General features: G+C 31.9%; 5 protein-coding genes across 8 annotated transcripts in view; 3 read left to right on the top strand and 2 right to left on the bottom strand.

Moving 5' to 3' along the window:
• The window catches only part of LOC132745755 (uncharacterized), a 663-nt gene extending 254 nt beyond the window's left edge, over positions 1-409 (top strand). The window contains exon 1 of the mRNA XM_060734726.1: positions 1-409. This exon is cut by the window's left edge and continues 254 nt beyond it. Within this exon, the coding sequence (XP_060590709.1) occupies positions 1-409 (409 nt within the window).
• A 29,360-nt stretch (positions 410-29,769) lies between these two features.
• Positions 29,770-110,123, bottom strand: LOC132745756 (thrombospondin-2-like). 4 transcript variants are annotated; one of them, XM_060734729.1, is made up of 6 exons: positions 109,506-110,123; positions 38,827-38,890; positions 35,661-35,849; positions 34,599-34,769; positions 33,298-33,450; positions 29,770-31,267 (listed from the first exon to the last, which is right to left on the bottom strand). In XM_060734729.1, exons 2-6 carry the CDS (start codon positions 38,873-38,875, stop codon positions 31,185-31,187), a joined length of 645 nt encoding a protein of 214 aa, XP_060590712.1. In that variant the 5' UTR covers positions 38,876-38,890; positions 109,506-110,123; the 3' UTR covers positions 29,770-31,184. The 4 variants fall into 4 exon arrangements, with proteins under 4 accessions (XP_060590712.1, XP_060590714.1, XP_060590713.1 ...); XM_060734731.1 differs by lacking the exon at positions 109,506-110,123 and adding an exon at positions 44,445-44,626; XM_060734730.1 differs by lacking the exon at positions 109,506-110,123 and adding an exon at positions 44,250-44,373.
• Positions 98,559-100,718, top strand: LOC132745754 (uncharacterized). Its single transcript, XM_060734725.1, has 2 exons — positions 98,559-98,605; positions 99,323-100,718. The coding sequence occupies exons 1-2, from the start codon at positions 98,559-98,561 to the stop codon at positions 100,716-100,718; spliced, it is 1,443 nt and encodes a 480-aa protein (XP_060590708.1).
• Positions 110,124-120,967: 10,844 nt separating the features above from the next.
• LOC132745753 (sushi, von Willebrand factor type A, EGF and pentraxin domain-containing protein 1-like) lies at positions 120,968-130,607 on the top strand. The gene is made up of 6 exons (XM_060734724.1): positions 120,968-121,557; positions 123,270-123,348; positions 126,558-126,734; positions 128,368-128,547; positions 129,122-129,244; positions 130,055-130,607. The coding sequence occupies exons 1-6, from the start codon at positions 121,228-121,230 to the stop codon at positions 130,330-130,332; spliced, it is 1,167 nt and encodes a 388-aa protein (XP_060590707.1). The 5' UTR covers positions 120,968-121,227; the 3' UTR covers positions 130,333-130,607.
• A 12,325-nt stretch (positions 130,608-142,932) lies between these two features.
• Positions 142,933-144,179, bottom strand: part of LOC132745752 (alpha-N-acetylgalactosamine-specific lectin-like) — a 4,421-nt gene continuing 3,174 nt past the window's right edge. The window contains exon 4 of the mRNA XM_060734723.1: positions 142,933-144,179. This exon is cut by the window's right edge and continues 657 nt beyond it. The gene's annotated coding sequence lies outside the window, so the exon portion shown is untranslated.

Below are 144,179 nucleotides of genomic sequence, written 5' to 3'. Positions count from 1 at the left end.
AGGACCACAGGGAAACTGGACAAGATGGCAGGTTCCAGAAAGGAAATTATCCTGGCAAGAGATCTGGCAGTACGAGCCACTCAGACTGAGTTTCCTGCTTCGTTCTATCTACGACATGCTCCCATCTCCTACCAACCTGTACCAGTGGAAGCTGATTGACGACCCGGCATGTCCATTGTGTGGTTCACCAGGATCACTCAAACATGTACTCTCATCATGCCCTACAGCCCTATCTCAGGGGCGCTACAGATGGCGTCATGACCAGGTCCTGTCTGAGGTAGCCCATGTCCTTGAGACCGAAAGGAAGAAAGAGAGACCGAGGCCAAACCAGAAACCGCTACATCGGGTTCCTGAAGGAGGGAGAACAAGTACCCAAGTCAGCCCCAGCATCGACCGGAATCCTGAATGAATCCAGGTCATGGGAAATGAAGGCTGACCTAAAGGAACAACTACAGTTCCCCCAGGAAATCGCCCAGACTACCCTCCGGCCAGACATTGTGATATGGTCCAGGAATCCTAAACGAGTGGTGCTGGTTGAGCTGACAGTCCCATGGGAGGAACGCATTGAAGAATCCCACGAGCTCAAGAGGTCCAAGTACGAAGACTTGGCCCAATCCTGCAAGTCCAACGGCTGGAACACTCAGGTCTTCCCGATTGAGGTCGGATGTCGTGGCTTCCCATCACAATCAGTGTGGAGGATGCTCGGAGCATTGGGCATCAAAGGAGCGGCACGAAAGCGCACAGTCCATGCTCTGGGGAGAACAGCCGAAAGAGCGTCCAGTTGGCTATGGATGCTCCGTAGCAAACATGAATGGCAGCCAAGGTAGACGGGGTAGGGCCTGATCAACCCTACTTGCTCCTGCATCCCGAGGGTGTCCCGAGTGTAAATGGAGCGAAACACCTGCAGACGGATGGTAACTCGGCTGATGACGTCTACCTTCAGCAGGACATCTGTTATTCAACTCTGTTTTTCCGGTTTACCAGTGACTTCCAGGAAAGTCTGGATGACAACTGAGAATAGAACAGTTACCCTGGAGAAACAGGCGACTTCTAGGAAAGACTGGATTCACGGTGTACAGTGGGTCGGCTCCCCGCTGTGCAGTCTTCGCGAGAAGACACCCGCCAAAACTGCTACAACACAACCGAACGAAGAATACCCCCAGGGTCTTCCGAGAGGGGGGGAGGATGAAAGACCTAATAGGACTGATTTCACGGTAACGAACACGGAACACAAACGGACTACGAGTGAGACTGATAACAGCACAGCCATCATGTGCCCCTGTGGCAAGCGGTGCAAGAACAGGAGGGGGATGAAAATCCACCAGACTCGAAGTGGCTGTCAGCTACGGAATACACAGGAACAACGCACAGTTAACCCTGGTGAGACGGGGGAGATATCTAGTCAGGTGCCGAACCACAGTGCTACTTGTCTCTCAGCTCCCGTGCATTCCTTAACTGCAGATGACATCAAGAACGGTACAGCAAATCCCACAGACCAAACAGAGCCGTCTGAGGAGCTAATTCCTCCCACTGGAGATGGAGAAGAGTCCCCAATATTTCGAACAGATCGACCAAGGGTGACTTCAGGAGGTAGTTCTCCAATCTTTGCACAAAGTAGACAGAGTACAACTCCACTCCATGAAACACAGGAAGTACCAGACCAAGGGCAAGCTGAATCAGACTCAAGACCACGACAACCGACATCAAGCGACAGAAAAACCGAAGATTGCATGGCCCAATACCAACGACAGTAGCTGGAAGACGTTTGACGATGACTTGGACCTGATCCTTCAGTCAACATTGTCAGGTGCTGTGGAAAGGAAACTACAAGTGTTGCCTTCCATAGCCTACACCCTTGGAAGAGAGAGGTTCGGAGAAGTGAAGAAAGGAGAGTCAAAGAAGTCTCAACCGCGCCCAAACAGAAGGCAGTGTGAGATCAAGAGGCTCCGGACAGAACTCCGTACTTTACGTAAGCGTTTCAAGGGTGCCAACCAGACTGAGAGAGAAGGTCTCGCCCAGTTGAGAGGACAGCTGAGGTCACGCCTGAAGACCCCTCACTACGGCAGAGAGAGTGGCCAAAAAGAGGAAGACCAAAGCAAAGAAGAGAGCCGCCTTCATAGCAAATCCTTACAGATTTTCTAGGGACCTACTAGGAGAGGAAAGATCAGGAAAGATGGAGAGTAGTAAGACCGAAGTGGAGCAGCACCTACGGGATGTACACTCAGACCCCAAGAGGCATGACCCGCTAGGCAACTGTGACAGAATTCTTCCTGTTGAAGAACCATCAATTCCACTAGATCTGAAGGAACCAACATTTAAAGAAGTGACAAGTGTTGTTATGAAGGCCCGGTCATGTTCAGCTCCTGGACCGAGTGGCATTTCCTACAAAGTTTGTAAGAAGTGCCCCAAGCTTCTGAGACGTCTCTGGCACTGTTGAAAGTGGTATGGAGGAAGGGAACAGTTCCAGACTGCTGGAAACAAGCCGAAGGTTGCTTTGTGCCCAAGGAGAAAGACTCTAAGACAGTAAAGCAGTTCAGGACCATATCACTTCTAAATGTTGAGGGCAAGATATTCTTCTCAATACTGGCCAACCGCATGACCTCGTACATGTTAAGCAACCAGTACATCAACACCTCAGTCCAAAAGGGAGGAATACCCGGTTTCTCGGGGTGCGTGGAGCACACCAGCGCTCTAAACGCAGCTGCTTCATGAGGCCAGGATCAACCACAAAGATCTCAGTGTCATTTGGTTAGATCTTGCGAACGCCTATGGATCGATCCCACACCAACTGATCTTGGAAGCTCTGCACCACTACCACATCCCGGATCATGCCACAAAACTCATCCAGAGTTACTTCAGCAACATTCACCTGAGGTTCTCTTGTGAACAGTTCACAACAGACTGGATTGAGCTACAGAAAGGCATTGTGACTGGATGTACCATCTCTGTTATACTGTTTGTGATGGGCATGAACATCATCATCAAGGCAGCAGAGGTGGAAACACGAGGCCCAAAGACCAACTCTGGTATCCGCCTACCAATCCAACCGTGGGTTTATGGACGACATGACCGTCACGACGGAAACTCACATCCAAGCACGATGGGTACTCACGGCACTAGAGGAAACAGCGACATGGCCCGAATGCAGTTCAAGCCAGCCAAGTCACGAAAGCCTGGTGATTAAGAAAGGAAAGGTCACGGAAAGATTCAAGATGACCATACAGGGAGAGGACATCCCATCCCTGTCCAACAATCCAGTCAAGTGCTTGGGAAAGTGGTTCGACACCTCACTATCAGACAAGAGCAGTCAAGCCCGTCTTCAAACAACAGGCGGAGGGAGGGGTTGAGAAGAATAGACAAGTGCGATCTTTCCGGGGAAATTTTAAGGCTTGGGTGTACCAACACAATCTACTACCCAGACTCGTTTGGCCAATGATGGTTAACGATATTCCAACCAGTACAGTAGAGAAGCTGGAGCGGACTGTCAGCAAGCACCTAAGAAGATGGTTAGGCCTGCCTCCATCCTTCACCAACATAGGTCTGCTACAGCAAGACAGCAAAACTACAGATGCCCATCAACTCTATTGTAGAGGAATTCAAAGTTGCTAAGACCAGACTTCTGCTAACGCTGAGAGATTCCAAAGACGAGAAGATCAGCGGCGCTGGCATCGAGGTTAGGACTGGGCGAAAGTGGTCAGTGAGTCGTGCGGTGGAGCTTGCAGAGAGCAGTCTCAAGCACCAAGACATTGTGGGTATGACAAACATAGGAAAAGAAGGACTAGGCACCAGGAAGCACCAAAGATGGGAGACTTCAACACAGCAGGAAAGAAGATCCCTAGTACAGACCGAGATCAGGAAAGAAGCAGAGCAGGAAAGAATGTCAAGGGCAGTCCAGCTAGGACCACAGGGAAACTGGACAAGATGGCAGGTTCCAGAAAGGAAATTATCCTGGCAAGAGATCTGGCAGTACGAGCCACTCAGACTGAGTTTCCTGGCTTCGTTCTATCTACGACATGCTCCATCTCCTACCAACCTGTACCAGTGGAAGCTGATTGACGACCCGGCATGTCCATTGTGTGGTTCACCAGGATCACTCAAACATGTACTCTCATCATGCCCCACAGCCCTATCTCAGGGGCGCTACAGATGGCGTCATGACCAGGTCCTGTCTGAGGTAGCCCATGTCCTTGAGACCGAAAGGAAGAAAGAGAGACCGAGGCCAAACCAGAACCGCTACATCGGGTTCCTGAAGGAGGGGAGAACAAGTACCCAAGTCAGCCCCAGCATCGACCGGAATCCTGAATGAATCCAGGTCATGGGAAATGAAGGCTGACCTAAAGGAACAACTACAGTTCCCCCAGGAAATCGCCCAGACTACCCTCCGGCCAGACATTGTGATATGGTCCAGGAATCCTAAACGAGTGGTGCTGGTTGAGCTGACAGTCCCATGGGAGGAACGCATTGAAAATCCCACGAGCTCAAGAGGTCCAAGTACGAAGACTTGGCCCAATCCTGCAAGTCCAACGGCTGGAACACTCAGGTCTTCCCGATTGAGGTCGGATGTCGTGGCTTCCCATCACAATCAGTGTGGAGGATGCTCGGAGCATTGGGCATCAAAGGAGCGGCACGAAAGCGCACAGTCCATGCTCTGGGGAGAACAGCCGAAAGAGCGTCCAGTTGGCTATGGATGCTCCGTAGCAAACATGAATGGCAGCCAAGGTAGACGGGGTAGGGCCTGATCAACCCTACTTTGCTCCACCATCCCGAGGGTGTCCCGAGTGTAAATGGAGCGAAACACCTGCAGACGGATGGTAACTCGGCTGATGACGTCTACCTTCAGCAGGACATCTGTTATTCAACACAGTATGCGTTGCTTTCTTCAGACAATAAGCAACTTAGACCATAATTCAACGTTATTAAAACTGAAATTTGCTCTTTCTAAAAAAATTAAATTTTAATCGTTCCTGAAGCATAATGTGTCTTTGCTCTATAATTCTTTTTTTATCTTATTATATAATTCTTTATTCATTTTTGTCAATGTCCAAAGTCCATAGACCTGATAACGTCTACAAAAGCTTTAAAATTCCTTGTTCATTTTTGTCAATGTTCCACATCCATAGATCTTATAATATTTGAAAGAATACTCAAGAAAATGAAACATAAAGATTAGCAAAGTTCAAATCCCAGTCAAGACAATAAACCAACAACATAGCAAATAAATATTGAGATAGCTGGTTTTATAGCATGTCTCCGGAAACATTCATTTGAGGTATAGATCGTAAATGTACATTCTCCGCTTATAACGATATTCGGGGGAACGACAAATCTCTATCGTTATATATGGATATCGTTATATCCGAGATGCAACAAATTTGACAACTAGAGTCGGCACGGCGGCAACAGAATTGTTATAAGCGGTATATCGTTATAAGCGATGGCGTTAAAAGTTTTCGAAGTAAAATTTAATAGATATAAACTAAATTTTACCACAAAATCGTTCGGAATTTAGAATTTAGAAGTTCCGGAATTCAGAGGTATAAAATACATAGAAAATAGAAGTAAAAAAGTTCGGGACCGTGAAAATTGTTCGAATTTCAGAAGTTTCCGGATTTTAGAAGTTCTGGAATTCGGATGTAACACTTTCAACATTTATCTCTTTTTTTTTAAGGATGTAATGATTCTATGCAAGTCTAACATTTTTCATGTTTTAGATAAAACTTAAACATTATGATTACGGTAAATATGAATTCAATACCATCAACTTAAAAAGTTATATTAAATATTGTATTTATACGTGTACATTTTTTAAAGGCCAATTGTGCCAAACATTTTAATTAATTCCTTTTTTTTATTTTTTTTGTGTACTGCTAAATGTTACAAAAAAATATTCATTGGTCAATAACATTGACCATCTTTTGCTCATGTTGTTTTATGACAATAAGTACAATTGTAGAGATTAAGAATTTTGTATGGCAGCCAAAATATAATTTTATTTACATTTTGCTACATTTTTGGCAAATTATTTCACTTAAAAGTAAACTGACTTCAGAAAATAAGCATCTTAAAGCTGCATGCCTCCAGATGAGCCAACATATTTCATGAAAATTAAACTTGGAAAAACTGTCCTAAAATTCTAAGAAAAATAAACCGATTAAAGATTCAAGTGGTAATTGATATATTATGTGCAATGACTTTTTTAGTATTTATAACAATATTTTCACTGCGTTACTAACGCAATAGGGGCTATTTTTCATAGTTTGACCTCTTTTTTTAATTTACGTGAATTATAAGGACCGATTGCAAATGTGTCAATTACTTTCTTTGTTCATTTCAAAATATTTCATTTTTGAAATATGTTCAAAACTTCCACGAAAATTAAGATAAATCTGCAGGCGTGCTGCTTTAAAACCATAATTCAAACGTTGATAAAACTGAAGTTTGGCCTTTCTAAAGAAGGTAAATTTTATCCGTTTCTGAAGCATAATATGCCTTATATATAGAATTCTTTATTCAGTTTTGTCAATGATTCACATCCATAGAACGGATAACTGATACGATTTTATCTATATGTTTACTTAAATTTAAAATTCCTTTTCATTTTTGTCAATGTTCCACGTCCATAGACCTGATAATATTTGAAGGATATAGCCTAAGAGCCAAGGGCAATTTAATCAAAATTTTTGTCCAAATCTGAAACTTACACCAGAGCAAATATATGGTCTCTCCTTTACAAAAATCTAAATCTTACAAAATTTTGCTTTCACAACGCTTCAGAATCCAAGATGGCGTCCAATATGGCCGCCGATTTTATGCAAAAAGGGTATTGATCTTATTATGGTAAATTGTACAGCATAGATTGTAACACTTTTTGGTAAAAAGGTGTGCAAACATTTCAGAAGTAATCAAATTATGATTAAATGGCAATGAAATGTATAGCTTTTTAGGTTTTTGTCTTAAATTCTTCAAAATATCAAAGAAAAATGCCTATTTTTGGCAGATTTTTCTAATATGGTTACCTAAAAATAAGAAAAATATTCCATATTGCCTCTAAATTTCTAACATTGTTTCGTTTTTCATAAATACTATGTGTGTGTTAAATTGTTATAACAAAAATGCAAGAAATTGCCTAATTTGTAAGTTTTATACTTGGTTAAAGTGGGTGGGGTAACTTCACCCCAAAATCGGAAAAATACAAAATTCGTCAAAATATTGTAATTTTATTTGTTTCCTTTTTATTATACTTTATATGTCATTTAATGCAAATTTTCTCTTTTTTTTCATGTACTTTTATTGTTTTCAAGTACTTTTTTAAATTTCTTTAGAGACGGTGGGTGGGGTTAAATAAAAAAATCTGCACGTGTGTCAAATTATAGAAATCTACTACAAATATTGGAATATATTTATTATAATAAATTATATTTAGTTAACGTTTAAAGAAATAAATTAGTTATTTTCAGAAATTAATATCATAAACCATTTTTTAAATATTTAGGTATATTTTATTAATACTCACATAAACTGAAACAGAAAGATCAACAGAGTTCTAAACCCAGTCATGACAATAAACACAACAACAAAGCAAATAAACAACAATTTCTTAACGTCGGGAAAATAGTAATTTATGGTGATTGTTTGCGTGCGATAACCTATTTGTACGATATAAAGCTATAAACTAGCTATGATAAGACATGGTGTTAGACATTAACAATGATTATATACGTCATAATATTATCCTATTACAAACACAGCTTTTTTCAGAAAAGGGAAATAAAATTCTACGTTATCTTGAAAGAAGCTTGCTACCCATAGTAAAATATATATGTTATGTGCAAGCTTTTTTACTTCTGACTTTGGAAGCATACTGTTTGTTAAAACACTTGTAGTTATTATCGTAAGATAACCGGCTGTATGAACCTATTTCATTAACATTTGTGTTTTTTTTTATTTATTAGCTTTGCTTGGTCAATCATATTAATATCAGTTAAAAGGATGTATATAAAGGCATGTTATGCCCGCTATGCCCTACTAATGCTTATACTTTAATTTTCAAAAGATTTTTTTAATTTTGCGTACTTTTAAAGAATCTAAAACGTTACTCACGGGCCATTCACCAGAACCATTTTTTTCATCTGTTGCTTTTTTTGACAATATGTATAGTTATAGTGAACCAGTATTTTGAATGGAAGTTAAAATAATTCTTTGTTTACATTTGCCTACTTTCATGACAAATGATTTTCAATTTACAGCTACTTTTTCACGATAACAAGCATCAAACATTCCCGAAAACCAATATTTTAACATTTTAAAATTCAAGTTTGCCCTTTCTAAAGAAATAACCATGTATTTGTTTCCAAGACATTATGTACTTTTAAAGGTTAGACACGAAATAACAAACTAAATTTGTATTTAAGAAAAAAAAACAGCGTTCCTATTCAAGAGATTCTGAAACGGTATTTACGAAGGTTATGAAAAAAAAGCCAATTCTTCGCTTTACCCTAAATTATCTGTACATTTTATGTTTTTCTGGTTTACCAGTGACTTCCAGGAAAGTCTGGATGACAACTGAGAATAGAACAGTTACCCTGGAGAAACAGGCGACTTCTAGGAAAGACTGGATTCACGGTGTACAGTGGGTCGGCTCCCCGCTGTGCAGTCTTCGCGAGAAGACACCCGCCAAAACTGCTACAACACAACCGAACGAAGAATACCCCCAGGGTCTTCCGAGAGGGGGGGAGGATGAAAGACCTAATAGGACTGATTTCACGGTAACGAACACGGAACACAAAACGGACTACGAGTGAGACTGATTAACAGCACAGCCATCATGTGCCCCTGTGGCAAGCGGTGCAAGAACAGGAGGGGGATGAAAATCCACCAGACTCGAAGTGGCTGTCAGCTACGGAATACACAGGAACAACGCACAGTTAACCCTGGTGAGACGGGGGAGATATCTAGTCAGGTGCCGAACCACAGTGCTACTTGTCTCTCAGCTCCGTGCATTCCTTAACTGCAGATGACATCAAGAACGGTACAGCAAATCCCACAGACCAAACAGAGCCGTCTGAGGAGCTAATTCCTCCCACTGGAGATGGAGAAGAGTCCCCAATATTTCGAACAGATCGACCAAGGGTGACTTCAGGAGGTAGTTCTCCAATCTTTGCACAAAGTAGACAGAGTACAACTCCACTCCTAAAAACAGGAAGTTTCCAGACCCAAAGGGGAACTGGAAAAAGACTCAAAAACCACCCAAACCCACATCAAGCGGGCAGAAAACCGAAAAATTCATGGGGCCCCCACCAAGAAAGTAGCTGGAAGGGCGGTTTTACGAAAGATTGGGCCTGATCCTTCATCAAAATTGTCAGGTGCCCGTTGGAAAGGAAACTCAAGGGTTGCCCTTTCCAAAAGGGCCCCAAACCCTTGGGAAAAGAGAGGTTCGGAAAGTTTAAGAAAGGAGAGCAAAAAAGTCTTTAAACCCCGGGCCCAAAACCCAAAAGGGGTTTTGAGATCAAAAGGCTCGGACAGAACTCCGTTAAATTTACGTAAGCGTTTTCAAGGGTGCAAAAGACTGGGGAGGGAAAGGGCTCGCCCAGTTTGGGGGAAGCTGAGGTACGGCCCGAAGACCCCTCACTACGGGCAGGATGAGAGTGGCCAAAAAGAGGAAGACCAAAGCAAAGAGAGAGCCCTTCAATAGGCAAATCCTTACAGATTTTTTAGGGACCCACTAGGAGAGGAAAGATCAGGAAAGATGGAGAGTAGTAAGACCGAAGTGGAGCAGCAACCTACGGGATGTACACTCAGACCCCAAGAGGCACGACCCGCTAGGCAACTTGTGACAGAATTCTTCCTGTTGGAAGGAACCATCAATTCCACTAGATCTGAAGGAACCAACCAAATTTAAAAAGTGACAAGTGTTGTTATGAAGGCCCGGTCATGTTTCTAGCTCCTTTGGCCGAGTGGCATTTCCTACCCAAAGTTTTGCTAAGAAAAGTTGCCCCAAGCTTCTGGACGTCTTCTGGGCAACTGTTGAAGTGGTATGGAGGAAGGAACAGTTCCAGGACTGCTGGAAACAAGCCGAAGGTTGCTTTGTGCCCAAGGAGAAAGACTCTAAGACAGTAAAGCAGTTCAGGACCATATCACTTCTAAATGTTGAGGGCAAGAATATTCTTCTCAATACTGGCCAACCGCATGACCTCGTACATGTTAAGCAACCAGTACATCAACACCTCAGTCCAAAAGGGAGAATACCCGGTTTCTCGGGTGCGTGGAGCACACCAGCGCTCTAACGCAGCTGCTTCATGAGGCCAGGATCAACCACAAAGATCTCAGTGTCATTTGGTTAGATCTTGCGAACGCCTATGGATCGATCCCACACCAACTGATCTTGGAAGCTCTGCACCACTACCACATCCCGGATCATGCACAAACTCATCCAGAGTTACTTCAGCAACATTCACCTGAGGTTCTCTTGTGAACAGTTCACAACAGACTGGATTGAGCTACAGAAAGGCATTGTGACTGGATGTACCATCTCTGTTATACTGTTTGTGATGGGCATGAACATCATCATCAAGGCAGCAGAGGTGGAAACACGAGGCCCAAAGACCAACTCTGGTATCCGCCTACCATCCAACCGTGGGTTTATGGACGACATGACCGTCACGACGGAAACTCACATCCAAGCACGATGGGTACTCACGGCACTAGAGGAAACAGCGACATGGGCCCGAATGCAGTTCAAGCCAGCCAAGTCACGAAGCCTGGTGAAAGAAGGACTAGGCACCAGGAAGCACCAAAGATGGGAGACTTCAACACAGCAGGAAAGAAGATCCCTAGTACAGACCGAGATCAGGAAAGAAGCAGAGCAGGAAAGAATGTCAAGGGCAGTCCAGCTAGGACCACAGGGAAACTGGACAAGATGGCAGGTTCCAGAAAGGAAATTATCCTGGCAAGAGATCTGGCAGTACGAGCCACTCAGACTGAGTTTCCTGCTTCGTTCTATCTACGACATGCTCCCATCTCCTACCAACCTGTACCAGTGGAAGTTGATTGACGACCCGGCATGTCCATTGTGTGGTTTCACCAGGATCACTCAAACATGTACTCTCATCATGCCCACAGCCCTATCTCAGGGGCGCTACAGATGGCGTCATGACCAGGTCCTGTCTGAGGTAGCCCATGTCCTTGAGACCGAAAGGAAGAAAGAGAGACCGAGGCCAAACCAGAACCGCTACATGGGTTCCTAGAAGGAGGGAGAAGAAAAGTACCCAAGTCAGCCCCAGCATCGAACCGGAATCCTGAATGAATCCAGGTCATGGGAAATGAAGGCTGACCTAAAGGAAAACAACTACAGTTCCCCCCAGGAAATCGCCCAGACTACCTCCGGCCAGACATTGGTGATATGGTCCAGGAATCCTAAACGAGTGGGTGCTGGTTGAGCTGACAGTCCCATGGGAGGAACGCATTGAAGAATCCCACGAGCTCAAGAGGTCCAAGTACGAAGACTTGGCCCAATCCTGCAAGTCCAACGGCTGGAACACTCAGGTCTTCCCCATTGAGGTCGGATGTCGTGGCTTCCCATCACAATCAGTGTGGAGGATGCTCGGGAGGCATTGGGCAATCAAAGGAGCGGCACGAAACGCACAGTCCATGCTCTGGGGAGAAACAGCCCGAAAGAGCGTCCAGTTGGCTATGGATGCTCCGTAGCAAACATGAATGGCAGCCAAGGTAGACGGGGTAGGGCCTGATCAACCCTACTTGCTCCACCATCCCGAGGGTGTCCCGAATGTAAATGGAGCGAAACACCTGCAGACGGATGGTAACTCGGCTGATGACGTCTACCTTCAGCAGGACATCTGTTATTCAACACAGTATGCGTTGCTTTCTTCAGACAATAAGCAACTTAGACCATAATTCAACGTTATTAAAACTGAAATTTGCTCATTCTAAAAAAATTAAATTTTAATCGTTCCTGAAGCATAATGTGTCTTTGCTCTATAATTCTTTTTTTATCTTATTATATAATTCTTTATTCATTTTTGTCAATGTCCAAAGTCCATAGACCTGATAACGTCTACAAAAGCTTTAAAATTCCTTGTTCATTTTTGTCAATGTTCCACATCCATAGATCTTATAATATTTGAAAGAATACTCAAGAAAATGAAACATAAAGATTAGCAAAGTTCAAATCCCAGTCAAGACAATAAACCAACAACATAGCAAATAAATATTGAGATAGCTGGTTTTATAGCATGTCTCCGGAAACATTCATTTGAGGTATAGATCGTAAATGTACATTCTCCGCTTATAACGATATTCGGGGGAACGACAAATCTCTATCGTTATATCTGGATATCGTTATATCCGAGAGGCAACAAATTTATAAAATAGAGTCAGGACAGCGACAACAGAATTGTTATAAGCGGTATATCGTTATAAGCGATGGCGTTAAAAGTTTTCGAAGTAAAATTTAATAGATATAACCTAAATTTTACCACAAAATCGTTCGGAATTTAGAATTTAGAAGTTCCGGAATTCAGAGGTATAAAATACATAGAAAATAGAAGTAAAAAAGTTCGGGACCGTGAAAATTGTTCGAATTTCAGAAGTTTCCGGATTTTAGAAGTTCTGGAATTCGATGTAACACTTTCAACATTTATCTCTTTTTTTTTAAGGATGTAATGATTCTAATGCAAGTCTAACATTTTTTCATGTTTTAGATAAAACTTAAACATTATGATTACGGTAAATATATGAATTCAATACCATCAACTTAAAAAGTTATATTAAAATATTGTATTTATACGTGTACATTTTTAAAGGCCAATTGTGCCAAACATTTTAATTAATTCCTTTTTTTTTATTTTTTTGTGTACTGCTAAATGTTACAAAAAAATATTCATTGGTCAATAACATTGACCATCTTTTGCTCATGTTGTTTATGACAATAAGTACAATTGTAGAGATTAAGAATTTTGTATGGCAGCCAAAATATAATTTTTATTTACATTTTGCTACATTTTTGGCAAATTATTTCACTTAAAAGTAAACTGACTTCAGAAAATAAGCATCTTAAAGCTGCATGCCTCCAGATGAGCCAACATATTTCATGAAAATTAAACTTGGAAAAACTGTCCTAAAATTCTAAGAAAAATAAACCGATTAAAGATTCAAGTGGTAATTGATATATTATGTGCAATGACTTTTTAGTATTTATAACAATATTTTCACTGCGTTACTAACGCAATAGGGGCTATTTTTTCATAGTTTGACCTCTTTTTTTAATTTACGTGAATTATAAGGACCGATTGCAAATGTGTCAATTACTTTCTTTGTTCATTTCAAAATATTTCATTTTTGAAATATGTTCAAAACTTCCACGAAAATTAAGATAAATCTGCAGGCGTGCTGCTTTAAAAACCATAATTCAAACGTTGAATAAAACTGAAGTTTGGGCCTTTCTAAAGAAGGTAAATTTTATCCGTTTCTGAAGCATAATATGCCTTATATATAGAATTCTTTATTCAGTTTTGTCAATGATTCACATCCATAGAACGGATAACTGATACGATTTTATCTATATGTTTACTTAAATTTAAAATTCCTTTTCATTTTTGTCAATGTTCCACGTCCATAGACCTGATAATATTTGAAGGATATAGCCTAAGAGCCAAGGGCAATTTAATCAAAATTTTTTGTCCAAATCTGAAACTTACACCAGAGCAAATATATGGTCTCTCCTTTACAAAAATCTAAATCCTTACAAAATTTTGCTTTCACAACGCTTTCAGAATCCAAGATGGCGTCCAATATGGCCGCCGATTTTATGCAAAAAGGGTATTGATCTTATTATGGTAATTGTACAGCATAGATTGTAACACTTTTTGGTAAAAGGTGTGCAAACATTTCAGAAGTAATCAAATTATGATTAAATGGCAATGAAATGTATAGCTTTTTAGGTTTTTGTCTTAAATTTCTTCAAAATATCAAAGAAAAAATGCCTATTTTTGGCAGATTTTTCTAATATGGTTACCTAAAAATAAGAAAAATATTCCATATTGCCTCTAAATTTCTAACATTGTTTCGTTTTTTCATAAATACTATGTGTGTGTTAAATTGTTATAACAAAAATGCAAGAAATTGCCTAATTTGTAAGTTTTATACTTGGTTAAAGTGGGTGGGGTAACTTCACCCCAAAATCGAAAAATACAAAATTCGTCAAAATATTGTAATTTTATTTGTTTCCTTTTTATTATACTTTATATGTCATTTAATGCAAATTTTCTCTTTTTTTTCATGTACTTTTATTGTTTTCAAGTACTTTTTTAAATTTCTTTAGAGACGGTGGGTGGGGTTAAATAAAAAAAATCTGCACGTGTGTCAAATTATAGAAATCTACTACAAATATTGGAATATATTTTATTATAATAAATTATATTTAGTTAACGTTTAAAGAAATAAATTAGTTATTTTCAGAAATTAATATCATAAACCATTTTTTAAATATTTAGGTATATTTTATTAATACTCACATAAACTGAAACAGAAAGATCAACAGAGTTCTAAACCCAGTCATGACAATAAACACAACAACAAAGCAAATAAACAACAATGAGATAACAGGTTTTATAGCAATGTCTGAACATGGAAAGTTCAACAAAGGGGGAAAACAGACAAATAAAAACTTAACAAACAAAAACCTAACGACAATAAGAAATTCAAATTGTGTCACTGGTAACGAAATGCCATTCTGAAAAACTGCTAACTCAGTATTAAATAACACGATACCTTGTCCCAAACATGTACTAGAAGAAAAAATGAATTCGATTCTTGCTAGATAGATTATTTTTATTCATAATTATGTTGTTTTACACTTCATTTTCATTGAAGACATTAGGAATACATCAAATGTATTCTATTTTATGGCCCCAAAATTTTTTTTTCTGTTTTTTTTTTTATAAAGTTTTTAACACATTTTACTAACACAACAGGAAAAAAAACAGACTTTTAAAAAAATTTTTAAAGGGGAAAGAAAAAAGATTAATTGGGCAAAAATGACGGTATTTTAGGGAAACGAAAAAATTTTTATCGTTGTATCCCAATTAGTTTTTCTGAGAGGGAGCAAAATTTTGGAAAAAAAAAGTCGAGGGAAAACGGTAAAAGGGAAATTTTTTTAAAGCGGTTTAAAATATATTTTTTAAAAAAGGGGATGGTGTTATAAGTGGGGTTTACTGAAATTCGGTAAGACTGAAGAAACGAGATTCAGAACAGCGGCAACAGCATCGTTATAAGCAGTATATCGTTATAAGCGGTATATCGTTATAAGCGGTGGCGTTATAAGAGGAGTTTATTGTTATACGGTAAGACTGAAAGAAACAATAGCGAACAAAGTAATGTAGTTATGAAGATTTCTTAACGTCTTGAAAATAGTGAGTTATGATGATTACATGCGTGCAATATCTCGTTTGTAGGAAATGTGTCAATTAGTTTCTTTGTTCATTTCACAATATATTTTTTTCAGAATTTTAATGAAAATTAGGATGAATCTGAAGGCTTGCTGCTTTAAACCATAATTCAAACGTAGATATAACTGAGTATTGCTTTTTTTAAAGAAGGTGAATTTTATCCGTTTCTGAAACATAACGTGCCTTTAATATAGAATGCTTATCAATTTTTGTCAATGTCCAACGTCCATAGATCCGATAATGCCTATGGAAACTAACGAAAATGCAACATAAAGATTAGCAAAGTTCAAAACCCAGTCATGACAGTAAACACAACAACAAAGCAACTAAATAACATTGAGATAGCGGGTTTTATAGCAATGTCTCAGGAAACATTCATTTGATGTATTGATCGCAAATGTTAGATAATAATACAGTTCAAGAAGGGGCAATATTCCAAACAAATAAATAGAACATGGCAAAACCTAACGACAATTTGAAAAATTCAAATTGTGCCACTGGTAATGAAATGCTATTCTGAAAAACCGCTAAGTCAGTATTAAATAACACGAAACCTTGTCCCAAACAAGTACTAGAAGAAAAAAATCTATTTAATTCTTGCTAGTTAGATTATTTCGATTACACGTAAATCATATGTTGCTTTACTCTTTTTTTTTTTTTTTCATTGAAGACATTTGGAATAATTGTATCAAATGTGTTCTATCTTAAATGGCACATTTCTTTTTTTGTTATATACATGTTTATATCTTACATACTACTTACACAACAGGAAACAAAACAGACTGTAAACTTAAAACAATGAAAATGCATCAATGACAAGATGACATTTGGTGTGCAAATGTATAATAAACTCCGCTTATAACGATATATCAGAGAGACAACAAAGTTGAAAACTAAAGTCGGGACCACGACAGCAGCATCGTTATAAGCGGTATATCGTTATAAGCGATGGCGTTGTAAGTCGAGTTTACTGTAATAAGGTAACACTAAAAGATACAATTATGAGCAAAGTAATGTATTTATGAAGATTTCTTAACGTCGTGAAAATAGTGAGTTATGATGATTGCATGCGTGCAATATCTCGTTTGTAGGAAATAAAGCTATAAACTAGCTATGATAAGACATGGTGTTAGACATTAACAATGATTATATACGTCATAAGATGATCCTATTACAAACACAGCTCTTATCATAAAATGAAAATAAAATTCTACGGTGTCTTTTTGTTAGCATAGCTACCCATAGTTAAAAATATACAAAAACAGAGCAAACATTGAGATAGCGGATTTTATAGCATGTCTCCGGAAAACATTCATTTAAGAATATTGATCGCAAATGTTAGAGAATAATACAGTTCAACAAAGAGAAAAATATTAAAAAATACAAACAAATAAAAAACAATGCAAAACCTAACGTTAATTGAAAATTCAAATTTTGCCGCTGGTAACGAATAGCCAATCCGCCAATCTGTTAACACAGAATAATGAATTAACACGAAGCATTTATTCAAACAATTACTGGAAGAAAAAAAAATGTAATTAATTTTTGCTAGTTAGATTATGTTCGATTGCACCTTAATCATCTGTTGCTTTAGTCTTTATTTTCAATAAAGACACTTGAAATATATCAAACGTGTTATATAACATGTAGCTATATATATGTTGGATATACTACTTGCACAGCAGAAAACAAAACAGACTGTAAACATAAGACAATACAAAAGCATCAATAACGAAATGACACTTGGTATGAAAATGTACATAATAATCCTCTTATATCGATATTCATGTGAACGACAAATTTATATCGTTGGATATCGTTATATCCGAGAGGCAACAAATTTTGAAACTAGACTCAGGACCGCGGCAACAGCATCGTTATAAGCGGTATATCGTTATAAGCGATGGCGTTTTAAGTCGAGTTTACTGTAATTAGGTAACACTGAAAGATACTATTATGAGCAAAGTAATGTATTTATGAAGATTTCTTAACGTCGGGAAAATAGTAATTTATGGTGATTGTTTGCGTGCGATAACCTATTTGTACGATATAAAGCTATAAACTAGCTATGATAAGACATGGTGTTAGACATTAACAATGATTATATACGTCATAATATTATCCTATTACAAACACAGCTTTTTTCAGAAAAGGGAAATAAAATTCTACGTTATCTTGAAAGAAGCTTGCTACCCATAGTAAAAAATATATGTTATGTGCAAGCTTTTTTACTTCTGACTTTGGAAGCATACTGTTTGTTAAAACACTTGTAGTTATTATCGTAAGATAACCGGCTGTATGAACCTATTTCATTAACATTTGTGTTTTTTTTTATTTATTAGCTTTGCTTGGTCAATCATATTAATATCAGTTAAAAGGATGTATATAAAGGCATGTTATGCCCGCTATGCCCTACTAATGCTTATACTTTAATTTTCAAAAGATTTTTTTAATTTTGCGTACTTTTAAAGAATCTAAAACGTTACTCACGGGCCATTCACCAGAACCATTTTTTTCATCTGTTGCTTTTTTTGACAATATGTATAGTTATAGTGAACCAGTATTTTGAATGGAAGTTAAAATAATTCTTTGTTTACATTTGCCTACTTTCATGACAAATGATTTTCAATTTACAGCTACTTTTTCACGATAACAAGCATCAAACATTCCCGAAAACCAATATTTTAACATTTTAAAATTCAAGTTTGCCCTTTCTAAAGAAATAACCATGTATTTGTTTCCAAGACATTATGTACTTTTAAAGGTTAGACACGAAATAACAAACTAAATTTGTATTTAAGAAAAAAAAAACAGCGTTCCTATTCAAGAGATTCTGAAACGGTATTTACGAAGGTTATGAAAAAAAAGCCAATTCTTCGCTTTACCCTAAATTATCTGTACATTTTATGTCTTTTAAATTCTTTTAAAACATAAGAGAAACACATTGACGGTACACAAATCTCACTGACTAGCAATATTACATTGTCATAAAAGTGCTATTTAGCAAAGATGTATTTTATTAATAACTTTTTTTGCGTTGGTGCAATGATACAAGGCAAGTCTTGCATGTTCTATGTGTCAGATGAAGCTTAAAGAAAATGTTTAAGGTAAATATGAATCCAAAATATGCGCAAACAGTAATACCGATTATTAAAAGATTTCTTCATACATTTATTTTATACTTAAATCCGGCAACAATACCGGTAAATAAAAGCATTTGTCATACGATAATACTTATTTAGACCACAGCTGTTTTCTCTCGGCCAATCAGAGTAGTTCAAAAGTGTTTGATATATCCCACACATCACAATAAAGTGTTTGATATAACTATCATGTTTGTATTCAACCTGTTATGTGCACGCTTTATGCGGGGAAAATTTCTATGTATATAGTAAAGTTAATAGTGTAATTCCCTTCTTAAAGATTAACAGATAGCAATAGTCCTTTGACAAATTTATTTCGTCAGTTCATCATTTTACAAGAATAGTTAATGTATTTGTAAATAAGAAAAAACAAGCGATAATGAAATAAAGTGCGTTTATCTATCTAGGCCAGGCCTTGTGCATCGTGCCCGGCTCATTCTTAATAGCAGTCACTTTAGATGTAAATTCATTTTCGGTTTGGGAAGAGGGGATTCTACTGGTGGGCAAGGGGTGGAGTTTCCGACCGGTGACTGGGCTGCAGTTGCAACGCTAAGGCAATGCTATGCTTTAAGCCTCAGAGGGACGTTTGAAATATTTTTTCAGTTCATGAATGAGGTAAAAAAGTCAATGCAGGATGTATATAAAGCATACAATAAAAAACGAATCTATATGTCAAGTAATATATTTCCAACTTCAGCCGACCAACCAATAAATATCCTGAACCCTAGGGTTGTTTAAGCATTAAGGAAAACGTTTAATGAAAGTTACCTGCCCGTTTCTCCAAAAGCCAACTCTTGAGAAGCAGCCATCGCCCATGATTTCTGTCAAAAGTATTTTTCGGTAAGCAGTTTTGCTTTCAAGCGTTGTGTACGGTGTTATTTCATTGAATCATTTAAATGAGGAATCAACAGGAATAACAAAATCTCTTAACTTGCGAAATTATAATAATATCACAGTCAGAAATGTTAAATTCTTCCCAATTTTCTTCTGACTGCACCTTTGTGATGGAATGTGAAATCTATCATTCATAAGATTGTGTATTCAGTAACTTATGAAAGAACATGAATTATGTCATTTTCTCGTGCTTTTATTTGCCTACAATAAGGCAAAATAAATTGAATAAGAAATATTTGGATGTCCGTATGTTATTGTCGGAGAGAAAATCGTTTACGCATGTTAAATCTTCACCTTAAACAGAGAAAACTACCTGTGGTCTAAGTCAGATAGATCGCTCGTACCAGTTGGATGTGAGATTTATCAACTCGCTTCGCTCGTTGATAAATCTCACATCCAACTGGTACTCATGATCTATCCTATACATCTTTTTGTTATATTAAAATTTCCCTATTTATTCTTTTCAATGTTCCACGTCCATAGAACTGATAATATTTTATTGATACTCAAGAAATAGACAATGAAGATGAACAAAGTTTAAAGCCCAGTCATGACAATAAACACAAAAACAGAGCAAATAAACAACAATGAGATAGCAGGTTTTATAGCAATGTCTCCGGAGATTTTCATTTTTGGTATTGATCGCAAATGTTAAAGAATAATAGAGTTCAAAAAAGGACAATATATAAAATTATAAAAAAAATAAATAAAAACATGGCAAAACCTAACGTTAATTGAAAATTAAAATCCAATGCCACTGGTTACGAAATGCCATTCTGACAAAACTGCTAACACTGAACGAAATAACCATGGTGCCTTTTTCAAACAAGTGCAGTGATAAACAAATGTATTCAATTCTTGCTAGTTAGATAATGTTTAATTGCACGTAAATCATATGTTTCTTTAGTCTTCATTTTCATTGAAGACATTTGGAATATATAAAAGGTGTTTATCTTCTGGCACATTTCAAATTTATTATATACATGTTTATATTTTACATGTGTATACTACTGACACAACAGGAAACAAAACAGACTGTAAACATGATATAATGAAAATGCATCAATGAAGAAATTATATCGTTATATCCGGATATCGTTATATCCGAGATGCAACAAAGTTGAAAACTTTTGTAAAATTTTGGTATACTGTAAAAGTACATGACAAATTATTTCACACCCTGGTAACAAGAATCTAGCATTCTCTTAAACTCATTCATGTTAATAGACCTTTCTAAAGAAATAAAGAAATGTTTGTTTCTGAGACCCGATTTAAGGACATAACGTGCCTTAAATGGTTAGACACGAAATAATTAACTAAATTTGTATTTAAGAAAAAAAATAGCGTTTCTATTCATGGGACAATATTTACGAAGGTAATGAAAAAGATTAAAGCAATGATTTATCTTTTCTCTATATTAACTGTACAATTTATGTCGTTTAATTTCGAAGAAAACAGGAGAGAAAAAAAATTGCCATACATAAATCTCATTGACTTGAGCAATTACTCAACAAAATAACATTGTCAAAAAATTGGTTTCATCGAAGATGTATTTTATTCATAATCTCTTTTTATTTTGTCATGATGCAATGATTCTAGGCTCGTTCTACATGTTTCATGTTTTAGATAAAACCTTAACCTAATGATTAAGGTAAATATGAATTCAAAATATTTGCAAGCCATAATAACGACCATTTAAAAATCTATTTGTGTATTTATACGTATATCGTTTTAAAGGCCAAGTGTGACAAAGATAAACCTATTTTAATTAATGTTTCTCGATTTTTTAAAATTATTTTTTCTGTACTGTTGAAGGTTCTTAAAGTTACTCATTGATCGATAACATTGACTATATTTTGCTTATGTTGTTTTATGACAATAAGTTCAGTTGATAAACCTATTTTAATTAATGTTTCTCGATTTTTTAGAAATATTTTTTGTGTACTGTTGAAGGTTCTAAAAGTTACTCATTGATCAATAACATTGACCATCTCTTGCTTATGTTGTTTTATGACAATAAGTTCAGTTGATAAACCTATTTTAATTAATGTTTCTCGATTTTTTTTAAAAATATTTTTTGTGTACTGTTGACGGTTCTAAAAGTTACTCATTGATCAATAATATTGACCATCTTTTGCTAATGTTGTTTAATGACAATAAGTACAGTTGTAGGGATTTAGAATTTCGTATGAAAGCTAAAATACTATTTTATTTACATTTCGCAAATGTTGGAAAATAATCAACAAAGGAAAAAACACAACAAATAACAAACATTGCAAAACCTGACATTATTTGAAAATTCAAATTTTTGCCAATTGTACCAAAAAGCCATTCTGCCAAACTGTTAAGCAGAGTGAAATAACCCAAAGACTTTTTTCAATTGTTTTAAATTCTTGCTAGTTAGGTTGTTCGACTGCACGTAAATCATATGTTGCTAATATTACTATTTGTGCCAAGTATTTTCAAAATCCCTTGAAATATTTAGAAGTTATAGATCGGACACAAAATAAACCCTAGGGACCCATGTTTTGCGCCTGACATATCATCTTATTATTGTGATTATTTGTGGAATTGTTTTTAAAATCCCAGGTTATGGACTGGACACAAAATATACCATACAACAGACTATTTAAATCTTTGACTTCTACGTGTAACCTTGACCTTGGAGGTAGGGAGACATGTGTTACGCATGACATTTCATCTTATCATTGTGACTTTTTGTGCCAAGTATTTTCAAAATCCCTTTATCTATAAAGAAGTTATAGACGGGACACAAAATAAACCATATAACAGACTGTTAACCTTTGACCTCTAAGTGTGACCTTGACCTTGGAGGTAGGGACATAGGTGTTGTACCTGACATATTGTCTTATTATTGTGACTATTTGTGCCTTGTAATTTCAAAATCCTGAAGAAGTTCTAGATCAGACACAAAATATACCCTAAAACAGACTATGTTAACTTTTGATCTCTAAGTGTGACCTTGAACTTGGAGGTAGGGATGCAGTTGTTGCGCATGACACATTGTCTTATTATAGTGACTATTTTTGGCAAGTATTTACAAAATACTTTGATCTACGAAAAAGTTATGGACCAGACACAAAATATACCCTGTAATAGACTATGTTAATATTTGACCTCCAAGTGTAACCTTGACCTTAGAGGTAGGAGACCGGTTGTTGCGCACGACACATTGTCTCATTATTGTAAACCATTGTGGCAAGTATTTACAAAATCCCTTGAACTATGTAGAAGTTATAGATCGGACACAAAATATACCCTAAATCAGACTATGTGGAGGTAGGGACCCATGTTTTGCGCCTGACATATCATCTTATTATTGTGATTATTTGTGCAAAGTATTTTTAAAATCCCAGGTTATGGACTGGACACAAAACATACCCTATAACAGACTATCTAAATCTTTGACTTCTACGTGTGACCTTGACCTGGGAGGTAGGGACACATGTGTTTCGCATGACATTTCATCTTATCATTGTGACTATTTGTGCCAAGTATTTTCAAAATCCCTTTATCTATGAAAAAGTTATAGACGGGACACAAAATAAACCATATAACAGACTGGTAACCTTTGACCTCTAAGTGTGACCTTGACCTTGGAGGTAGGGACACAGGTGTTGTACCTGACATATTGTCTTATTATTGTGACTGTTTGTGCCTTGTTATTTCAAAACCCTGAAGAAGTTCTAGATCAGACACAAAATATACCCTAAAACAGACTACGTTAACTTTTGACCTCTAAGTGTGACCTTGAACTTGGAGGTAGGGATGCAAATGTTGCGCATGACACATTGTCTTATTATAGTGACTATTTTTGAAAATCCTTTGATCTATGAAAAAGTTATGGACCAGACACAAAATATACCCTGTAATAGATTATGTTAATCTTTGACCTCCAAGTGTAACCTTGACCTTGGAGGTAGGAGACCGGTTGTTGCGCACGACACATTGTCTTATTATTGTAAACCATTTTGGCACGTATTTACAAAATCCCTTCAAATATAAGAAAGTTATGGACCGGACACGACATATACCATCAAAAAGGCAATGTTGACCTTGAATGAGCAAGTGCGACCTTGACCCTGGAGGTAGGGGTCTGGTTGTTGCGCATGACACATTGTCTTATTATAACAAACATTTGTGCCAAGAACTTTCAGATTCCTTTGATAAATGACAAAGTAATGGACCGGACACGAAAGTGTGACGGACGGACGGACAGATGGACGGAGCCTATAACTATTTCCCCCTTTTTTCTTCGGAAAGGCGGGGGACAATAAAAAGGCACCACTGACGAAATGACACTTGGTATGAAAATGTACAGTAAACTCCGCTTATAACAATATTCATGTGAACGACAAATAAATATCGTTGGATATCGTTATATTCGAGAGGCAACAAATTTTTAAACTAGACTCAGGACCGCGGCAAAAGCATCGTTATAAGCGGTATATCGTTATAAGCGATGGCGTTGTAAGTCGAGTTTACTGTAATTAGGTAACACTGAAAGATACAATTATGAGCAAAGTAATGTATTTATGAAGATTTCTTAACGTCGGGAAAATAGTAATTTATGGTGATTGCTTGCGTGCGATAACTTATTTGTACGATATAAAGCTATAAACTAGCTATGATAAGACATGGTGTTAGACATTAACAATGATTATATACGTCATAATATGATCCTATTACAAATACAGCTCTAATCATAAAATGAAAATAAGATTCTACGGTATCTTGAGGGAAGCTTGCTACCCATAGTAAAAAATATGTTATGTGCAAGCTTTTTTACTTCTGATTTTGGAAGCATACTGTTTGTAAAAATACTTGTAGTTATTATCGTAAGATAACCGGCTGTATAAACCTATCTCATTAACAATTGTGTTTTTTTTTTATTTATTAGCTTTGCTTGGTCAATCCTAATATCAGTTGAAAGGATTTATATAAAGACCTGTTATGCCCGCTATGCCCTACTTATGCTTAAACTTTAAAAGCTTTTTTTAATTTTGCGTACTTTTAAATAATCTAAAACGTTACTCTCGGGCCATTCGCCGGAACCATCTTTTTTATCTGTTGCTTTTTTTGGCAATAAGTACAGTATAGTTATAGTGAACTAGCATTTTTTATGGAAGTCAATACTTTGTTTCTACATTCATGACAAATGATTTCCAATTACAGCTACTTTTTCACGGTAACAAGCATCTTACATTCTCGAAAGCCATTATTTAAACATTTTAAAATTCAAGTTTGCCCTTTCTAAAGAAATAACCATGTACGTGTGTATTTGTTTGCAAGAAATTATGTACTTTTAAAGGTTAGACACGAAATAACAAATCAAATTAGTATTTAAGAAAAAACAAAAACAAAAAACAGTGTTCCTTTTCATGAGATTCTGAAACGGTATTTACGAAGGTAATGAAAAAAGCCAATTCTTCTCTTTACCCTAAATTATCTGTACATTTTATGTCTTTTAATCTTGTTCAAAACATTACAGAGAAAGAATGACGGTACAAATCTCACTGACTAACAAAAAAACATTGTCATAAAAGTGCCATTTAGCGAAGATGTATTTTATTAATAACTTTTTTTGCGTTGGTGCAATGATACAAGGCACGTCTTATATGTTCTGTGTGTCAGACAAAACCGAAAAAAATGTTTAAGGTAAAATATGAATCCAAATGTTCGCAAACAATAATACCGATTATTTAAAGATTTCTTCATACATTAATTTTATACTTAAATCCGGCAACAATACCGATAAATAAAAGCATTTGTCATACGATAATACTTATATATGTTTGTTAAATTAAAAAATCCTATTCATTGTACTCAATGTTCCACGTTCCTAGACCTGATACTATTTGAAGGATACTCAAGAAAATGAAAGATAGAAGAAAAAAAAACAATTAAGTTCAAAGCCCAGCCATGACAATAAACACACCAACAGTGCAAATAAACAACATTGAGATAGTGGGGTTAAAAGCATGTCTTGATGCATTGATCGCAAATGTTTAAGAATATGCATTTAAACAAATGGAAAAATACAAACGAATAAAAGAAACATGGCAACACCTAACGTTAATTGGAAATTCAAAGTTTGCCACTGGTAACGAAATGCCATTCTGAAAAAACTGCTAACACAGAATGAATTAACACGAAGATGTTTACAGACAAATGCATGGAGAAAAAGAATACATTCATTTTTTGTTAGTTACATTTGTTCGATTGCACGTAAACCAACTGTTGCTTCAGTCTCCTTTTTTTTGAATTTGGAATTTATCACATAAACCGCGGCGCAGGAGTGTAATAAAGCCATTTAATAATCAAAGCACAGAATGCGCTGAATTTGTTTGGGTCTCAGAATGTCAGAAAGGTGAAAGTTGTGAGATTATTGTTCATCAACATTGACCTGGCACTCTTGCATTTGACCCTGTAGTCGGTATATTGATCTACTTGTAAAATCGATATGATTGTTAATATCGACTTGTTAAAATGGTGTAAATTAAATACCCCTCTCAGCTCAATTGGTAAAGTGGTTTCACTTGAAGAATGTAGAAGTTTTTGCTGGTTGGTTCGAATCCTATTTCATCGATTTTTTTTATATTTTAATCTTAAACAATGCCATTCTCTTAAAACTATTGCAAACCCTTTTTTGTTGTGTGTACTATCTGTATAGCATTTTTAATGATATAGCGTGTATGCGACAAAGCCTAGATGGCATAAAAAGAGCCGTTATATACTGTAATGAAATAAAGAAATGTATAATTGTGTATTAAAATACCACTTAAAAAGATTTTCTAATATCAGGTGTAGTAAAACGATTTCAAATTAATTTTTGCAAGTAAATTAAAAAAAAAATCATAACGTGGAATTGGTAAGGAATCGAACCAGAGACCTTCATATCGGTAGACCGACATCTATACCAATACACCACACACCACTGACAAGTGCAGTTAGCAAATATATCGGTATATTCGACAAATACTGCATGGTCAGTGTTTATTCAAATGACCTTTACGAAAGTTAATGAAGTGCCAGGTCAATATTGTTGGACAATATAAATCAATTTGTTCTTGTATAGTGCCACCAATGCATTCCAGCGTTTAGGCTATAAAACTAATTGCAACACTGATATTCGATCCAATGTTTATTTGACTTAAACAATTTGAAAAAAAAAATTTGCCTTAACTGGGATTTGAACTCCAGACCTCTCGCTTCCTAAGCGAGCGCGCAAATCTCACGGCGACGGTGGCTTTACATGTTAAAGGCTTGAAGAAAACCATATTATTCTAGTTAGGGTTTGTAACGACGCTAACTGTTGTTTAACACTTGTGTAAATAATCATGGCGCTTACTATAAGCATGTATATCTATAAAGAATAAAACAATATTAGAAATATTCGACCATTCGGGAATTATTTTGCTTGAAAATTAATCCGCCTGTCATGTGACCATATTTACGCAGTGATCTCCCCTAAATTTTTCGGCCTAAGTGTTACATATAAAGGGAAGTAACCGCTTCAAAAAAGCGGACTACTTTCGGCACTTGCAATTAACAGCATTAGAGTCTGAAATTTCGCTACCATTATTTGTTTGGTCTGACGACCCAAACAAATAAAAACGACATTACACTAGTGTAATAACACTTTGACGTGACGTCATTTGCGCTATATTAAAACATAGCGTTAAAGCGTGCTAATGTTAGCGTTACACTATAGGCACACCATTGAAAAATTACTCATTTAAACAGTTTACTGTTCTTATTTTATATATGTGATAAATAGAATATTATATTCGTGTAGATGCAATACTAAATTTATTGAACTTGTTGAATAAAACAGAGGCTCGCATATGATTTTATTCAACCCGTTCAATAAATTTAGTATTAAACTACACTCATTCAATATTCACGAGAACGACAAATATTGTAATATCCGGATATCGTTATATCCGAGAGGCAACAAATTTGAAAACAAATGTCGGGACCGCGACAACAACATCTTTATAACCGGTATAAGCGATGGCGTTTATTGGTAAGACTGACAGATACAATTATGAGTAAAGTAATGTATTTATGAAGATTTCTTAACGTCGTGAAAAAAAGTAATCTATGGTGATTGCATGCGTGCAGTAACTCCTTTGAACGAAATAAAGCTATAAACTAGCTATGATAAGACATTGTGTTAGACATTAGCAATGATTATATACGTCACAATATGATCCTATTACAAACACAGTTCTTATCAGAAAAGGAAAATAAAAGTCTACGGTGTCTCAGGGGAAGCATTGTTACACATTAATAAAGCATATATTATATGCCAGCTTTGTAAGCATACTGTTTGTACGAAACTTCGCAGTTTTAATCTTAAAAAAACACATGCTGTATAGACGTATTTCATTAATATCTGTGTTTCTAATTTCATCATCTTTGCTCGGGTAATCTTAATACCATTTGAAAGTATTTCTTCTTTCTTTCAAAGGCTTTTTGTAATTTTGGTGTACTGTAATAGTATGAACAAAGTTACTCATTGGCAAGTCACACCATGTATGTCCAGTAGCGCAGAAATGTGCAACATAACGAAGTAATTGCGCAAAAGTTACGCAGAATTGTGCAATTTAGTGGCTAAAACGAGCACCGCGATAAGTAAATGGACCAATATTTTTATTGTACACCAAAGTGGAAGAAATTTGTTAACGCATGCGGTTGCTGAGACATTATATTTTGAACCTCATCAAAAATATTTCCATTATAATGTTTATTTTACAAGATCATTCGTGAAAATGACGACCTGGCTTGCGTATTGACGGCGAGTTTTAATTTCTTTGATATCTTTAAATACAATAACGTACATGTTACTTTATGATGTTTTATATTCGATGTACCTGAGACATTTTCCAATTTACTCGTGTCATCTTACAATAAATTTAGCAGATAAAACGTATTTGAGACCATGTTTACGAGGTTACGCCGAATTCGTGAATGGAGCACTAAAGCAGCGGCGGTTATCTCATTAAAAGTAGCTAAATCCTATTTACCAGCTTCCTTCTATTGTTACACGACACTTGTAGTTTGACAAATGTCTTCGGTATACAGAATATGACAAAAGTTTTAAATGTGTTAAATATACATTTTTATTCGACGAAACACAAAAGACACCTTCAAAACGGCAATCAGGTTGTCTTTCTCACGAATGATCTAAGGAAGAAAACAAATTCCTGAAAAAAAATGTAATGCAGGTCAAAGTATAATGTAGTAGTAGCCGTATGCGCTAATTCTTTTCTTTAAATTTGATTTAAAATAAAATATTTTGGTTCGTTTACTTACTGTGTTTTTTGTTTTTGCAATAGCGTTGCACAGATTCGGCGTTACTTTTACGATAATTGCACACTCCTGCGTTACTTGATATGCACGCTGAGTCACCAGAACCAACTTTTTAATCTGTTACTGTTCGGCAATGAGTACATTTATAGTGAATTTGTATAATTTTGTATAGAATCCGAAATACTACTTTGTTTACATTTTGCTACTTTTATAACAAATTATTACACAATATCAGCTACTTTATGCAGGTAACAAGCATCTAACATTTCTCCAAATCCATTGTTTAAACATTATGAAATACAATGTTAACCCTTTCTTTAGAAGAAAAAAATATGTGTTTCTGAGGCATAATGTGCCTTTAATTTAATTAAAATTATAATTATTCTTTGGGTGTGAATTTCATCTCTAGAAATATGAACATATTAGTTCTTTTCCTACATTCAAAACGATCTGTAAACAAGGGTGGACAATAATGACGAACAAGATTTATACAAGCGTTATTTGTATTATTCAAATTCATTTGTATGTTGTACATATCAAGTAATCAACAAGGGTTATTTAGACTTTGATACATGGTAACAATAATGTACAATAAAATGGGTTACTCTATCAAATTTTACAAAATTTTACCACACTTTTTGATCATCCTTAGTGATATAGCGGTATGAAACCCGTTTTAAGAAGTTATATTCTAAATAACAATGTATATATGAAAGCTGCATGCCTCTAGATGAGCCAAACGATTTTAAGAAAATCATCCTTGAGAAAAAATATTATAAGATTTTATGAAAGTAAAAATATTCACCATTTAAGAGATAATTTTCATGTTATATGTAATTACGGACTGACTGTGCAGTATTTATCACTATATTTCTACTGCGTGACTAACGCAGTAAGGGCTACTTGTACATATTCTGACCCATTTTTTGGTGTTTTTCGTAGATTGCAATCTATGAATCAAACGTACTTTCTATGTACACTTAGCAATATATTTCTTTTAAATACAATAAAAAACATTTTTTATGAATATTGACATGAATCTAGAGGCATGATGCTTTGAATAAAACAAATATTTTTTCAGAGGTGTTCATTTATGTAATGATTATTATATTCTAATAACAGATAGAATCATCCCTTTTATCGCAACTGATCTACGTTTATTCAACTGAAAGCACAATTTTGCATTTCAAAACAGAATTGAATACACATTTTTGGGAGTCTTCTTTTCGGTATGTAAGAACAAAATTTGTATTTAAACAAAGTCATGATCATATATGTGGGTGCATAAACCAGCGAATTTATTTATATTTAAAATATTATAATAATACATGCAGAATATAAACAAAACAAACATTATGTAATTAAAGATGTTGTGATGATGTCAGAATCTATATAAAGTCAAAGATGGGTGGAATGTTATGCGCATGTATATACGGTATCCAATCAGACTGGCAAATTGCCGTGGATATCAAGCTTAACATTTACTGTTGTAAGCCTATACATTGGTAACCCTATCCAATGGTAAACCTATGCTGTTGTAAGCCTATGCAGTTGTTGGTAATAAAGCTTCATCAAGATGATGTATTTCAATTAATACAAGCTATTTTTTAATCTTATTTTAGCCATCACTAAGATTGAACAAGTGAAAAATTATCTACTTAACAAAAACAATAAGAAAAAAATTAATGTTTTATTTAAAAGGTGGCAAACAATCCTATATTTTCGCATTCAAGACTAACGCTTTGAATGCTTACACTTCATTGTGTGTTCATATCAAACACAAGCTCTTGAATACCAATTCCGATATCTATGATTTTAGATTCATAAACAATTCTGATAACACTATTTTGTCTAAGATCGTTTTTACCGTTCTTTATGTAAGCATATTTCAAGCAAATTCATATGTATTTCAAAGTAAACACGCCCCTCTACTCTTGAAGACCGCACTAACTTTATCTACAAAACAAACTTTCATACTTTCACCAGAAAGCAACTACTAATATCCAGGCGGCATGGGAAAATGATATCACAGATAGTGAAGTTCAAACATCTCGGCGTCCATATTTATATATATAACACATATATCTATTTAGTTCAATTCTAAACAATGTCAAGCAATAAGTTTTGTTGATACCTTCAACAATCAGCTGTTATAGAATATCATAGATGGACAAAAATACCATCTTTAAGTCCATCTAACAAATCATTCAATTCGTCCCACATTTGTCCAAGTCTTTTAACCAATCAAATCTACAATCCTGAAAAATTGCATGTTCATTTAACATGTTTTAAGCCTGTACACTTCGGATTCTTGGTTCTTTTCGGCAATTAGTTCGAACATTTACCATCAGGAAGTCGTGAGGGCCAACACTATAGTAAACACAGTGGTCCAGAATATGTGCAAAATAGAAAGATCGTTGGTCCCTGAAGCTGAAATAAAAGAGAATGCAACTTATCATCATATAGATCTTGGGAACAATTACTTACAATTATAGTAAGATACTTGAAATTTACAGTTAAACTGGTTTAAATTATTAATCTTGCAAAAAATATTTATTAACATAAAATTTACTGTTGAATTATCGTTTTTTTCGATTCATTGTTTTAGGTATCATGAATTTTGCAACAATTATATATATGTACTTTATTACATGAAATTTACAGTTAAACTCAATTTCGTTTCATTTGTTAATTAATTGGTCTTGCAAAAAATGAAATTGACCAAAAATGGATTTTGTTTCATTGTTTTGGTTATGAAACTTGCAATAATTATTTCATATGAAATTGACAGTTGAAATGCACTTCGTTTCATTGTCTCAGTTAACGATCTTGCGAAAACTACACTTAACATGAAATTTACATTTAAACAGCATTTCGGGTCATCGTTAAAAGTTTGGGTCGATCTTGCAACAAATTCACATTTACATGAAATTAACAGTACAAATTTCATTTCATTGTTTAAGTTATGGATCTTGCAACAAACAATTAATTGTAAAATTGTTTTTCGTTTCATCGTTTTAGGTATGGATCGTGCAACAAACATTAATAATTAGTTACATGAAAGTACACGGAATTTAGAGTTGAATTAGGTCCTGTCTTTTCATTGTTTAAGATATGGATCGTGCACCAATCACTGTACATGAAATTAACAAATGAGCAGCGTCACGACAAAACCAACATAGTGCGTTTGCGACCAGCATGGATCCAGACCAGACTGCGCAACCGCACAGTCTGATCAGGATCCATGCAGTTCGCTATCAGTTTCTCTACTTCAAATAGGGTTTGTAAGCAAACAGCATGGATCCTGATCAGACTGCGCGGATGCGCAGGCTGGTCTGGATCCATGCTGGTCGCAAACGAATTATGTTGGTTTTGTCGTGACGCGGCTCATTTGTTAATTTCATGTCTTTAAACCAAGCTGTTATACAATCTTGAATTTTTTTATTTTTTGGTTTTGTCATGACGCGGCTCATATATGCGCATAAATTTTATCAGCTACTTGAATACGTGCCGATATCAGACGAACAAACAAACGTTTTTTTTTACTTTCTTACTTTCTTATTTAAATCGACATGTAAGCATTGCACTTAATCATTGATAACATTCAGAAATTTAACATTGACTTTTAGCATTGATTTTAATCAAATTGAATATAAATTATTTATTTATTTTATCAATCACTTATCAGATATATTTGAAAGTCAAACCGAGCGAGCTATGAACTTGAATTTGGCTATATCTATAAACATTGGCGTCGTGTGATAATTTAAAAAATTGTAGTCTTAAATGTAAAAGGTTTGATCTTATGCTATTGATAATGAATACAAATTTAATAAATTATGCAACAAAAGCTGCCTGTCAAACAGCACATCGCGCTCGACTATTCTCAGTGCTTGACAGTAAAAATAGAGACATAACTCTGTAAAAACGGTTACTCAGAGTAATGGGTCATGTGCCAATTATATAAGATTATCACAGAAAACAAGTGCGTGAAGTTTCAACCCATTCCGTACAGTAGTTTTGTAGATACCAACTTACATGTAAAAAAATATTTAAGTGGGACGGTAACGGTGATGGTAGGGCCTCGCTCTTCTTTTTTCCTTAGCCTTGTTTGATAAATTTTATAATATCAGACACTTGTTTGGTATTCTATCTATCATGTTTTCAATTGAAAAAAAAATCTGTTTATGAAATAGATTTTTCCCTTTTTTGACATTACAATTTCAAAGACTTCCCTTTAAATTTAGTATATTGGCTGACTTTGGAAGAAAGTAGTCCGGCAAGACTCCAGTTTTAATTTCAAGGAAATACGGAAAATTTGTTAACTGCAGTAAAAACATTTTTTACGGTAAAAGTACAAAAGTAAAGTACCTCAAATTAAAATACACATTTTATTTCATCAATATTTTTTAATCTTTCATTTATAAGTATAAAATTAGTAAATAAATATCCATGTTTACCATTGTAGTAGTAATAACAGTCATGTTCGTCACTACCATCATGACATTGTAACGTATTATCACATCGGTTGTGTTCAGGAATGCATTGCAGTTCACTGAGGCACATAAACGTCGTCTCGTTGCATTGTTTGATGTCAAAATGCGGTGGCAAATCTGCGAGAAAAAACAGTAACAAGTTTAAATGTACGGTAAACAGCATTTCAAGATAAAACACAAACAAAGTGATCCATCGGAAGCATTAATCACAACAAAATTACAAGAGAATTGCAGACTCGGTTTGATTGAGTCTGTACATGAGGGATAATGAATAAGTGCAATATCCCTCACGCCCCTAGCACCGGCTAGCCAGTGCAAAGAGTATTCTGTAATACTCTTGCATTGTTAACGGGTAAGGAGAAAAGCAACACTTACAAGCACCACCTCACTGCATATTGGTAATACATTCTACACTCGATTATTTTGTTATCATACTATCGGAAAGCTATGTCAAAGTGTTTCAAAGATATTCAAAGTAACGATTATTATAAAAATTGAAGTTTAACAACCCTTGAGTTGATATCAACAAAAAATGAAGAGCGTCCGTGGCCGAGTGTTTAAGGTTGTTGACTTTAAACCACTTCTTCCCACGACTTTAGGTTCAAGTCTCGCCAGGGACTTTGGATTATGTCATGTGAGGAAGCTATCCAGCTTACTTACGAAAATAGGTGGTTCTACTCTAGTTCCCGCTTATGGCTGAAATAAAGTACAGAGGAGCACCTGAGGTCTTCCTCCACCAGTAAAGCTTGAAAGTCGCTGTGTGACCTATACTGAGTTGGTGCGACGTAAAACCCAACAGAAATCACGAAATATCTTGATTTGAGATTCAAATTTTCAGTATAACTATAACATGCAATATTTGCGTTTGATACAAAAGTGCATTTGCAACATGCCAAGACACATATCACAGTATATTTCAATGGTACGATACTACGTCATTGCGCACCTGCAAAATGCTCCCAAACTGAAAACGGGATAAAGTTTTTTTTTCCTAAATGCTCCCCTCCCACTCGGACTCCCAAACAAGATTTATCCCGTTTTAGGCTTAAACCAGACAGTAAAACTTTAAACGTTTTCACAAACGTTCTAGTTCAAGTTACATTATTTTTTTATATTCTAACGATTTCTTAGAATAAAAACATGTTTTATCTTCTAGTCGACGGGATGTTTAAAAAAAAAATCATAAATCCGATTGGGTGCATTTGACAGATGCGCGATGACGTAGTATCCTACCGTTGATATTTATAAGGTATAAAGTAAATTACCAGGGCAAGCCCAGACATTGCACGAAGTTGTAGCATAATCTCTCCCCTCGCATTCAAGTCCTCCATTTTGCGGCTCAGGCGCATTGCACTGCTTCTTTCGTGTTGTTGTCCCGTTGTCGCACATCTTCGTACACTCACTCCATGGACCCCAAAATCCCCAAGATCCATCAACTAAAAAAATGATATCATAATAATCATAGTAGGACTCTTTTATATTTGCTTCAAAGTTCTTCAAAAGGGAGAACACTCAAGAGTTAATAAAGCTAAAACAAACAGTTTGAAATCACAAGCTACGTTTTATTTGTATGTCAATGGAATAAAATGGAACAGAAATTTTTTTTTATGCACTTCACCGTATTAAGCGGTATTCAATTCACTACACTAAAGTCACAATTACTGTTTGAATAAATTGAATTTTCAAAGTATAACATAACATTTATTCACAAATTTATGCCTTCACATTTTGTAAGCTCTTATTGTTGCTCATATTGGTATGTGCTACAACCGGAATTAGAAATACAACACTGCATTAAAAGGCGAAAAATACAAAAACACGGAAGGGATCACAAACTTTATAATTGTCATGTCTTTTAGTTTACGCATTTTAGCCGCTAAAAACCAAACATACAAAAAAATACAACACAATTTTGGACTGTCGTGTTTTTTTGATTTTATACATCAAAAAAATTTAAATACATTTTATAGTAAAAGTTTTGTATTCTATTTTTAATGTTGATTTGGCCTACCAACAGTTTGATACAGAACTTTCGAAAAACATTGTCAGTGATAGTTTTGCATAAATTAGAATTTTCTCAACAGTTGTAATTATACATTTATTTAATGTAGATTAATTTTATTTTTTTACAATACATCAAAGTGCTAGATATTTTCAATCGTCGGATACCCACGGCCGAATCATTTACATCTTTCGTCGGATACCTATAGCCGAACCATTTACATATACCGTCGGATGCCCATATCCGAACCGACCTACCGTGGGTATCTGACGTTGGATTTCTTCTTACAATAATAATATTCATTCATGTACGTTATAACACCTACTCGGACATGGTTTATCAACAATACATTCGATTATGTCTTCATAAAAGAATTCATTCTTTTTGTTGCCAGATTGTTCTCGTGATTTCCAGGCCTTTTGCCTCTTCTGAACTCCATATCCGCACGTGACGCTGCATTTTGACCACGCTCCCCAATTGGCCCATTCCCCGGACTGTCCCAACACCTCACTCACTGCCAAAAAAAAAGGGAGTCAAATTTAAATGTGTTTCGAAAAACATAATTTTAACAGTAAACTTTGACGAAAATATAAGCTTATTTTATTATTGCTGCAAACTTTCTTTTTTATAGAGAAAAGGTGAGATTTAAATCTTCTAAAATTGACAGCAGCCGCCTATATTAAACTATATAAACGACACCATTATCCAATGAAAAGCGCAGTTACAAACGTGCAGTACTATGAAGTGTGATATTATGGATTTTGAATGGTGTATATATTGGGAATAAAACATTTCATGTATAATGTAACAAGAAAATAAGACGCGCCTGCGCAGTTAGTCTGTCTAACCGTACTCTTTACTAGAAACTCTAGGTTGAATATTTTCAAAGAAAAGAAAAGTTATAATCCCAAAATTAGATTGTCAGGTATGAAATATATACTTGTAACTCAAACGGGGACTGAAAATTTACATAATCATTTCAAGATGTATTCATTTGCAAGTTTTTCAATACCGTTATTTGTTCAATGTTTCGGAATATAAGGTAACGTGAGAATCGATTATACTAAAATTTATTCCTTACTTCCTATATTAAAACTCCATTTATTAGAGTATAATTTCGTTGAACACCCTTATGCTGAATAATTTTACGATTTATTACGCTCATGATAGGTTAAACTTGAGACAGAATAATGATCGTTAACACTGACTCGGCAGAAATATGACCCAAGAAAGTATCTGACGCAAGGACAAAAATAAACATTATGTTTAAAGGGACTCGGCTGATACATTTTGACAAGACGGAAATATGAAAATAATTTTTTTATCAAACACTCGTGCCGATTTTGCGACTCCGTAAAAATGGTATTGCACGGCCGTGCATATATTTTGACGTGACGTCATTAGCGTTATACAAACATAGTGTAATGACGCGCTAAATGTTAGCGTTAAAATATAAGCGTGTCAATGAAAAATGACTCTTATTTCACTTTAAACGGTTTTAATTTGGGTATGAGATAAATAGAATATTAAATTCGTGTAAGTTCATTACTGAATTTATTGCACTCGTTGAATAAAATAATATTATGCTCGCCAGACGCTCGCATAATATAATTTTATTCAACTCGTGCAATAAATTCAGTATTGAACTCACACTCATTCAATATCCTCTATATACTAATAACTTATGTGCAAAGTTTCAGATCAATGACACCGTCGGTCAGTTCTTTCATAATTCTATTGTGAAAAATGAGCTAAAAATGAAAAGTGTTTGGACGCTCTTAACTCATACCGGGCTAACAGTCGCATTAAGTACTGATTTTTAATTTAAATCTGAGTATATTTCTATATCATCTGTTTCATATTTTTGTCTGTTTTAAGTGTCCTAGTTGACCTATGTAACATTTTAAAGGCTTTTGGACTTCAAAGGAGTTCTTTCCAGTGCAGATAAACTTTGAAAAGATGGCCGACGACAAAATGCAAATGTTACTTACAGTATCAATCAATGCTTTCTCATAATATTCTCTACCGTGGCATTTTAAGTGTTTTGATATATATGTTTATATATACATAGGAGTGTGATAAACTATGAATTTAAATAAATGCATATTTAATATAAAGTATACAAAATGTATATAACAATTTACTATCGCTTGCTGACGAGATATAAGAAGAAAAATAGCTAGAATAAGATCTTTACCACTCGAGGCGCTACACGATGACTGGAGACGCTACGCGGGGACCGGCGGCGATATACGGGAACCCGATGCGCTATACAAGTATTCGATGTCTTACAAGAGGTCCAGTGGCGCTACGCGAGGACACAAGATACTATACGGGAACCCAACGCGCTGCACGAGGACCCGATGGGCTATACGTGTGTTATTTAGATCTAAGAAAGCTTCTTTTCGAATATTCCGTTCACAAACTTTATATCACGTAACAAATTTATAATATTGTAAAATTCTTTAATATCTTCTTTTAAAACCAAGGAAGTTAACGATAAATAAAGTTTAACTATTTATTTTTAGATCGTCTAAAAGTTAAAAAAAAACGCTGCATTTTTTCGCGTGGTTTTTTTCCACGGAAATGACAAAGTAATTGCATATTGCATAGGTACGAAAGATCGGTGGTGACATTTTAACTTCTTGAATTCTCGGGTTCATCTTCACGAATTATCAATGTCAAGTTCATGAATTTACGATTTCAATATATAGAATTCACGGATTCACGATTGCCAACTTGAATTTCAACTTCAACATGATTTTAAGATTTCAAGAAGTGAAATTCATGAATTTGTGAAGTTGAAATTGTGAATTCACGAAGCTGATATCGTAAAGATCAAAACTTGACTTCGCGAAGTTGAATTCGTAAATTCATGAAGTTGAAATCGTGAATTCGTAAATTCCGTATGTTGAAAACATGAACTTACGAAGTTGAATTTGTGAAGTCACGAAGATGAAATCGGGAATTCATGAAGTTGAAATGTCCCCAACGGTAATTCTTAAGAAAATATCTAAAAAAGATTTCTTACGTACTTATCTTAGATAGTTTTAGACAAATAATGATAAAAAAGATCAATAACATTTGTTTAAAAATCAATTATCAACAAGTATTCAGAATTGTAATTATCTTAAAATCACTAATAAACAGGTTCGAAATTTATTTTAATGCTTGATATGAAGAAAATTGAAGCTCCTTCTGCCCGCCATCTTGTTGCTAAAAATAAACTGCTCTTATACCTACGGAGGCAAGAGGTGCGCTTAATTAATTTGGAATTAATTTTAAAATGAATGTGTACGAATAAAATGAAAAGCGAGCCAACCAATGAAATATTAAGAAATAATTCCCGTTTTTATAACGAAAATTATCGTACCGTATGTGCAGTTATCGTCAATAGCAAATTGATATACAAAAATGTAATAATTAATTTATTATATAGAGTAAAGAGATGAAGACAATCAAAGTTACAGGTATATAAAAAAAATGATTACCTTGTTGAATAACTATTGCTATCTGTAAAACATTGTAGCCTAACCTCATAGTTCACACACAAAACTGAAAATATACAAATATAATACTAGATAAATATAGTTCACACACAAAACTAAAAAAATATAAATCAAATACTAGATAAGTACTGGTAGTTCACACACACAACTGAAAATTTGCAAATAAAATACTATATAAAGAGTTAACACACAAAACTGATAATATAACAATAAAATACTAGGTAAAAATAGTTCACAAACAAAACTGAAAATATACAATTAAAATACTATGCATAAATAGTTCACAAACAAAACTGAAAATATACAAATCAAATACTATGTGAATTGTTCATAAACAAAACTGAAAATATACAAATAAAATACTAGGTAAAAATAGTCAATACACAAAATTGAAAATATACAAATCAAATACTATGTGAATGGTTCATATACAAAACTGGAAATATACAAATAAAATACGAGGTAAATAGTCCATACACAAAACTGAAAATATACAAATAAAATACTAGGAAAAATAGTTCTTACACACAACTTAAAATATACAAATAAAATACTAGGAAAAATGTCCACACTCAAAACCGAAAATATACAAATAAAATACTAGGTAAAAATTGTTCACACACAAAACTGAAAATATATAAATAAAAATACTAGGTAAAAATAGTTCTCACACAAAAACTGAAAATATACAAAAACTGCCATTTATTTTAGATAAATTCTAAAAAGATGTTCCATAGACTGAAAATAGCACACTGTTTAACTGTAACCCATATAACCAAGTAAAGGTACTTTTCTATAAAAATAGATAAAAGTAATTACTACATATGAAAGAACATTGAATTGTTTCTATCATCGCCGATTATTGCATCCAATATTGGACTGTTATAACACTTGATACATCAATAAATTCACAGTGATACAAATATATACAATTATTGTGTACTATGGTAACCAGGGCATCAACTTGTGTTTTTTTTTATTTATGTCCTTGGCAACGGCAATGCATAAAACACCATGCAGTTGTAAAATTTGTGATTTGTTTTTGATTTTGATATTGTATTGTATATCTAAAATGATATATTTGTTGTAAAACTGCTCAAAGAATACAAACTTTACGTTCTATCAGGACACACGCATAGACAATAAATACAGGACGGGTTATCAAAGTTAAAAGCCCAATCTTGACAATGAAGGTAAAAACAGAGCAAATAAACTTCACTGAGATAGCGGGTTTTTAAAGCAATGTCTCCGGAAATGTCATTTGAAGTATTGATCGCTAGTGCTATTGCTATACAGTAATAGTGCGCAACGTATGAAAACATTTCAAACAAATCAAAAAGCACTGACAACAACCTAATGGTATTAGGAAATTGAAGTTTTGTTGAAAATGACATGTCATACTGTCATACACACTATAGAAAATTAAAAAAAGGAGATAAAAATTGACGCAGAACATGTATTCGTTTCATGTTTGGATGACATTATTGTATCTACTGTCAAATTATTTCAGACTAAAAAAACTTTTGATTATTTGCGAAATACAGATCTAAAAGAAAGAACCAAACATCGCTACATATTAAAACAACTGAATAAGCAATGGAGAAAATATTTTTTTTTTTTAATCAATATGAGGGTAAATGAGCCTTAAATAATCAGGCTGATCAGAAGCTATGAAAAACGAAAAATATTGTGAAGTGATAACAAATTGCAAATGGCGCTTACAGTCCTCGTAAATTACCAATTACAGGTCAAAATATGTCAAAACAGCCCTAACTGCGTTAGTCACGCAGTAAAAAATATGATGATACAGACGGCAAAAGCATTGACAGCAACATAATGTTATTACTATAATAGAAAAGATAAAGTTTTGATGGCTTAATTGACATACATCATTGACATGTATTTCACTGTTAAACTGATTGTAGAAAATAACCATTAAACTATTTATTTTCTGATTGTCTATTAACAAATTCCATAATATACATAGCATAATGGTGTTAATGGTGTTGTTTTTTAAAAAGCAAAAACTAAATAAATCAATCAATAAACAAATATTTAAATAAAAAATAAAATAAAAACCATCGAGTTTAAGATTTACAAAATAGCGAAAAACATACATAAATGTAAATGATTTCTATAGTTTACCTTTCTATTCGTAAAAATAGTTATATTCCTCTTATTAAATACGTTTTATCTTTCGTTTTCAATGTGACCTATTCAGTTCATATATTGAAGTGGTTTATAAACATTAAACAGTATTTTGTAATGTCAAACATAGATGTAAACACTTTGTAGGTACACTTTTAAGGAGTGCAGTTTATTACAAAATTGTGTACAAAAAGGCTTATCTCGAAAACGACTCATTTTCACTTTAAGCTGTATACATGACATGTTTTAACGTGTTCACTGAATTAATAAATATAAAACGGTGTAGTGTACGCATTCACTCTAAAATGGGATATGATATCATATTCAACTTTCCGTTTAATTCTGTGTATGTAATCAAAGATATATTATGAATATTGTCAACTTTTTTCCATTTAAAATATCAAATTTATTACATCATGGCAAAGTTTTTTTACCTTTTTTTCAGTGTATAAAAGTGTAAACCAAATTTGTATCGTAGCGATCTTTCGTCCGGGACAACAAAAAAGTAGTATATCATTTCGAAATTACTTCACTATCCCAGTTGATTTACTACAAGAAGCGGAGTATTAAATAATGCATCTTAAATCGTAGTTTCGTTTTACATTCATGTAATGCTTTTTTTTTATCTGTCACTTACTACTGAATCCAAAGGGTTTTCGGATGTATGTGGTTTGATCAAGGAAACAAAAAATGACCTATTTTTTAAAGAAATGCTATGATGAAAGAAAGACATGTGCATGAATATTGACATAAACACTATTAAATGAATCATTCATGATGAATTCATTAATGTGTAACGAATCTTAGTGCACTTTAAGATAATTTAATGGAAAAAATAACGAGCACTTAGATTACTGCTAAGTGTAGCATAAGTAATGAACACTTAGAAAGCTGCTACGAGTAACATAAACAACAAATGTTTCCACGTGTAGCACAAAGAACGAGCACTAAGATTACTGCTACGCGTAGCATACATAAGGATCACTTAGATAGCTGCTACGTGTAGCGTAAGTAACGAGCACTTCGATAACTGCTACGTGTAGCATAAATAATGATCACTGAGGTAACTGCTTCGTGTAATGTAAATAACGAACACTTAGATAGATGCTACGTGTAGAGTAAATAAGGATCACTTAGATAGATGCTACGTGTAGCATAAATAACGATCACTTAGATAGATGCTACGTGTAGAGTAAATAAGGATCACTTAGATAGCTGCTACGTGTAGAGTAAATAACGATCACTTAGATAGATGCTACGTGTAGAGTAAATAACGATCACTTAGATAGCTGCTACGTGTAGAGTAAATAAGGATCACTTAGATAGATGCTACGTATAGAGTAAATAAGGATCACTTAGATAGATGCTACGTGTAGAGTAAATAACGATCACTTAGATAGATGCTACGTATAGAGTAAATAACGATCACTTAGATAGATGTTACGTGTAGAGTAAATAACGATCACTTAGATAGATGCTGCGTATAGAGTAAATAATGATCACTTAGATAGCTACTACGTGTAGAGTAAATAATGATCACTTAGATAGCTACTACGTGTAGAGTAAATAAGGATCACTTAGATAGATGCTACGTGTAGAGTAAATAAGGATCACTTAGATAGATGTTACGTGTAGAGTAAATAACGATCACTTAGATAGCTACTACGTGTAGCGTAAATAACGATCACTTAGATAGATGCTACGTGTAGAGTAAATAACGATCACTTAGATAGCTACTACGTGTAGCGTAAATAACGATCACTTAGATAGATGCTACGTGTAGAGTAAATAACGATCACTTAGATAGCTACTACGTGTAGAGTAAATAAGGATCACTTAGATAGATGCTACGTATAGAGTAAATAAGGATCACTTAGATAGATGCTACGTGTAGAGTAAATAACGATCACTTAGATAGCTACTACGTGTAGCGTAAATAACGATCACTTAGATAGATGCTACGTGTAGAGTAAATAAGGATCACTTAGATAGATGCTACGTGTAGAGTAAATAACGATCACTTAGATAGCTACTACGTGTAGCGTAAATAACGATCACTTAGATAGATGCTACGTGTAGAGTAAATAAGGATCATAAAGATAGCTGCTACGTATAGAGTAAATAACGATCACTTAAATAGCTGCTACGTGTCAAAACCCACCTCGCTTGCTGGAGGTAAGAGATGCATAGAACCTGGTAATTCTAACCCATTGTGTCGCCTCTTATGACCACGCAGGGATACACGGTGGCTGCAATTATGATACCTCAACCCCTAAAAGTAATCCCTCAGCCATAAGGAGATTGCCAGGCCAATGTTATGTATTATAAAAAACTGTTTATACATTACTATTTTATTACTAAAAGGTCTTTAATGTGCATATATAACACTGCAGAATTGCCTTTTATAATTGAAATAGAAGGTAATTCATTAACTTACAACAGCCTTGTATATAAATGATATAAACGACACGTTATCCAATCAAAATCGACGAAACAAATTTGCAGTATTATAATTATGAATTATTCTTTGATTAATAACGCTTCAAGTATTCTTCATATTGCGGATCAATATCAATATTACTCTAATAAGCATGAAATCGAAACATTTATGGGAATCTATACTACTCTTAATAACAGTCAATTTACATAGATAACAAATTAAACTATTGAATAAAAGAAACTCCTTTTGAAAATAAGGTTAACATCAAGATTAATTGTATGAATCCAAAATGTCCAAAGATTTAAATGGTTGTACTGAAATTTACATTGCTGAGCGTTAATTTTGCTTATTTTTATAAGAAGAAGTAAAACATAGCCCCTGAGTAAAAAATAACTTACAAAGTAATGTTCCAAAACAAAGGAACACGCTGATGAGATTAGCGACTGATATATGCATATTTGAATTATTAACGCTTAAGTATTCTGTGTAAGCTTCAACTATATTTAATTTTAGATGAATTAATCTAGTCTCGCCTCAATTACGCTAATGTTGAAATGGAAAAGATTAATTTGTAAAATATACCTAAGTTTAATGCAAGTTTTATTTAAATCAATCTATGTCATATCAAAGGTTGACAATTCAATCAGGTTGGAGAATTTACCATTTTAAGGAAGATTATTTTGTAAACTATGATATAAAGTATTATTATTTTATTACATTATTTTAAATGCGCAAAATGTCTAATTGGTAAACTATAATATATCACAGACACCGGTGAACATTAATGTAATGTGTGATTTTTTAGGAAATTACTTACCTAACAACGTTGCATGTACATTATGCAATACTTCTCAAAATTCCTTTATATTAGAACTACGAAGAAGTTGATCCATAAATAGGTTAAAATAATCCCAATCATGCAATTACTTTATCATTCACTGAGATATCGATTACACTCAACCTAAAATACATCCCTATTGTGTGTTTATCTATCTCTGCCGCATCGACATACCTTACATGCTCAATGCTTCCGTCCGCAAATATTTCAATCCGTAATTTACAATTGCCTCAGAAAAAAAACCTTTCGTCGTCCACTTTCCATACAATAACTACAAATCGCTTTCTTTAATAACTAACATCTACTTCGTAGAAACAAAGTCTCGTCCTTATAAGATTGCTAGGAAATCCAATATTCGAGTTATTTAAGTGTCTCATAGTCGCGGAGGAAAATCACTAAACAAATGACGAATTAATACGCCAGCAACAAGTTTAATTCTAGTTGTATTGATTGTGGGAGCTACGGCGATAGAGAGCTAGAAAATGATACACTGAAAACCAATCCATCTCAAGTCCATGAAAAAATAGAAGAAAAAAGAAGAACTGACGATGCCGTATAAACTTTGAGAATAAATAAATGGAGCTTATTAAATTGCAAACTTCTAAACAAACTAACGAGATATTTGTCATACAAATGTAAGAATGATTTTTAATTAACATGATGTAAAAGAAAAAACTTTGCGTAAGAAATTGAATTCTTTTTAATAATAAATATTGAATATGCTTTTCAATATCTGACAATTTGAATGTTCCTCATCAACTGTGCACCGGTCGAGAAAGAGAAGACAACTGAAATATCTTGAGTACCAGTCCGACATTTTATGACTGCGAGACAGGGGCATTTCAGAAAACAACATCAACAAACTCAGAAATAGTGATTTATGTAAGATAAAAAACACATCGAGCAAATGCATAGTCTTCTTTAAAATAAAAAATAAAAATAAAATTTCGTTGACTGAAATTTCATAACAGTTTTTACCCTAAGCGTTTAAATAATGTACATGTACTGAATTATGTACAGCAAATTTTCTTTTAGATCTTCAGATTCGTTCCGTTTTTTGTTTTATTTTTTTCTCGAGAAAGAAACTATTAAAACGTCAGTTATTAAGACATAACATATCACATGATGCCATATTGCTTGACTTGACGAAATACATCTCAACATAATTTCAATGAAACAAATATGATGTTAAGATGACGTTGACAATGTTTCGAGATAATGTTTCCTCGGGGAATATATTATATCAGGAAAACTCTGTGTATGCTAGAAGATGATATAGCAAATGTTAGAAACATGCTCGTAAATCAAATTTTCAATCAAAACAGTAGCGAAAAATCCAGGGAGAAAACAATTGTTTGTTATATGGAATAATTCCATAAACAGATTTAACTTGATTGTATAATTTTACACTTCATTTACGCGATTAAATGTTTTTAATTCCATTATTGGCCGTTATATGTATTAATTATTAAACGAATTCAACTTAACTGTATAATTTTACACTTCATTTACACGAAATGCATTTTGAAAACCATTTTGTTTTGGTTATATGGAATAAATACAAGTTTACACTTCATTTACGCGAAAAAATGTATTTTGCATAGCAATTGTGTAACATGGAATATTCCCATGCAGGTATTTAACTCGAATGTATAATTTTACAGTTCATTTTCGCGGTTTGATGTACATGTATTTTAATAATACCATCATAAATTTTGTTTAATGGAATAATTCCATGATAAAACTAATTTTACTTGATCGAATTATTTTACGCTTTATTGGCGTGATTAAAAGTATTTTTGATATCATCATTTTTACAAGGAATAATTTCATGAAACTAATTTAATTTTAATTGTATAATTTAAAACTTCATTTATGCAATTTAATGTATTTTGAATACCATTTGTGTTATATAAGATGAACAGTAAACTCATCTTAAGTTGTCAGGTTAGTACATGTAATAATATATAACTCTTCACAATGAAAACCTTTGCCTTACCATTCAAGACATGGCGACAGTTATACCTTTTTCACGCACACATATAATCAGAATATTGCTTAGTTATATGTGTTTTATGGTACATGAAATTACAGTTTTCCTCAAATGCTATTGGTGAGTGTGTAATTTTACGATTTAGTTTACGGGTAAACAAAATGTATTTTATATTTCATCACAATACCGGGAAAGTAAATCATAAAATTAGCAAGGGCCGCAATCAATTTTTCTTTATTATATAGTCATGGAAATATAACCATGACTATTCAGACAAAATCTTTTAAAGTCTTACTTACAAATTGGTTACCTTAAAACAGGCTTACAAAAGAGGCTATATAATTTTGACCCGACGGTTTTCTTATTTATTCAAGCTTGCAGCAAACACTTACTGTTAATTGAGGTCATAAATAACACGTATAAAATGTTTCGCCTTACAAGAAGTTTTAGAAACGTATAATTATACAACTTCACGAAAACATTCGTCGTTTACATAGATTTTGAAATGCTACACCATACCGTTTAACTTAAGAATGTCGATGTGGTTAATGAAAAGTTGATATCAAATGTTACATTGAGTCACAAAGTTCTAAATTGGGGGCTCATCAATAAACGCCTTTCATTAATATTCTAGTATAGTCGGCTCTGGGACACTTAGTAAAAGCCATATGACAATTTTCCAGCTTTATTAAGTGGGGGGGGGGGATTGCCTCGAATGCACCTCCGTGCACTATTTCAGACACAAGCGGACACCTGAGTAGGAGTAGAACCACCAACATTCTGTAAGCCACTTGTAGTTGAAAAGCTTTCATTCATACAAAAAGTCAAATTAATGTCCCTGGCGGGATTCGAACCCGCAGCGTTAACGGGAATGCTTATCACTCAGTATGGACATTACTGAATATCTTTTTTTTCAAGTGTAAAATATGATTGATAATTTTTATTCACGCCCTAATAATTCACACAATAAAAATGGTTCCAACTGGATAGGTTAAAAATTAAATTATTTTAATTACCGGAACAAATACCGGATCTAATATTTGCCGGTGATACCGGATAAATACCGGATCTAATGAATTTGTCATTCAGGAGACACCTGTTTTGTATTCATAAGATATTTTTGCTTATTTTTCTTAATAAATCATTTTCGTTAGTACGCGTCTGTGATTTTGGTCCTACACACCAATCATTACATAGTTCCCCATACAAAAAGCTTATGTGTGTTCTTATTTGATCACGTGTACTCTCAAATCGTATCTACATTATAATAACTGACCAGGGATCATCTTATATAATATATCTTCATCTTCAATGTCACAAATATACAGCTTCATATATCGATTAACATGTCAGGAGATTTCATTGATGAAGCGGAATATTATTGAATTTGACAACCAGTAATTATCAACTTGTCAAATATCCCGGAGGCGTACTGTACGCATATAAATATATGCATGAGAGGAGAGAGCAACATCAGTTATAAAAAATAATATTGTTCTTCAATTTGTAGAGAAACTTAGCGTCTGACTGAGACAACATGACAATGCGAATTAGGTTAGAAATATCTTCAATATTACGTTTGTAAAATTGCAGCCATTTTTATTTTCCGTACTGAAAATGGTAAAGGAATAAACGGTATATAAGAAATCAATTGAAAATCCGTATAAATCAAGTATTGTTCTTCTAGAAGATGATACATAGATTACCGTAAACAATATCTGTAAAACTATTGTTGTTTTTTATCTAATTATTATTATTACTATTGTTATTTCAATACAGTGACAGTGGTGCGGCTAAGAACTGATTTTGTTATGTTTAAGAACTTCATCAGAATATGTAAATAACCATATTATATTTACATCTTATTATAAACAGTAAACTTACTTAAATATTCCTAATTCTTGAATAAAAACTGCGCGCGCATTAGTAGAGGAGAAAACATACATTTACGGATAGATTCAGTCGTTGTTGCACGTTTTTAATATGCGTGGCTCAGGGCGCAACGTAAAAACGGCTTAAATGCAATGACGGCCCCGTTAGTTACATTATCAAAACATAACTGTCATGTGACATCGCACACGTGAAAAGCATGACAAAATTGGATATCTTTATAAAGATGGCATTTTTAATGCAAGAATATGGCGCATGCACCTTATGTTCGGGCATTGACATATAAAGAAGCCCTTGGATTTAGAAAATCACGGATTCGGGCATTACATGCATCCTCGTGCTTCTGCAAATGTTAATGCACGAAAAATAGTGCATTAATCATTGTTTTGTAATATATGTCTCGAAAAACGTGCAGTCTGACCAGGCTCTATACTGTTGGTTGACCGATAACTTAATTTCATTATCATAGACTTATTCACTTTAAACGAAAACATGTGCAATATAAACATATAATCATTATTAAATATTAGTTTGGAAACAAACGACGCTTTATGATAGAATGATTCTTATAAGTCATCAATACAAATAATTAAATCGAAAAAAATACAAACATTTTTCATCTAAGTTTCTCTTTTAAAATCTTCTTAGCTATTTACATGAACCTACACGTTATAACAAATAAGCAATTTATGCTAGCGAAAATACTTCATGTTTAAAAAAACAACAAAGAAATTAATAACAAATAAACATCTCAAAAAATATAATAGACCAATAAAAAACGATCGTTGTTATCACTGGAGACAGCAGACGACATAAAACAAATGAGACGCTCAACAAAAGTGCCCGGATCGCCAGGCAGACACGCCATAGCTGTCAATATAGGTGGCCGCTAATTGAGATAAACTCATAGATTTAGACAGGGGAGACTTTCATGTGATTAAGTAGAAAATAACAAGGTCTCTAGGCTATTTCTTCAAATCAAGCCGAAAAACCAACCTATCTTGAATCAAATATTTTCTTAGCATATAAAAAGTAACACGCACGTAATTATTTCTAATAAAAGTTGTATCCGATAAACACTGTAAAGTATGTAAAAACAATTATATTTGATGATTAATTTGAAACGTACCGGACACCTGGTATGTCCGTTTACAAATACAGTTTAAGTTTACGTTAATCTTCAGGTTAACAGGTTAACACATACGTGTTGTTCATAAAAACCTACATATATGAGTACCTGGACGTTTAGGTTCAAATATTTACGTAAGGTTAAATTACACAGGTTTTAAATATGAACACACATTTTTGAAATTATCGTCACTTTTATCTAGGGATACGATACAAATCAATCATGTTCAATTTTGTGTCAAATCCAGAACCAGATGATTACACTAATTAATGTAAAGATTAAAAAAGAAGCAAAGGTAAACACATACCAGTGCTAAGTAAATCCAAAATTGAATAGTAGTATAAATTTGTATAATTTAATTTGCGACACAGTGTTATTTTATGTTAAAACAACTGAATATTCATTTAAACTGTTTTCAGTCACTTTGGGGAAATAAATCAAACTAAACTTTCTTAATACAAATCAATCATGTACAGTTTTTGTGTAAAATCCAGATTTTTATACCAATTTTACGGTTTTGATTTCTAAAAAAAGAAGCAAAGATAAACACATACCTGTTACTAAGTCAATCCAAAAAAGAATAATAGTATAAATTTGTATAATTAGATTTGCGACACACGATATATTATGTTAAAACAACTTCTGAATATTCATATAAACTATTTTCAGTCACTTTGGAGAAAATAAACCAAAATAAACTTTCTTAAAGCAACTCTTAATCTCTATCGATACACATTCATATATAAATTCACACATGGGTCGGCTCTACAGTACACATGTAATGTTACACGAGGCTTACTATATACATGTACGGTTTTACGCTTGTCTGCATCTTAAGTCAACCTGACATAAAGAAAATTGTTAACATGTCACAAATGACATGTTTTTATTGTTACAAGCTACAGTTAATTAACCGTAAATTGATACTGAAATTAGTCGATATTTTTCCTTTTTGTGACACATCATTTATCTTTGATAAGACAATTATACCATTCAAGTAAAATAAATTCGTGTTTATGACGGATATATAGAACTGTAGTTTATACATGTATATAAACAGTCATGTTTTATGATATGTTAAACAATATCATGCATTTAAAATAAAAGAAAAACAAATGTTATTTTTAAATCAAATAACTATTTGTGTAAAAGCATAGTAAACGTTTGTTATAAATTTCTTCAAATATCCTGTTAAATATTACGTGATATTATGCTTTTTTAAACATTTTTTGCACGTTAGCATGTATGACGATAGACATACATTGCAAAACAAATGACAATTTACATTACAAATTAAGACAACTGATAGGAACGTTTGACTTTGTATCTGCGTTCTATGCGTAATTCAGTAAAATATATGTATAACACTTAGCCTATCACCAATGTGACCAGTGCAGAGCACGATTACCCAGCACGTCCGTGCCGTCTGATCATGGTCTGCACTGTTCGCTATTCAATCACTTTCTAATTTCAAATGTACCTAAAAATGACGACTGGTTTAGTCCAGAATGAACGAGAGCCAAGTCCTTTCAAGATATTCAAAATCTTTGAATAAAATTGCTTGTATATACTTAATATTCATTACTTCGCTGACACTATACTGTAATCAAAAATAAGTCTATATGTAAATAACTTATTTAAACATGCGGAGACGCTTACATCTTAATACCAAACAATTTTATAAGGCTTGATTATATTTGCCTTTCTAATTTTAAGATACATTTTACAAAGTACTTTTAAATAAGATCGATGTTTTGTATATATTAAACATGTCATGTATTTAAGATGTACAATCATTTATATGCTTTATTTTAATAAGTTAACTATGATTACACATCAAGGCACATTATACATTTCGAATACAATTTACTTCTCTCGAAAAGACAATGTATCTATGTGAATGATTTAACATTTTTCATGATGCATCATATATATATACCTCTTTTGTTTATCTGTGTAAAAGACAGAAATATACGAATATCTGTCATCATGATTTTTCTGTAAATTATTAATATACGAGTATTTACGAGAGATTTACGGTTTTGAATCTCAAAAGAATAAATTTAAGATAATAAATCAACAGATACATGTGTGGATATACCTATTAAAACCAACATAAAAACAAAACAAAAACAAATTTCTTTCCAGTGACACTTCAAACAATTATTGCAATACTAATAACTAATAAGATTATAATTCAAATTTTCTGAAGAAAAATAAAACACACTGAAAAATCAACAAACAAACAAAACCGTACTCATTGCAGTGCAATTTTGAACCGTTTAAAGGAAAGGATAAATTTCCTTTTAATGCAATAAAAATACACTTTTGTTTGAAATGTCATTTGATTGAATGTCATTGTTTTTCCTGCGAATGGCCCGGAAAATTGTTTATTCTTAGACAGAAATGAATTTCCATTGGCACAACGACAATGATTTGAGATAGAATTTATTAATCACTTCAATCGATATGATGAGACAAATTTGATGCAAAATTTCCTTTTTTTCTTCTTTTAAATTCGCTTGCTTAACAGAATGTTGAACACAGAGCGACGCGTACTTTGTGACTGTCAAATAGAAATGTATCAATGTTTTTTTATACTGCGGTAACAACCATCGTCTTCAGTAGAGCAATTGGTAACAGCAATGGAGGGCAAAAGACACACCTGTCGTCAACCGAATCACCATTCGCAATGCAAAGTATGAAACCCAAGAACAAAGACCAAAAATCGAATTCTTTTATGCTGTGCGATGGTCCAAAACTGTTTATTTGACACGTTCAATTCTATTTTGCATAATGTAAGAATATTAAGCTCATCAGAAATGCCGCCTATGGAAACAAAATCCTTTAAAACACGGTCCTTTGAGGGCAATATTTGCAACAGTTGTCTTTACGAGACTTTTTGCTTGACAACAATATGACTTGTTTTCTCCGATGTACTTGTCACTTAAATGAGAGCAATATAACCATATTGCATTTAAGCATGCTTATTCTACAATTACTAACAATTACATCTATTACTATTTGGGATATTGTCGGAACACAAGTCTAAATAACGACTTTTGAGTTATTCCGTTAAAGGTCAGCCATTAAGTAGTGTATGAAGTGAAAGCTGATGGAAGTTAATTTATACAGTCATTATAAATCATTATCTATAGTAAGGTACTAAACATAAAACGTTGCATTTATAAATGCTCACATAAAAGTAATTTATCTCTTTGCTAAAATAATATGACAACTTAAATAAGCATACGATTTAAAGTTGCCCATATCTAACAAACTTTACAAAGTGAGTATGTATCTTTTATTTGTACACTTATGTTGTCTCTACCTACGTTGTAATTTATGTATTAGTTCAGTTGAAAAATCAGCAATAACCCTGTTTTGTTAAGCAGCTATTTTGACAGGTCTTTGGCATTACACCTTACAAACAATATAGAGCCAGACCTGTCATCACATCCGCACAGTCTGGCCAGGCTCTTCACTTTTGATAGCTCACATTTTATAGTTTCATATACAACTCCTTTGAAATTAAGATGGACTGCTCCATATTCAAAGAGGGGAAAATCCATTACAAATATTCAGAACGGTAAGGGTTAAATGTTTTACCTAAGAATATAAAATTTACAAAGTTATGATTAAACGTGCTATATTGTTTTATAACCGATCATTTTTCTTAAAAAAATCATTTTCGGAAAATAAAGAAATTAAATATCTGACGACAATGTCAAAAATGACATCTTCTTACTTTTTTTTATAAATTACTGTTCCAGTTAAACAGTAAAGTCACACAGATAAACTTGAATAATTTGTATAAGATTATTTTTATAAATTATGATACTATACTGTGATCTTCAATTTGTTTATCTGCTTCCGTGTAACGTATTTGAGATCTTACTTCGTTCATTGACACCAAGCTCTTATCATCTTGTGACAACAGATTCTACAAATGCGACCAGTGCAGACCAAGCCCAGTTGGTCTGCACTGTTTGCTTTTTCACTTTGCACATATTTTGAAAATGTCCGTTATATGAGCAATGGTTTGTGTCGAGATGAAAGATGAACATGGCTATTTTAGGTATTTAGGGTGGTAAGGGTAAGCGTCAAGCGTGTGAAGATTTGTCTTAAATGTGAAAGTGTGAAAAATATAACTCTAACGCAATATCTGAGTGCGATAGTGTGACGAAAAAACTCTAACACAATATCTAAAATGTGATGGTGTGAAGAACTGAATATAAAACCTTTATAAAATGTGAAAGTGTGAAGTAATAATTCTAAAACAATATCTTAAATGTGATATAACTCTGAAACTCTGAAAATATCTTGAATGTGACAGTTTGAAAAAACAAAACAAAAACAACTCTAAAACAATAACTGAAATGCGACAGTGAGAAGAAATAAATAAAACAATATCAAATGGACTCCGTTTTTCAGAATGAACTTTATCTTACAGAATAACATATGAATCTTCGGCACGTTCTTGTATAATTAAGTCATTATCAGGCTTCAAGCCTATGTACCATTTGACAAAAAAGGAATATGCTATAACATGCCAGCTTCAAATATTCTAGAAAATATCAAAAGAAAAAGTCATTTCAGTCGGTAATGCAAACATTAATATTCTGGTAAATTCTTCTCACATAATTTCAGGGCCTTCAAGATATATTGTAAATTAGTTTTTAGTGCATTCACTTAGAAAATTGTAATTGGTCAATGTCTGGTGAACACAAATGATAAAATAAATTGCATCTCTGACGAAAATGAATCCGCTTTAAATTATCGTTATAATAGAATTGGCTTTTGGGAAAATAATTCTTCTCTGAAAAAGCATATCTCCCTAACATTATATTTGAAAATAAAAGAATTACGAATCGATGCAATTGTAATAAAAGAACTGAAGAAAAATGTTGATTTAAGAAGAGTGTCTTTATACAGTAAATGTGTGTATTTTCTATCGTTTTCATTGTACTAAATCCACTCTGAGTTATGTAAAGAAAAGGCAAATAATTATAAAATGCATTAAAAGCGAACATTATAATACTTGCTTTTTAAAACAAATTATTGTTATTGTACTTTGAAACGCGATTTCATTGTGGTTATGTTTAATTGTGAATGTTCTTATATTGTTACTTGTTAAGCTTGTAAAGTTCTTTATTTGTTGTCACTTAGGCGTCTTAAGCATCATTTGGTGTTTCTTGGTGACCCTTTCAATGACTTGCTTTTGAAATTATTCAGGGCTGCGTTTCCTTAACGTTGCTGTCCGTTGTTGATCTTTACTATATTTGATTTAATAACTGATTTGTTTCACACTAATAAGAATACCGTGGAGTTAACAAAGAAGCGCTTTATCAGAAGTGCCTGGATCGCCAATTTCGCACGCCATGGCTGTCACTATAAGAGGCGACTAATTGATATAAACCTATTGATTTAGCGAAATAGACATTGAGTGAGTAAAGGCGGAAATAACAAAGCGAAATGCAAATGCTTTTAATACGTCTGCTAGTTATGTATATTTTTGAAGGAAACTTTGGATCAATCTTTTTTGTTGTCGTTTCGTTCTTTTGAAGAATTCGAACATACATGTACAACTTACCTTTATTTAAGCTACATACATGTAAACCCATCGATTTCTGTAATATTAAAATCAAAGAAATGTAATGGAAGAGATATTTTACAATTTAAAAACTTGTATTTATTACCATATTTTTATCTTAACTGTGATGGTAATATCGTCCGGTCTTCAATCGTTTAAAACTGGGAGTTAAAAGTTCATGGTGGCGACAGAATTGACGGGATTGTGGAAATTCAATAAGACTGTTAAGTTTTCCTCTGAGAAAACAATGTAATGTTGTACTGAAATCACGTTAATTGGTATATTTGAAACACACACGAGCCAGATATTAATATAACCTTTTATAAGCCTAATGTAAATGTACGATAAAACAGTTGTATTATAGTACGATGGTCCCTGTCTTCATTTCCGTACAACATTATTCACTATGATTGAAACAATAAGAAGAAGAAGTATTTTTTAAACAATTGCGGTTGATAATAATCATTTATTTAATCAATGATTTATCTAATCTCGACAGCTGCAATGTAACCGTCATTTCATCATTAAATAAAATAAAATATCTTTCCAAAAATAACATCCGCCCGACAGAAAATTATTCAAAAATATTCAAAGATATCAAAAAGTAGTAAGTAATTGTTCAATAGAAATTGTTATCATATCACAAACAGACATCTAAACATCACAGTTAATCCTTTATGTATTAAAACAATATAATTATAATTATATAATTATAATTTATAGTACAGTTATATTATAATTATTATTATATTGCCTTGACAATACAATTGTGCTGATAAGAAGTAATATCTTATAGAAATATTTTACCTTATGAAAATTACTGAATTGATTAATTTTGATTTCACTTCCGAATTTAGTCGTATCTAGTAAAAACTGCACTGTGACTGTTAAATGTTATGAGTTATATTAAATGTCAAAACATTTCATATGGACAAAGATTGAACAAATTTACTAGTCTTGGCATACTCTTAGTCAAATGCACGAATTTGTAAAAAAAATAAAAAAGATGAAACATCTAAAACACTATATAAACAAGCATCTATCGCACGACTTATATTGAAGTGATTGTCTGGGGATCGAGTTTTGTTACATCAATACAAAAAATAATACGATTCTAAATACCATTTGCAACATAATAAAAGTTAGTCTTTTTTACGAGTACGATAATAACTCGAAATTTAATGTGAAAAAGATCCCCCTTTACCCATAACACTTGCATCACAGAGTAACTTGAGGAATATTGCTCTCATCAGGTCTGTCTACAAAAACAACACTCTCTGATAAAATCTTTCTAATGGACAAAATTTGCATCGGAATTATTGCAACATTTAACCTCACGAGACTACAACATTCGCCTGACATCAATTTAACTTGTTTTCTCCAATGTACGTGGGACAATAAGGACACATTATCTATAAGCACGCAGAGTATTCTGTAATTTCTTGGAAAATTGTCAAACTTATTTTTATGCGACAATTTTTTTTCAGTTGTTTTCTAAGTGGCTTAGATAAATTGTCACGTTATTCACTGATCACAAACCGGAATTTCATTTTTATCTTCTTTTAATTCTGAGCATTTCTGACATGATGAATGATATTACATATATTACCAATATATTACCATATATTACTTAATTATCACCTCCAAATATCAAATCAACTTACATGTAATTTCTAAAATTTCAACACATACTGGTAAACAAAACGGTTAGCTCATGACCTTAAATAATTAAATCAACTTTGATTAAAAAAGGAGGAAAATTTAAGACAAATTCTCTAGGGTCATATATTTTAATACATTTACATAATACACTACTTCAGGTTATTAACACTGTTACCCTTCTGAAAAGTACCAAATTGAATGCAAATGCTGATGCAAACTGTTCTGAAATGTTCTGTAACATTATATTTATTAATAAATTTCTGCTCACATAATATAGAGATGACACTTAAAATTTTGTTAATTAGTTTTCAGACAATTTACTCAGCAGACTATTAGAAGAGGCTCAGTCTGAATGCAAATGATAAACCAAAGTATGATGCAAAATAGATTGATAAAGTTAATATTAGTATGAGGCATTGTGATTTTTCTGATAGTATAGTTTCTAAGTATGTATATTGACTAGTAATGCACAAGAGTCAATTATATAGGCATCTACTAGCACTATAATCACTTTTTTATCTATCACCATGATATTCTACAAATAACGATGACGAAATGTTTTTGACAATAATATATGTATCTACTTTAATCACGTTTTTATCATCGTAAATTTTTTTCAAGCTAAAATGACGATATTTTGAGGAAATAAATAAATTTGTTGTAGGATGATAACAACATGGTGATGTTAACTAATGGGTCTTTTATCACAAGTGCCCGGATCGCCAAGTTATCACGCCACGGCTGTCAGTATAAGAGACGACTAATTGATACAAATCTATTGATTAAGACTGGGAATAATATCAGCGAATAAAGTACAAGGTAAACAAGATTCACAAGAATTGTCTCTTGTATTTTCCATACTGAACATACAAACCAGTAGAACAGGAAAAAAAGAACTTTTAACCTTCGCTTGTAAACCTCGAGTAAAACATTTATATGAGCTTGTTCAAAACTGTAATTTATTTATTTATTTGCATTTGAAGTATTAATAATGATAGTATTTATACAAAATGTGTACCAAAAAAAGTTTATGTATAATAATTAGACTTTTTTGTTTCAAATTTAGCCATTACATTATTTTTTCTTTTGTTTTCAGTAAAGATTTTTTGTAAATTAGAGAAGTACCCTCAATTGGCAATACTGCATACATTGTATTCAAAAAATATTTGTTCCTATTTCATGTGTTATTGTGGGTTGAGTTTAAACCTTCTCCAGTATTTAAACTATGTAAATTATAAAGGATATATACTAACTTAACATATGAAACAAAATATGGGACAACAAAAAATAAACATAAGTTTAACACCTACCCACCTCAAGATTTGGTTGGCATTTAAGTTATGTTTCTATAGTAAAAATCGGCAGAAAAATGTGCTTCCGTATTGTTATTAATTGCAAATATTTTTTAGCCCGTTATAAACTGGTATGTATACAAAATATATAACAACATTTAAACATGTCCGTATAAAATGTGGAAAATCTCATGCAAAGAATTCAAATTAACGTTCCATAATCTATTTTTTTCATCGATTAAAAGGCAATATGAATTCAGAAATTTGAAGATGTAAGGATAATATAAACGCCGTAATTCGTATGTGAAAATCGACTAAAAATGTGAAGTATAATAATTCAGAAATAATTCAAACAAGTGGTAATTCGTCTCTTAGAAAACGTTCACGTTTTAACGTCTTTGAAAATCATTAACAACAAAAGCAAAAAAACCCTGACGAGTGTCTGTGCTTTTAAACCAATTAAGTGATAGACCAACTTAAATAGCATCGATCTTCGCAAGTCGAGATTTATTTTGGGAAAGTAAGCGAGTATAATTGCATTTCTATTTTCTAAATAAAATTAAATTTAATCTCATTGTGCTTCAGGTCATTAACATGTCACACAGACTTTTACTGAACGTTTTTTTGGTTTGGATTCTACATCGAATAAGGACATAATCCTAACAAACTAACAAAATACTTTAAGTTTTATCTTATTTACCATATAGTTACGACCATATGCTCGCAGCTAAGCAATGTTTTACTTCTTCGGTATTTTTGAATTTATTATAGTAAGTTTGATCCAGTTATTTGTATGAAAGTTAAAATACCTTGTTAACATTTGGCTACTTAAAAGACAAATTATTTCATATTAAACGCTACTTTTTTCAAATGATGATTGGCAAACGTGCTCCAATTATCACAATTGTATAAAACACAACTTGAGAAAGTTAATACCCAGGGTGCCTTTAAAATGAAGTTTCACATAGTTGATAATCTTGCTAAGTATTTATACAGATTGACTTATTGGTTGCTCCGCTTATATTTAAATAACGCATTTTTGTTTAATACTAAATATTTTTCTAGATCAATATATTTAGCTTTAAAATTAGGCTGTCATCATGATATTGTATACGTCTATTCAGAGACCCTTATAACTATCTATTTATAACAAAGAAACTAAAGCAAATAATCGCGAATGGTAAGTGTTGAGTGTTGGCGTACGTTAAAAATGAATGCCTTTTCGAAAATGACACTTTCAGAGAAACAATTACAATCAATAAAAATAACAGATAAGCGAAAATATCAATTTGAACTTACATAAATATCATACACCCCTAACTATATCTAAATCAGCAGCATCTCGTATATCAGTACATGTTATGTAAAAAACCTACATAAGAAATTTACAAATTTAATAAACACGAACACACTGCTGACAACTTAATCCATTTTAAGCTGTGTATGTAATTTAAAGACCATATAATCTAATATTGGAGATCTAGATGAGCGATGGGACGCAAACTTCTTGACAACTGCAGACGTAAATATAATCTAAAAGTAGAAAAATGTGTCTAATCGTTTCTATCTTAAGCTTTCCACAAGAAATTGTAATTATCATTCAAATAAGATTAAAAAGGCGAAGCGACAAAATATGTACAGCTTTTCATGATAATGTTTTCGACAAAAAAGCTCATATTCACCAAAGAACGTCAATCATTCTACCTTTTGTGTCGCAGTTATTAACCTGTATGCATTCTGTTTCTTTCCAACGAATTAAATTTGTTATTTTGATATTGAATATATAAGGTGTAAGCTACTTATTTCTTTACGCCGCTTAAGCAAATTTCTACATCACTATAAAATGAGTAAGTGTGAATTTGGAGACAGCGGCAGATGTGTTCAGATGTATTCAAGCCTCGATTTAAGTCATGTTATCTAAATTAAATATAAAAGGTTTAAATGGAACAGCTTTTGCTCAGTAATTAGAGTTGCCATTTTCAGCAACGGTGCTATTTACATTCAAACTAGTTTCAATAGCATACTAGGTGTTTTTAACAATTCTCAACATGCGGGCGAAATTCTCTTTTATTTGCTTTGAAGACTACAATACAATAATACATCCTTGCAAAATGAACAGTCAAAATGTGTTTCATTATTTAGACATTTGTTTAATTTCATGCCCTCGGATGTGTATATATTCATTTCTAAAAACGCACTGGAACATTTAGTATAAATATCTGTTATTTGTATGAATCCTTTAACTATGAAAGGGACTTTATCTTTTATAAGAGAAACGCAAAATATCAAACTAGCGGTAATTACGTATAATGGGGGCGTAATTACAAATAATGATGCAGTTTGAAATAGTTTAGTGTGAATGCTAAATAACATAAGCATTTTTCTCTTTGTTATGTATTTGATGATTTTCATAATTGGTATTAGCAACGGAGTACATAAGTGCAAGGTAGAAACCCGTGCAAGTCGCTACAAATGCTTTGGACTGCTATTTCTTAATGTTTTGAGGCCCACATGGAAGATTGGGTAACCAAATGAGTAGCCTCAGTAAATAAAGACTTTACTTTACTTTAACTTTAACTTTACTTTAACTTTACTTTTACTTTACTTTAACTTTACTTTAACTTTAACTTTAACTTTCACTTTACTTTAACTTTTACTTTACTTTACTTAACTTTACTTTACTTTAACACATCTGCACAGTCTGAACATTATTTTCACGATTGGTAGCTTTGCTACTCCCTTGAAATTCATATGGACTGTTCCAAATTCAAAGCGTTTCAAGTCCATTACCAATATATAGCAGGTTATTGGTAAGAATACAAAATATACAAAGGGATGATTAAATGTGCCCATTTATTCAAATAATCAATGACCAGAAAAAGTAAATAGAAAATGTTAGGCGTCAACCTCCAACATGACAATCTTAATTTTTCATAACTATAGTACTGTTAGTGCCAGTCATAAATGTATTAGTAAAAAGAACTTGTTAAGAATGTACTTCATTTAACACAATGTCATGTGAATATGAATATTTGGCAAGCATGTACCTGTATAATTAAGTCATTTATCAGGTGTATCATTTGACCAAAAAAATATGTTATTAACAATGCCAGCTTCAAATATTCTAGAAAATATCAAAGGTAATAAGTCAATTCAGTCGGTAATGCAAACATTAATATTCTGGTGAATTCTTCTCACATAATTTCAGGGACTTAAATATATATTGTAAATTAGTTTTTAGTGCATTCACTTAGAAAATTGTAATTGGTCAATGTCTGGTGAACGCAAATGATAAAATAAATTGCATCTCTGACAAAAATGAATCCGCTTTAAATTATCGTTATAATAGAATTGGTTTTTGGGAAAATAATTTATCTTCAAAAATATCTCTTCCTAACATTGTATTTGAAAACAAAATAATTACGAATGGATGCAATTGTAATAGAAGAAATGAAGAAAAATGTTGATTTAAGAAAAGTTTCTTTTTACATTTGATGTGTGTATTTTATAATGTTTTCATTATACTAAATCAACAATGAGTTTCGTAAAAAAGGCAAACACTAATGAAAATCATTAAAAGCGAACATTGTAATAATTGCTTTCCAAAACAAAATATTGTTTTTGTACTTTGAAACGCCATCTCATTGTGGTTATGTTTCATTATGAATGTTCGATTAAAATATTGTTACCAGTTAAGATGTTAATTGTCTGTATGCGTTATCATTTACACACTAAGGCACCATTTGGTTTTTCTCTGGGTACACCTTGAAATGCTTGCTTTTATGAAAACTTTCAGGGCTGCGTTTCGTTAACGTTGCTGTCTCTTCTTGATCTTTATTCTTATATTTCATATATTTGATTTAGATAATTATTTTGTTTCAGATTGATAAGTTCACGGCGGTGTTAACTAAGAGGCATTTTATCAGAAGTGCCCGGATCGCCAATTACACACGCCACAGCTGTCAATATAAGAGGCGACTTATTGATATAAACCTATTGATTTAGCGAGCAAGACGTTGAGTAAGTAAAGTAGGGAATAACAAAGCCAAATGCAAATACTTTCAATACTTCTGAAAGTTTCGTATATATCCGATCAATCTTGTTCGGTTGTTTTTTTTAAGAATTTGAACTTACACCTAAGCTTTATTTTTAAGCCACATGCATGTGAATCCATTGGATTATATAATTATGTTAAACCCTTTTGTACATAAAAAGTAAAATCAGAGAAATTTTAATGAAAGAGTTTTATTAAAATTCAAATACATTTTATAGATTAATGATTAATAATAATTTTGTAAACTTAAATATTGATGATGTCTAAATGAAAGTGATCATGGGTGTGTTTTGTTTTCATTTATATAATATATACAAACACTCTTATGATGTTCAAAGTTATAATAATGATTAGAACGGCAAAACACTTCATATTTATTAAGAATATGACATCAATTGAATGAGTTGTATCGAATTTTACAAACTTCGATGACAAAGAAACTATGTAGACAGCAAACAATGGCATGTAACCTTGTATACACACAATCACCAATCTATCAATACATTGGCCATTACTGACCGTTTATATAAATATGTATGCACATTAGCAAACACTTATTCATCATTGTTTAGTCGATATTATTCTATATACGTTTCTTTTTAATATAACTATAAGTATATTTACTTTAAGTTACTTATCATTAACAAGCTTATGGAAGCATATAATTTCATCGGTGTTTCTTTTCTTAGATATTTGAACTAGTCCTGTCAAATCAAATGATACTAAGTCTTACAAAATGAATGTAAACATTTTAATTTTGTTTCGAATTGACCCTTAGTAGGATCAATTTTAATGTCAATAATGATAAATAGTTAATATCTACGGTCTCATTAGTGCTATTTTTATTACCAACTGTGACAAAAACATTTGATTCTTACAGATTTTGTTTTCATAACCAATATATTAAGGATCATATTGCAACTTGTAAGTACACACAAAAATATCACATGCTAAAATCTCTTTAGCAAAACGTCATTGAAGATCTATTAAATTAGCCTTTATTTTCTAATTCAACAGACTGACGCAAAAGCAAAAGAAAAACAATTATGTGTAATATGGTTAAAATTACAAAATTTAAAATAAGACGGGCTGACAAACGCGTTTGAAATCAAAATAACACTGAAATAATATAATATACACTATATGCATGCCGTTCTGAACCTGTCTAAAAGTGCTCGAAACATAATGTGTTTTGTATTTTTATCTTTAAGTTAGATGTGATGGAAATATAGTCATGTCTACAATCAGTTAAAATTGGGAGTTAATAGTTCATGGTGGCGACAAAATCAATGGGATTGTGAAATAAGACTGTTAAGTTTTCCTCTGAGAAAACAATGTTATTTTATTCTGAAATCGCGTTAATTGGTATATTTGAAACACACACGAGCCAGACATTGATATTACTTTTTCCAACCCTAATGTAAATGTACGATCAAACAGTTGTATTGTTGTACCATGTCTCTGTCTCTATTTCTGTGCATATGCTTGAAACTATAAGAAGAAAACACATTTTTTATAATCGCTGTTGATGATGTTCATTTAATATGTAAAAATATATTTTCATTTATTTCATATCGTTCATTTATTTCATATCGGCAGCCCCAAAGTAAACTATCATTTTATCAAAAATCTACAAAAAATATCAAACTAAAGCAACACCTATCCGAATGAAAACTATTCAATAATACAAAAAAGTAATAACAAATTGTAATCATATTACTAATTGACATCTAAACATGACAATAAATGCTCTTTGCGTTAAAACAATAATATTATAATTATATAGTTATAATATATATTATAATAAATTCATAATTATTTCCATATAGCACTGACAAAATTCTTTCCTAAAATCAAACATATCGTAAAGAAATATTTCACTTCATGACCCAATGAAAATTACTGAATTGATCAATTTGACTTCACTTCAAAATTAGTCATATCTACATTGTGACTGTAAATTATGATGAATTATATTAAATGTCAAAACATTTCATATTGACAAAGTTTGAACAAGTTTACTTTAAATCAAATGCGTACTAATAAGTACTATATTGTTGGTAAAACAATAAAAGGAGAGAACTCTACATGTATAAGACTTGCCTTTTCCATTGTGTAAAAATATTTTGTTTCTTATTTATTTGTATGTACATTATATATACTTTTGGGAATAAATATGTTTAAACCAAAAAATAAAAATAGATATAACATCTAAAACAGTATAAAATAAGCATCTATCGCACAACAATTATTATGATTACTGTCTGGGGTTAGACTTTTGCTACATCAATACAAAAAGTAATACGATTCTACATAACATTCCTAACACACAAAACATAAGTATTTTCTACGAGTACGATAATAACCTAAAATATAATGCGAAAAAGACCCCTTTACCCATTAAACCTGCATCACAGTGTACCTCGAGGAATATTGCTCTCATCAGGTCTGTCTACAAAAACAACATTTTCTGATAAAATCTTTCTAATGGACAAAATTTGCATCGGAATTATGGCAACATTTAACCTCACGAGACTACAACATTCGCCTGACATCAATTTAACTTGTTTTCTCCAATGTACGTGACACAATAAGGACAAATTATCTATAAGCACGCAAATTATTCTGTAACTTCTTGGAAAATTGTCAAACTTATTTTTTTATGCGACAAGTTGTTTTCATTTGTTTTCTAAGTGGCTTAGATAGATTGTCACGTAATTCACTGATCACAAAACGGAATTTCATTTCTATTTTCTTTTTATTGTGAGCATTTTCTTTTAATATAGTGACATGATGAATGATATAACATATAAAACCAATTGATCAATACTTTATTATCACCTAAAATATAAAATTAACTTAGATATAATTTCTAAAATTTCACTAATACTGGTAAAGAAAACGGATACTTCATGACCTCAAATAATAAAATCAACTTTGATTAAAAAAGGAGGAAAATTGAAGACGAATTCTCTAGGGTCAAATATTTAAATACATTTACATAATACACTACTTCAGGTTATTAACACTGTTACCCTTCTAAAAAGTACCAGATTAAATGCAAATGCTGATGCATTCTGTTATTCTGAATGTTCTGTTATATTATATTAATAATATTCTGCTCACATATTATAATGATAACACTTTAAATTTTGTTAATTAGTTTTCAGACCATTTACTCAGCAGAAGAGGTTCAGTCTGAATGCAGATGATAAAGCAAAGTATGATGCAAAATAGATTGATAAAATTAATATTAGTATGAGGCATTGTGACTTTTCTGATGGTATAGTTTCTTAGTACGTATATTGACTAGTAATGCATAAGAGTCCATTATATAGGCATCTACTAGCACTTTAATCACTTTTGTTATCTATCACAATGGTATTCTACAAATAATGATGACAATTTTGTTTTTGAAATAAATAAATTTGTTGACTAGGATTAGTATTGCACAGAAGTCAATTATATATGTATCTACTTTATCACTGTTTTATCATCATGTTATTCTACAAACTAGAATGACGATATGTCGAGGAAATAAATAATAATATATATTATGGATCTACTTTTATCACTTCCAAATGTCATCTTGCTATTCTGCAAACTACTATGACGATATTGTTTTTGAAATAACTAATGTGTCCTTTATCACAAGTGCCCGGATGGCTAAGTAAACATGCCACGGCTTTCAATATAAGAGGCGACTAATTGATACAAAACTATCGTTTAAGACAGGGAATAATATCAGCGAATAAAATACAAGGTAAAATAGATTAACAAGAATTGTCTCTTACATTTCCATTCTGAACCTACAAATCAGCAGAACAGAATCAAAACGTTTAACCTTTGCTTATAACTCTTGTGTTAATAAATTGATATGAGCTTGTTCATTTCTGTTTTTTTATGCTTTTGAAGTATTGGTGTTGTTAGTTTTTTATACAAAAATACAAGAAGACGAGACATATTTATGTAAGTATTTTATTTAAATAGACTTACTTTGTTTAAGGAATAGCCATTAGATTATTTTATAAATTTCGTTATCGCTAAAGATTGTTTGTAAATTGGAGAAGTACCCTCATTTTGCAATACAGCATGCAAATTCTAATTTAAAAAATATTTGTTCCTATTTTATGTTTTCTTGTGGATTGAGTTTAAACCTTCTTCAGTACTTTAGCTAGTATGTGAATTATAAAGGGTATATACATGTCCTAACTAAGCAAATGAAACAAAATATGGGACAACAAAAATGGAGCATTAGTTGAACTCCTACCCACCTCATGATCTGATTAGCATTTAAGTTATTTTTCTATAGCACAAATCGTAAGAAATTATGTGCTTTCGTATTGTTATTAGTTGAAAATATTTTTATTTAGCCTTTAAAACTGATATGTATACGAACTATATAACAACCTTTAAAACATGTACGTTTAAAATTTAGAAAATCTCATATAAATAATTCAAATAAACGTACAATAATCTATCGTTTTCTTCTTCGATGAAAAGACAAAACTAATTCAGAAATTTGCAGTTGTACAGATATTATAAATGCCGTAATTTTTATGTGAAAATCGACTAAAAATGTGAAGTATAATAATTCAGAAAATAATTCAAACAAGAGTTAATTCGTCTTTAAGAAAACGTTTACCTTTTAACGTCTTTGAAAATCATTAACAACAAAAGACCCTGACGATTGTGTGTGCGTTTAAACCAATTAAGAAAAGTGAAAGACCAACTTAAATAGCATCGATCTTCGCAAGTCGAGATTTATTTTGGAAAAGTAAGCGAGTATAATTGCATTTCTATTTTCTAAATAAAATTTAATCTCACTGTGCTTCAGGTCATTAACATGTCACATATACTTTTACTGAACGTTTTTTTGGTTCGAATTAATCGACGAATAAGGACATAAACCTCACAAACTAACAAAATAGTTATAGTTTTATCTTATTTACCATATAGATACGACTATATGCTCGCAGCTAAGCAATGTTTTACTTCTTCGGTACTTCGGTATTTTTGAATTTATTAGTTAGTTTGATCCAGTTGTTTGTATGAAAGTTAAAATACCTTGTTTACATTTGGCTACTTAAAAGACAAATTATTTCATATTAAACGCTACTTTTTTCAAATGATGATTGGCAAACGTGCTCCAATTATCACAATTGTATAAAACACAACTTGAGAAAGTTAATACCCAGGGTGCCTTTAAAATGAAGTTTCACATAGTTGATAATCTTGCTAAGTATTTATACATATTGACTTATTGGTTGCTCCGCTTATATTTAAATAACGCATTTTTGTTTTTCAATTCACTGAATACTAAATATTTTTCTACAACAATATATTTCTTTACATCTATAAATTTGTATACAGAATGTAATTCTTCTTTCTTATTTCTTTACGTGATTGAACTGTTGATATTAAAGGGCGTTCTCTCATTTTCCTTCGCAGACAACATAATAATAAAACTGACCCATCAGAAATTACTTTGAGTAAATCAAGGCAGTGTTTCAGACAAATACTATAACTACAAACTTTAAAAGTGGTAACAGCGAAACAAGAAACTTAGATGGCTATTTCAATGATTGTCCAGACATTGATTTTGTGTTTTCTATAATTAACATTGAACCAGCTGAATTTGTGCATAAGATGTGTCAAGCTTTTAAGTCAGAACAGTCACTTCTGTTTAAAATATTTCAGTATACAAACAATCAGCTAGCAACTGTATAATGCAGCAACACGAAAGAGCCTGATCCGTGCCGTCTGACCTTGACCTATATTTGTGGCTAGGAAATGCTCTTCATGTCCGATTCGAGTCAATGGTTAAGCTCAAGGAAACAAAACATTACCCAAATTACAACTACTTGTTACCGAGACGTTATTACCGTTATATTACACTTTCATATCAATGTTCTTATAATTGTATTTAAGGAACGTCTTAACAATGCATGTCATGTTTGCAAGAAAATGATGTTTGAATTCGTAAAAATGAACATATTTAAAAATAGCCCTGAAATATTGACTAGTTTAATGATTGCTTTTCGGAAGAATATCCTATGCAAACTTCAAATATTTGAGACTGTAAGTGTATTCTATGTGTGATTAAATTTATATGAATGGGAGGACATATAAAATAAATCAGACCAGAAATAACACATACAAGACAACATTGAAATTATTGTCAACTATGACGTGCACATGTCAATGGATTTTGACGAACATTTTGAATTTATTTTTTAAAAGTATAATGCCAATGTTAACAAATATTTCTTACAGAATTAAAGAATTATTTTGAAACTTTACTATTTAAAACTTGAAATTTATATTAGGAAAATCATTATGTAAGATATTGAATTTCCTTGTAAAGTGATGATACAGCGCATATTCACGTGTAACACATACTTAAAAAGTAAAAATATGATGATGTCATACAAGCCGTTACTTTCATGGAATGACTGTCCAAAAAAAGTAGCATGGCAACCATAGAACGTAGTAGTTAATATTTCTAGAAAAAATATGTTAAAAGTTTCGGAATGTTTTATATAAGTTTTGTATACCTAATGTTATCATTTTAACATGAACTAGGTCAAAGTAAACGTTACGCATTTTAAATAAAACTCAAGGGAATAAACAAACATAGTTAAGCATCGCATGACATGGTACCATTACTCTCAGAGCAATATAGTTACTGAAAATTTTGAATTAGGTTGTCATCATGATATTTTATATGTCTATTGAGAGACCATAATAACTATCTATTTATAACAACGAAACAAGGGCAAATAAATGCGAATGGTAGGTGTTGAGTGTGGAGTATGTTAGAAATGAATGCCTTTGCGAAAATGTCACTTTCAGGGAAACCATTAAAATCAATAAAAATAACAGTTAAGCGAAAATATCACTTTAAACTTACATAAATATCACACATCCTAAACTATATCTCAATCGGCAACATCTCGTATATCAGTACATGTTATGTTAAAAAAACGAACATACGAAATTTACAAATTTAATAAACACGAACACACTGCTGACAACTTAATTCATTTTAAGCTATGTATGTAATTTAATATTGGAGATCTAGATGAGCGATGGGACGCAAACTTCGAGACAACTACAGACGTAAATATAATTCAAAAGTAGAAAAATGTGTCTAATCGGTTCCATCTTAAGGTTTCCGTAAGCAATTAAAATGTAATCATTTAAATAGGATTAAAAGACGAAAGAACAAAAATATGTACATGTACAACTACAAAGAACGTCAATCATACTTTTTGTCGCAGTCATAAACCTATATGTATAATTTGTTCTTTCCAATATATTAAATTTGTAATTTTGATATAGCATATAGAAAGTGCAAGCTACCAATTTCCTTATGCCGTGTAAAGCAAATCTTTACATATAAACATAAAAAATGAGTAGGTGTGAATTTTGAAACAGCCGCAGATGTGTTCAGATGTATTCAAGCCTCGATTTAAGTCATGTTATCTATAGTAAATTAAATATATTAGGTATAAATGGAATTGTTTTTGTTCTATAATTAGAGTTGCCATTTTCAGCCATGTTGCTATTTACATTCAAACTAGTTTCAATATCTGTTTGAACAAAACGCAATATGCGGGCGAACATATCTCATTTCCTTTTGTGCTTTGAAGCCTACAATACAATGAAACATCCTTGAAAAATGAACGGTCAAAATGTGTTTCATTATTTAGACATTTGTTAAATTTCATGCTCTCGCGTGTTTATATTCATTTCAAGAAACGCACTGGAACTTTAAGTATAAATATCTCTTATTTGTATGAAGCCTGCTGTACTGTAAGCTTAAGAGAGACTTACTTTTGTAAGGAAAACGTATATATCAAACTATCGGTAAATACGTATAATGGTGGCATAATTGCAAATAATGATGCAGTTTGAAAAATTTGTTAAGTGAAAATGTTAAAATAACATAAGCAATTATTTCTTTGTTAAAATACATTGTAATGTATCTGTCGAATATTATTATGGCAAAAGAAACTGACAATATAATAAGTACAAAGAAGAAACCTGTGCACGTCGCCCCAATCTCTTTGTTTTATTATCACCATCATCATCATCATCACTATTGTTATTACTATTATCATTTTTATTATATTTTCTGTCTTAAATCTAAGTTTTTACTCTACATGTTTAATGGCCACTTCAATATTCGACTGACAAAAGACATATATGAGGTTAATGTAGTTAGTTAGTTAGTGAGTTAGAATCATGACCAATAATGACGATAACTAATTGGTATGTTTACATTTGTGTCGAAATATTCTAGCTCATACGTCGTGGTTGTTAACAGACACTAACTGATATTGTCACGATATTGAATTGTTCATAAAATGACAAGAAGAGGTATAAACTACCGGGTAAGCTGAAATAAGAAAATAAAAACATGATCAACAAGGAAGGGTGGCATTCAATAAGAGCACTCCCAACACAGGACCACCAGAAATGAGCGCAACAGGACACCAAATACGACATAACAAAGGATTAGTATTCCTTATGTATCGATTTCCAGTCCGTCACGGTCATGTTGCACAGTTACATCAACTTGTGAAGAATATAGTCAATAGATGTAAGGAAAATTCCAAAGACTGGTTTGATAAAAAAACATTTAGAAAGACATAAATTTTACAAATTCTTTCTTTCAATGTTATATTTTATTAGATAAATTTTAAATTTTAAAGAACAATTTATCCAAAATGGGAGAAAGAGATGAGTAACGGGACATAGTTTTCGAGGCAATCTGACGTGTAATTATAATTTGAAAGCAAAAAGAAACGTGTTAGAAGGATCATTTCAAAACTTTTTGTAGACTTAAAAAGTTAAATAAGTTAACTTAAAATTTCTGTTGTTTCAGTACTAATAAGAGAAAAGTCAAGTAATAATAAGAATACAACAACAAAACATTAAAATTCCGAAATTGATCAAATAATATTAAAAGTGTATCTTTTTATTCATCATGTAGCTAAGGATATAAAAATGTCGATATAGTTAGTTTAGTTTTCTTAAAGAAAAAACTGTTTTCTATTTAAAGCTGTTTCAGTTTATTTATGTGCTTTCAAGAATTTGTTAAGTCGGCTACCATCAAATTTTACAGTGACTAGGAAAACACTTAGTTTATCTTAACAAAATGCAAACTAAAAGAGGTAATACGTTTCTAAGCGGTCGTTTACACTTTCCTTAACGAACTTAATGGCGCAAAACTTAACTCATTAATGTCGAACCTCTATGCGTTTAATGTAATTAAGAAAGATATAGACCAGGTTGAAATGCATCGACTTTCACGTGTGAGACTCTTAGTTGCCTGTATTGACTGAGGGCTAATATTTACTCGTAGTTCTTAAACAAGTTGGGAATTAAAAGTTTATTCAATCCAACTTTAACGACTTAATAGATACAAATTACAAATAACCATTCAATTTGGTAAAAAGGGTTTGTATTAACATTTAATTAATTCACATAATTCAAGGATGTCATACGTTTCCAATTTATGTTCTATAGCAGAAATTCCTCAGCCCGTGTTTATATCTCTACCGACCTGTGTAGTTTGTCATTTTCAACGATTCAATTAAATGTTAAAAGGGTCAGAATTCGGAAATTGTGTCTCAATATAGACCACTTTTGGTTAAAAATAGCAAACATCAATAAGAAGCATGGTAAATATTATAAAATCCCCTTTGAACATGAATAATATTTTAAACTGTATTGAACAGAACGCTTTATCTCTAAGACTATAAATGAATTGCAGGATGAGCTTGCTATTGCGCTAAACAGATAAAAATATCAATACATGGTCAGTGTATTAGAGTCATCAATTCATTGATCCCAGGCGGCGTATAATTGCTTCCGTAATCATTTCTCGAATAACCTATACTGACCTTTAGACACGTAACATAATATATCATAATTACCCAATTACTGGGACGTTTTAGACCATTTGCAGTGATTGCTGTTTCTCGAGTTACGTGTTATCGTTGAACTAGAACACATTAATATTTCATTACTGAGCTTGGATCACAACAGTTCAAAGTAACAATGAGTTTGCTTGAAAATGCTGATGTTTCCATTGCACATAAAATAGTATTTTTTTCTGATACTTACTAAGAATAACACTGATTCAGGTTTTCTCACTAGCATAGCAAATAATCTTATCAAAATCATAAAGCAACGTTGTAACTTGTCACATAATACATAGCCAATTGAGGCAGAAGGTAGTACTTGGTTAAGATTTTGTCTATGCCCGTATATATTATTATATGTTTACATACCGACTTACTGTCCACTGCAAGAGAGTTGCAACTTGTAATAAACAACTTAAATTCATCAATAATAAAAGATTTATTTATTTATTTATGAAACGAAAATGTGGGGCAAATACTTTTGGTACACTTATAATTGTGTATGATGCTATATCTAAGATTTTTGAACGAAGCGTTCCGTTTGATTTTATCTTTATTGTTTTATACATAATTTGTTTGAACCATTTCAACAATCACTTCATTTGTTTAGTCGTAAATAATGCATATTTTAGGCTTTGATTTTTATGAGATTGATTGTTAAATATTCTAGATAATTACTTTATTCAGTAAAGTATTGATATAACATTCCACCTCTCTATGTACGAGTAGTCCTATGAAAATGATATCCATCATTGAAAGTATCTTAGTATCAAACAGTAATATCTAATTTAATAAATATTATCATAACCTCTTGAACTTCCTGGTATATGTTTTATTGATATGAACAGAGCTGTGTATCTTTATTATATTTTGAGCAAACGTTTAAAGACTTTCATGAGACATACTTTCAAAATGTTATGATGTGGTTATGTTTTTGCAACAAACTATTAGTTAAATCTTTGTTATTGTAGGGCAGCAAACAAGCACGTAATGCTATTTTGGTGTATAGCTGTTATATATAACTGCCAATTTTATATTATTATACGTTTCAAACATTTACTCTTTGGGAATACGTGCACTCTTAGACCATGTACATCATGCTTTAATTTAATTGATAATTATTTTTATAAAATCAAGAATATGCCCGATTGATGATTATTCTTATTTTAAAATTGTAACGCAAGCGTTTCATGAAAGATTTATATTGTACACAATTGTTTCATAATTCTTTCATCTCCTCTAGAGCATTTGTCGCAATTAAATTCACTATATTTTAAAAGCCTTGAGGAAGTTGATAAACACCATGAACATAAGTTTCTTTCTACGTTTTATTTTTATTCAGATTTTAAACTTTTCATCTGTACAATACCCCAGCGAGCCAATTAGAACATGAAAGAGATATGATAATCTCAGAATATTTGCAATCTTTGTTTGGCAACTTTATTGTGCCAGATAAAAAATTTGTTTTAATATCATAATCATAAACAAAACATCAGTCTGTGTTAATGCATGATTAGCCTCTCTACGATATTGTGTTCATTTAATCTATATTAAAAGGAATGTCTTATGCAATATTTATAAAGTATGAACACAAAGAGCAACAAGGAAAATGCGGCATTCAATGAAAGCAGTCGCAAATGGTTGCTTTACATTTGGCAACTGGTCCATTTCAATACATAACAATGCTACATGTACTCTTAACAATACACTTTTTAACAGATATAGCCAGACACAACAATAGCAATATCCCTCAAAGTTGGCAAATTGGCATAAGCAATTTTGTAAATGTATATTTCGTGTCCATATTACGCAGAGTATCAACAAAATAGAAGTAAATAAAAGCTTTTGATTTTTACACAATGTCCTTAAACAAATGCACTCAAACAATAATGTCATGTCACATAAAAATTGTAAAAAGCACATAAAATAAGTATTTCTACAATACCATCCCTTCAGAATAATGTATAATGTGTTTGAACGACAGCCCTAGCATTATCTGATAAAGCTGATTGGAGAAAAGTAAAGGAGAACAAAAACCGAGACATTTAAAGCCCTTAATATGATTTCAAAGAAGGAAATTGCTTAAAAATTGTTCCATTTTAAATTTTAAGCTTTTCACACAGTTCAATTCCCTTTGCAAAATTTAAGTCGTTCCTAAATTTGATAAAAGAGAACACAAGAATACAGTATAGCACATGTAAAATCATATTAGTTGGAAATATATTAAATTAAGTGTAACAGGCAAATTTCCGGCAAGATGTACGTACTATTTATTTTGATTGTTTTTCAATTGTTAGATTTCTTTTCAAAACTAGGTGACGTAATTCGATAACTTAAAATATAAGACAGATACATATATATTTATATTTGTATATGTAAATAAGGTTCATTAAAATATAAACTTACATTTAAAATATAGGCGCTTACATCTATCCCAAAATTTCATAACATGTGATATGAAGCAGTTTTTTTTTCCTTTTTCAGTAACGAACCTTTTTAAAATGTCTGTGACAAGTAAACCTTTAAGCATATAAAAACAGTATCATGCACACCGCTTTAACATCTATTTAAAAAATATCTAATGAACTTATAGATAACGCCTAATTTCTTTGTATGATATGAAACTATAATGAAAAGGCCTAGCTAAGACATTATTATATACATGTATTTGTATTTTATTTCATTGTAGTTGCTTGTAATATTTAGTGAAAATTTCGTGTGTTGCGATTTATATGCAAGTCACCCATGACACGTTTATTTTTTATATTTTCTCATTTTTATAATAATCAAACATGCAACTTTATATCTGTTGATAATCATCCTGAAAACATATATGAAAAAACTATATCATAGCTTTCTACAGATATTCTCTGGACTTTTTCTTTGTGTTTTGTACTGATACGTCAATAATAAAAAACAGGGAGGTGGGGTGTCCCTAGTGTATTCAAATTCAACAACCTCTGCTAAGTGACCCGTCATGCGAACATATCTTTATCAATAATTGAATCAAAGAAATGTGCCGATACTATGAGTACTTGTATTATATTTGCATAATTTGCCAATTCTCTAAGGCATCTGAGAGATACGAACAAGTAACGCAAATTGAACAACATATAGTATTCTTGACTTGTTCGGATTAAAGGCGTCATAGATTTTGTTTACTTACATAAATGCATGTAATTTAAGAGTCGGTCAACGCAACTCAAAATCAAGAGCCTAGTATTTTGTAGATTGTTTTTGTTTTACTAAGTTAGAATGCTACTTAGTTCAATTTAACTTTACACCCTACTGTATTTTATTAACATAATAGTATAACTTGCCATTTAAAATTAATTATTTTCTTATGATTTAACTGTTTATGTCATAAGATTATATAACATTTCGTATAAGAAAAATACTAACAAAATAATAACAACAGTTTTGTGATAAAAATGAAGGCTCTATATGTGAAAAGGTAAAGCCGCTTAACAAAACACTCTATTGACAGCATCGATCCAGAACCGATTAAAGTAATAACAGTGAAGAAAAGACTGTCTCTATTTCTTTGATTGTCGAGACGTTGATTATTTGCTCCCTATGTTTAAACACGAGAAGGCAAAATTAGTTGATCTTCAAAAACTGTTACTTGGTCTTCAAACTGACTAATATATAGGCCAGTTTTTAATTACTGGGTACTTAATTTCATAAACATGCAATAATACATCAATTAGAATTCCATTTTGTTAATCAAAAATATCGACCAAAGTAAAACAAAGTAACCGCCAACTTAACATGATAACATGCTCTTCACTAACATAATCATTAGAAATGTATTATTGTTAAAAATTTCACCAATGTTTCCAAATGTCTTTATTCTGAGGGGCATTTCAATAAAAATTTTACTTTAACATGCTAGTTGATAAAATTAGAAATGACTGGTAAATATCAATTTCATGTCAATATACAGTTTTTACAAGTGTTTTTTTACATCTGGCAGTATCTCAGGCAATACTTACTGACATTGACATAGTAATTCATCATCAATATGTCTTTTTGAATGAATAGTGATTTATATTGATAATATAATTATATGCTGTAATTTAAAGCTTAATAACACGTTTTGTCAAGTTTCATGATAAAAGTTAGTCTTGTCGTATTTAAAGGACATTTCGTAGAAATCAAAGAAGTACTTATGCATCAAGTCTTTTAAACATAACTTTAGAAATTCATTTCTTCAAATGTAAGTTCACCTTAAATTATATTTGCATTCCAACATTATGTTTACAATTCTTAAGGGCAAAATAGAATCCAGTTTTGTTTTTTATTATGTCCTATCATTATGACAGTTACAAGACAGATATGTTAAGTGGTAAGCCATCAGAACTCATCTTCACAATAATTGAATCTGAGAAAATACCGGAACCTTGATTGTCTGAATAACGTTAACATGATTTGGTCAATTCTCTAAGGTATTGGGATACATGCGAACATGTAACGTGAAGTGTATTAAACTTAACATGATTATAGATTTTCCAAATTTATGGTGCCCTCGGGCTTTAAATGTACTACTTTACATAGCGGAATTAAGCTAATGTATTTCACACAAACCATTATAATTATCTTAAATATTAAACATCTATTGTAAATGTTCATGAACAATATGTGAAACTAATGCAAATGGTTCAAGAATTACTAGAAATCGTCGTGCAAAACATTATCATTATCTAGAATATCAAACGGATGATATACATATTATCTAAAGTGGTTTACGAATTATAAATACACTTTTTGAGAACGTATGTACTGTATTTGTGCTAATATCTACTTATAAAATTATCCCATTGAGAAAGGCTTTGCACAATATGCCCCAAACATTCAACATAAGCTAAGATGGTAAAAATAAATATATAATAATAAAATTATTCCAAACAAACAACAACATGTAGACCAGCAAAGAGTGGTAACATATATAGAAATGTTTGTTCAAATTGTGAGATGTTTGTATAGCCGTCAATTAAAACTTTGAAATGCTGTTCTGTAAGTCATATTTCAAGAGTCCATCATGAAGTGTTGAGCGCCGCCATTGAACTTTACCTTGTTAATAACACTTAATTACACTGTAAAACGCCCTTTGACGTCCTAAATTAATATACAGTTAAATAATATTTTAATTAGCCCTTTCTTCTTCTCTTCGATCCTTCATATATTAAATAACTGTAACTAAATATTTTAACAATTACATTTCACACAATTCATCTCCTACAAAATATTTACCTTTATTTATATTTATATTTGCTGTTGAATACCAGATGATATATATATATATATATATATGTATATATATTTTTATATATATATTCTGTTATAAACGTTTATCGTTTTCTATAATTATACTATTTGTCTTTTATGTTCGATAATTTTTACCTGATTGATATTTGCTTCGTTTAATAGTATAATGTAGAATAGTTGCCTTGGTCACAATGAGAATACAGTGGGGAGTCTCGTTTCTGACTAAATAAGTTCCTGTCGAATCAAACGTCTTATCTCGACACCAAGACATTGATTAGGTCTGTTCAATTTCTCGTGGAGAAGTTAATGATAATTTACAAATCTCCATGCAAGCGGTAAAACGTTATAGAACATAAGGTTCAAAAAGTATTTTGATAAGAACCACTTGTCCATACCCTGGTTTTTGTATATTGACTTCCGTTTTATGAATATCACTAATATCACAGTCAAAGAGCATTTTATCTCCAGATCTATAAATAACATTTTATAATTCAATAAAAATAAACGTTATCAAATTTAGACAAAAATCGCGGGGAAAAAATATGTCCATTTCCAGAGCAAATTGCCAAATGATATTATTTTCTCTATCAACAAAGAAGGACAAAGCAAAAATTGTTACTCGCATAAAATAATTAATACTAATGAACAGAAATGAGCGGTGAAGGTCGCTAACTTCAAATCGGTTCCATAAATGGGGGTCCAAAGGTTATAAGGAAAAATTTTAGTTAAAGTTAATCCAAGTTATTAATTTTATTCAAATTTAAAAAGCAGTGCGATAATATGACAGTACAGTAAGAAAACAATTTTGATTTTCAACCTTTGAAAGACATTCATTGGTCATTAATACTTAAGCACCTTATTATAAGATTTATTTTAAAGTTAGGCTTTTACTGATATGTTTTTTTTAACATGACGGGACTGATAAATATCTTTACGAGATTTCTATCCCATTCGATTTACCGTTCGTCCGTAAAAATAAATATAATTGTGACACAAAATACCAAATAATGAAAAGTGTTTAAATACTTCTTACTGCAGTCTAACTGAAATTCGCACAAAAAGACATTCTTGGTATGTTCCTTTGTATACCTTCGCATATTTACTCGTTTAAGCTGCTCCAGTTGATCTATGTAATAATTACGAAGTAAAAGTTTATTTTTGAGGCTGCCTTTTCGAAATCAGTGAAGCTTCTTTAAAGTTACATTAAATAAATTTCATAAAAAACTAAATAGCGACATTTCATTAATAAACTGGGTTTTATATCGACTCAAGGTCTTATTTTGATGTCCAAACAACCAAAATGAGTTTTATTAGCATAAAAATAGGTAACCTCATTGTGGCGAAATGGGAAATACAATTTATGTTTGCATGAGAAACTCCGCCTTCGGATCATCCGTACATCAATATTAAATCAACAATCATGACTATAAGTAGCAGTCCTAATTTAACGGTATATTTCCGCATTGTAACGGATGTTTTCATACAAATTTAATCTTTTTACGAGATTATTACTTTTACTGAACCCCAGGTTTAGTGCACCGTGAAGCTTAAACGGTTAAAGTGTGTTTGCACAAGAAAATATCACATTTGCTGTGTTCGGATAGCAACTATAAAACTGTGACGTAGCGCATACACGAGCTCATTATAGTCTTCATTTGCATGTTAAAATTCGTATACGAACTTTAGTGGTACCGCGGGGTTTCCCGTTTAAAATCCTTATTTATGAACAATATTTGATGCGATTTACAACAATACTATTAAACAGGTTAATGAAACTGTAGAATGTTTGATTTTTAGACCGACGGCAAAATATTTTTACATATTTATTTAATGTAACTTTAAGTATAAAGTACAAAGAACATATAACTTACATAAAAAGACAAATGAAATTGTCTCCGAACAAAAATTGGATAAACTCTCAAACAAATTGCCTTATTATATTGATCTTAAGACTATGAACGTAAAAACAGTGAAACAAGAGATCGTCGCTATTTCTCTGATTGAACAGACATTGGTTCTGTGTATGTTATAATTGAGAAAAGACAAATGAAGCTCTCTTTGATATGTTGATATATGTGTTTCTTATTTCGTACACAAGGAGTAAAATTTAGTATTAATGACGCTGATGAAATATTTTAATGCGGTTTAAATCTAATTATGTATTCAAGATAATATCTAAATATTTTGTTTGGAATATTGATACTTTTTTCATTTTGAGAGACATTAGTGAACACTAGTGAAGGGCAAACAAACACTACATTCTGTTTATGCTTTATCTTTGTTGAAAAGAAATTTAAACATAGTCCCAAGAGTTAACAAAGAGATGTGTTCATTGTATTGTATGACTATAAACTCAATTAAAAAATATCATCCCATCTGAGTGGCACCCCAATCAATCAATTAAAATTGAATAGGCAGTTATATAGGGATAAAACATTTAGCCCTATTTCTTTCTCTGTTGAAGACATGGAATACCTTGATTATCATTATTACATCAAGCTTTATAGAAATGATAATGAAACAATAAAGTTTTTAAACAGGTTTAACTGTATAACTTTATTTTAATCATTTTTCTTGAAATTGCACAATGGAACAAAATGACAAGAGAGATAATTTAATGGAACTGCAAAGTGATTTCCATCTTGAAGCAACACTATGATATATGGTATTCAAACATGTACGCTTAAGGGTTAAAACTTTTGATGAAAAACACCACCTTACAAAAACACACAGTATATCTCGATTGAATATTGAAATCAATTATTTTTATTTCCTATATGTTATTAAAAAAATTATATTGTATTTTTAATATATTTTTTATAGAAATTATGCAGAAATTTCAGCATACAGGAAAAACAGAAATAATGCATATCGATATGTCAGTGTTTTTTACAACATGTTTCAGCATTATCATAAATAAATGGCAAATGACGAACATGATATAAAATAATTCATAGAAGACATGATCGAATTATATTAATGCGAATAAAATATTGATTTCATTTTGCGTACCATACAATTGTCAAAACAATTTCACTCTGAAAGTAAAATATGCTTAACCATACCCCAATCCGGCAGGTTTTCTAATTTTAAATCTAGACATAAACCATGAACCAAACTACATTTCAAAAGAATTCATTCATAGAACAATATACCTCCTCGTCTTTTCTTAATAACATTCGCGATAATCAAACAAAGGGCGGCATGTGCTTAATGGTATTTTCAACCTTTTAGAAAATATCATGTGTATTCAATAAAGAGCTTTTTATGTAAGTTATGTAAAGGCAATCTTAATGAACTATTTATTCCTAGAACATTGCACCTCCTCGTCTATTCTTAATAAAATTTGCCATTGTCAAGTAAGGAGCGGCATGTGCTTAATGGTATTTTCAAACTTTAAGAAAATACCAAGTGTATTCAATAAATAGTTTTTATGTAAGTTATGTAAAGGCAATATTGATGATGAATTGCACCAACTTCAGCTATAAATAGAGACATGATTAAAAAGTGAATTCAAAATCATGTAACTATTATAAATGTCTTTGCACTAACATATAGTAAACTATTCTGTGTCTCTGCGTTTCTGGACCTCTATGGGGACTTCCTCATTTCCTTGGTGATATTTGCTCTCATATTTTATTACTTGATGTTTGAAACTTCAAACCTTCACTATGTTCATATATAAAAATTGAATTCCGCTTAACGTCAAATTATGCATCATAATTAAATATTTATTTACTTTCTTTAAACATAGTTTATTAATGTTTAAAAAGTGGTGTTAGAGCATGTTAGAGGAAAGTAGCGCTGCAAGATACATAATTTGTAATAAAAGTAGCAAAGTGTAAGCAAAGTAGTCTGTTTACTTGCATAGAGAACACTAAGTCACTATTACTGAATTTATTGCCAAATTGCAAAAGAAGGAAAAGATTGTTCAGGCTTTTTGTGCCATTAGGTAGCTTTCTGGAAACTATAACACCAAAAATAAAGATGAGAAATGAAAATGAAGCAGTCTTTGGTATTAATGGACATTTTAGCCGGTGCTAGGGATTTGAACATTTACGTGCACTTACCACAGCTGTACATGTACAAACTTAATCAAGTCAATCTTAAATATTTAAATCATGCGCTTTGGGTGTTCTCTGATAGAACAATTGTCAAGCTGTACTGTTTACGAGAAAATCAAACCTAGGAAATCATAGTTTCTTTTCTAGACAATATCTGTCATAATATTGGCATTTTTTCTATTATCGTAATATGAAGCGAAAAGCAATATGTTGTACATTAATCTCAATAGACAATAACGACATATTTTTTTAGTGTCGATGGGTCAAGTGGTCAAATAAGATTAAACGATAAGAATTTACCGACTGAAGAGTTTGAAAAGACATTAAATTAAAGTATGTAGAAACAGAAGGATAACTTTTACAAAACCCATTCCGAATGGGTATAATACAACAAGTGATTTCCACAAATCCTTATGTACTCCATTACTTATTACGCTGATGCACCAGGTGTTTTTAACAAAGTCGTAATCAAATATTACATCAAGAAAACCGGATAAATATTTTTAAAACAGCAATGGTTACGGTTGTAGCATGTGACAATAACATCCAATTTTATACTTAACGATAAGTAAAAAGAAAAACATCATTGACAATTATGGTTGGTAAACTTCGGTTTTGCATTGTTCTAGACACTATGTCCTGAAACTATTACGTTTTTGCCTTCTTTTATATCTAAGCTGCTACAATCCATCTGTGTCTTTTTATGTGCCATAAAACAGTCTCGTACTGAGTATCATATTGAGTATGAATTGTAAGGCAAAGATTTTTAGGATTGAAAGTATTCTCCATTTATTACTTTTGGGATTGAAAGTATTCTCCATTTATTACTTTTGGGATTGAAAGTATTCTCCATTTATTACTTTTGGGATTGAAAGTATTCTCCATTTATTACTCTTGGGGTTGAAAGTATTCTCCATTTATTACTTTTGGGATTGAAAGTATTTTCCATTTATTACTTTTGGGATTGAAAGTATTCTCCATTTATTACTTACTTTATTCATTTAAGTAGTGCTATTACAACATTCCACCTCTCTATACAGTTCCATGAAAGAATACATGATATCCATCATATCCCCAGTATCGTAGTAAATAAAAATCAGTATAACCCCTTGAACTCTCTATAATTATATCTATTATGCAAATGTTTTAAGATTTTTATGAAATATACTTTTGAAATGTTCTGATATAATCATATTGAAGCATCAGACTGTTAGTCAAATATTTGGTATGGTGACAAACTAGCAAATAATGGTAATTTAGTGTAAAGGTTTTAAAAATATATAACTGTCAATATTATATAATTTTACGTTTACAACATTTATTCTTAAATAATATGTGAACTCTTGGTCCATTAAAATCATATATAAGTTAAGTTAATAATTATTTGATAAAATCATGAATATGCCCGGTTGGTGATTACTTGTAATCTATGTTTAAATGGTTATGCAAGTGTTTCATGAAAACGAAAAATGTAGTACACAATTGTTTCACAGTTCTTTTATACTCTCTACAGTATATGTCGCTATTAAACTCAGGTATTTTTAAAAGCCTTCAAAGAGGTTGATAAAACCGCCATTAGCATTACGTTCTTTCTACCTCTCCTGCGTGGGTTCGATCCCCAGTAGATGCTTAAGTAGTTTAGCGCGGAGGAAGGTAGTCTAGTACTGGTGTCACTCTCCAGATCGATAGTACCCATCTACATGACTGAACTACTGTTGGGAAAAGGTGTAAAAATGAAACAAACAAACAAAACGTTTTATTCTTATTCAGATTTTAAACTTTTCATCTGTACAATATCCCCATCGAGCCAATTAGAACATGAAAGAAATATGAATATCTCAAAATATTCCAAATCTCTGTTGCACAACTTTATAATGCCAATGTTTTTAATGTTTAAATCTCAAACAAAACATCAGTCTGTGTAAATGCATCATTAGCCTCTATACGTTATTTTGTTAATTTCATGTGTGTTAAAAGAAATATTTGGTGCAATATTTATTAAGTATGAAAATCAAATATCAAAAAAGAAATGGGCATTCAATGAATGGAGTCCCCAATTGAGGGTCTATACTTGGCAATTTGTTCTTTTCAATATATAATAATGCTACATATACAAGCTTTCTCATCCCTTTTCAATACACTTTTCAATAAATCTCGGGAGACACAAAAATTACAATATCCCTCAAGTTGGCAAATCGGCATAAGCAATTTTGTAAATGTATATTTCTTGTCCAGATTAAAATATAGTATCAAACGAAATAGTCGTAACTAAAAGCTTTTGACTTACCAAATGTGCTTAAACAAATACACCCAAACAATAATGACATATAGAAATTGACAAAGCACATAAAATAACAATTTCTACAATACCATCCCTTCAGAATGATGTATAATGTGTTTGAACGACAGCGCTAGCGTTATTTGATAAAGCTGATTGGAGAAAAGTAAAGGAGAACAAAAACTGAGATATTTATAGCCCTTAATATGATTTCAAAGAAGAAAATTGCTTAAAAATTGTTCCATTTTAAATTTTAAGCTTTTCACACAGTTCAATTTCCTTTGCAAAATTAAAGTCGTTCCTAAATTTGATAAAAGAGAACACTAGAACACAGTATAGCACATGCAAAATCATATTTGTTAGAAATATATCAAATTAAGTGTAATAGACAAATTTCCGACAAGTTGCACCTACGATTTATTGCCTTTGTATGTCAATTGTAAGATTTTTTAAAAAGAAATAGATGAGGTATTTTGATAACTTTAAATTTAAGACAGATAAATATTAATTGGTTTTGTACATGAACATAAGCCTTGTTAATGTTAACTTGATATAAGCTTGCGTCTATTCAAAACAATTTACTATATGACATATAAAAACAGTTTTTTCTTTTATAGTAACGAAACTTCTTAAGATGTATTCGACGACAACATAAACGGAAGTAAACAAATAGGTATATAAAAAGATATTACTATGCACATCTCCTCCTCTTTGGGGAGACAATTATGTACTGAGTTTATATGATTTGCCCAAGGTCCTACCTTTCTACTTAAAAAAATAATCTCCATAAATAAGAATGATGAAAAAACCTTGAAACAAGCTAATGCAACATTGATGCATTTTTATCATATTTCATTGTTGTAACTTATAATATTTAGTGAGAAATTCTTGTTTCGAATTTATATGTAAGTAACTCATGACATGCTTTATTTATACTGTTTTATTTTATAATAATAATCAAACATGTATAATGCAACTTTATATCTGTTGATAATCATCTTGACATCATATATGAAGCAAACCATTTCATGGGTTTCTACAGATATTGTCTGAACTTTTTCTTTGCGTTTTATTCTGATACTTCAGTTTTAAAAAAGGGAGGTGGGGTGTCCCTAATGTATTCCAACTCATCGACAACTCTGCTTAGTGACCCGTCATGCGAACATATCTTTATCAATAATTGAATCAAAGCAATGTGCCGATACCATGAGTACTTGTATCATATTTGCATAATTTGTCAATTCTCTAAGGCATCTGATAGATTTGAACAAGTGACGCAAATTGTTCAAAATATACCATTATTGACTTGTTCGGATTTAAGGCGCCTTAGAGTTTGTTAACATACATAAATGCAAGTAATTTTTGTGTCATTCAACGCAAGTTTTCCTATAACATCAATAGATTAATATTGTGTGCATTGATTTTTTTTATTAAGAATGTTTCTCAGTTCAATTTAACTTCACGCCCTACTTTACTCATTTGACATATAGCATAACAGCATAACATGTCATTTAATCGTTAATCATTTTGTTATAATTTACCTGTTTATGTCATCACGTTATTTAGCATTTCCTAAGAAATACAATCAAAATATTAACAACAAATTTTGTAATACAAATGAAAGCACTTTCTGTGAAAATTTAAGATTGCTTTCGAAAAGCAGTCTATAGACAACATCGGTCCAGAAACAATTTAAGTAATAACAGTAATAAACCAGACTGTCTTCATTTCTCTGATAGTCGTTGATTTTTTGTTCACTAAATTTAGATGCAAGAAGACAAAATAAGTTCAATATAAGGTCTTCAAATATAAAGTAACCAATATTTAGTTCATAGTTAACATCAGGTTATTTTATTTCTTGACATACAATTAGTATACTTAGAGTTTCTTTAATTAAAGTTATCGACCAAATTAAACAAACTAACCGTAGAGAATGATAGCATGTTCTTCACAAACATGATTATTATAAATGTGTCATTGTATAAAATATTACCAATGTATCCAAATATGTTTATTCTGAAGAGCATTTCACTAAATATTTTACTTCCATGCTAGTTGATAAAGTTTAAATGACTGGAAAAGATTATTATAAGTACATCAATTACATGTTAATATACCGCCTCCGTGGTCGAAGGGTTAGAGTCGATGACTTCTAATCCAGTTACCTCTCTGGCGTGGGTTCGATCCCCGGGAGATGCTTTGGTAGTTTAGCGCGGAGGAAGGTAGTCTAGTACTGGTGTAACTCTCCAGGAACGGTGGTTAGGAAACTACCCGCCTATATGACTGAAATACTGTTGAAAAAGGCGTAAAATGAAACAAACAAACAAACAAAACATGTTAATATGCAGTTTTTACAAACGTCCATTTTACATTAAACTGCATCTTTATCAGTGTTTTTCTATATATCGTATTCAGATCCTACATATAGTTCGCCATATGGCGTTTAACATTTCTACATCGTTGTCAATGACGTTTTATGACTTGACGTCATTTCTTGTTAACGCATTTAACCATACCTATTGATGACTTTTGTGTCGAAACAATGTAATTTTTAATCAAATAATCAATCAGTTTAAAATCTTATCTTGATCTTCTGTATTCCTTTTTACATTATAAATATAAATTAATCACGAATTTTGTGATTCCGCCGAATTAATACATATTATATCATGCATAGCAAACTAACAGAATTAAGACCTCCTAAGAGTATATTTAAAAAAAATCTGGCAGTATCTCAGTCAATACTTACTGACATTGACATAGGGATTTCATCATCAATATGTCTTTTTGAATAAATATTGCTTTATATTGATAATATAATTATATGATGTAATTTAAAGCTTAATAACACGTCAAGTTTCATGATAAAAAATAGTCTTGTCTTATTTAAAGGACATTTCGTAGAAAGCAAAGAAGTACTTATGCATCAAGTCTTTTAAACATGACTTTAGAATTCATTTCTTTAAATATGCGTTCACCTTTAATTATATTTGCATTCCAACATAATGTTTACAATTCTTAAAGGCAAAATAAAATCCAGTTTTTTCTTATTTGTCCTATCATTATGACAGTTACAAGACAGATATGTTAAGTGGTAAGCCATCAGAACTCATCTCCACAATAATTGAATCTGAGAAAATACCGGAACCTTGATTGTTTGTATAACGTTAACATGATTTGGTCAATTCTCTGGGGCATTGGGATACATGCGAACATGTAACGTGAAGTGTATTAAATTTAACATGATTATAGATTTCCCGAATTCATGGCGCCCTTGGGCTTTAAATTCACTACTTTACATAGCAGAATGTACCTTATGTCTTTCACGCAAACCATAATGATTATCTAAAATATTAAACATTTAAGGTATAATGTTCATGTGAAATATGTGAAGCTAATGCAAATGGTTTAAGAATTACAGGAACACGTCGTGCAAAGCATTATCATTATCTAGAATATCAAAATGATGATATACATATTATCTTTAAGAACATGAGTGGTTTTGGAATCATAAATGCACTTTTGAGAACAGCTGTAGTGTAGTTATTTATATAATCATCCCAAAGAGAAATGCTTTGCAAACTTTGCCCTAAACATCATATATAAGCGACCATGGTTACAATAGGTATAACACCATACAAATATTCCCAACAAACTAGGCGTAAAATAGAGTGTGGTAAAAACATAAAGAAATATTTTTTATTTTCAAATTGTGAGATGTTTGTGTTGCTGTCACTTAACACTTTGAAATGCTGTTTAGTAATACATATTTCAAAAGTCAACCATGAAGTGTCGAGCGCCACCATTGAACTACACCATGTTAATAACAGTTATTTACTGTAAAACGCCATTTGGCGTCCTATTAAATTATATTTAATTAGCCTTTTCTTCTTCTCTACGATACTTCATATATTAAATAACTGTAACTTAAAATTTATAAACCTTCATTTCCAACAACACATCTTCTACAGAAAATTAACCCTTTGTTGTTGAATACCAATTTTTTTTCTTTTACATACTTTTATTCTTTTTTTCTATTATTATACTATTAACATTTTTCTGTTCGAAAATATTTACCTCATTGTTAAATGATACTTGCTTTCTTTTGATAGTATAATGTAGAATAGTCTATGCCTAATGCTTTAAATAAAATATAGAACATTTGTTGCTTTACTACCTTATTATAATGTAGAATATATGCCTTTGTCAAATCACGATGAGAATACAGTAGGGAGTCTGGTTTCTGACTAAATAAGTTGCTGTCGAATCAGACATTTTCTCTCGACACCAAGACATTGATTAGGCTGCTCAATTTCTCGTGGAGAAGTTAATGATAATTTGCAAGTCTTCTTGCATAAGTGGTAGAACTAAAACATTTGGTTTAAATCATAGTATTTTGATAAGAACCGGTTTGGTTTACTTGTTTTTCTTCAAAATGTCCAACTTTTCCATATTCCCATATTCTGATTTTTATATATTGATTATCGTTCTTATCAACATCACTGTTATTAAGTCAAAAGGCCTTTTATCTCAACATCTATAAATAGCATTTTTATAATTCAATAGAAATGTACGTAATCAAGTTTAGACAAAAATCGCGGGGAAAATATATGTCCATTTCTAAAGCAATTTTTTAAATGATATACTTTTGTCAATAAACAAAGGAGAACATAGTTATTATTGTTACTCGCCAAAAACAGTTAATATTATTATATGACTACAAATTTCCCAGTGTTGAAATTCACGTAAAACATGTATCATGGGTACAATACAGATTTTTCAGTGAACTGACTCGCTCACTCCGATCTTCTTTAATAATAAATATAATTATGACAACAAATAATATTCTACACCAGTCTGACTGGCATTCGCAAGAAAGTCATTCTTAGTATGTACCTATGTATAACCATTGTATATTCAACCGTTTCAACCGCTTTTGGACGTCAGTGAAGCTTCTTGAAGTATAATACAAAGAGCATACAACTTAGATTACAAGACAAATAGAATTGTCTCCGAACAAAAATTGGATGAACTCTCAAAACAAATTGCCTTATTATATTGATCTTAAGACTATGAACGTAATAACAGTGAAACAGGAGATCGTCGCTATCTCCCTGATTGAACAGACATTGGCTCTGTGTATGTAATAATTGAGAAAAGACAAATGTAGCTTTCTTTGATGTGTTGATATATGTGTTGCCTATTTCGTAGTAAATAAGGAATAAAATATAGTACTTATATAGCTGAAGTAAAATATTTTAATGCGGTTTATATCTAATTTTATGTTCACAAGATAATATAATATTTATTTTGTATGGAATATTAATACTTTTTCTCATTTTGAGAGACATGTATTAAGTGAAAGGCAAACACTACATTCTGTTATGTTTAGAATAATCTCTTTTAAAGAAATCGTTATATAGTCCTAAGAGGTAACAGAGAAATAATATGTTTATTGACCGAGTTGTATGGCTAATAAAATTAATATATTTCACTCTTTTTGAAAATATCGTGCTGAAATCCTGTCTGACTGGCAAACCAATAAATCAATTTAAAAGAATACGAAGTTATAAAATGATAAGGAATCAAACCTCTTTTTTGTAGAAGACAGAGCTGAAACAATAAAATTATTTAACAGCCATACATGTATAACTGCACCTTTATGTTTTCTGTGAAACAAAAATAAAGTGACAAGAGAGACAATACAATCGAACGAAAAATTAATTTCCATATTAAAGCTACGCTATGAGATAAAGATTTCAAGCACGCACGCTTAAGGATTAAAACTTAAAAAAGTATATACTGATTAAATATTAAATGGAATTCAATTTTATTCACTAGATTTGCCTTTAATGATAAGGAATATCAAACCATATCCAACAATAGATATTAAATATTTTATGTATTATACAACGTATACAAATATGTCACAATACAAGAAAAACGAAAAAATATGCATGTCAATTCGTCAGTGTTTTCTTACAACATGTTTCAGCATAAAATGAATAAAATGCAAATGACGAACATGATATTAAATAATTCATAGAGGACAAGATTGGATTATATTAATATTAATGCGAATAAAATATTGATTTTATTATACTCATTATATGATTGTAAAAACAATTGCACTTAGTTAAAGTTAAAGATGGTTAACCATCAAAGTACGTATAACCATTAAATAATGTATCTTATACTCCCATCGGGCAGGTTTTTTAAATTTTAAATCTAGACATAAAACATTAACCAAAATACATTTCAAAATAATTCATTCCTAGATCAATGCACCTCCTCGTCTTTGTTTTAATAAAATTTGCGATTGTCAAACAAGGAGCGGCATGTGCTGAATGGTATTTTCAACCTTTTAGAAAATACCAAGTGTATTCAATAAATAGTTTTTTAGGTGTGTGGTGTGTAAAGGCAATCTTGACGATGAATTGCACCAACTTCAACTATAAATAAGACATGATTACAGAATGTATTACTTAATGCTTTATTTACTTTTTCCTGGACAAATTCTGCTGCATCACTGTTGCTCTATAAATATTATATTGATCTCTTCCGTGATTGTCTAAGATAATATAAATATTGCAAAAATATTAAGAATAAGGACAATATTCTATCTTTGACAAAAAAGATAATAAGGAAACATTAAGTCACAAGATTTCACGTTTTTGCTCACAAAACTGATAGAACAAATAAGACATTTCTTAAATATATTACAGAATTAAATACAGTAAACGCGTTAAACGACTTATAAGACGGAATTTTCGTAACCTTTAATGCCGTAACAATGAACTTCACTTGAATTATATTTGATAGGCACACTAGAGTTGATTATTGTTTGTCTTAACTAAATACATTTTAAAGATTTCGATTATTTATTATTCTTTATAACTGTTTTATTAATTTGTGCAATATTCCATAGCATAGATATATCAGAAAACTGAACCATTTTGTGAAATACAAATATTAGAATAAGTAGCGAATATAATAGTAATCATATTATAAACTGGAATATTTTTCCAGACAATTGCACTTGACACTATGTTACCAAAATGTTAAAAGATGAATGGCGCTCTGGTTAAAACCACAATAATGATGTATCTAATACTCCCTTTGTGCAGTTTTCTTATCTTAAGTTTAGACATAAAACATTACCAAAATACATTTCCAGACATTGTATTGCTCGTACATTACATCTTCCCTCTCTTTTGTTAACAAAATTGCCAAATGTCACCATATCATAGTCAAACAAGGAGTGCCCTTCCGTTTAAGACATTGTTATGCTATATTTCCGATGGAAATAGATACAAAAAAGGAGAATTGCACGTACATATAGTAAACCGATCTGTGTTTCTTTCTTACTGGATTTCAATGGGGGCTGCCTCACTCCCTTGATGACCCTTCTTCTCATATTTTAATACCTGGTGTTTCGAAATTCAAAACTCCACTATGTTCATATATAAATATAGATTTCCGCTTAACGTCAAATTATGTACTTAACATTATTGAATATTTATTTACCTTCTTTAAACATAGTTTAAAACATTGTTTTAGAGCATGTTAGAGGAAAGTTGCTCTGTAAGATACATAATTTGTAATAAAAGTAGCAAAGTGTAAACAAACTAGTCTGTTAATTTGCATAGAAAACACTAAGTCACTATAAATGAATTTATTGCAAAACTGCAAAAGATTGTTCAGGCTTTTTGTGCCATTTTGTATTTTTCTGGAAACTATAACAACAAAAGTAAAGACAAGAATAAAAATGAAGCAGTCTTTGGTATAAATGGACATTTTAGCCGGTGCTAGGGATGTGAACATTTACGTTCACTTATCACTCCTGTCCATATACATATTCAATCAAACCAAGCGTTTAATATTTAAACCTTGCCGTTTTGGTGATTCTTTGATACTTCTTTTTAAATGTAGAGTTGCCAGACTGTTATGATCTTGAGAAAAGCAAAGCTAGGAACTCATATTTGCTTTTCTTCTTGACTATGACTGTCATAATGATGATATCTTTCTATCACCATAATAAAAAGCGAAAAAGCAATATGTTACAAATTGATCTCCGTACGCAAAAAAGTAAATACATTGTATTAGTGTCGATGGAACAAGTGGTAAAATAATCCAATAAACGATAAGAACAGAATGCCCAAAGACTTTGAAAAGAAATGATATTAAAGTATGTAGAAAAAGGAAGTATAACCTTTATAAAACCGTTTCAGAATGGGTAATAAAATACAACAAATGTACTGACTTCCATCAATTAATTATGTACTCCATTACTTATTACGCTGATGCACCAGGTGCTTTGAACAAAGTCGTAATCAAATATTACCAGAAGAAAACAAGATAAATATTTCTAAAACAGCAATGGTTACGGCTGTAGCATGTGACAATAACATCCAATTTTATACTTAACGATAAGTCAGAAGAAAAACATAATTGACAATTATGGTTGGTTAAATTCGGTTTTTTATTGTTCTAGACACTGTCCTGAAACTATAACGTTTTTGCCTTCTTTTATATCTGAACTGCTGCAATCCATCTGTGTCTTTTTATGTGCCATAAAACAGTGGCAAGGCAAAGATTTTTGTTTTGCATTGTTTTAACTTGGCAGTAAGTTCATTGATCAAGCAAGGAATTGTTTTGTTTGATCACGTTTAAATATACAAGTATAAAAAGAGGTTTTATACAAATACACTAACAAATGTACTACTTAAAGATTGAAAAATATTAAGAAACTTGATTCAAAGGTCAACGAATGTGAACAGATGACAAAATACTGTGATAACCAATGTTCTTAAACAGGAAATGGCAAATTAGGTCTAATCACAAGGTTAACAGAGTCTTAAGTAATGGGGGTCTTGAGAAGAGGAAAGTTTCCCTCGTCAACTAGAAATTCCAGAACCGCTTCTGTGCTACAAATGCTTACATTATCAACACAATAATGATAAAACATATTTTGTGATGTCTCACTTAGAAATAATAGAACAAACTGCATGGCTTCTTTATGGTGAGTAGGTTTCCACAAATTATAATATATGCTTTAAGAATTCAGAGATCTATTGTTCATAAATGGTGGTAGTCATATTTTCTTTTCAGCCTACATTTATGGATTCTGTACCAAATAAATTAGGTTTCCATTGAATTTTCTATTTTGTAAATATCCATTATCATTTTTTGAATATGAAAAAGATATTTTTAAGTTAGTTAGCCAATAGAATACGCCCTGTCAGACTGCTGAGATATGCAAGTTGTCCTGGCTCTTTACTGAAAGCAAAGGATACTTAATTTGGTTTCAGCGCGGAATTGGTATAACAATAGTCCTATAAATATGACGTCGCTTTGAGATATTTTTGCTTCTGGGCAAAGCAACGTCATATCGAAATTGCTCAAAAACCCATAGCATGTTCCGCCAGAAAATCGGGCGGAACGAAAAACAATGAAGACAGCGTGTATTTACATTAGTTTTGACCTATTTATGAACAAAAATAAAAAATAAATACCTTTTGTCAAAATAATTAAACTGTCACATCCGAAAAATCATGATTATATCCTCTCATGTATTTCAATTCTTTTTACAGCCGATAAACAAATGGCGGCCATAAAGTGCGCGAAATCTGATTGGCTAATTCAAATGCAAGCGTTTAACTGAATCTGAACAATCTAACGGAATATTTTTTTAACGAAATAATTGCCCATGCACATGTCAGTGTGTTCGAATATATTTTTCCGTTCAAAAATTTGGAATCAATCTGTAAAGCACCTTGCTAAACCAGTATGGCTGATAGACAAAAATAGATTGATGTTTATATTTTATTTTAAATTGATAAGTACACTGTTTGAGAGTTTTTGTGTATGATTGAGCATGAAATTGAAAGAAAAGAAGATAAGCTTTTGAATAAAGCTTGTAAGGCAAGACAATAGACATTTTTTGAATTTTTTATGATGCTATGCGTTTTTGAGCAATAACTATTAGACGTCAGGCTTGACCGACACAAACTATAACAAGCCTGTAACGTCTAATATATTGGACTAGTATAACAATAGCAATATATACACGAATAAGTAAAATAAAAGTGTCCTAATTATCAAAAACAGATTCCTTAAAGAACACCAAACACAGTAAAATTGAAACAGTTGGAGGCTTGACCCACACACCCCAGCACCGGGTTAAGCAGATTTCAACCATTTAACATTAAAATGATAACACATTGATTCTTACTAGTATATATACACATAGACTTTACAGTTCATATCAAAGCTAGATAAATAAATTTTCAGTCATATATTAGATAAATTATTTTTCCTAACAACAAATAATATAGATAAACAAACAGTAGGTAACATATACTTCCAAACTTTAACTTGCTTTGTTGTTTTTTATTTTGTAATTTTGTTCCTTCAAATTCTTTTAACACATACAGAGTCATTAAAAGCCATATCTTTCGACAAATATAAATTTGATAAAATAAAGCTATTTAAACATTTAGACTTTTGTTTATCTATTCAAATGATAAACATACTATAGGTACATATTGCAAAAATTATGCGGTCACTTCATTTCGAGCAAGTTTATTGAATACTAAGAACAAATACTGTATACAAAAAAATATCTATGCAATAACCAACCTATTCGATACGATATACAACCTGCTGCCGTAATTTCCCACAGGAAATATAATATTTCAGACAATAGCTTCAACGGGAATGCCCAGTTGTGCAGGCCATAATAAATCAATTGAACTTATTTATAAGTATAAATGATAACAAAAAGTCTTTTCCTATGATATACACGTTTCTACAGTTCTATATTTCGCTGTTCATATGGATAGATGATACATTAAGTCTTTTAATATGATACACAGCTTTTAGGAGTTCGATATTGGCTGTTCATATAACTAGATGTTATTATTTTTTTAATATAAAAACAATTTTATAGAGTTCCAGATTTGGCTGTTTAACTGTTCATCGTACATTAATTATTTGATGTTTATCCGCGCATTTGGAATATGTAAATTGGTATGAAATATATACTTAGAATGCTTTTTGTATTTAATTCTACAAGTAACGATTAGGGGTTGGACAAAAGTAAACAACAAATACTAGTTACAAAAAATATCTTTGTGCAACTATCCGATGATTTGTTATAATTTATATTGAATTTGAAAAAAAGTGTTGTTTTTTTTCTTCTTTTTTTTTCTTAAATCAAATAATATTATGATAATAGTGTTCCAAATTATTATGTTAAGTTTACAAAATACAACTGATTAAAACTGAGCAAAGACAATTCTCAAACAAAAGTTCCACCTACATTTATCTTGGAACAATCAAAGTAATCACAGTGGCATAGGAGACAGTCGCTACTTTCCCGATTGTTTAGACGCTGATTATGGGTTTCCTGTAATTTAGCGCCGAAGACAAATTGAGTTCATGTTTGTCTTCTTTTCTCTTTTTTCTAATCTTCTTTCGGCTATGATATGAAAGCGGTTTCGTTTATGCAATGAGCTAAGTTATGAAAGTGTATTCTTTATCTTTCACCGGTGGTTTATACGTATTCATGAATCATAGCTTTGAAGTAGGAAAGTCAAATGTGTCTATCACGATAGTACATGCAATAAGTATTATAAGATTCTTTAGTGTAAAAGTTAATATTGATATAAAACAAGCCAAATTATGTAAGTTTAAGATTAAACAACAGTATTCCAATTATTTTCGTTTTGAATAAAAAAGAAGAAAGAATGTATAATACAAATGATAATATTTTAATGATTTTGACATTCTAAAAAATATTAAAGAAGCGTCATTTAATATTACTTGCAGTTTTGGAATAATATTATGAAACCATTTGATAATACAACAATAAGTTAATATGCACAGATTAAAGTTTTGTTCAATATAAGTCATTATGTATTTCTTAACTTTAAATTAATGTTATTATCAGGTAATAGGTATGCGCCTCTTTTATACACGAAAAGAAGAAATAAAAAACAAAAAAATAATGATTTCCGTGTGTTCTGCCTCATTATCTATTGTTCAATATAATCTATGGTCGGCATATGAACCAATCATTTCGAGCATATTGTAATGTTTTCTTATATAATAAACTGGTGATTTGTCTGGTCAGTGGTGAAACCATATTGATCTGCAGAAAAATCATGTCTGTAATAATAGGATGTCAAACTAGAATGTCATGATTGTTTCTTAGACAGCGTTAGATTTGTCACAAATCACTTTTATGAATAAACCTATTGTTAACTTTTGTACACACGCATCAAGGACATAAAATAATTTTCAATTGCATGAAATGTATAATGATTTGGTTAATATAATTTATGTCTTATGGTTTAATTCACCCCATAGTGTTAAAGAAAGTAAGTCATAATCTAACAATCAAATATGTTTTATTTCGAATAATTACCCGCTTGTTTTTAAAGTATTGATTCTTGTTTTGACTTCATGTTTGTACTTGCTAGGGGTCGTGAGAGGTTGTTAACCTGAACATTATCTATCATAAAAACTGAGATAAAAACTGAGTCTGCATTGTTCATATTATATTTTATTGTTTTCATTTGCTTTTGAATGATTTCCCATTTTCCTTTTTTTCATACATCTTTTTGCAGAATATATCATTAGGGATTATGCTCAAAAGTGACAATGTTGCTACGTTTGATTAAATACGGTGAAAGACTTTTAAAAATGTATAAACATCGGCTACATGCACAATGGAACGCTCCTTAACACGTCCCTACTCTTTTGTATTCGCTAAGACTTACCATTGATTTATTTCATAAGACTTGCTTCAGTTGATAAATAAATCAAGTTGCAGCCCTCGAACTATGTACATAGTCATTAAAACGTTACACCAACCTAAGAAACAATCCCTGGGGAAATACAACTTGTCAATTTAGATATCGTAGTTTATTGTAGTGCAACAGTTTTACTTTCTCTTACATTTTTCGTCTAGACAATAAGAGATAAGAGTAACTCCTGAATGTATGTATATTTTGTTGGGTATTTTTATACAATGATTCCAAGGGAAATATAACAGAACTTTTAATGCTCAGATGTATTTCTTTTATTTCATTCAAACTCATTCTTTTTTATCCGATCTTAAACCTAAATACATGTATATTAAGTCTATTCAATATTATGATAATCACAGTAATATTCATAACACATTAAAATATTTCACTAGCATTAAAATAGATGACAAGGTGGGAATACAGTTCATTCAACATAAATGTCGATTGAAATAATGAGGTGGAATGTTATTTTTTGTGTAGAATGATTTATCTATGTTCTATTCAAGAACAATCAAGTATAAGTTCATCAGTTTTTAAAAAAAAAAAATTGTAGTAACTGTACAGTAGCACCTCGAGATACATAAGAATATCTCTTATATTTTTTGTTAATTGATTAATCATATTATAGTAAATAGTTCGGTACATCAACTAAATTATCAAACGTGCTTCGATGTTTGAATAAAAAATCATTTTAGAGTTCAAACAAAATAAGGGGACATAATATTAAGCAGTGATTACGCTGTATGACATTATCCTGCTGACAACAATGATATGGTTTAGCCTGATCGATGATAGTAGGTTCAAGATACTGTCGACGCTCCCTAGAACCAGCTGTAGCAGAACCACACATTTCAGCAGTTTTAAGGTTAAGAAGAAATTATTAATATTAAGTTATATACAACATCGTGATATTTAAGTAAGATACAAAAACGCATACTTCATCATTCTTTCTAAAACTGATGTCGGAAATAAAAGTGTTAATAAGTAAAAACTATGAAAATGAAACAAACCGTTATTAGGATAAGCGTTATGGAATATCAAGTACAAATATCAAACATATTTGTATTTCAAGACTAGAAAAACTTACACTGACTACAACAATTTGGAATTTTCACTTTTATAGATAAAACATCTTCACTTTTATAATTCAGACTTAAATTGCAGATATAAAGCAATTTATTTTTGTTTCCGTTTCCACAAAGAGCGTATCATGCTGAGTATTAATAACAAAGACCAGATTCGTGCTCATTATCACAATCCCATTTCCCATTAGCCTCATTTATCAAATAGCCTTGGATTTTCCGTATTTTTTGCGTTATCATTTTAATTTGTAATACAAGGAAAGAGTATTATATGATCAAAGTTAAAAAAAAAAGTTCATTATGATTTTTTTGTGTTTTTTTTTAATGTTGTCGTTTTTGGATGAAACATCTCACGTTTCATTCGTTAAGCAATGTTTCCGTGCTTGCGCCATTCGCTATAAAAGCAATATACTACTTTATCTTTTTCTAAGAAGTATTTTTTTCTGGAAATTCAAATAAGATTTTTTTGCATCCATTACATGTATATAGCTTTATTAACTTAAAATCATATAATGGGATCATGAGAACGAAGAATATCTTTACAGATGTTATACGTATTTTCTTGTTGTAATTGTTTGCGTTTAAAATTTGAAATACATCAAATTTATTTCTTGCTCTTCCAGTACATTACAAGTCACCACACTCCTGCGTGTTAATTTTTTTAAAAATAAATATAGTAAATATAGATAATAATAAAATAATTTCACACACTTTTAAAGTCACTGTTTTACATCAGTTTCAGTTTATTGACAAATCGGCAATGGCTTGGTAGCACAGGATGAAATTTCACAAACGACCACCTGGTAAGCCTGTTTTTTTCTCTACTTATTTCTGTATTTGAAAACGCAAAATATTAAACACAACATCTGTGAAATGAACTTTTTCTAGATATTCGTTTCTATTATATTGTCATTTTGATATTATTTGTAGTAGTTTTTTTTGTAAAATGTATACCATAAATTTGTGTGGTATGTAAATATGTTTTGTAAATATGGCGATGAACATGTATTCGGTTTTTGCCAATAAATAATTTCTTGACTTTTTCCTAGCAAAATATCGTAGTGCAATAATCTCCACATTGTCTCTAGCAATTGATTTCTACCATTCAATATATATATCTTTTTAAATAAATCATACATTTAATATTTATGACTGTCTGTGCTGCAAGGCAAAATGTTTTAGTTTTTTTGTAGATTAAGTGTCGAATGTGTTTTTGTTGTTTAACCCTTTGAAATGCTGATGGAAACTGATTTTGCCCATGGGACCAGTATAGAACAAAGGTGAGCTGACAAATCCGTGTCGTCTGCTCATGATCTGCATTGTTTGCTATACAAGAAGTGCTTATTTTCAAATTTCCCAAAAAATGGTGTATGGTTTCGTCAGTATTGAAATCTTAATAATTCCATTTAAGATATTTCGGGCGGACAGGTCGGAAGCGTGTTTTACTATAAATGATGTCAACAACCGTCGGAATTGTCAAAATCGTTCTTTCAATTTGACAAACCAAGAAAAACCATAACGTTATACATTTCTAATTTCCATGTGGGTTACGTTATTACTAAAACAAAAGCGTACATTACAAACGAATAATTCCATATACATGTAATCCTAACGGATAAGTATTTTTCATAGTTTATCCCTATCTTACAGTAATGTACAAAGATATTTACAAAGATATTTACAGCATGATGATTAAAAATATCCTTTGCACACAAAGTTATTCTTACAAAATATAATACAGTAATAATATAGTAACAGTGCAAACAACTGGTTTTTTTTAAAATTTTACTGACTTGGATGTAATGTGTAAGCATTGCCAGGAAAATCACTATAACCCCTGTAGGCTATTTCACAAGCATAACATTGATTTCTGCCATCCCTGTATCACAAGGCATGATTACAATTTATTGTTAAAATGTCCGCGAGCATTAGAGTTAATAGTACATTGATAATGAAGTATTATCAAAATTGAAAAGCAATAATATCTTGGTATACAGAGGTAAACGAGCTGGACGGCCTAGAGCAAGGATCAAAGATACCAATCAAGGTGTTCATTTGGATAATTTAACAAAGATTAAAATTGACCAGATTTCAAACTTGAATGAACTGAGAAGAAACAATTTGACTCTTTCAACAGTTAATTCTAGGTCACTTCGGAATAAATCGGCTGAATTATTGCAGCATATCTATGAAGAACAAATTGATTTTTGTGTCATCACTGAGACATGGTTGCAGCCCGAGGGCGATGATAAGACTAGAGGAGAACTTAAGCAAGATGGGTACAACCTGGATGATGTTCCTAGGTCAGAGAGAAAAGGAGGAGGGTTGGCCTTACTGTACAGAGATAACCTCAAATGTTCAAGACTTTCCAATGATCAATTTCAATCATTTGAATGTGCAGAATGGGAAATTAAGTGCAAAATATTTACATTGAAAATTGTTGGTATATACAGACCTCCCTACTCAAAGTCACATCCTGTAACTCAAGCTACATTTCTGAATGAATTTCCAGAACTACTCGACAGAGTCTTACTTAAGCCTGAACCAGTGGTTATCTTGGGAGATTTCAATTTGCATTTGGACAATGACGATGATTGTTACGCAAAGCGTTTTGCTGAATGTCTGCAATCATATGGTCTAGAGCAGCATGTCAAAACACCTACACACACAAGTGGTCATGTTTTGGACTCAATAATAACCAGAAAAGCAGATAGGCTGAATGTTTCAAAGCCAGTTACAGACTATTTTATCTCTGATCACTCTTTTACAACATGTCATATAGAACAAAGCCGTCCACCTCTGATCAGAAAAACAGTGATTTCAAGAAACTGGAAAAATGTATGCACTAGTGATATGAGAAAAGACCTCTCAGAACTTAAGTCTGTCATTGATCAGTCTGATGACACAAATACGTTAGTGAAAGATTTGACTGAGAAAACCACTAGCATTGTTGACAAGCATGCTCCCATGAAGGAAAGGCAAATTGTTTGTAGACCAGATATCCCCTGGTATTCAAGTTACTTGAAGAAATTAAAACACTTCAAAAGAAGTATAGAAAAGATACATTTGAAACACAAATCCACCTTGACTGAAAATGTTTACAAGAAAGTAAAGAATCATTATACTAGAGAAGTTTCAGCTGCAAAATCAGGCTTTTATCAGTCAAAGATAAATGATGCAGAAGGAAATGTGAAAAAACTGTATAACGTCACCTCTAAACTCCTTGGCAGAGAAAAAGAAAATCCTCTTCCTTCATATTCCAATGATCAAGATCTTGCTAATGACTTTCTGCAATATTTCACAGACAAAATTAAAAATCTAAGAGATCAGCTTGACAATACACATGTTGATACTGGACATCAAAATAATAATGTTGGAAAACAGTCTTGTTAGGGGCGTGGACGGTAACTTGCACTTTCCAGTACCGTCCATGAACAGGCTCAATCAAACCGAGCCTGCAACATTTTCAATTTTGCCGTGTTGGGCTTTCTTTAGGGATTCTGTATTTATCTATTTTGTGTCAGTCGCTTGGATCAGTTTGAGATGCTTTCTTGTACAGATGTGAAGAAGTTGATTTTAGAATCAAAGTCTACAACTTGTGAACTTGATTTCATGCCAACTACCAAGTTAAAAGAGAACATTGAATACTTTCTGCCTGTAGTCACAGAAATTGTGAATAGGTCACTTACTTCTGGCATCTTTCCTCAGACTTGGAAAAGTGCAGTGATAAGACCCCTGTTGAAGAAAAAAGGTCTCGCTCTGGAGCTGAAAAACTATAGACCAGTGTCAAATTTATCATTTTTGTCCAAAATACTGGAAAAAGCTGCCCTGAATCAAATCACTCAACATATTGAGACAAATAAACTTTTGCCATCGTATCAAAGTGCATATCGTAAAAACCATGGAGTAGAAACTGCTTTGATAAAAATGTATGATGATTTGCTGAAAGCTGTTGATGATGGACAAATTACAATAGTCGTTATGATTGACCTCAGTGCTGCGTTCGACACCATTGACATCCCCATTGCGCTTCATATATACTTCATGATGACTTTGGCATAGATGACGTTCCTTTACAGTGGATCAAATCATACTTGACTGATAGAACCATGAAAGTTATCATAAACAATGAATCATCAAGACAAGAAAACCTGATGTTTGGTGTGCCTCAAGGCTCCTGTGCTGGCCCAGTAATCTTTACCTTGTATATCGCAGCATTAAATAGAGTTGTCAAGAAATACCCGGCTCAGTTACATGGTTATGCTGATGATCATAAAGTCGCTCTACAAATTCAAGCTGGAAACATAGAAAATGAAACTTATGTTCTTGAACAATTATCTGCTTGTTTGGATGATATTTCTTCTTGGATGGCAAAGTATAAATTGAAAATGAACAATGCAAAAACAGAGATCATTTTATATGGTACTACACAACAGTTAGCAAAGGTTGATATACCCGGTGTGAATGTAGGTGGTTGTTTTGTCAAATGTGTTGACCATGTAAGGGACTTGGGTGTTTGCTTTGATGCCAACCTTAGTTTTGACAGGCATATACGAAAAAAGTGTCAAATAGCCTACTCTCAACTTAAGAACCTGAAATCCATTCGTAAGCATCTGTCTCAGAAATCAACGGAAATACTAGTTCATGGTTTAGTAAATTCCCACATCGATTTTTGTAATGGACTTTTTGCAGAAATACCAGTTTATCAAATAGATCGACTTCAGAGACTCCAAAACCAGGCTGCTCGGGTAGTAACGAATGTGTATGACCAACCTAGTGCTGATCTCAGAAAATCTCTACATTGGTTACCAGTCAAGGCACGGATTATGTTTAAAGTTATTCTTATTGTTTTCCGAGTAATACATGGAACAGCTCCAACGTATCTCATAACTTTGTTTAATTGTGTGAGAAGAAAATACAGTCTAAGATCAGCTGCTGATGACACTTGTACACAGTTTGTTGTGCCAAGACGCAGGACCAGACTTGCTGACAGATCTATTTCTGTTATGGGACCTAAATGGTGGAACGCCCTACCAAAAGAATTAAAGTGCATTGCATCGGAAATTGCATTCAGAAAAAGACTGAAAGCACACCTCTTTGAACAATTTTATGGATAAAAAGTTTCGTCAAATGTGTATATAGTTTTAAACTGTGGAAATGACTTTGACATTATAGGATCTTGTGAAGCGCAACAGAATATAACTGTATAAAGTGTCGCGCTATAAAAATACCTATGATTGATTGATTGATTGATTTGAATTGTCGGTATCAAAGAACAACAAAAGGCAATACAAATCATAGCAGACTCAGATACATGTTTTATATCATGATTGGTTTTTTAAGGGATATTTATTTTCCTGTCGCCTAGTTCATCTATATCATACGATTAACTTAAATGTTTGCCTTTTAGGATAATGTTACAATTATACTTACACACTTGCTGAATCAATAGCGGAATTTTACTTGATATTGGGTTGCATGAATGCATGATGTGTGTGCGCGCACTTGTAAAAATGAATACATGTATCAGAGGGGTACTTCGCACGTGTGCTGCAAATTGTAAGAAGCAACTTAAATGTCACCGAGTGCGGCACATTGAAAATGAATTTGAACATAAACATGAATTTGATATTTTTTGGTAACAGTTGTAATGTTAACTACAGGTCATGTTCTTTAAGGAAATTGGAAACGCAAAATTGAATTTAGATACAAATATAAGCAAAATAAGATGTCAGCAAAATTGTAGACGAGGAAGCATAATAAAAGGTTCAACCGGACTAAGAAAAGATCCATAGGGAAATATAAATTGTTGTTTTGTATATCATAGACAAAATGATTAAGTACTTTACTAGTCCGGTCTAAACAATTAATGTATTTACAAATATTTATTTGCTTAAAAGGATGGTAAATTCATACTTTATGAATATCAAATAAAAGAGTTGATACACAACCATGTGATGTTTTCGGCATATGATTAGTAACACAATATTTATTTAAAAGTTCATTTTATTAAACTATTTATATAGAAGTAAAGAATTTTAAGTAAATTTGAAAACATAAAGTTGTTAATTTCATGTTAAATGCTTGTATAAGATACGAAATCTACATTTCAGAGACAAGCTAAATGGATTGCCGTGTCTAATTAGCGTTCCACTTTACCCAGCTTTTGATTAAACGTCAACAAATGAAGCTGTTTCTACCTTAAGTTTGTCTTTTAGTTAAAGCGGCCTTCAGCATTACAAACGATGAAATACAATGTATGTTATTTTTAGATAAACCGGTCCATATAATTGTCAAATCAAAAGAATTAAGGTGAAAAATGAAATTTCCTGACGATAATATACATAAACACAATGAAACGTCTCGATAGGCCCGGCCTGCTCTTTATATCAAAATTAGTAGAACATTAAATAGAACGAATCGTTCGTTACTCCGATCATCTATTTTTAGAAACGAACGTCACTTACTCGTCATAAATAATTACCGGGACACAATTTTAAAGAAGCTTAACATTTATATACTAGATAAAATTACTGAAATTCTTAAATTGAAACAACACAAAATTGTTTTTCAACAGAAAGTAAAAACAAGCAAATTCGTTGAATTTATATCCCCCGCCGAGTACTGGTTATTATTAACACAACAACTGAAGACATAAGGCTTTATTTATATATTAATCATGGCATAAACTGTAAAATTCTTTGAACTTGAAGCCTTGTACCTTCAAACAAGAAGAATTTTTAAGTTTTCACTGTATACATATAAGGAAAATCTATGACCCCCTGGAGTGGGGCCAATTTTGACCCCAGGGCTAAAATTTGAACAATTTTGGCAGAGGACCTATATGTTATATCATATACCAAATATCAAAGCTCTAGGCCTTGTACTGTCAGACAAGATTTTTTAATTTTGCATTTTTGAAACTCCTTTTCTGGCCCCGTGTGACTGATGATTGTGATTGAAAATTAATTTGAGTTACATGCGACACAAGTTGAAAATTACAAAATTTTACTAAGTCAAGGGCAATAACTCTAAAAATACTAAAATATCCAGACGAAAATACCCAGGTGCACAACTACACATACTGATCAACATTCCTGTAAAGTTTCATGACTCTAGGTCAAATACTTTTTGAGTTACATGCGACACAAGTTGAAAATTACAAAATTTTACTAAGTCAAGGGCAATAACTCTAAAAATACTAAAAATATCCAGACGAAAATACCCAGATGCACAACTTCACATGCTGATCAACATTCCCATAAAGTTTCGTTGAATTCCAGCCATTAGTTGCAGAGAACTACTCCGGAAACGAAATTCGGACACAATTTTACTGAGTCAAGGGCAATAACTCTAAAAATACTAAAATATCCAGACGAAAATACCCAGGTGCACAACTACACATACTGATCAACATTCCTGTAAAGTTTCATGACTCTAGGTCAAATACTTTTTGAGTTACATGCGACACAAGTTGAAAATTACAAAATTTTACTAAGTCAAGGGCAATAACTCTAAAAATACTAAAAATATCCAGACGAAAATACCCAGATGCACAACTTCACATGCTGATCAACATTCCCATAAAGTTTCGTTGAATTCCAGCCATTAGTTGCAGAGAACTACTCCGGAAACGAAATTCGGACGGACGGATGGACGGACGGACGGACAGACGGACGGACGGACGGACAACGTCAAAACTATATCCCCCTCCCGATTCCATCGGCGGGGGATAAAAACTGAAGGCCACTTTAAATTATAAATTTGAGCCGTGTCACGACAAAACCAACAAAATGGGTTTGCGGCCAGCATGGATCAAGACCAGCCTGCGCATCCGCGCAGTCTGATGTTCGCTTACCCTATTTAACAAGTAGAGAAACTGATAGCGAACAGCATGGATCCTGATCAGATTGCGCGGATGCGCAGGCTGGTCTGGATCCATGCTGGTCGCAAACCCATCATGTTAGTTTTGTCGTGACGCGGCTCAAATTTGAACCGCTGTAATCAATCAGTCTGCGTTCGTTTCTATTTCCTTACACAGAGTTTCATGCTGAGTATAATGAACAAAGCTGTGATTTGTGTTGATAATATCGATGCCATTTCTCATTGGCAGAATACAAAATGAACTTTAATCTACAAATTAGCAAATTACAAGTGACACAAAAGCTATAACTACGGAAGGTATAAGATGACATTTTGAAAAAAAAAATGATTTCGCGGTCAAATATGTAACTGTTTTTTTATCACCTCGTGGCTTCGATAAAGGATTTCCTACATGTCTCGTGTTGATCAAAAGAATGACGGTAAAACATTTGAGCATACCTAACTTTGTAGTTTCCTTCCACTCGAACCTTAGAAAAAGGATAAGCATAAAGAATGTTGACTGGCAATGGTTTTGCTAACCTAACATTGCAGTTTCCACACAATCAAATGGAATCCAACATATATTTAGGAGCAACACCTTTACCATTATAGAGACAACTGTTTAAATCTATATTATCTAAACGTATGCTAATGCTAATGTGCCAAAAAATCTGGTGATTTTACGTAAATAATGTAAAACTGCAAATTTCTGTTTTTATTCTTAATAAGCACATTATGATATTGACGTTTGTGTATGTGGTCGTTTGTTGTTGTTTTTTTTTGTTGACGTATCGATGATGTTGTTAATGTTGTGGTTTTGTTGTGATTGTTTTTTAAATTTCGCGTTTTTTTTTTTGGGCGCTATGGGGAAGGGGGATGCTTATCCTCCTTTTCCATATAAGAAAAGTTCAGGTGAGTACGCATCATATATTCAGAACATATTTTCACAATTCCTAACCAATATAATTCGATAAACATTTTGCCCGGGTAATTTCCCATGGGCTATATCACGTATCACATATTGACTCTCATGGGAATGCTCAGTCACACTGTTCTTGATCAATGCTATCAACTTTTCCCAGAAATAAATGATAACGATTGTGCCTTATTTATTCTTTTATCAGAATCTCTTAAATACAATTATTATCTAATTGATTTTTTTATTCATAAGTAAGACGGTATAAGTGTTTTCGTTTTAAGCTACAGTTGCGTACCTACTAAATTAAAATTATAATTTAGTTCATAGTTTATTCATTACAGATTACAGTTCATTATGCTGATACGCGTTGTATTACCTGAGAAGATACTAGCAATACAAAAATACAATAATTATCTAATTAATCTCAATTATTCATTGGAGATTCTGTGTGCGTTGTATTTAGTAGCGTGTTGTATGCTACGTATATTTGAGATTTTTTTCCTATATAGAGTACAATGTATATATGTCAATATGCATTGTATTAAAATAGAGGATATAGAATGAGTGTGTGTAGATGTAATATTATTTTTTTTGAACGTGTTGAATAAAAATCATATTTAAAGAGCTCAGCATTGTTTTATTCAGCGAGATCTATTCAATAAATGTACATGAATATAGTTTAAATTATTCTATTTATCATAAATACATAATAAGAACGGTATCTTTTAGATTAAAATAGAATTTCTATAATGATTATTCCTTTGATATTTTATTCATTATCCACAGAGTTTATGTGTGTTTAATTTGGAAACATTTCACCCTTGTTGGCAAACATTTATTTGATGTGTGCATGAATGAAATTTGATTTGAAAATCAGGTTCATGTGTTATCAAGATATACGTACAAATTACAAAATACTTTTGTAAGTTTGATATCAAATTATCATTATTAAAGAAGGAATTATCAGATACACAGTGAATCAAAATATTTTCTTTGCGGCGTTTAGCCTAAAATCATTTAAAGGATCTCCACTGAGGTCAAAAAGCCTAATGACATAAATTCTGAATTCTTACATAGATCTACTGAGGCACTCAAAACAGAAAAAAAATCAACAAATAATATAGAATAATAAAGAAATATACCCGTGAATAAATTAAAAGTCATATTTCATATTTCTGTGTTAACGTCAGCCCGATTTGAGTGCAAAAGCTTTGTAACGCTTTTCTTTTTGGGGTAATTTTGCCCGTTTTAGATAATGTTTCTGGAAGCACAAAATGAGGAAATGATCTGAAATTTTGCACACAAGTTGCTTGTCGAGCAGGCATACATCAAATTGTATATTAATATCGACAAATATTTCCCGTTCCATCACGTCAAAAAATACAAACAAACAATCCAATAAATGTATCAAATTTATAAAAAGGGACTACCTGAAAATAAAATGGCATATATATACAATGTATGTTATATGTACAAACAAACGTTATTGATTACGTGAAACTATCGTTTCTAACGCCATTTGAAATTAATATTTCGCGAACTTTGACAAAAGCCGATGCAATGTTTATCTTATATATGTTACATAATAATGTGCTGTCAATCACTTGGTTGCTTTGATAATAAGAACGGAAATAACACTTTAACCTTTTACAAATTATTCGATCGATTGTTAACATTTAAGGAATCTCTGGAAATAAGCATTTAAATACAAATGTCACAGTGACAGCTATTGTTCTGAAATTTTTGCTAGACGCTCGTCTTCTGTTCTTCTAGCTTTGTAAGATGTTTTTTGTCTCTGTGATAGAAAATGCATTATAAATAAACCAAAAAAAAATGTATCACGCATAGGAAAAAAAGTTGATATACTGGCATTGCAGTTTCTGCGTTATTCACAAAATATTGATATTTATGAGGATGAAAATATCGTTTTAAAGAAATCACATATTTATTATTTATAAAAGTTGCTACTTTCTCGGCGCAGCAAGACAACGTAATTCAGTTTTAGTGCCAATATTTATGGATTCAGTGCCGGAAGATATATTTATTCCTTACAACTTCACGTGGGAGCATAAACCACAATGATTTTCCCCGAGAAATATGTAATTATCAAGTCTGCCCCTCACTTTTTCTCATATATTACATACTTGGTTTTTGTCTGTAATTTGAAAGACCCACAAATCATTGTAGCGGTTATGTTTATGAAAACAAGTAATTACATATTAAATTAATACAGCGTTTTGGAAATTTAGGAACTTATTTAATGTACGGTCAATATTTAAAAGAAGATTTTAAATATATACTATATCTGTGAAATTGTTGTATATATTTTTGCGCTAAGATTTAAAAATAGCATGACTAAGCATGTTCATGATAAATATAATAATGATGGAAATGTAAAAGGTATGGTAAAGGTCTTGTTTATTATAGTGTCACCCCTACTGAAAGGGCCAGCCATTTTGACTTAATATGAGACACCTTTTGCTTGCATACCATGTACCAGGCGCCAGGCGGATAGAAATCGGTAATTCATTTTAACTACCTCGCGTCTCACGAAGCGGCCATTTCGGAACGAGTCCCCGAGAAACATTCATCCTTCAATTAACGCTCCCCGTGGGGCTCGAACTTTCGACCTCCCGATCCGAAGGCGGACGCATTAACCACTAGGCCAACGGTAACGGTTAATGTATATATGAACAGAAGCAACAATATATCAAAACACTACACATTATTTCACTCTCACAACGTGTAAAGAAGGTATTCAAGCTACAAAAAAGCAACACAAAGAAACGTAAAAGCATCAATATGTGCGTACATCTGTAACAGTATTTATCGTTCTTTACCTCAGAAAAATGAAAACAATTTCAACAAACTTTATGAAAGAAATAATGAAAAGTCAAGAATAGAAAACTTAGACACATTCATTTTTTTGTAAGTGATATACACCAAAATTGTGTGTTTCAAAACAAAACAAATATATACGAACAAATGAGAATATTAAGAAAAAACGTAGACTGATTCAGTTTTTTTTGTTTTTGTTTTTTTGTTAGTGATATTTACCAAAATTATGTGTATTAAACCATCGCAAATATATGTATAAATTCAAGTACTAGTTTAAACAGATGGTGCTACATAACGCATAAATCATCCGAACAGAAGCGTGTATCTGTACAAGATGTTTCTTTTTTCGTTTTTATACAATAATCATCTATTCCACCATTATGATTACAATCGACCATAATGATTATAATCGTTATAAAATTCCTTCAAACAAAAAGCAGATAATGAGTCATCAGATCTTTTATGTATCAAGTTTACTGACTCGCCAATTGCCTAATGAACCTCTGGAATTTATCAGCAGCATATATCATATAAAACACATTAAACAAATGTTTGCCTACCTGTATAATAGTAATCAGGTACGGCACCTATATATCCACGTTACATCTCGCCAGATGTTATAACTAGTAAACATGTTGTTGTGTAGCGTTTAAACATACTCCATTGCCTACGATCAATCAATACAAGTCTTTCTTCTTAAAAATTCTAACTTTATGTCCTAGATATTTTCCAATTACGACATTCTATGTCACAAGATGCAATATTGAACGATAACCGTCATTTCAGGAACGAGTTGTATGGTGTGAATTGATGAGAAGTGTTGTTGTTTTAATGTTATATCGTGTACACATACAGGTGTAATACCAGCAGTTACTGACTACTAGATTATATCATTCTCGCAGACACCAGACTTACAAACCACACATATTTTCATATTCCATTCATAAAATCCATCTCTCACGAATACCACAACCTGTTCTCGTCTCTCACAGTAGTTTGTGTTTACCGCCGTAAAGTATGTACGGTAGCCGTAAAATCCATAAATTCAGATAATTATTATAGTTATACCAATAGTATAGTTTTCACATCGGATATCCGTTATAGTGATGTAGTGAGTTTAAAGTATTCATACATGTATATGCATTGTAACTATCTATCCATTCAATATCGAAGTTCACAGAAGATTTTCTACGGAAACTATCGCGATACACTGCAGTGCTGTATATTTTCCGATATGCACACTATATAAAAAGTTTCGTCTGGCAGAATGTCAGCTATTCCTCATCATAGAATTAACTAGCTTATAGAAAATATGTAAATATGAGTGCCCGAGCTACGGCCGCAACGCGAGAAAAGATCATGTCTCATAAAATGGCGCGAGATACAAATAATTTATAATAATGGATTGGTATTGGGCCTATTGGCTACAAATTGCTCTGAGGTTTATGTTCGTGAGTAATTCGAGTAATTCCATTACATTTTACGAGCCGGGATTCAGCATAAAAGTTAGTAAAATATTTGTAATTTTTACAATGCAATAAAATTCGCTGTCGATTTACGGGGTGGACGTAAAATTCTTATATTCTATATATTTATATAAGATATAAAAATGTTTCTTTATTTGTATCTAACTCCCCGTTGTACTTAACACTGAATTAAACATGAACATCTTTTGGTACTCATATTAGGGCCGTTTGAAACAATACCCGACAACCCTTGCAATTTTTCATCACTAGAAACAAAGCTGAAACTAAAAATTAATGGTGTAGTCAATGAAAATATTGTCAAGTTAACATCTGTATCAAATACATACTACGTAGGCATTAACAATTTTTTTTCAAATTGACCGAATAAAGTAGTTTTAATTCTTTAGTCCACTTTTAACATATTGATATATAATTAATAATAAATTTGACAGATATTGAAAGAGTAAAATATAAGAAAAAAATTGAACGTAATAGATCATTAATTATGGCTACGACCTATAATATTATATAGCTCCTATTAGAGCGAAATAAGAACTACAGTATTTACTTAAAATACGATCAAGAACTAATTGGCTTATTAATTAGAAGTTTGAAAGGTCATACGCTTGACTATAAATGTATTTGTATAACAAATTGAAATTATGCCACTACGAATCTCCCCTGGACATTTATGCTTATATTGAATAAATAGTATGTACATTTATTGCACATTTGAAAAGTCCCTTAACACCCATTTTCCATTTTAAATTACGCACTAAGATTATACCACATTAAGTGTCATTTTGATTTACATAATCAATTAGATCTATTTCGAAAATGCGTTTTTATCATAATTTTATACATAATGTTTCAATATTCAGTTGTTTTACTTGCCATGCAGACGCTCTAAGCTGTTATATATGCAACTGAGGTATAAAATCTACCACTGTTTATCATTTTATAAGGGTAGTAGGCATTAATGCAAATATTAATCTCTGAACAAAACTATTATCTATCATAATAAAATATAACCTTAAAATGCAACAGGCCGGTGACTAACTTCTTAGCGGAAAATGTAAACGAACCTGTCTAGCCTTATTGTCCAATTATGTGGATACTGGTCTTATTCATGTTGCTTTTTTTTTTTTGCTTTTTTATTTATTTTTCTTGCTTTCTTTTATCACGTGTAAGTGCAAAGATATTTTCAAGGTGCGACAGTTGCCGAGGGGCTTGCGATCTTTCATGCAAGGAAGCTAACTTACTGAATGTCGGTGATTCTACTGCCTGTTTGTGCCGAAAAAAATACACAGAGAACATGTGGTCTTCTACTGCTATGATTTTTAAGTGTTGCTGTGCCGTTAAAACCCGACAAAAAAGTGCCTGAATTCTAATGATAAAAATGTCTGTACACTGCTATGATGAATTTATTCTTTGTGGTGAAAAGATAATAAAGACATGAAAATATAATATACATTTTCATTTCTTTAACGTTCGGGCTACAAAAAAAATCATTACCCGAATGTTTTTTGTTTGCTCTGCAATTGCGCCTACTATTCACTCGCCATTTTTTTTCTTGCAGGGATCATATGCTTTTTCGTCAAACACAGTTATGTCCATCTAATTCATGAATTTCGTTAAACAGAGCAAATCCAGTTTCATCACTCTTCCGACGTGCAAATAGAGCAAACCAAATGTATTCTTCTATTGTATTCTATTGTGTCTTGCCAAATGTTTATATTATATGTACGTAGGAGTATTAGAACATCATATTTGGCTATTTTATGAATATTTATATTACGTCACTTTTCATTGGATAATCGTGATGTTTATAGAATTTAAAAACAATATATAAAGCACACACACAGAAACCAAGCAGCAAGACAACAAAATATGGAACAAGGAAAAACATGAGCGTGGCGTGCCAACAATGTAAATTACTAGTAAAGGAAAATATACGAAGTTCAATAGAGACAATAAAGCTGCACGCCTCCAGATGAGCCAAAATATTTCCAGAAATTCAATCTTTAAAAAATGTATTAAGATCTTAAGAAGAGTTAAAAGATTCAATATTTAATTAATTATTTACATGTTATATGCGATTAATGACTGATTTTGCCGTTCCAATCACTTTAATTCTACTGCGTTACTAACGCAGTAAGAAGTAATTATGTATATTTTGACCTCTTTTTGGTAATTTACGTTTACATTTACGATTGTTAGTGCCGTTTGCATTGTGTAAACTACTTTCTTTGTTCATTTCACTATATTATAAATTTAAAAAACATTTTCAGAATTTCATGAAAATAAGCATGAATCCGGAGGCATGCTGCTGTAATGACTGACAATCAATTTATTAGACCACAATTGTTTTCTCTCGGCCAATCAGAGTAGTTTTAAAGTGTTTGATATATCCCACACATCACAGTATAGTGTTTGATATAACTATCATGTTTGTTTTCAACTGAAAGAAAAACCCCGTTATGTGCTCGCTTTATGCGGGAAAAATTTATATGTATATAGTAAAATTTATATTGTAATTCCCTTCTTAAAAATTAACAGATAGCAATAGTCCTTTGACCAATTTATTTCGTCATTTTACAAGTATAGTTACTGTATTTGTAAATAAGAAAAAACAAGCAATAATGAAATGAAATGCGTTTATCAATCTATTTAAATCTATATATGTATCTACATTTTACGGCCGCTTTTGTGCTAATATTTTAGGCACTGTGCCTTGTGCATTATGCCCGGTTCACTCTTAATAGCAGACACTGTCGATGTACATTCATTTTCGGTTTGGGATGAGGGGATTCCACTGGTGGGCAGGGGGTGGAGTATTCGAACGGTGACTGGACTGCGTTTGCAACGCTAAGGCAATGGTATGCTTTAAGGCTTCAGAGGGACGTTTGAAATATTGTTTTAATTCATGAATGAGGTAAAAAAAACAATGCAGGATGTATATAAAGCATACAACAAAAACACGAATCTATATGTCAAGTAAAAAATTTTCAACTTCAGCCGGACAACCAATCAATATCCTAAGCCCTAGGGTTGTTTAAGCATTAAGGAAAACGTTAAATGAAAGTTACCTGCCCGTTTCTCCAAGAGCCCACTCTTGAGAAAAGCGGCCATCTCTCATGATTTCTGTCTTAGAGTATTTTTCGGTAAGCAGTTTTGCTTCTTGACTTCATATTTAAGCGCTGTGTACGTTGTTGTGTCATTTAATCATTTAAATGAAGAATCAACAGGAATAACAACAAAATCTCTCAACTTGCAAAATTGTAATAATATCACATTCAGAAATGTTAAATTCTTCTCAAATTTCTTCTTACTGCACCTTTGTGATGGAATGTGAAATCTATAATTCATAAGATTGTGTATACAGTAACTTATGAAAGAACATGAATTATGCCATTTTCTCGTGCTTTTTTACCTACATAAGGCCAAATAGATTGAGTAAGAAATATTTTGATGTCCCTATGTCATTGTCGGAGAAAAAATCGTTTACGCATATTAAATCTTCACATTAAACGTGGTCTAAGTCAGATAGATCGCTCGTACCAGTTGGATGTGAGATTTATCAACTCGCTTCGCTTGTTTCACTCGTTGATAAATCTCACATCCAACTGGTACTCGTGATCTATCCTATACTAATATAATAATATTTTCTATCCGTAAGAGGCCTGTCAATAGTTTGATATTCAAGAAAAACGAATGAGTTGAAAAGCTTCTCCTTATTGTGTGCTGCTGGGCTCCCTTCCGGTCGTCTTGTGTTGCTTGGTCGTGTGTTAGGTACATTCATTGATCACCACTCTCTTGTTTTTCATATTCTTATTGTTTCCGCACGAAAAGCGACACGCATTCTTTTACTTTGGGACCGTACGCCGCTTTTCATGGAATAACTCTACTGTGTCACATTGAAGGTTCCATGATAACCGCCGTATGAACACATCTGCGGATGTTACTAAATTCAAAACTCCACCATTTTTGTGTTTAAACGTTGAATTCTGCTTAAGCCGGTGCTAGGGGGCGTGGACGGTAACTTGCACTTTCCAGTCAAACCGAGCCTGCAACATTTTACAATTTTGCCGTGTTGGACTGTCTTTAGGGATTCTGTTTTTCTCTATTTTATTCTATTTGTAGTTGTGCTGATAAACACATCTGGTCTTATAAACTGAATATACTGGATCCTAATTACTAAGAGATGAAAGATATTCTTAATTGTTTCCGTGCTGAATGCGAGGTCTAACGGTTGCTCGTTATGTTTAATTGTTTATGACCTTGATTATAAATGATTCTACAATTCCCGGTAATCATAATGTTAAATCAATTCACAAATAATAATTATATTGTTGATTTTACCCGAAGAAAAAGAGTTTCACCCCTGTGACAAGTGTTGTCAAATTAGATCAAATTAAATACTAAATCTTTTCTAAATCTCTATGAAACTATTTGGCAATTCTATCCTTTTGGAAATCGACTATGACAGTCGATATTAATTGATACAGCTTTTTAAAATAAGTTCATAGTATGGAAACAAAATATTGACAACGGATATTGAAACATATTTTATCACTCAAATATACATCTCATTTATTTTAAATTTAGAAAAGTGAAAATCCATTGAAACCAATGAAATGAAATGAATGTATATAAATCACAGAATCAGTTTACATGTAACATGTTAAATAAAGATAATAAAACGTTCAAAACCTCTCACAGCCATTGACATCAATGATGTATTATCAATGATGTTTCTAAATTCATTTTTTCCCCTTTTGTGTTGAAATGCTGAATTCTGCTGAAAATGGTTTTATTTGGGGTTAGCTTGCAATTGCCACAGAAACATTGAAGACCTGAAATAATTTTAAATTGTGTTTGCAGGTATTTGGCGTTCTTTGGGGGCTGTGATTTTCTCTTTTCAATAGGATTGAAATAAATGATCAAACGATTAATGATCGAAAGACAGACAGGTTTGAGTACCCTTTAAAATGAAAATTGTCGCAAGTTTTAGCCTCGGTTCAGCCTATAATTTTGCGAAGTTTACAACCAGAGTGACTATGAGATCCAGACAATTGAGCCTTCTACAACCCAGGGTGCTTTTTGCGACATTTAATTTGACTGAATAGTCAAAATGTAAACATCCATTTTCAACGGAAATAATTACATGGGGATATACATGAGTACATGAGTCAAAATAGATTAAGCAGACGATATAAGCATTGAACAAAAGAATATTTAACGACTTCATCAATGAAACATAGACAGATCTGCAACACTATTCAAACTCCTCGCACCGGTTACGCATCTAATCTTGTAAGGGGAGATCACTGCGTGGGAGATGACAACACCATTCAGATGCAGTATATGGTAATAGCACGTTGTCAAAAATCATGATCAGGAAAGAGTCTGTTTTCATAGATCATAATAGTATAGATGTGTTTGTGTTTTGATATCTAAATGAAACACAGAATATGTTTATGACTGTCAGATATCATCATTTGCTTAATTAGTACAATAAAAATTACTTACACTTATAACTTGCACGGTAAGCACAGTTGAGTTCAGTTTCGTTACAGTTTGATCTAGTTGAATATTTTATGTCATAACATTAATTCTTCGGGGTAATAGAAAAAATACCACATAGGTTAGCGAGTAACAGTAAAAATATCATATCTCGTAAAAATACTTACTCATCCGGAAACAGTATTTTATATTTTTACTGTTACCCACAAAATTATGTGTTATTTAAATTATGACAACATTGAGTAACATTTGATATCAATATTCTGCCATCACTAAAGTCTCGGTCTTTCGAGATCATTGATGCCAGCACTGTTAAGTCTTGGGAATTGAGTACCGCTCAAGCCGGTGCTAGCGGGCGTGAGGGATGTTACACTTATTTATTATCCCTCTTGTACAGACTCAATCAAACCGAGTCCAAGTCATGTAATTTTGTTGTGATTAATGCTTCCGAGGGATCACTTTGTTTCCAGATTTTACTACTAGAAGGACGACTGCTAATTTTAATCATTATCTACTATAAACTTATCACCGTGTTTTATATATCAATAATAGCTCAATGTATTTGCTTATGCTTTTAATGTGCATTTTGACAAATCGCTGCACATTTTTCCTCAAGACTGTTTTTGTGTCTTGAGAACAAAATATTTAATCAAATACCAGTATTACAGTCTTTTGGAACATGGACAGAATGTTTACATAATTAAGATTTACATCTCTTGTTTAATTAGTCTGTAAATCAAGAGAGGAAAAAACATGGTCGCAAAACCTAATATCAACGCTGCCTTAGCTGAGACACTCAATCAATCAGTCTTCTATAATTCTAGCAGCTATTGTTTAATCTTATGCCGACAGTTCCAAAACGTAATTACTTTTGGCGAAATAAAAGAAATACATTTGAGACGCACGCTTCTCTTTTAATTGCACAGTTCTTCGTTAGTAAACGTAACGCTATTCCTCAGTGTTTAAGAAATATGACATTGACACACTGTCTCAGAAATTAATAATTACAATATCTACTAATCTGAACTCAAACACTAATTGTATTACAAGTTTTAAATGAAATAAAAGTAAGGCCCTTTTTATTAGAAATAGATGCGACATTTTATTTTAGTCTACGATGATACACTTTATTAGTATTTAATTTATTCATCTTGAAACTGGACTTAAAAATAATTTGTTTTACAGTGCAGTTTTCATTTTGTAAAAAAAACTTCAACCCTATGCTGGCATTTTTTCTTATCTGGTTACAATGAATTGAATCCAATAATTGTTTAAATGAATAAATAGAACATTTTCTAAGTCAATTTTTGAACAAATAGAATATTCATTTCTTTTATTTTATTGATTTTTTGTGGTTTCACAGCGCACAAACACACGTAAGGTCATATGGTACTAAACAGGAAAGTTGATTTTGGCTTATATAATGGGTCAAACAAATTTAGTAAACACTGTAGGTCAAAACCACCTCGTGCATAGATTCCAGTAATTATGACACATTTAGTCGTTTCTTGCAATCACATAGGGATAAACGATGGCTTCCAAAAAACAAAATGATGTTTCAAACAAAAACCTTTCTACACTGTATGTAAGGAAGCGAATGCACAGAGTCGCTGAACAGAAAGTTTTGTAAATGATATACAAGCTGCTAATTGTTGTTTCCCATTTTATAGCTGTTGTTTGTTTCAAACGAACTTTGTCATCTCAAAGGGTTACGTCTTAACCCTTATAGCTGATTTTTTCATTGCAATTAACTTGTCGTAAATCAACAAACGTTTGTTTGCCAGCTTGGTAATTTTAAATTAACATATTTTTATGACAAACCTAAATGGAAAAATGATTCTGAGCAATCAACTTTGGCCAACCGTTATGCTTTTTATTGTGCTTGGATTAGTTTTTTTAGTGCCTTTCATGGCTTCGTGCCCGATTAGCTGTCTTCCTGGACTTTGTAAGGCTATGCGTCCATTGAATATTGCCCTTTAGGGTTGATCTCTATTCTCATGTTTTTTCATTGAGATAACTTACATCTTTACTAGTATAGGATATTCAACAGGCTTTTCTTTTGAACTATTCAATGAGATTTTTTGAAATTGAAAGCACGTTTTCGGTCGTCGAAGCTAAGGTTTGATATGGTTTGTGGTGTTTATTTTACGTCTAATGGTGACAAAATGTATTTTAATAGCCTTACATATATGTTTTGATAGATAGAACCACCATAACTCTAGACAGTTTCCCTTGTAGCAGACCTTAGTACAGGCTATACCACTCAAATATAATAACCTACAAGGGAATTTGATTACTTGAATTTGATTGCTAGAGTAATGTGACTGACAGCAAATTAATCGTAGCTTTATGTTTAAGTCATGGGATTTAGTTTTATACAGATGCTAAGGGTGCGTAAACGGGTGGAAATAACCTCTCTCTCCCGTCCAGGAATAGGCTGTAACATTTTCAATTAAGCCGTTTCGTGCGTTCTTTAAGAATTCCATTTTTCTTTAATTTTAGTTAGTATTTCGTGCATGCACCAAGTAAGGAAATTTACAAAACATTAGTTCATAAAATTATTTACCTTGGGACGAGTTTTAATAAAAGGCATGGAAATATTCTAATATATTTAAAAAGTCAAATGTTGTAATTTTCTTCGAAATGTCGGGTGGTTTTTATTTAACATCAGGCCTGCACTACATGACGTTCTGTTTAACAATTTCTGATCGCTCCATATTTTAATCAGATTTCTTATCACTTGAGGATCAAATTGTATAACCATAAACCTTAAATAAATCAACTAAGACTCGTCGTTTCAAGAAAAAAACTTTATCATGACAAGATACCACCATATAGTATTCATGTTATTAATGATTTTAATGTGACATTACTCCCATCCAAATGTACATGGCTTAATTTTCGGAACTTTTTGTTGTTTTCAGTTGTTTTCAAAACAAACATATTTATACAAGTACATCTTGCCTCGTTCGGATAAAGGGAGACCATGCAATTGAGATTTTCTAATATTGCTATCTACCAGCATATGCATGGCGTATTTGAAATATCAATGAGGTTGTTTCAATAAGATACTAATTCGAATCTGATAACTGATTATTAGAGAATTAGCTTTATTTTTATTACAATATCAATGCTTTTAAGTGAAACTGTATTAAAACTTGTAAATTATTAAAATAATGGATTTTAAGTGAAACTGTACTTAACTAGTTAATTGTTTAAATTATACAAACGGGTTCCTAGTAGCGCAATTGCATTATATTTAATGTATCAAAACACTTATATCATTAAAATATGCAAAATGTTGTCAATCTTATTTACAGGTGACTTCAAAGGACAAAATGCCAGATTTATAGTTACCAAATTGAGGTGAATTCGATATATTTTTTCAAACGTCATGGTGATCAATAATGGACAATAACAAATGTTAAGGATAAAATGTAAAACGGCTTAAAATATAAAAAAAGACTACCCACTTTTGATTACATCTGAGCGTTACCGGTACATCCTGGAAGGCATTTTTAGGAATATTTGTTGGTCACATGGTTTATTCAATAATTCGTTAGAAGAAAAATATTAAAATGGAAACAAATATGGCAAAATGTAAACTTATTGTGACTTTTATTTCTAATATCAGCATTTTCACTCGGATGGGCTTAGTGTTTATTCAAGCCGAAATAGACATAGTCTTTTAAAAAAAAAACAAAAAAAAACATCAGTATTTGTTCCGATCGTTAATTGAAGAACATTCTTTGTAATAGATGTGTATACATATTAATACGTGTACATGTATGTCACAATTGTATTAAGGGCAATCTTAAGGCACCGTTGCTCTCTATGCTGCATGTATCTTGCATTATTTTCTCTTCCTGTTTTTCATGAAAGAGTTAAACTTATATTGTTAAATTAACAAATCATTATATATTAAGTAAAGCATATTACAATACTTCTTTTTGGCATTAGAATTATTAAAAATACAACTTGTGTCTATGTTATATGTGCATACTATAAGCCTCTCTTTTTCAAAAAAAAATGTTGAAATTATGCAACATGTTATCACCTTTGTTGAAATATGAAAAGTACAATATCCTAAGAGATTTGCAAAACTTCTGTTTTGACATTTGAAATAATATGTCTTCTCGGCTATATGTATTTATATATAATTTCACACCATTACAAAAAGTGTTAAATTACGATCTTTATGCTATAAGTACGTTGCGCACATTTTTATTTGTTACATGCAATTCTAAGATTTCAAATATAAATCTTTTTGTTTATGAAAGTTAATTTGTTAGAACCTGTATATATCCTGGATAATCCTTCGTTTTTTTTTATATGCTTTCGTTTCGTTTTGTTCAGATTATTATGAAAAATGAAAACATTCTATTTGATATATTAATCATACTAAATATGTTAGCTATATATATATTTTTCTCTCACTTAATTTTAACTATATATACTATCTTTCTAAGAATGTAATATAGCCGTTTTCCATTATGTATTTGTATATATTTATGCATGTATACTGCTGATGTTTCCCGCTATTGTGGGACTTTTGTGTGCATTTTTGTAATTAAACTGAAGAAAAATATTCATATTCCTTGTTGTGTGATAGACATTATTGAATGATTATTTAATATTATTCAGACTTTGGTCTAATTGATCACTGCAATATCAAACATGCGTGCAAAAATATACAATATAGTCATATCATGTTAAAAGGAAACTTATTTAGTATGCATAGGCAATAAATGCGTGGTTTTGTGTTATGTAAATAATTTAGATGCCTGTTAAACAGAATCAATTCTGAAATGTAGTTGATATTTTAACGGGAATAATTTGTAACAGGCCATTGGTGACTTCAATAAAATACAATAAAATGACATTTGTTAATCCTTAATATTTAAATAGTTTTCAGGTAATGAAAGATATGTTCTGTGTTTGAGCAACTCTTTCAATTGCATGCATTTGGAATTCAATATCTATCATATAACCATAGCATTTTGAGCATACATTATTCACCTATAAAAAAAACATTTGCGCTGAAAATTGCGAGGGATTAGCCGCAAAAAGTCAATTGTCCGGAAATTCATGTTCCTGTTTTGCAAATTGTTATATGGTCAGGTTTTGTATGGAATAATGTTGAATTTTTAATTTGAATTGTTGCCATGAAACAACGATTCAGTGTTAGCTCCAGACATATTATGTACGTTCAAACATTTTCTAGTGGCATGAGCGTCGCATTTTCTTGGAATTCCTTTTGATCATGATGTTGTTTTTTTAATTTATTAAAATGTTTTTAAAAGTTATGAAATGTGAATTGATTTTATTGCTGGCGTTTCAATCAGTTTTTGCTGTAGTAAATGTAAAAATAAACAATTTTGAATTAGAGTATTCTGTGACCTACGAAAATTGGTGTAAATCTGACAAAGACAGATTTCAGTTTATAATTGGTATATCTATCGGACAATGTGTGGCAGAGTGCGGTGCACGGGGTCACTGCAGTTCTCTTATCTATAGAAGTCAAATCAACGGATGTGAGCTATTTCTCACTTCAGAAACGGAACAATCAAATCCCGGCGAGTGTGTACATGTGAAAAAGGACGACATCAAAGTTATAAAGGTAGTTTATGGTCTATTTTTCTTTCTTATTTGTATGTATTCTTATAGAATTCGGTAAATTCTTCTTCTTTTTATATTATTCTTTATGAAATTCCAAAACCAAATATACACCCAATTAATATAAGTTTTCTGTTGATTTCTTTTCAATAAAGGTTATTATATTATTATTGTTGTTGTTGTTGTTGTTGTTGTTGTTGTTGTTGTTCTTCTTCTTCTTCTTCTTCTTCTTCTTTTTCTTCTTCTTCTTCTTCTTCTTATTATTATTATTATTATAATTATTATTATTACTATTATTACTATTATCATTATAATAATAATAATAATTATTATTATTATTATTATTATTATTATTTCTATTATTATTATTGTTATAATTATTATATGCAATTATTGGGTGATAACAACTTCACTTTAAAATGTTGTCAAACTTCCTGATGAATTAGTTTAAATTTATGTTCTAGTTACTTCAAAAATAAATTATTAACCTTACAAAATTTATATTATAGGGTTAACGCACGTTTTTCCGTGTTATAACGTCTGCAGAGTCCCGAGGAACGGTTGGTGAGGGCGAGGGCTCCAACAGTACCGAGGGACTCTGCAGACTTTATAACACGAAATAAACGTTCGTTGACGCTATTATAGCATATTTTTTTAAAACAGATTCATGATTTATATTTAATACAAAACACATACATTAAATCATTGTGCTTGGACGGCATTTATCCAATTATACATGTTTTACGTATGCGTTTTATTTTTCCGGGGCCAACTGTGAAAAATACAAATGCTCAGAACCGAGCGAAATTTCGAATTTTAATTGATTTAACAAAGCCTAGCATTGGAGATTTATTAACTCAAGAAAACAACAACATTAAATTACTCTACCCAATACAAAACATGACCCTCAGAAATTATTAGAATGATTGACGGTAGAAAAAGATCAGTGTCATCAGAATCGCCTTTTTTCAAGCAGAAACGTTTATAAAAAAGGCACTAAACATTATTCTCTCAAATAAATATAAAGACCATTAATCAATATAAACATCAATAAAACAACATTTTCTCATATTCAGTTTCTGTTATCTTGTTTAGTAACTTAATCGGAGGGTTAAACTGAATGACATATATTTGTTTACATTGACAACTGTCCGTTTCTTAGAAAGGGCGACGACCAAGTTTATCGGCGATGTCTATACGCAGTATTTTCGGCATAGTTACTTGAATGCTGCTCGCCGGAAATTTAGACCCTCGAATCAATAATTTCAATATTACAAGAGCGCATCACTCTTTGGGCGTCATTTTGTTTGTTTGTTTACTTGGCCCTGTGTGTATTGCGCATAGGTAAAACCGGGCTATAACAAGAGCGCTTGACTATGTTAACACATGGTTTTGGTCCCGTTATAACATGGGCAAAAGAGGGGAAAATAGCCGATTTTATGCTATAATAAGTTATATACTTAAGAGTAATGGTATGTGTCGTTCATTTACATTTTTTAAATGTGCTTGATGGATATAATAACACATGCTTTTGAGCTTTCCCGTAACTGTTCGAAATAGTTTTAAAGATAAGAAGTTTTTCTCTTCATGTGCTTAATAAAAGGTTTTAGAACTCGTCAACGAGCCTAACAATGTGAATAAACACAACATTGTCAGGGACAATTTTCAAATGATAAATATTGTAATGCTTTTAAGTATCACATTATCTGACTTTAGAGTCCTTGTCAAGGAGATTGTGAGCATGGGGAGGTCTGTGAATCAATAAGTTCCAAAAGTGGAAAGTGTGAAATAAAAGGTAAGATTTATCATACCACGATAAGGATTATTAAACAAACATAATTTTCATAGTTTTCGCCTTGAGTCTGAGGGGTAGCCTTTAATGGTTGAGGATCGTTAGAGGCGACTACATGGGTTCGAATTTTTAGTGCATCTCTTAGCTCCAGCACGTTAGGGGGTTTTGATCCTTGGCGTTGCTTTAAATTTGTAACACCCGAGGTTAGGTTAAATCATCCTTTTGTTTTCGGCGCCATATAACCGAAATTGTGTTGGTGCGCCGTGAAACCAAACCAAATTAAATATCTTGTGAACGAAAATGATTTAAAAATATTTAAGGGCTGACGAAAAGATGATGTACATTTTTACACATACGTGCGTGAAAATTGTATCGATATCAAATAGAACTTAATTTAGAGTTTATAGATTTCATTTATTATGACCAAAATGCGAATGACTTGGAGGCTATTCGTTGCCAAAAATTCAGCCTTTGAAACTTGACAATGCATACTTCGGTTCTACAAAACAGATTAGTAAACGTCTAAGTGTCGATCCGAGAGTTACATACTGCACTGGAATTAAGCATTTTGATTATCTCGATTTGATAAAATGGAAGCTGTAAATAGCAACTTAGATAAATCACAATCTGTATTTATAAATGTATAACTTCAAATTTGCGACATGTAGAAATGTTAACGATAGAACGTACACAATACGTTTAATGCTGTGCATCATGACATTGAGAACTTGACACACCCAGGTTTACAACACCACACTTTCCGTTTACATTTTAACGCGATTAACATTTGTAAACGATTTTGCAACTTCCATACATAAAATTATCACGAAAACTCTTCCTGGTACAAAAATATATCACATTATATAGAAACTGTTATAAATTTCACAGACATCAACTGAATTACAGTTAACTTTGAACATCCTCTGATTTTGTTAAAACGTATTCTAGTACTGGATATTCAAGTAATGCAAAATTGGTTAAGATATAATGTAACAATGTAACAACATTTATACTGAAAATGAGCATATTAATATGCAAAAACTAAAGTTGGCGAATTAACATCAGGGAATGTTTTCCATATATAATGACACATACAACTATTTGTTGATATGAACGATATGGTTTGCGTGCCTTCAAACGTTACACGGTAATACTCGTACGCATATATTTTACATTCAGCAAATAGTACTAGATTGCGATACATGGAAGTCACTTTTGGCAACACGAATAAAGAAAACTGAACAGTAAGCCTGTGCCTTCTTTATTTAAAGGACTATGTTGGGTTGTAGAAAAATCCATATTTTTGACCAAGTGTATAACCACGAAACAATTCAAAGTTTACTATCGATAATTTCGTTGTATAACCAAAATCTTGCGAATTTGTCCCATTTTAATGTTGAAATAAATATTCAGTGTATCCTTGCATCTCTGTTTACCTCCATTGGGAGGTATTTTGAGTCATAGGATGTGATTTAGCATTTTAGTATTAAATATATGTAAGCTGGCATAGGTAAAGGTCTTTTTATGCATTATACTGAATCAATAGCAACTTTAAAATCTATGGTACATGCTGTTAAAAGCTGTTACCTAGACTTGCTGTCTATCTGATCAAAAGCAGGGAACTATTTTATGTACATGAAATACTATTAAGTTTTGTAAGTGATGGCTTTCTAAGAGATAAAACAAACAAGGTATACATAAATTGATAATCAACATACATACCTTTGGACTCATTTAAATATTATTATTGAAAAACAAAATGGGAAAAATGGGAAAATATATAAAAGGGTTCACACAACTTTGGTTATAATTTTACTATTGTTAAAAGTTTTTTTTCTTGTCAAATCATACGCTAGAATAAAGGTTACTTATGTAATAGTAAATGCTACTACTAGGAAAGACAACAGCCAGAATTTGGTCTGTATTAGTAATAAGTCGTATCAAAATCTCTATCAGATGTTGACTTGAAATTAGAAAGTGGTAAGGTAGCAGCTTAACTGTAAATGTTACTCATTCCTATGCAAATTTGAATACCCTCAGTCAAATTTATTTGTCGTTGAACATAGTCTTATCAATAGTTTTTACTTCTTTGAAAAATATTTAACCTCAGGCAGTAAGTAGCCTGGTGAGTTTTTTTTTTATTAATTTTTTTTAGTTTCTTTTTCTAGGAAACTAAAACGTTCTAAAACTTATATGCCTATAATCCTTTAAAGTTCGCTGATGTTGAGTGAATTATGTTTGGTGAATAACTAAACACCTAAAAGGTGTGGTAAAGGGAAACTACGCCGCTTCTTGTCGCCGACGGTAAATACCGAAAATGAGCGGATAAATACATTTATTTACGATGATGTAGTGGGCGGGAAAATGGGCGAAGCTTATTTTTATCTGCTATTGAAAAACGTGTAAAGCTAGACTATGCTGATCCCAATCGTGATGGTTCGACAATGTAAAACTAAGAATGTAATTTCTGTTTTGTCGGCGTATACACGAACAATGAGTATTCGAACACTTGGTATTGCTACTATCAGCAAAACAGTTAAAGTTTTGTCGTTTAACAAAATGTATTTTGTTGAAATGCATGTTTACAATGTTAAATCGGCAAACTCAATCCATGAATGCAAAATTGGAGTTTACATACAAAGAAATACAATTGTTTTTTGTCCGTTAACAAACTGTTCAACTCAGATCAACAAGGCTGGATTTTTGGCAACGAATAGCCTCCATAAATGACAACTGTCCGAATGTAGTAATAAATCAAAAATTGATTTGCAAATCTGAGTGTGATATATATTCAATATATGGTCTTAACTATAGTTATGTGATTCTAGTATACTACATGATAAATGTTGAGATGATTCTTTTGTCATCTTCTCAGTTTGTGCATATATCAACATTAACGAGCAAATAGTTACAACTTGCATGCGTTTTGGATCATGTGTATTTCGCAAAATTTCTTACTTTGAGGCCAGTCAGTTTATCGTTAAAATTAAGTGAATGTTAACATAAATATAATACATAATAAATAAATTGTTATTTTCTTAAATTCTATTCTATTCTAAAATTTTAAAAATTTAGGAAAATGATATTTTAATGTTAATAAATCGAATGCATAAAACTCCGTTGTTTAGCTAATAGCATCCGAAAAAAAATGTTATCCGATAAGTATATTTTATATTTTACTTCATAAGCTCTTGCTCTTTTTATGATTTTAGAGTGTATCAACACAACGACCCCTGAAAATGGTAAAGTTCTTGGTAATCAAAGGGGAGTTGGTAATAAGATTCGTTACATATGCAATCCCAGATACGAACCAAAAAACGACGGCGTAGAACCTGTAGCTAAATGTCTTAATGACGCACAATGGAGCCATATAACAGAATGTGTAAAAAGTAAGAAAAAAAAACATTTTAATACTTTTCCAACAAATACAATAATATTTCTTAATGTTGTCGTTTTAAACAAAATAAAGGGTAAAGTTTTATGTCGTTTCGTAGAGTGTAAAAAGTATGGTCGCTGTATGAGTGTAGTTTGTTTTGTCACTTTAAATAGGCTTAAGCGAACAATGAAATAACTACTTTGTTTTATACAGTCATGTATTTGCAGGTGCAACAGACCGATTCTGAAAATTAAAGGGACAAAATGTGTTTCTTTCTTTTTATCAATATTGAAAATACTTACGGAAAATGTGCCCATTGTAGACCAATCTACAATCTAAAACGCTGGTTAACTGTATACATTGTGTAATACATAGCAGTTTAAATTTTACATCAGAGTTTTTCTTTGAGCGGTTAAATGAAAGAAGAAAAAAAAAGAAAAGTTAATTCGAATCATCTTTACACTGGTTAAAACGTCATCTTAGTGCAATTACTGATTAACTCCTATTATATTTAGAAGGGACTTATTCCGTTACTGCACTAAGATGAAGATAAATGTATAATCACAGGACATTACATTTAATAAATAAAATTATCATTTAGCAACCTATTTTGATTTGTTTTTCTATTGCAACATAATATGTCATGTAAAATAAATATTTTCATAAACACAGGATGTCTATAGCTTCTTGAAATAGTAAATTTGTATTGGTAAATGAATTTCTTTTAAAAGCAACACTATATGAACAACTGTTTGACAAGTATGAATGCTAACCAAATACTTGTTTCTAGCACGTTAAAGCTGTATTCCTTCAGATGAGCCAACATTTATCAAGAAAATAACCTTGAGAAAAAAGTACTAAGATTTTAAACAAGTAAAATATTAACAATCTAAGAACCATTTTACATTTTATATGCAATTACTGACTTAATTAATTATTTAATGGTTTTTGCAATATTGTCACTATATTTTTACTGCATGACTGACGCAGTAAGGGCTTTCATTGCATATTGTTGCCAATGATAAGTATTTTTTGAAGATTTTATGTTCCGTTTGAAGCGGGTAAATCACGTTTTCCGGTCACTAGCAAATATTTTACTTTAAGCAATTGTAAACATAAAACATATCATCACAATACCACGATGTTCAAGCCCACTAAAAATTGGTCTGTAAGCTAATAGTAACCAAAAAACCGGAACTGAACATTTCATATTTTATATCTTGTCAAATTGAATCTGATTATTAAGAAAATAATGTTTTGTTGCGTTCAACAATGTAATGCTAAAAGTACAGAATCATATTAAAACAAGTCATATAACTGTTGACTTTATGTGACTGGGTATTGTTTGGGGGTATGTTTAGCGATTGTCACCCTCTCTTCTTGACCTTTCCTTTCAAACTTCAGAAATAACAAAATAATATAGTTAACAAAAATGTCTTATGACTTTAGTCTTATGGCACTATGCGGACATTGTTACACTCATTCCAGAAACAATGCATGTCAAAAAGAGAGAAAACTAATTATGTCAGAATGTTTTATTGTATAGTATTACTTAAAATATTGAAGATTTTTTTTATAATTTACATAGTAATCAGTCCAATTTAGTTGCTGATTTATTTCACAAATACTTGTACGTTGGCTTTCAGCTAACTATACTTGGGCCACGTGGTCACCATGGAGCACATGTAGTGTAAGTTGTAATTCGGGAACTCAAAAAAGATCGAGAGAGTGCTCTATTCGTATAGAAGGCAATGGGGAATCGACTTGTGATCAATCGGATGTGCAAAATGAGGATACACAACAATGTTATGTGCGACCATGCCCTAGTAAGTAATATATAGTTGCAACATTCCTACTTGAACACTACATCCCCGCGTTAAGGATATGGTGCCTACTTTTCAAATAACATTTGATCCCTTTTTGAAATGTTTAAGTTTGTTTTATTTTGTCCTTTTTTTTCCTTTTCGTTTAGATCGTGCACATTATACGTATCTAACTTGGCTTGTAATACCATGCATCGCTTATCTTCAAATGACACAAAAATGTCAAATTCTCGTTTGAAGTCATTTGCAGATGTTTCTAAAATCCATGCTTATTTCTTCGAAAGGCGATGCTTTTGATTTTCACGAATGATTGCATTTGCCATAGGTATTTCTACATTGGATAATCTTTGAAGCTTTCATTATTGACTATATTGTTCTGGAAATATATGTATCACATCTATATTTTTAAAGTTTTTATACTGTTATTTTCCAAACGGTTACTATTTAATGTTCTGAAATTTGTAACAGTGGTGTGGAATTTTGATACAAGAAGATGCGACTTTATAAATCACTTGTTCTGTGGAATATGTCTGATTTTTTTTTAAACTGAACTCAATTTAACTGTATTTATTTTTAGCGCACGGAAAGAATTGCTCAAGTGATTTAAACTGTCTAGAAACAGAAGGTGTGTGCATACAAGGAAAATGTTTCTGTCCTCCACTATTTGCATATAACAATACAATTAAAAACTGTACAAAAGGTAAAGTAATCATAGCACTAATATAGTCCTATTGTGTTAGTTTAATGCACATTATGCCTCAGACATTGTTTAATTCTATAGAAATGTCAGACATGTGTTTAGTTATATTCTAACATGAAATTAAAAGGTGTTAGATGTTTAACAACTAAGGAAAGTAGCACTGAACGTGCATTACTATGCCGTAAAGAATGCAAAATGTAAATATAAAAGTTGTATTTTGACTTCGCACAAAATTCTAATTACACGTATTATTACTATATTTATACCAACTAACAACAGACCAAAACTGCTACATGATATTTCATGAATATGGCTTTATAAGTATTTTTTGGAAACTGTTACAAGATATCAGGACTTAAGATTTTTTCAGAAATAAAATTGATACCATTTCTGAGGCATAATGGGCCTTTAATCGTTTTTCATTGTTTCGAAAACCAAAATGCACAAAATAAAATATAAAAAATAACCAGTAAACGCACAAAAAGAACCATTTCTTGCTGGATAAGGTTAAGCTCTTCCAAGAGTACTCTTGATATTTTTGAAAAAAAATTGCCTGAGATATTAATTAGTATTAAATATATCAATCTTATTCTTGAATCGGGTTATGTAAAAACGATTTTGCATATAAATTATTTCACTGTCATGGAAATAAATAAAATACTTGATTTCAAGTGTGCTGGTTATGTTTATTTTTTAAAGCTGAATTATTTTTTGGGCTTTTTTAAGTTTAAGTTTAAGCTTTCTGCTATGATCATATCGAACATAAAAAATGATATATGTTAAAACATGATTTATTGATTTAAATTTCAGTTTGCCAAACAATTACAGGCAATTATACTAAATTTAAAGGAAAATGGATTACCAATTATAACATTGATGATGAGACGAAATATAAGAGCCGCCTGGAAGAATGTAAAACAGCCTGTACCAAAAATCCTAAATGTTTATCGTTCGAAATAGACTCAGGAAAAGCGAGTGAGGCAACATGTTATATGGGACTAGTAACATTTGATATGATACATTCAGCTTATCCCACACAGATTAATGATGGGGACGGCTATGATCTGTATTCCAAAACATGCTCCTGACTTTCATGTTTAGATATAGAGAAAAATCAAATCTGAAAAAAAGGTATCTAATAAATAAAACGAAATTTTTGTGGTTTGAAATTAAACTTAATTTTAAACAAATACATTGTATTAAGTTATAGGTTACTCATATATCAATTTAAATGATTGCATACACATTTAAAGTGGATAGGACAAAATCAATGAACAACCATTGAATTATTGCTTAATTGTAAGAATTATATATATATTTAACATAAAATGCCTTACGTATTCACAAACCTATTTAGATATAGCTTTGATCCGCAAAATATCTGATTACAAACAAATTGTGTGAGATGAAATGCTTCATTGCATAATTATTATGTAAATGTATCTGACACAGTTTTTTTTAAATTTTATTATATTAAATTTATTATTGAGATGTAAAAGAAACCGCAGTACCATGTTTTATCTACATGATCTATGACAATGTATACATTTATCGTTTATCATTTTGATCCAATAATGAATGCCTTATAGCCCTTTCGAAATGAGTAAAATAATTGTGAATATGAAATTAACTACATTTTATGTATGAAACGAAACATTTTATTTAAAAAAATGCAAAATCATATTTTCATGTAATCAATCAAGCCTGTAGAGTGTTCAATTTATGGAAGATTAACGGGAGTGTCCGTGGCCGAGTGGTCATAGTCGTTGACTTCAAACCACTTGCTCCTCACCGCTGTGGGTTCGAATCCCGACAGCGACTTCGTATTCTTTCATGTGAGGAAGCTATCCAGCTAGCTTACGGAACGTTGTTGATTCACTCAGGTGTCCGTTTGTGCCTGAAATAATGCACCTCAGGTCCTCCTGAAACAGCAAAGCTAGAACAGAACAGAACTTTTATTTCTTTGATTTGTACATAGTACATAATCCTATACATCATATAATTTCAGAGTAACAAATACATTTCAGTGCAGGCAATCAATGCAATAATTGAAAAGAAAGAAAAAACAAAGACAAAAAACAACCAAAAAAAACATTAATGCTAGTATTCAAACGTATTGTGTTATAAAAAATGACGCTATATGTCCTATAACGCAAATGTGCTTATCACCTTTTCAGTATGTTCCTCATTAAGGTTTCATTTTGTTATGCATTTTTTTTATTTTACTGTTTGTTTTAGGGTACAGACTCAGTCCAAAATCTAAAAACAAAGTGATCCCTCGGAAGCATTAATCACAATAAAATTACAGACTCTGAAAATTGCAGACTCGGTTTGATTGAGTCTGTACATGAGGGATAATGAATAAGTGCAACATCCATCACGCCGCCTAGCACCGGCTTGAGCGGTACTCGATTCTCAACACTTAATAATGTTCGCATCAATTATCCTGAAGGACCAGAAAAATATAACAACACTGAAGTGTAGTACGGGGCATCATTTTACAGCTACCACACAGCACTTGACACCTGCTGTAAACCGAGTCTGCAATTTTCATGTAATTTTGTAATTATTGCTTCCGAGGGATTACACTTTATCCAGATTTTCATACTTGTACAAAGGAGGAGAAACATTCATAGATGAAAGTATAGCTACTTGTAAAACTAGAAAAAAACATAAAACAGTTCAAGAATTTACGAGAAATAAAACATGCATAAATGAACCTGCAGAACGTACGATATATTTCGAAATAAGAAATATAGGTAGCTGAAAATCTCTGAAAAAAGTTTGCTTTAATCAAATTTATTCATTAAATGTAATAAAAACTGCAGTAAAATGTGTGTATCACAATGTATGCATTTGCTTATTTATCATTTTGATCCCACAATGAATGCCGTAACTTATACTTAATTGTAAAAATATCGATATGCAATTACGGAATTTCATGTTTAAAACATAAAATGTTCATTTAAATTAAATTTCATGTAATCAAATAGGAATATTGATATTCGTAAATATTTTATATGAAACTAAATATGCGTTTGTTCAAAACATTTCAACGTTTTATAATTTTCACTGTACAGCAAAGTGTCGTATTCAATCTTATATGAAAATATCAGTGATTTTATTCACTTAATTTGGAAGAGGCCGCTTTAGCCTCTTGATTTTGTAAAGAATCGTTGCTAAAATTGCTGATGTAGAAATTAAAAAAGCTGATGTAAAATAGAGAAAATAAGAATCCCCAAAGAAAGCCCAAGACGGCAAAATTGAAAATGTTGCAGGCTCGGTTTTATTGAACCTGTCCACGCCCCCTAGCACCGGCTTAAGCAGAATTCAAAGTTCAGATTTTTGGAAAAAGATTTCAAAGAACGTTTCCATTGGGAAGAAGCCTTTAATATGCCTCTGTTACATAAGGAGAAAAACCAATGAGTATAGTTTATTTACAAGACAAGTATTTTTTATGAGTACAAGACAAGTTCTGTTATGAATTTTCAATAACGAAAACCCGAAGCAAAAAAAAACAACACCATTTAACGGAAGCCGTGATGTTTTTGGTAAATAATAAAGGTAACTGACGATAAGGATCTGAAATATCGTTTACATTTAAGTGTATTTTATAAACGTAAAGCAATTTAGTTTTATGCTTGCTTTCCAATTTGTATATATGGATTTACATAAAAGCATTTATATTTTATTGATTGATACTGTTGTTTCACCACTCGCCTCTTATAGTTTGCAATATGATAATAATTGCATGCAGTTATAATTGATATTTTTTACGATTACATACAACTATGATGATTTATATAAAATTAGACCGCCACTGATTATTTTGTAAAAAAAAACTTTTATTATATGTTTGTATATATGTACTCACAGGCATTACCTTTTGTTCAATAAAATTATTCATACGGTGTTGTAAACTTATTTGTACATGCTTGTAGATTTTATTGTTGACAATTTCGAAGAAATATTTGTTTTTGTTAGCAAAATATTGATAATAATGTTTCTTTTTTGTCAACCAAGCATATTTTCTATTGTGCTCGTGATCCGATAACGGTCACGGTCGATTGATGCAATGAAAGATATATGTCGTGTGCTTTAGAAACTATTTCAATTACAAGTATGTGAATTCTATGGAGGGTTATTTATGTCAAAATTACATCTTGTTTTCTTACGTTACATCGTACTTTCTAACTTGTACATCATGCTTTCTAACTTGTACATCTCGCATTCTGACTTTACATATTGCTTTCTTACATGCACATTATACTTTCTGCTTAATTTTATGTTGATGTCGTTATTTAACGATCAATTATTATTCATTTGTTGATCTGGTATATTTATTCAATAAATTAACCTGCAACTGTTTGTATTTGGGTTTATTTACTCAGCTTGAATGACGAATGTCATAAGGTAGAATGCGCATAGCCGAAAGCCGAATGCAGCAAGCATGATACAACGCAACATCTGGTGTAATACTATGTGACACCCACATTATGCTAACAGGTGGCGCTACAGTTATATTCTCGGTAAAGTCCGTATTGCGGTTCGGATTTAGTTTACCAAGTTACGTCCCTTTGTTTTAAAATTTCCATTTGCACTCATGGAGAAAATATACAAAACGATTTAACCAATCTTTATATTTATTAATGAAACACTGTAGGTCAAATTATATTTCCAGCTGACAATGACAACATTTCCAAATCAATGGTTTTAGGAATTTTTTTTCATCAACAAAATAATTATAAAATAGAACAGTTGTTCAACATTGTTCAAAGTGCTTGGGCCATAAAAAACTTCTTATTAAAATATTTCATCCTCTTGAGAAGTTCTTAAATTTTGACATGGCTTATTTCCAATACCAGTGACCATCCACAACATTTGTAATATGTTTTTATTAATTAGGACATTTTCTTGCCTATTTTCAAACTAATTTTGTACACACGTTAGATTTTTTAAATTCAACTTGTCAAAAAAAAATGTCTTTTTTCACTAAGTTGAAATTATTCACTAAAATGCTTTATGAATACGGCCCAGGTTCTTGTTCACAGTGTCAGCTTAAAATTGAAGGAACTGCTGCCAAAATCAGCTGATTCTGAGAAAAAAAAGAAAAAATGTCAAAACTGTCAAGTCTGTCAGACAAGACAGTTTTGCTTTTTTTTCTTTTGCAGCAGCACGGGCTACCTCTCTTCATTTGAAATTTTATATCACAGGTACCCTCTCATTTTTTACATTCGTACCCACAAGGCATGACATATGCTTTTATTTGCGTTAATCGTTAAGTATGTAATATTTACATAAAAGTAAGAAATATTACATACCTATTTAACGATTAACGCAAATAAAAGCGTATGTTTTGCCATGAGGGTACGCTGCAAAAACGAAGTTTTTATGAATTTTACATTTATTTTTGATAATACATTTTCTATACTGCCATTTGTCCGAAGATGATATGTAAATGAACATATTAAATATGTATGATGCATATATAATCAAGCCCTCGGTTCATTGCAGCCCTAAAAGTAAGTCGAGGTGATGGGCGAGGCAACACATGTCGATTTTTTGTAGCCTATTGTGGAGTTGCAGTACATGAAAAACGGGCACATGACAAATCAGCACATAAAGAAAACATTCTAGTGTTCCGTGGTATATATTTTTTGTATGTGTCAAACCCCATTTCCTTATTACATTGAAATTTTACTAGATGGTCATCAATCGCTGGTTTGTTTTTAGCAGAGAATGACCTGTGCATGTGTAAAGAGGGTACCGTTTGAGCAGATTTCGCAAAGAGGATACCGATATAGATATGCACCGTGGTATAGCTTTAGGACGAATAATTTGATAATATTAATTGATGAGTACATAAAAACAAAATGTACAAAAATGATCCCAAGAAATGGTTATAAAATGAATATTGCATGTTTGGCTGAAGATGCCTTTTTAGTAGTTTTCTTTAATTATAGCGTTCATGATATTAGAAATGTATAGCAGATCTTACTCATTTAAAACAAAAAAGTTTATACCTTAAGGCAATACTATTTTCAATACAAACACCAATGAAAATGTAGAAACAAATGTCTATTAATATCTTCTATGACAAACAACTCATTTGATTTTATAACCATTTCTTGGGACATTTTTTGTACATTTTGTTTTTATGTACTCATGAATTAATATTATGTAATCATTCGTCCTAAAGCTTAACTCTCACAGATTGACAGACTAGACAGTTTTGCCTTTTTTTCTTTTTTACTCAGAATCAGCTGATTTTGCAGCAGTTCCTTCAGTTTTAAGCTGACACTGTGAACAAGAACCTGGGGCGTATTCATAAAGCATCTTAGTTAATGATTTCAACTTAGTGAAAAAAGACATTTTTTTGACAAGTTGAATTTAAAAAAATTGCCGTGTGTACAAAATTAGTTTGAAAATGGGCAAGAAAATGTCCGAATTAATAAAAGCACATTACAAATGTTGTGGATGGTCACAGGTATTGGAAATAAGCCATGTCAAAATTTAAGAACTTTTCAAGAGGATGAAATATTTTAATAAGAAGTTTTTATGGCCCAAGCACTTTGAACAATGTTGAACAACTGTTCTATTTTAAAATCATTTTGTTGATGAAAAAAAATTCTAAACCCATTGATTTTGAAATGTGCAACTTGTCATTGTCAGTTGGAAATATAATTTGACCTACAGAGTTTAATTAATAAATATAAAAATTGGTTAAATCGTTTTGTATATTTTCTCCATGAGTGCAAATGGAAATTTTAAAACAAAGGGACGTAACTTGGTAAACTGAATCCGAACTGCAATACGGACTTTACCGAGAATATAACTTTAGCGCCACCTGTTAGCATAATTTGGGTGTCACATTTTATTACACCAGATGTCGCGTTGCATTATGCTTCCTGCATTCGGCTTTCGGCTATGCGCATTCTACATTATGACATTCGTCATTCAAGCTGAGTAAATAGACCCAAATACAAACAGTTGCAGGTTATTTTATTGAATTAATATACCAGATCAACAAATGAATAATAATTGATCGTTAAATAACGACATCAACAAAAAATTAAGCAAGTCGCACACAGCAGAAAGCATAATGTGCATATAAGAAAGCAACATGTAAAAGTAAGAATGCAAGATGTATATGTCAGAATGCATAATGTACAAGTTGGAAAGCACGATGTACAAGTTAGAAAGCACGATGTAACGTAAGAAAGCAAGATGTTATTTTGGCATAAATAACCCTCCATAGAATTCAAAACTAAATTTATTGATTTTCAAAAGTTTCGCATCAATTATTCAGTTAAAATGACAGTTTAACAAAAACGTATTTGCGCATTTTACTGTAGTAATGTTTTATTCATGAAAAATTCTGGGTAAGCGGCAAAACATTAATTGTACTGGAATGTATGAATGCATGTATTCTAGGCTTAACGAGGCGCCATCCTCACTTACAGGCACTGAGAGTACGGATTTCAGACATGTCATCAGTCGTGTCCTTAATTTTTATTTGTCTAACAAAAGATTACCTATACATTTTGAATTCAGTAATTCCTTAATGATACTTAATATGTATGCAAATTGATCTTTGTGATCTTTACTACTTTGATGCACGGGAAGCAAATGAGATCATTATGTAAACGCCTAATAATATGATCAAATGTTTCAGACGAGCTTTAGTGACTTATAAGGATTTTGCAACTCGGATTGATACCTAACATATGTATTCTGTAAGCATAGCTGGCATTCAAGAGAGCAGTCTTTCCAGCTTTTCAAAGACAGAATTTGAATGAAGTTTTCGCAAAAAAACTATAATTTCCGTTTTCAAATTTATATACAAATGAAGTGGAATATAATTTGAGTATGCTACAGAGTATGATTCGGCAGATGATTTTGTTTCGTTCTGCATTTTCATTGAGGTTAGCTTTAGTCAACGGGGGCTTGCCTCCATCCTATAAAAATTCTTCGTAGATAAATTGAGGTCAGTTCATATGACTGTATTTGTTAAGTTTGTTGCCAAGTATAGTCAATTGTGTAAGGATTGTGTCTGACATGGGGTTGTGATTGGTTACGCAGGGGAACGACGTCGTCTCTTATGAAATCCCTTTTTTGTGGTACATTGAATGAAGAGTTATTAGTAACAGTTTATTTCAAATTGTGTTAAATCATATTTTTTATTCCTAAACCATCAAGCAAACAAACATGTTGTTATTTTTGTATTTAATAACTTTATTTGAAAAGCATTTGCATTGTGATATTTATTTTTTTTATGAATAGCTGGCTCAGTCCGTTTTTTTTTCGCTTTATTGGTAATACTAAAAGCCGAATTTCGAAGATTGTTGTTGTCTCCATTAATGTCTATTTTGGACTATATTGGCATTTTCATGTTTTGTTCATATTCTTAGATTTATTTTTATGGTCTTCACTGTAATTTCATTTTGTTAAGTGTTATGCATTTTTTATTGTTTTGTTATGTACACTGTTCTGTCAAACATTTTTTAGGGTCACAGTATTAGGCTTGCAGTTAAGATATGTTGGTGTTTTGATTATATGTCTTTCATATTTCTATAACTTTAATGTGTATGTTTATATTTTGTATTTTAAAATTCTGCCTATATAAAAATTTAATATTTTCTAGCTTGTTTATACTTTTCCTCACATTTTAGATATTAAAATGAATTTCAGTCGAATGTGTAGTTTTATGTATTAAATAAATGTATAAAAAATGTTTTGTGTTTTTGTTATTGAATGCTATAAGAAAGTTACATTGCTCCACAGAACACTTTAGAGTAAAAAGGTGCGAGGCCTTTTAAAGAAGATATTCGTTGAATATGAACAAATGTAAATTATTTTGGCTCCCTATAACATTTAGAGTGAACAGGTGTCAGGGTTGTTAAACAACCAGATTTACCATTACTAACACAGCAAAATGGCTCAGTTTGTATTCCCCATAATTATATTTTTATCCTTAAACTGCTAAACATGTTTGGTAAACTTGGTCAATGCAGATCAAGGTCAGTCTTCATATCAATTTTGTCTTATCATAGTCTGCACTGTTCCTTCGGCAACAATAATATCTTGTCTGTCCATTTATTGATGATCAATGGTACTATTCAAAATGAAATAGATGAATACAGAATCCCTAAAGAAAGCCCAACACGGCAAAATTGAAAATGTTGCAGGCTCGGTTTGATTGAGCCTGTTCATGGACGGTACTGGAAAGTGCAAGTGCAATAATGCCCTAGTCAGTTAGAGCCAACGGTTTTATGTTAAATTTGATTTTTTTTGTTTATTCAGTTCAAGATAAAGTGAACACTGACATAAATTGGTGCACAATAGGTAATACTGTTCATCTAGAAATATATTTATATTTTGGCGTCGCCTTTAATGCTTTGCATCAACGCCTTTCTTGTGATAAAAAGAACTGTATTTGTTTTTAATTGGGCTAGCTTGTTCCAACTCTTTATTATGTTTGCTCATATGGGACAGGACTTTATTTCACTTGGTCTATATGAATACCCAAGGATTTAAAAGAGTCCAGTCTGTTATTATCCCCTAGTTTCTTCTTCCAAGAGTAAGAGTAAACTTTATTACACAAAGAACATATTATTTTGCGTTGGGGATGTTTTGTTTAGCTAATGTGAAAATTATATTTACTGATTCAACTGTAAAACTAGTTGTAAACTGGATTGACATAGTATTATGTTATAATATGTTAAACAATAAACTACTGAATAAAAATGTCAGTCTTTACGACAATATGACTGATCACTGCTTGTTTCCACGTTTATAATCACCAAGTATGCGTTTTTGAATAGATAATTAACTTTTTATTCGTTTCCACGTTCTTATCAAAAACAAAACTAGGTATAACAAACTAATACCTATTTAAATTAAACGGTTGTTCGTCTTCCACTACTTGGCACTAGAAGCAAAATTTTGATTTTTTTTCTAAAGAAATATTTTACTTACAGTCAACAAAGCATATAAGATAGCAAAGAAAGGATTTATAAGAAAATGTATAGAGACGTAGAAACAACATTCATTTATTCTCATTATTAGAGAATAAAACTCCAGGTCATGAAAGAAGTTCCTTTATTGTCATGATTATTATTTTATTTTTATTATTATTGTATTCATTTATTTTTATTCTGCTGTGGTAGAAAATAGGCAAATGAATCAGTTTCTTTAATGTTATTAATATTCTTATTTTTTATTATTTTATTTATTCATTAATTATTTATTTATTAATTTATAATTCATAATTCATAGTGTGGCGGGTGTGTCATTTTAGTCAGATGAACAAAATATTAAGGAATCCCTGACTTAAGTTCAAAAAGCAAAACGTATTAAATTAGGGCTTAGGAGTAGCTTGAACCATTATTTAATACATTTTTGAACAGCAGCAACAACAAATGGAAACGCAGAAATGTGTTAACAACTCTGCCCTCTATCGTTTATAAACGATATAAATGTGAGCTCCTGGCCGGATGACATGTGTGGTAAATGTCACCCTTCATGTATGACCTTTGTTCTCATATTTAACATTAACGATAAATTTCTCTTTACAACTGACATGTCTCTGGTATAAAATATTGAACAGCCCCTTTTTTGTACGTTTCCATAACCTTTATTAGAAATCAAAAGCACGTTTTGGTCGTTTGATATTGTGCATGGTGTTTCTTTTAATATGTCTTCAATGGTGAGACCATGTATTTCATATTATCTAAGGTTTTGATTTATTGAAAGAGCGACATTTTTGCTCGTGACAGTCCATTGTTCAGACATACGAAAGTGCTAACTAATCAAATATAATATTCTACGGGTCATCAAAATTGATGTATGTTTGATTATTATCTCGCAACCTTTGAACAATTCGACTGTTAATCAAAATGAAGAGTAACGTGACTGACAGCAAAACCTAGCGTAGCCTAATGTTTAAGACACGAGATTCATTCTGATTCTACTACCACTCATGAAATATGTTCTTACCACTCGATGAACAAATTAATTCTGTATATATAGAAAGGAAATCCTGAATATCCTTCATGAATTAACTGAGTCATTTTATTTTGTTTCTTTGGCCTACTCTATGAACAATTCGTCCCTTATTCAATCTGGCAATAGACAGGATGCTGCAAACTTTGGATAAATAAATAAATTTTGGAAAACATAAGCAAGCAATGTCATCGATGTATGATGAACTCGTCTGGTCCGCCTACTTTTTTATCTGATAATGATACTAACTCGTTATTTCAGTAAAAGATGAAAAAAAAAATGGTTTTCTTGCTGTTACAACGGTCTTAAAGTTTGCTCGTTAAGTTTATTACCTGCTCGTATTTGATTTTACAAACTTTTTGTCTGGATATAACTGTGGCTAATCAATACGTTCAATTATTGGTTTTATCTGCAACTTGAGAAATGTTCATCAGGCTTGTAGCGAGTGTTGTCAAGTCAATCAATTTATGAAAAAGATAACTAAAATTATAGAGGTAATCCATTTGTCAATGTTTTAAAATATAAATGTGAAAAAAGAAATAGTGTGAGGAATAAGTTGTTACCTTTGGGATCAGATCAACGACGTCTTGACGTATTATTTACAGCAATTTGAGATCTTTTGAGTGTCTTTCTGCTACTCGTCGCCCTATTTTAGTGAAAAACGTTGAATTGTCCTTCATTTTGGGTCATTGTTAATAATAACAAATATATTTGCTAGAATACAATTGGCTGGTCACGACTTATATCAAATGGTACATAAATCACGAAATAAAACATTTCGAGTCCCGTCATGTTTAAAACCTCTTTGGAGTCCCTTTAAAGTATATGTATAAAGACATCAAACTATTGTGGTTATCATCTGTTTACTGATATTAATATATAGTATAGTAAATGTTTAAATATTTTTACTGAGGCACTTTTCCAGTATGTAAACAAAATATTTGTTTTCCGATCTAATACTTATTTATAGTGTTATTCGTGTTAAAAACAAAGTCAGGGTATTATCTCTCATGAACAGACTGAAGTTAACCGAGCCTGCATTATTCATATAATATTGTAAGTTGTGTTTCCACATTCAGAGGGATCTCCACTATTTCTGAATTTTTATGATGAAAATTATTTCAAGTTTACTTTACATTAAATGCGATAATCTGTTTTCACATCGAAAGAAAGTTCTTAAAAGGTATAAATATGTATAAACTTGTCAATTAGTGCATCCCGCCAACCAAATTAAACTATTAACTAAACATCCAACACACTCAAAAATTTCTTCGTATTCGTAGCAAAGATATTTTTTTCAAAGTACTTTTTAAACAATATCCTAAATTGTATATCAACAGAATTAAAAACTTTACTTATTGGTACAATATGCGAAAGCGGCAAAGATACATTATTGCAATTGTCTTGATTTTGAGATTCTGTCAGACAGACTGTACATAGACAACATCTTCCGCCACTCGGCCACAGAAACCATCAAAAAAACAAGAAGAATTGTAGCACGTCTACGTTGATAACACTCTTAGTGCCGTATTGTTGAAGAAGGAGATGGTAATTCTTCTGATGTACCGGGATTTGCAACAAAGCTGATGTGTTGTATTTTCTAATTAACTCAATTACATTTTGTAACTAATTTTAATCAGTCTTAATACCAATAAGATGAGAGAAATTCTTAATTGTTTTCTTCCAAAACAATTTTAAATCAGAGGTTACTTGTTATTGTTTCATCTCCATATCTGCGACTTACTTATTCTGGTGATGATATTAACAGATCACTACCGCTAATTGTGTTTATTCTTTTCTAGACTTTAAAAATAGTTTGTGATGGGTGTTGCCATCGGGAATAGCTTCAATATTTCTTTAATACATATTTAACGACTTCGGAAGATATCAAATAAAAATAAGTATCGTTACAAAACACAGTAAGATTAAAACAAATAGATTAGCAGAAAAGTGTTACTACTTGTCCGTGATTCGCTTCTTCTCCCTATGCCTTCCATTGTTTTTGTTTTTATCCAGTGCTCTTCTGGGCTCCTGGCCAGATATCCCTTTGTCAATTGAATGTCGCCATCATTTTTGTTCTCATGTTTAAAACTAATGATAACTACCCCATTACAATAACATATAATAAATATTAAACGGACTTTTTTAAGCTATTCTATAAGCTTTCTAGAATATAAAAGAACGTTTTCGATCTTTGAAGCCAAAGTTTGATCGTTTACTGTGTTTCTTTTACATCCAATATTGAGACAACGTTTTCAAATTGCCTTAGATATGCATTTCGATAAATAAAAAGTACTGACCAATCACATATAATTTAATGGGGTCATTCTGTGTATTATTTGTTTGGATGTTTTTGGTTGAGACCGTCTACATTCACTGTGCATTACTCTATGCGCGCATGAGGGCGCTTCCGTCACAAAAAGAAAGAACAAGATATATAAGAAATATAAGCAAATAAGCTATTTATTGACAATAACAAACACATAAAACATATTGTCTAGCAAGAAACAAATCTGAAAAGTAAAAAAAATATATATTGATTGACTAGTAGCTAAGGCATGAATATACATAGTGATATTTAATAAGAAGAATATACATGTACAGTGTACCATAACATGACAAGTGGCTTACAACAGGATATTTATCTTAAATTGTTAGAAATCTTTCAAATATATTTACATTTTTAAGGTATGGATTCTTTTGAATGCTACAGTTTACTGCTGTTACAGTGGATTGTTTGAAAACTTCATACATCAATACATGCGCATTGCCTGGGATACTATATAAAATCGTAGTAATAACTTTACATACAATAATCCAAGAAAAAAAGAGTAAATACCTTTTATATTGAAAATATGTGCTAAAATATCGGTTTTGGGGTGATTGAAATAATAATTGAAAATATCCTACTTGTACCAGCACTATTTTTATCAATGAGCTGAAAGTGTACTAATAATATTTCCTAACCAAGTTAATAAACAATCTGAATTACAGCATTTTCATGCAAAATATGTTCAGATTTTGATAAATGATTCTGATTTGGAAAAAAACGTGTCAAAGTATTTAAAGCGAGTTGTGTGTACTGTGTAATCAGTTAATAAATCAATACTTTCGGAGATTGGCTGCATTACACGAAATTTCAACAAAAAACTACAAGAAACCATGTAAGACGAAACAATCGTATGGTCCTGAGATTTGGTCTCAAAGACAGTCTTTATCGTGCTGCAGGATTTACCAGACACAACTTCTTCAGAACATGTATAAAGCATTATTCAGCAAACTAAAACAATAAAGTGACCATGCACACACTCTTTTTAACTATAAACATACGACCCATACAAGATATAAAAACGTTTCAACAACGTTTTATTAATTTCTTTGATTTATTGTTCATAATTTTTAACCGTTGAAACATTATAAGCGAACGAAAAGCAACGGCACCTGTTTTTTCCGGCATCACAAATTCGCTTACACTTCTATTTTCTAGAGAATGGCACGTTCAAGTTGTCAACCAAGATACCAAGAATTCAACTATAAGACTAAAATATGCGTCCAATTTAATGGCGAAAAAAAATTTAATTGACCATTTATTCATATCAAACAGAAAATTGTGATAAAAGGATAGTCAATATATTCTCCCCCTCTTTCTTTCACCCGACTGTTCTAATCCTATTTTACAGTCTGTGTATCTGTTAACTGTTTCGACATAGTTATCTTTAATGTCCTTTCTTTTTTAAATAAACAACTTTTATCCTTGAGGAAAATATATTTTTTTTCACATAGAAATAATGTGTGACATTATAGATACAGGCCTGCATATGCTTAAATTCTCTAAGTCATCACCTTTAGATATAGGCATAAAATAACGTAAGCTTCTTTTGGAGAGTCTGGAAATGAGCCAGTTTCAACATAACTGTTAATAGTTGATCAT

Source organism: Ruditapes philippinarum, unplaced genomic scaffold (assembly GCF_026571515.1).
Source record: "Ruditapes philippinarum isolate M1 unplaced genomic scaffold, ASM2657151v2 ctg2439_1_1_1_1, whole genome shotgun sequence".
NCBI classification, from domain to species: domain Eukaryota; kingdom Metazoa; phylum Mollusca; class Bivalvia; order Venerida; family Veneridae; genus Ruditapes; species Ruditapes philippinarum.
Note: the sequence above shows the minus strand (reverse complement) of the source record. Positions and strands in the feature narration are given on the sequence as shown.

Coding starts and splice junctions, on each gene's coding strand:
- LOC132745756 (XM_060734729.1), bottom strand. CDS start 38,875: ATGAGGTTAGGCTACAATGTTTTACAGATAGCAATAGTTATTCAACAA. Junction 33,451..34,598: donor CAATGTCTGGGCTTGCCCTG/GTAATTTACTTT, acceptor TTTTTCTCGCAG/ATTTGCCACCGCATTTTGAC. Junction 31,268..33,297: donor CTGTTATTACTACTACAATG/GTAAACATGGAT, acceptor CTTTTATTTCAG/CTTCAGGGACCAACGATCTT.
- LOC132745754 (XM_060734725.1), top strand. CDS start 98,559: ATGCTGATGGAAACTGATTTTGCCCATGGGACCAGTATAGAACAAAG. Junction 98,606..99,322: donor GGGACCAGTATAGAACAAAG/GTGAGCTGACAA, acceptor CTTGGTATACAG/AGGTAAACGAGCTGGACGGC.
- LOC132745753 (XM_060734724.1), top strand. CDS start 121,228: ATGTTTTTAAAAGTTATGAAATGTGAATTGATTTTATTGCTGGCGTTT. Junction 121,558..123,269: donor ACGACATCAAAGTTATAAAG/GTAGTTTATGGT, acceptor ATCTGACTTTAG/AGTCCTTGTCAAGGAGATTG. Junction 129,245..130,054: donor AATTAAAAACTGTACAAAAG/GTAAAGTAATCA, acceptor TTTAAATTTCAG/TTTGCCAAACAATTACAGGC.